The sequence below is a fragment of the Helianthus annuus genome, chromosome 13 (genome assembly GCF_002127325.2).
Source record: "Helianthus annuus cultivar XRQ/B chromosome 13, HanXRQr2.0-SUNRISE, whole genome shotgun sequence".
Taxonomy (NCBI): domain Eukaryota; kingdom Viridiplantae; phylum Streptophyta; class Magnoliopsida; order Asterales; family Asteraceae; genus Helianthus; species Helianthus annuus.
In genome coordinates this window covers 71,661,420-71,803,174 of record NC_035445.2, presented here as the reverse complement: position 1 = coordinate 71,803,174, position 141,755 = coordinate 71,661,420, and the positions used below count along the sequence as shown (strand labels likewise).

Below are 141,755 nucleotides of genomic sequence, written 5' to 3'. Positions count from 1 at the left end.
GCCAACTTGACGCATGGCGCATGGCGTGTTGGTAACTTTTGAAAGCTGAGCCAACTGGACGCATGGCGCATGGCATGTTGGTAACTTTTGAAAGCTGAGCCAACTGGACACATGGCGCATGGTATGTTGGTAACTTTTCAAAGTTGAGCCAAATGGACGCATGGCGTATGGCGTGTTGGTAACTTTTGAGAAAAGGTTTCCTTTCTCTGAAAGAGGACAACTGATGTGACTGTCTGGTGTCCCTGTCTTGTCGGAGGTGAACAGTTCGTCTTTTGAGTGGTGTCAGTTACTTTTCTTCCACGTTGTCAGGTGTGTGCCGCCTACTTTCCCGAAAAAAGAGGTGACGGTTTCTCTTCCTTGTGACGTGTCACTTCCCCGTTCGATGTCTTTCTGTCTCTCTGATGGCCCACTACTCATCGCATTAAATGCGATGGGTATAAATATATGGCGGTTCTCTTCACCTCCTTCACTTTTCAAAATTTGAACTCCGATTTTCTCTCATATTTCTTCATCTTTCTCCTTCTTTAAAGTTTGTTCAAATTATCTTTTTTCATCTTTTTTCAATATGTCTGGAGCCAATCCTACATCGAAGAAGAGGAGGAACAAGGGTAAGAATCCTCCAGGTCCTGATCAGGCGATTATAGGATGGAAAGAGGAAGAGTTTCAAAATTTGGTGAGAAAGATGGGTTTCATTCCTGAGTGGGGTGCCCAGTTTCCAACCCCCAACTCAACTGCTTTGGATGCACCTCCGGGTTATATCACGTTATATGCAGCTTTCTTTCGGGAGGGTAATTTTAGGCTCCCTATGACGAAGTTCACCGCCGCGGTCTTGAAGAACTATGGTCTTCATATTTCTCAAGTCAATGCTTTGGGGCTTCCTCAAATTACCCATTTTGAGTTTATTTGTAGGGCCAGTCGTATTGAACCGACGTTTGAGATGTTCAATGTATTTTATACGGTGACCTATACCGGTGGTTTTTACTCTTTCAATTCTCGGACCGGTAGTGTTGTCCCTTGCAGCTCCAATCCTCCGAAGAGCCTACATGATTGGAAACAAAAAAATTTTTATATCCGTCGAGGTGTTATCCCTGTGGACATGCATTATAGGGCAGTAAGTGAGGGGATCCCCAAGGTGAACGTGGTAGTAGGTTTTGCTCAGCAAGCATGGTACAAGAAGTTGACAGAGAAAGCTACTTCTATTTCTCAACTTGAGGAGATGGCTCTGGTGGGTGCTGGTATGAGCCTGATGTGGGTCCCTAAGAACCCTTTTGGTGTCCCCGTGTATGGTTATCAGGGTAAACGTAAGTATTGTTGATTGTTTGTTTGTCTTTTCTTCTTGTTTTGTATTGTTCTTACTCAAGTTTTTGCGTCTCACAGTTGGGTATAGCTTGTTGAATGCCCTTGACCCGAAGGCCGGTGGTGCCATGGTTGAAGCAATCCAGAAAGATGGGAAGTCTACATGGTTGGATCAGATCCGTAACCATTTCTTGCATCCAACCAGTGAGAGTTTCGCCGCCTATGGCAATACTGTTTTAGGTGAAGACGATGAAGATGATGTTGATGGTACCTCTGACCCCACTCGAGAGGAAGTTATCGTCCTTTCGAGTGAGGGTTCTGATAGATCTTTTGAAGGCCTAACCCTTCCTTCCGCGCGTACAGGTCCGGCGCGAGGGGCTGTTAATGAGCCGGTTAATGGGCCTGCTGATGTTGAGGCTGAAGTGCCGGTTGAGACTGCTGAACAACTGGAGACTCGGAGAAAGAAAAAGTCGGACAAGTTAGAGGGGAAAGAGAAAAGGGCTAAGGAAAAAGCCACTGAAACTCCTCGTAAGCATCCCGCTACTCTTCGTTTCCTAGATTATGTTGTCGTTTCTGATACATTGTCCGGTTTAGGAGCAGAAGAGAAACGTGGTGGGTCTGATCCTGATGACAGCGCCACCTTGACATAGATGATGAGGAAGAAATCTTTGGAAGATAAGAAACGGAAACTTGACGAGCAGGGCGCTGTGATTCTTGCGTCGAAAAAAGCTAGACTCCAGAGGAAACTCCTCCTGCCCCTGAGTCTGAGATTGACCTTGGTGTTTTTACTGCCACTCATGGGAATTTATTGGAAAAAAATTATGAGGCTTCTGGTTCTGGAGGTACAATTTTTTTCGTTTGTTTGCTTGGGTTATCTTTTCTTTGCCTTCTCTCGGATTGTTTTGTCTGTATTGCAGCAGGTGTGAAGCCGGTTAAGGCTGCTCGTAGGTTTGATATTTCTCAGATTACTCCTCCCTCTTCTCCTCCTTCGAGGACTTTTGGTTTGTCCACTCCTCCTGAAGTTCCGGTTGAGAAGGAGAAACAAATTCCTGTTGAAGTGGAACAGGTAGGAGAAGATGGTGGCGCTGGTGATGCTGGTGATGGTGGTGATGGTGGTGTCGTTGGCGGTGATGGTTGAGGTAAGGATGTTGAAACGGAAGCGGAGTCTAGTGAGCCTACGCATCGTCAGACCATTTATACCAGACGTCATCTGGCCCCTGGTGGTGGTGGCACCTCTGGGGTTCCTCATGAGTTTGAACACGTTCAAGCTGGGTCCTGGGATACTCATAACCAAGCATGTGATGATTTGCCGCATGCCCCTCGATGGCATTTAACTCAGGGTTCCCGGATGAATGATCATGCCAACTGTCAGGAATTTTTCAACTTGTCTCTTCCCCCTGCTGAGAGGTTGTTCCAGAAACGGCGTAACCGATTTAATCTCTTAGATGATCACGTTCATGCTAGGGTTAACTTCTTTGCCACCTCCCAGAAGATTGTTCGCGAATGGAAGCTAATGGGGGAGGAGACTCTTGAGTTTGAGAATTAGAAGAGGGCGTTTGCTGAGGAGAGGGAGAAATTTAATGCTGAGAAGAAGGGTTTATTGTGGAGAGTTTCGGATGCTGAGCAAAAACTTGCGCAGGAAAAGCAGGTCAATGTTCAAAAGCAAAAGGATTGGGAGACTGCTTGCGAACGTACTATGCAGAAATGCAATCTCAACGCGATGCTACTGTCAGGTTATCCGGTGAAAAGAAGAAGCTTAGTGAGGAAGCTGAGCAAGCGTGTGTTGCGACGGAGAAAAGAGAAGAAGAGTATGTTCAACGTATAGCTATGTTGGAAGAATTTGGTGAGAAGAAAGTTGCGGAGTGCAAAGCTTCTGAGCTTCTTACTGAAGAGATTTCTGCTGATTGTAAATGGCTTCTCTCGCGCGCAGTGCCCTTGGTACTTTTCTTTATACATTTTTATTCTTGATTTGTGTTTATTGCTCCTCTTATGTTTTTGTATGCTTATTGTAGATTTCTGAGCGTATTGTGAAATCTCATGAGCTTGCCAATTACATGTTTGAGTTGGGTCAAGCTGCCTATAATAGCGGTCGGAAGGAAGGTTATAGCGAGGGCAGAGCTGCTGTGGCGAACAAAGAAAAAGATTACCATTTTGAATTGTTTAAGGAAGATTGTTCCGGTAAGTATGCCGCCAAACGCCGTGAGTATGAGTTTGTTGAATTCGGCATTGTAAAAGCTGTTGAAAAGTTATCCCGGAAGGCGGACGCTGTTGCTTTTCTGAAAAAGGCACTTGGTGAAGAAGGACAAGAGACTGGAGGTGCTGGCCCTAGCCATCAAGAATGAAGAATCCCGGCCTGCGTGCCGTGTATGGCCTTGGATGGCCTTGGATGGCCTTGTAACCGACCGACAATCTCATGAACAATTTCAACTTTATTTTTGTGAACAAGTTACCTGTGTTTGCCTGTGAACATTTAGCTATATATGGCAGCTTTTATGTTAATATTCATCCTTGCTATTTTGTTTGTATGTGAATTTTGCTATCGTTACTGTAAGTCCCGATTAACCGGATCTTTCAATGATATCAAACAACACCAAGTTTGTGCGGAATCCAAACTTAATGTGATTCAAGAATAAATACGAAAAACTGAAAATATGGAAACGAAGAACAATACCGAATCACTTTCAAACTTGCACACGATTCTATTACTATCAACTAGCAAAACCGTCTGGTACAAGTTCCTACACCACTACCAATCGCCTCCCACTCTCTGTTTCTCTGGAAATTCTGTAACTAGGAGGTTCACAAAGGTTCAAACCCTAAAACAAGTTGTAAACTTGTTTATATACTAACTTAAGCCCAAGTCCCTACATGGGCTCCCCTTGGGCCTGCTTGGCCCACATGGCCTAAAGCTTGGCCCAAGTGACCTATAAAGGTCCAAAACCTAATATAAACTAACCCGGTAAAGCCCAGTTTGTAACCATAGCCCGTTGTATTAATTTGATGCGTCAGTCTCACACTTTAGGGCCTAACAATCTCCCCCTAGACTGATGCCATCAAATTGTCTTCATAACTTGAATTCAGCAACATCTTCAACGAGATTTATGGTTGTCGCTATGCTACAGATGTTGTGGAAGTTCTTGACTTCTGAACCCTCAGCACTGGGTCTCTTTCTTCAGCTTTTGTGGTTAGCTTCATATCAGGATCACGATCAGCATTTGCTTGAAAATCTTTGTCAAAAAGAATGTGAGAGGAGGATTCTCAACAACACTTTTCTTCTTCAGTCTTTTTCTTTCAAGCAGGTTCATGGTACTTCTTCAAATGTACTTTCATTGTCAGACGGCTTTTCGTATCCAGTTCTTCTGACTCAGGTACGTCTTGTTGTTTTTCTGCATCAGGCTTCTTCCGCAACTAACAACATCTCTGTCTTCACCAACCCCTGTTCTTGATTGAAATCAAGTTCTGCACATGCTCACAAACTCATAAGCAAACATTTCTTATGCAACAGGGAGAGTACCGCATGAACACTAGGTACATAAAATTTCACGATTTAAATTCTTTTAACGTTTGATGATCAGTCAAATCTTCAAGAACGGTTATAACTTTTAATTTTAGGAAAATCAAATAAGCACTCTATTTTTGGATTTTTTTTGATTTTATAGAAAAACAAGACACTATTTTTGTATTTTGAATTTTCCATTTTTTTTAATTTTTTTTAAATAAGAACTAAAAACAAATAAAAATTCAAAATATAAACAACTACCATAATATACAATTACAATTGCAATGGGATCAAAACTCGTTCTCAGGCAGACTAAGGAACACTTTTCAGTACGAGCCTAATCAGACTGGTCTATGCGATTGCCAATATGTTTATCCACTTAAACTTTAATGCTCAACTTTCAATTTTTCAACTTCGTGATATGTTTAAGGTAATATTATACTATTATACCCGTGTGTCCCATTCCAAGGCATACCCCCGCGATCAAGGTAAGCACAACGATGCATCGTAGCAGGTGAGTATACTGATGTCATCCTTTAAGATATCCTGACTGTGTCTAGGTCTGCATATAATATGTTTTATCATGTTTTGATTTCTTAACAATGAACACCCAAAGAAATACTAATCAAATCCCGGAAATATAAACAGCACACTCTATCATGCAAGTATCTTCCCTACCACATATTTCACAAGTCCAATCCAGATTTCTGAAATCTTAACTGGGAATAGGTTGAGAAGAGAACAGAATAGATCTTTTGCAGAGATGGTATAATATACAGATCAAATGAGTTTTTCTCAATTTGATATAGGTTTCTTGGGGTTTCTTTTGGGCACTAGAGGGCCTCTTTCGGGTGTATTAGATCTATAGCGCGACAACGTACAGCTAGGTCAGCATGTATCTGGATGCAGCAGAAGCTGTCGTTGCCTAGCACCTCCAGGTCAGCATATATCTGGATGCAGCAGAGGAGGTACACGACTTTTTTCAGAGAAGATTTCAGAATCAGATCAAAATTGTGTGTATCGGGATAACATACAGACATTCAAATAGAAATGAGCTAATTCCAAGTGACTTTCTTTCCTGGGGTCATGTACTAATTTAGTTCTGAACAGAAGGACAACCAAGATATCCCCGGATGATTCAACAATATAAAGACCCGAAACCTCAGATGTTGGCTATCTATCAACGCAAGATTTAAGACCATAAAATCATACGCCGTTGGTATGTTACCCACATGGTACATAGTTCGTTATGTTTATATCACTTAGTATCTTTTATCATTTTGAGCGTCAAGCCTATCGACATATCGCAGTAGATCTTAGTCTTTTCAGCTATGGCACCTTACATGTGTTAGTCAAACCCTTTACCACGAACATTTATTTCACTTCCCATATCATGCAATTTTTCTTTTTGGCTTTTTCATTTTTCTAATGTTTTTGTATTTTTCTCATTTTCTCCCCCTAAACTCTATATATGTCTCCCTCTCCCCCTAAATTTGTGCATAAATCTTGTATTTTTGCGCAAATTTACCATTTACAAGAGAAAGGACACTTTCTATACAAGGTTATAAACTAAGAAAAGAGGAAAATATTTTTGTTTAACCGTTCTATCATCAGATTAAAGACTAATCAATATTCAAATCAAAGTACTGAATTTAAACGGTACCTTTTGCTGATCTTTTCTTACTTCTCTCATCTCCTCCAAAGGAAACATATCATCTGTAAAAAAAAATTTGAACTTTTTGCAACAGTGAAATGTTACCCGTTTTTATCTCTGGAACAACCGCTATCAACATTCCAGAGATTGTCAACAGCTCCTCCTTGGTTGTTCCTGAAAATTAAGGAGATTAGTAAGACATGGGTACCCAGGCCATTGTGGTCCTGGGTTTTCCTGAAGCATCAAAGTAAGACACTTCTTTCAAACACAAGTGCCCTTTTGTTTCAAGGATTGGAGACGTTGCTGCCTTGGATTTGGGTTTCCAAATCTGTTTCGGTTTAACAAACGTGTTTGTTGCCTTCGGTTGAGCAACTTTAGCTGATTCAGGTTTGTTAGTTTTAGAAACACATTTTTGTTCCTGAAAAGCTTTGCGTTTGTTTTTGGCAGCGTTCCAATCCCCATCAGAAGGTTTAACCTTGGGATTCACATTCTTCATTGCCTTAGGTGACGATACCTTCATCGGCTTGGAATGGTATTTATCCTTTGGTGTAACCCTCTGATTTTGCACATGATAGGGTATATAGGGACGATGTGTGCAGTTTCTTGCAATATGACCCGCAATGCCACAATTGTAGCAAGTTTGTCTTTTCATCGGAAAGACATTTTGAGCAGCTTGATTTGCTCTAGCAGGTCCTGAAGGACAAACCGGTCCTTTTTGCGTTGGATGCGCCTGCACATTTCTCTTAAACGAAGACGAATTGGGGTGCTTGTATTTGTTGTTTGCAGAAGTCTTGTTGCTCTGAGCACTATTTTTCGTCTTTTCTGCCTTATTGGAGCTTTCAATCACCTTGTCACGAGCCTTATGAGATCGTGATTGTCCTTGATAAGCAGACTTCGTATACCTCCGACTTTGATCTGTTCGTTTTGGCTCATTTTGCTTTTTGTGAACCGGCTCACAAACATCAGCACAAGAGCGTGTATTGGCATTTTGTTGCACATTTGGACGATGAACACAATTTCTAGCAATGTGTCCAGGAATTCCACAGTTGAAACAAGTTTGTCGCTTCAATGTATGGAGATTCGGAGTGCTAGCAACAGTTGCTGATCTGATGGGTCTAGATAACTGAGCTTGCTTAGGTTGCTTTGCTTGTGTTCCATGTGCCTTTTCTGATTCTTTCTGTACCTGTTGATCAGAACTAGCAGAGGCATGAGATTCAGACAGATGATGTTTTTCGTCTTTTATAATTTTATCAGGATCATTTTGAAAAGACGATTCAGTTTCTGTTTTAATTCCCTTATCAGAAACATTTTCTTGTGACCTTTCATTCAATGTGACAACCTCTTCTGTTTCAAAATCTGGTTCAGTTTTAATTTCAAAAGATGTAGAAGTTTCATCAACACGTGTTTCATCAACGCACGTATCATGTGAATCTACTTGTGGTTTACTTTCAGCTACGGTTTCCAATGGGGTCCCACTAGATTCAACATTAGGGACACCCACTGAGACAGATTCAGAAGAGGAATCAGGATACTCTTGAGAAGGAGTTTCAGTGGTTTCACTGAATGTGTCCTGAGGGACCTCACCTGCAACACTGTCATCAACTGAAACATTAGAAACATTAGGATCACACACATTAGCTGAAAAACAATCATCACCACACTTATTGTTCAAATTATCAACACAAACATCATCAGTTTTGCCCAAAACAACAGGCTCACAAGACGAAACATAAGCAGAAAACGACGCAAATAAAGAACGACTAAAAGCAATGTCAGATTCAGTTGGTTCAGAATAAGGTTCAAAATAAGGTTCAGAAATATTTGAAATAATGACTGGTTCACTCCCATGAACATCTCCACACTTTACTTCAGAAATATCATCTGCACATGAAGACGAAACGTTAGTATCAATTGAGCCTTTGGAAACAAAATTTAATGGAGTAGACTTCTGTTTCTCAACTTGTCTGTCACGAGAAGACGACTTGTTGTTTTTGGAACCATAAGTCATTTTACTCTCATTCATCATCTCCTCCTCAGTCATTGGCAGATAAGTATAATTATCATTATATGGAGGAGGAGTCTGATTGTAACCCAAACCACGCCCTTTCTTTTCCTTGTACGCAAGCTGTTGATCGCACAGGTTTTTAACTAGTTTGCTGGAAGAATCAAATTTCTTAATATTAAGTTCATTAATTTGATATCTGTCTCTGATATCTTCCAGTTCCTTAGTTAAAATACATACTTTCTCCTGAGCTTCTAAGAAATGGGCTGTTTTTACACTCACATCATCCTTAAGTTTGATGATGTCCTTTCGCTGAGCTTCAATCTTTTCTTTATAAAGTTTTTCGTTTTTCGATAATGTGAAATTTTTATTTTTTATATCTTGATAATCTTGAATTAGCTCAGCATTGTGTATTCTATAAGCTTCAACCCTTTCCCTACATTCAGGAGTACAGAAAACAGAAAGTGTATCTTCAACAGTCATTTCTTGAACCACAGGTTTGTGAAATATGAACGCCATGATTTCAGCGGATGGTTGATACTTTTGTTCTTCTCCTCAAAACAGAAACCAAACAAGAACCCGTACTCGCTAACTCAAACCCTATCACGCGAATGGACCTGCTTACCGAAACGCACCTCAAAAGCCCGACAAAACAGTTATCACAAACGATTTTTTTTTTAATTTAAAGTAGTAGTATTTATTATTATAATTATTAATAATTAATAATATTATAAAGACTAATGATAAGGTAATGATTATACTAATGATTGAATATTATTATAATGAAATCTAAACAAAACCCTAAACAACTTTGAACGTCTTTTTTTCAAAAATTGTCGCTGTTTTCTTTTCCCGACATCAAAGTGTCACAAAAGCTGATTTTTCTTTTTCTGTAAAACGTAAACAAAACTGAAAACGAAACAATTTACAGTATATGGTAACAGGCGAGATGAGGTTTGAGGTCGAACAAGGTGTGGGTGTGAACGGTGGTCCTGTAAATGCAAGATGATGACGGTTGAGCAGCGTTGAAAATCCGAACTCAATATCGTGATCCGATGATACACGGTGAAGACGAAGGTGGTGGTTTGAAGATGAACGGAGAAGGAACCACGACGATGATGATCGGAAAGATGAGTGGCGTCGACGATGAGGCTAGCAAGATATAACGACAAAGAAGCGGTGATGATGGTGTACGGTGACGGAGGTGATAACCGGAGAGAAAAACCGAGACTGAGTGATAACTCGAAACGGTGGTTGCGACTCGGAATGCTGCGACTCGAGACCTTGTGAGTCGAGACCTCAAAAATTGAAGACTCGAGATCTTAGTCGAAACAGTGGTGTCTACTCGAAAACGCGGACTCGGAACCGTGGTTGCGACTGTGGAGGTTGCGACTGGATGATGATTGCGAGTCAGCCAAGATATATGCTGTCGAGACCGTGATTGCGACTTCGGAACAATGGACTCGGAACCGTGGTTGCGACAGTGGAGGTTGCGACTCAAGACGTGATGACTCGAAACCTTTTGTTGCGACTCGGAATCGGAAACGTGTGTATGAGTTTGCTACTCGTGACCAGTGAAACTAGATGATGAGTCGAGAGCTTTAAATTGATAAGTTGTTAAGTTTGGAATGAGATGGACTCGAGACCAGGAAAACTCGATGATTAAAGAACGGTGATGATACTCCGGTGGTTGCGACTCAAGATGGGATAACTCGAAACCGTAAACAGAATCCCGAAAAAAAAAATTGTAAACAATTGTCAACTCTAATTGATAATTTCAGATGATATTTCGAATGTTTGTTATAGAATGATTTTGGAAACAATTGTCAACTTTCCGAAAAACTTGAGATTTTTTCAAAAATAAAATCTTTTTAATTTTTTTTTTAATTAGAAAAAGTAAATCCCATGAACAGAATTTCGAATAGATCAAATACCAAAATATGATGAGTTTTCCATAAAAACCGATGAATACTTCGAAGAACACGAAGAACGCGAAGAACACCAAATCAAAAACAACGAATATCTTGAATATTTGATATCAAACCGAGCCTAGAAATAGGTTCTAAAGGCTCTGATACCACTTGTAAGTCCCGATTAACCGGATCTTTCAATGATATCAAACAACACCAAGTTTGTGCGGAATCCAAACTTAATGTGATTCAAGAATAAATACGAAAAACTGAAAATATGGAAACGAAGAACAATACCGAATCACTTTCAAACTTGCACACGATTCTATTACTATCAACTAGCAAAACCGTCTGCTACAAGTTCCTACACCACTACCAATCGCCTCCCACTCTCTGTTTCTCTGGAAATTCTGTAACTAGGAGGTTCACAAAGGTTCAAACCCTAAAACAAGTTGTAAACTTGTTTATATACTAACTTAAGCCCAAGTCCCTACATGGGCTCCCCTTGGGCCTGCTTGGCCCACATGGCCTAAAGCTTGGCCCAAGTGACCTATAAAGGTCCAAAACCTAATATAAACTAACCCGGTAAAGCCCAGTTTGTAACCATAGCCCGTTGTATTAATTTGATGCGTCAGTCTCACACTTTAGGGCCTAACAGTTACAATATGTCCATGTGCGATTACTTTGATTTAGGTATCACGAATGAATGATGGCGCTGACAGGTTCTGTTATGTTAGTTACAACGTTTGTTCTGTCGTTTGCGGGGATGGTTCAATTCATGTGTACGAAGTGATCGAGTTACAGGTTATTGTTTTGACCCAGCTATGTTCAGCTTTGAGGGTCCTACAATGTTTATTTACTATGTTGTCGATGCTTTCATGTTTATGTGGGCACGAAGTTTTTATTTGGCGTTTTGTAGGCTTTGGTTGTGTTTTTGACCCAGCTGTGCACTTGGTTGTGACGAGCCTTGGAGGTCTACAACGTTTCCTATGGTCGATCCATTGATGTTTTCGTGTATGCCCAAAGTAATATATGCAGTTGTGACAAAAATTCACATGAGATAGAATAGCCAAACACTTCTTGTATTACTGTTAAATGTGTTGGCAAACGGTCGTTACAGGTACATAAAGAACTTCGACCTTTTACATATAGCACTTCCTTAATTGCTGGGCGTTCCAGGTTCGTGGAACCTCCTTGTTTTCCAATGTTCGTAGCTTATATGCTCCTTTTTCCCAAAACTTCGTCTACAACATAAGGTCCCTCCCACTTGGGGCTAATTTGCCCGGTTTTTCGGCATTAGACGCTTCGTTGTCCCTTAGGACGTAATCGCCGGGGTTAAACGTGCAGATGCAGACCTTTCTGTTGTAATATTTTTCCAACTTTGTCTTGTACTTCGCTTCGTTGATTGCTGCCATCTCCCTTCTCTCTTCTAGAAGGTCTAGGTCTAGCCTTCTTTCTTCTTCATTGTTAATCATATTCATGGAAAGCATTTTTGGGGATGGGAGGCCAATCTCTGCTGGAATCACGGCTTCGGACCCATAGACAAGGCTGAACGGTGTTTCTCCGTTGCTTGTCTTTGGCATTGTTCTATGTGCCCACAGTATGCTTGGCAGTTCGTCAACCCAACCTCTTCATTGTGTTCCTAGCCGTGCTTTGATGTCATCCACTATGCTCTTGTTGACGGCTTCTACTTGACCATTTCCCTGTGGGTGCGCAACCGAGGAAAAGGCGTGCTCGATGTGTAGCTCTTTGAACCAGCGTTGGAGATCGTCGGTAGCAAAATTTGTCCCATTATCGGTGATGATTCTTAGTGGCAACCCAAAACGGCATATGATCTGCTCCCAGATGAACCTTCTAACCACGATAGATGTGGTTGACGCGAGCGCCTTTGCTTCCACCCATTTTGTGAAATAATCAACTGCGACTATTATGAATTTCACTACGCCCGGGGCTTCTGGAAAAGGGCCTACCATATCTATCCCCCACTGTTGAAACGGCCACGCCGTTGTTACTGGGACCAGTTCATTTTTTGGGCGTATTGTTTTTGGGGCGTGCCTCTGGCAGCCGTTGCATTTTCTCAAGATTTTCACTGCGTCTAGATGCATTCCCGGCCAGTAGTATCCGACGTTTATGACTTTGGCTACTACCATCCTCGGGCCAGCATGGATGCCACAGATGCCCTCGTGTACTTCCCGGATCAGGTAATTTGCATCTTCTGGGTCGACGCATCTTAACAGCGGTCCTAAGTAAGATTTTCGATACAATATTCCGTCGGGCATTTGGTAATGTTCGGATTTGTATTGCACTTTTCTTGCTTCGGCTTTGTTCTCCGGTAATATTCCAGATTGAAGATACATGATTATCGGAGTCATCCACGACGTTGTTCCCAATTGAATAACGCTTACTCCTCTTAGTGGTACCGATGGGTTGCTCAAAACTTCAATGCGCACATCCTTGGCCAGGTGCTGGAAACTTGTGGATGCGAGTTTACTTAATGCGTCTGCCGGTTTATTTTCGCTTCGATTGATGTGGTGCACCTTGTAGGAATAGAAGTTTTGTAACAATATTTTTGCTTGATTCAAGTAGAGCGCCATCACATCTCCTTTGGCGTCGTACTGGCCATTGATTTGCCCGGCCACTAACATGGATTCCACATGCGCTTCAATGTGTTTGACTCCCATCTTGATTGCCAATCTCAAACCGGCGAGAAAAGCTTCGTATTCGGGTTCATTATTCGTGCTTTTGAAGTCTAACCTGATGACGTACGTGAATTCGTGTTTGTCTGGACTTACCAGCCTAAGTCCCGCGCATGCGCCATCTTCATTAGACGCGGCGTCTGTGTACAGTAGCCATGGCTCTTCTGTATATTGCCTTTCAGCTTTCTCCATTGCCTTGCACTCTCTATCTTTGTCGTCGGGTACTTTTGTCATGAAATCGGCCAACACCTGGCCTTTGATTGTCGGTCTTGGTCTGAAAACCACATTGTGACCTCCCAGCTCTATGGCCCATTTTGCTAATCTTCCGGATATCTCAGGCCTTGCGAGGATGTTGCCGATGTTGTAATTTGTTAGTACATGAATGACGTGGTTGGCAAAATACCTGCGCAACCGCCTTGATGCATGGATAAGTGCCAGGACTAGTTTTTCCATTATGGCGTACCGTGTTTCTGGGTCGTTTAGAGTGCGAGACACATAGTAAACTGGTGTTTGAATGCCTTGGTGGTCCACGAGCAGAACTGCTCTGACTGCTTTATCAGATGCTGACAGATATAACACTAAAGGTTCTCCTTTTACTGGTGCCGTTAATGTTGGCAGTCTTATGAGACAATCTTTCATCTCTCGGAATGCGCTCTCGGCTTCCGGAGTCCACTGAAATTGGCTTTTCTTCATGCAATTGTGGAGTGTTTTGATAAACGAGAATGACTTTGCTGCGTGATTGGCTAGGAAACGGTTTAGTGCTGCTAGCCGTCCAGCCAATTTTTGCATTTCCTTGATTGTTGACGGTGAAGGCATTCGTTCAATCGCTTGTACCTTATCAGGATTGACTTTAAACCCGTCTTTTGTTACGATGAATCCCAGGAATTTTCCCTCTTCCATGCCGAAAGAGCATTTTGTTGGGTTTAATTTGATACTTACTCCGCGCAGCGTGTCGAATGTCTTTTAAATGTTGACTAACATCATGCTTTCTTCCTTGCTCATGATGACCAAGTCATCCATGTATACTTCGATGTATTTGCCAATAGCATCGCTGAATGTTTCATTCATCAATCTTTGATACGTTGCGCCTGCATTTTTTAAGCCAAACGACATTTTTGTATAGGAATATAGCCCTGTTGGTGTACGAAACGCAGTCTTATCCTCGTCTTGGATGGCCATCTGTACCTGATGATATCCCTTATAACAGTCAAGGAAACATTTCCACCTGAACGTTGCTAGCGAATCAATTTTTTCATCGATATCTGGCAAGGCGTAGCAGTCGCGCGGGCATGCCTTGTTTAGATCCTTGTAATCTACACACATTCTCCAGCTGCCATTTGGTTTTTGTACCATTACAGGGCTCGCCAACCAAGTTTGGTATCGGACTTCTCTGATGATACCAGCATTCAACAGTTCCATGACTTGCTCTTGCATAGCATCGTGCTTTATGTCTCCCAAGTGGCGTTTGGCATGTACCACAGGTTTTGCATTTTCTGAGACGTTTAATCTGTGTTCTGCTATGTGCCGTGGAACACCCGTCATGTCAGCTGGTGTCCAGGCGAACACGTCCATGTTTTCGAATAACAACTTTTTTAGTGCCGCGCGCGTGAGATCAGACATTGCAGGGCCCAAGGTGACTGTTTGTTCTGGGTACGCGCTGTTTAACACCCATTTTTCAGCTTCTGTGCGCGGTGCTTGTTTGCTTGCTTTTGCTGGTCGGACTTCCTCTGTTGCTAGGACTTCTTTGCTTGCATAGATTATTGCTACCCCTATTTCTGTTGGGAATCCAACAGCTAAATGTGGTCCAGAGCAAATCATGCTAAAATCTCCTTGGGATTCTCTTCCCAGAAGGATATCGTGTCTTGAATGTGCAGGCAGCACCATGAACGTGACTTCTTCTGTTCTTGAATTTCTTCCGTCTGAGAGCAGCACCGGGAATGATATTTGGCCAAGCGGAAAGATGGCTTCGTTGCAGAAACCAGTTAATGGGTAGTCAACTGGTTCCAAGCGCGCCTTGTCTTCTTGGTCGAATTGGTTGAAACATTGCTCGTATATGATGTCCGCGGTGCTCCCTGGGTCAATGAAAATGTAATCGGCTTGATAATGACCGATTACCCCTGATATGACTATGGGTCTTCTCTCTCTTGGGCCTCCTCTTACTATGGGGAAGACAACTTGTCTTTCGCGCCATGAGTCTTCTTGTGTGCGCTTGTTGTAGTTTTTCCTTGACCTCCGCGGTCCCCCTTGAACCATGTGAGTTTCCAACTTTCGAAGCTTTTTGTTATCCGGCCCTTCCTCTCTTCTGTGGATTTGACGGTTATCGCGCTTCCCACCTTTTACCAAGGTGACAGTCGTCAGTCAGGTGACGGGTGTCTTTGTGGAATTCACAGAAGAGATTTGGATCTTGGCCTCTTTTGTTGCGCATTTGTAGAGGTGGTTTAAACTGGTGGTTCTCAATTGACAAGACCTTAGAAGGTGTCTTTGTTAGGGGCGTCCATTGTTTTTCTCTATTTTCCCTTTTTACTTCTTTGTGATGAACGATCTGGTTGATCGTGTTGCGCGCGTCTTCCCTTGTTGGGCTTCTTTCTCTGTAACTTGATGTTTTCCATGATTGGCCTTTGCCTTTCTTGTTGCGCCGATCATTGTGGTTATGATTATATTGACGGTTGTCATCACCGGTCAACTGCTTATCAGTGCGCGCAATCGTTTTTGCTGCTTCAATGAAGGTTTCCCAATCTTTGGGTCCTCCGTCTCTGCCTTTCAATCGTTTGATCAGGTCGTCGCACTTCACTGCCCTCATGAAGTGTGCACGCATCATCTTTTCGCCCACGTCTCCAATTTCCAGACATTCTTTGTTGTATCTGGTTATGAAGTCTTCTACGCTTTCGTGATCTTTCCTCCATATGTTCAAACAATCAGCTGGATCTCTGGTGTGCCTGCGTTGTTGGGAGAAGTGCGTGAGGAATTTATCTCGAAAATCGATCCATGATTTGATTCTTCCTGCTGGTAGGCTGTCAAACCAGACGCGCGCTGCGCCGACGAAGGTTTGAGCGAAGAGATGACACCAGGTTGGTAAATTCCATCCTCCTGTAACTCCTGCGCCATTGAAGACTTGGAGGTGGTCATCAGGATCTATCAAGCCGTTGTATTTGCCCACGTTGTGTGGCAGTTTTGTCTTGTCAATGTCGGCTGTTGCAATCTCTTTGATGAACTTGGAGTTTTCAGCCATGCCGTCTGGGCGATAGCTTAGAGAATAGTCATATTCTGCCTTTGGGTTGTACCCCGCGCGCTTGTGGGGTTTGTACGACTCATGTTCTTTTGGCAATCTGCTGAATACTGTGCTTTCTCCTTTGTATGTCGGATCGTCCTCATCATCGTCCCATTCAGTGTTCATGTTGCGCGCGCCTAAACGACTTTGTATCGGCTTTCTCTGTGGATGGGAGTGCTGTACATGGTTGCTTTCTGTTTCGCCATAAGTGTCGTGCGTGTCATGCGCGCTTGGCATTCTGATGTTTGGCATAGGTCCTTTTTCTGGGCGCAAGTTCCATGCGTTAGCCTGCTGAGTCGTGTGAGTGCTCAGAGACATTTGCTGTGGAGTAGTAAAGATAGATTGGTTGGCTTGTGCTTGGAGCAAAGCTTGTTGCGCGCTTAGCTGTGTGTAAACGAGATTCAGGGACGCCATTTGTTCAGCATACCAGGAGGCCAGAGTTTTTCCTTCAGGTAGCCCTAAAAGTGCGGAAAAGTTCAGTTGTGTTTGGACCGGTGAGGTCGATGGACCAGCCCCACGGTCTTGTGTGGGTATTTCCGGAGGTGTTTGATTGACTACACCTGGGGGTTGAAAAACGGCCCCATTTGTTGTTTGGTTAATGACTCTGGTTACGGGTTGGAAAGTAGCTCCGTTTGTGGTTTGGCTAACCACTCTGGACGCGCTTCCGAAGATGTCTGGGAACTCGTTTGTTCGCCCTTCTTGGATGGTCTCATTCCTTTGGACCCTTTGGACGTGCCCTGTATGTGTCCAAACGAAGAGACTTCTCCGTCCATTTGAGGAGAAGGGTTTTGTTCAGCCATTTCGAAGAGTTTTTTAGAGAAAAAAAGGAGATGAGAGTGGTTTGCAAAAGTGCGGATGGCGCCAATGATGAAACACTGGTTAACACTAACGTTAATCAGCGGGGTGGTCTCTTCAGTGGGTTCAATCTCCTCTTCTACTCGTCGAGCGGCTACAGTCCTGCAAAACAGCAACATCGTTAGCTCGTTAAGAGGGGAATATGGGGGTTTCCCTCTTAACCAGGCTCCGACGTGAGAATAATTACTGTTCTGAGGAATAAAACAGTGTGTGTTGAGTGTGAGAGTATGGAGTAGAGAATAGAATCAACCTGAATGATGAAGGGTCCTATTTATAGCCGGATGGTGAAAGAGGGAGGAGCAGCCTTGCCAGCTGTTATAGGGCGCCAGCTGTCCGACCAAAGGGAATATCCTTTTGGTCTCCTCTGCTGTGGTCAGGGTAGTGGTATACGTGGCGCCCCTATATTTGTTCATGCTGGAAACGTCGTACCGCTGATGTCGGTCTGCTCCTTGATTTGTTACAGGCCTACATGGCGCTTGATGAATGGTGACACCTGTTGTCCTTTTTGTCGGAGGGAGCATCTTGGGTGCCACCTTGCCATATTCCAGAAGCTTCTAGAAGCTTCTGGATTCGCTTGCTTATGTATACGCCATGTAGGATGGAAAAGTGGTGTGGTTCTTGCCATGTAGGCAAGGAATTGGGACCATACCTCTTCATGTGAGGTTGTCAGTTCAACTCTCAAGCCCAACCAGTTTTTTATCTCACCGTGTGTTACGCCAGAGAGTTCTGTTCTTGTGGTGGCACAACGACTGTCAAGTGGCAGCTGGCGATATGGTTTCCCGGGGAACGCCCAAAAAAGCCAAACTTTGAAGCCAGCGTGGGCCCCGGTTAAGACAACATAGCCTGGCTAAAGTGAGACAATATAAGACTCTCTGATTTACAAAGTATGGTAACCTTATACATGAATTCCAAAAAAATCTAGATGAACCATTAAAAATAGCAATCCCTATCAAACCCACCCTATGACAAACCATACTATTTAATGCTAACGACGGCTCTTCATCTAATTTATGTCATAAAAAGATGTTTATATTATTACTATATATAGAATCAACTTATGATGTGCATTCCATCAAACAACAATAGTTAAAAATGCATGTAACTTTATCGGAAGAGCTAGAACTAAAGGTACCAACAAGCAAAGCTTGGGCGCTCTTTAGCACCAAGAAGTACAAAAATGCGTTGATCGAAGAAAAATTCTTTGAGGCGTCTGAGTTTGTTGAAGGTGATGGTGGAACCGGTACGCTTGAAAAGGTCACAGTAAAGGGTATGTTCCATCGCTTAGAAACTCATTCACATTTCACATGACAATAAAAACTCCTACTTCGGATGATTCAAATTGCTTATACGTGTTTAATAATCACATAGATAAGTTGTTGCCAAGCTAAATACCCCAAATTATATCACAATCAAGTATTTATCATAAGTAAACGAGTTTGTTGGTCTTTGACGTCACATGCACAGGGTCAGAGTTCGCATATTACAAGTATACGCTTGTTGATAACATGAACAAGGTTAAGGAAGTTAAACTAGTGGAAGGAGGATTGCTTGATCACGGATTTAATTATTATAAATCAAAGGAGGAGATCAAAGAGAACCCAAATGATGAAACGGGATCATCGTGTATTTTTAAATTAACGCGTGATTATGAAGTTAAGGACGAGTTTGCTACTAATACTTCTATAGTCACCAATGTTTCTCTCGCGGTGATTGGGAATGTCATGAACAAGCATCTCTTTAAATCTAATTAAAGCAAGAAACATATATATGTTCTCATGTGTTTTATGAATAATGCAACTGATAAAAATAAAAGATTTATTTTAAATTCGTGAATTCTATCAGTTATCCAGAAAACGGAATATTACAATTATAATATTTGATTTTAGTCTAAATTTGTTTTTTTTTTCTCAAATAATTTGTGCAGTAATAAAAAAAGAGAAAAACTAAAACCTAGTCTTATTATATTTTTTTGGCCATTCCTATATAAATTTTAACAAAAACTGAGTTGTTTTTTAAAGTATTTTTTGTCTTGTAAGCACGATCAGTTATTCACAAAACGGAATATTACAATTATAATATTTGATTTTAGTCTAAATTTGTTTTTTTTTCTCAAATAATTTGTGCAGTAATAAAAAAAGAGAAAAACTAAAACCTAGTCTTATTATATTTTTTTGGCCATTCCTATATAAATTTTAACAAAAACTGAGTTGTTTTTTAAAGTATTTTTTGTCTTGTAAGCAGTTCTAACACGTGTTTGGAACTTTGGATTAACATTTTAGATAATAAGTAAATGTTTCAATATTATTAATATCAACCGTTTAAAATCAATACAAACTAAATAATTATCATCATCTCATGTCCTCTCTAATTTTGATTCCACAAGCTTTCTATCGATATGCATTTTCATAAAGTCATATACTTTTAAATCACGTCGAGTCCTTTTTCTTCGAAGAAGATGAAACAGATCGTAATATGCATTCAAGAATTATCAAAAAAAAAAAAAAAAAATCAAAAACATTCACTAGCCCTAACCATAACAAATGTTTAGTGAAGGTGATAGTAAATTTATAGATGCATGTGTGTGTGAAAAAGCTGAAATTTTAAACATTATTATAAATTTATACATCTTATTATTTGATTATATTAAAAGTATGTTTCTTGTTGCTTACATTTTGTTTTGTTGGAAAAATATCAGTGACAATGATTTTTCATTAATTTTGAATAATAGATAATTGTATTTATATATGAGTTATATAGATATTTATTATTGATTTTGTGTTCTATGATGTGAGAGTTTCATAAACGGATGAAACTACGTTCATGTCAAAGCTAAGATAAATGAGATATCGATGTTCAAAATTGAGTGGTTAAATTGAATATTTCTAAACTTTGTGAGTTTTATAGAAATTGTTGTCTTTTATCATAAAAAGGTTGTTTTGTTTTGTCTCTTTTAAGAATGATTAAGAAAAATTTGATTATAGCTCATAGTTTTATTAAATTTGGCACTAAAAATGAACGTTTTAGTTAACTCATAACATTCATACAATAGTCTTTAAATAGTAAAAATTAAATATGCAGTTTAGATTTGGCTTAAATTACATCAAATTAAGGAGATGTTTGGGATTGCTTATTTTAGTGACTTATTAGCTTATTCACTCTTTGAAAAGTTAAAAAGTGTTTGGGTGAAACTATTTTGTGAGTGGAAAAGTCAATAACTCACTCCATTGTGACTTATTAACTTTTTCAAAAAGTTATAATTTGTTTTGAAATGCTAAGTCAAATATGGCCTAAGACAGGGCTTAAAGGGGAGCAACATCTTAACTCCAATGATTTTGTCCTAATTAGACCCAACCCTCACCCTCATAAAAAGAACCTTATGATTCATAGTGAGTGGAGAAATTATTTTGTCCAAAAAAATCATAGAATTTAAAGTTGAGTACTCTCTAATTTTTCCGTAATCACCAACTTCATCTTTTTATGTTTTCACATAAACTAAAAACAATTTAACCTGGTGTAACCTCGTGCACGTGAGCCATCTCCGGCAGTCCACACTGCTTCAGTTGTTGTACTCTAAAAGACACGAAATTTGTTTTAAGAGACACGTGTCTAACTCGATCCTCAACCAAAAATCATCAACCTTTTAGTTTGTTGATTGTCACATTAGAGGAGCACGGTTGAACACTCAACATGGTGAAGACTCGAGCCCTGAAGGTGGGCAAGGAGGACCACCGGCTAAGGCCCGATATTTCGAAGGGCACACTATTTTTTAAAAATCCGATATGTATATGTAAAAATAAATAAATTAATAGGGTATATGGATACCCATACAAACACCAACATAGTTCCACTTACAAAACTATTTTTATGGTTTAGATTAGTTACTAGCCCATTGACATTAGGTTTAGACCTTTAGTGAGCCCAATACCCAATTTCGTTAAAGTCTAAAGACACATTTTTTCGAGCTCGAACATGGTACATGAATTCTCAAGACCAGCCATGACAAGAATACCTGTTGAAGTACTCACTTTTGCCTCGACTCGAATCAAATTTGGTATATAACATTGCATTTTATATTATATTGAGTTAATTACATAAATGGGTCCTGTGGTTTATACATAATTTCGCCTTTGGGTACTAACTTCTTTTTTTAACAGGTTTAGGTTCTATGGTTTCAATTTTGTAACACCTTTGGGTACTAACACCAAAATTAGTTAATTAATGACTTAAATACCCTTACATTTTTTTAAGTTTATCAATGTAACACATTTGGGTACTAACACCTAATTTTATTTAAGTTTAAATCAATTTTACAAAATCTATTTATTTTTTTTATTTTTATTATTTTATTATATCTCTTAATTAACATAAACTCTATTTATTTTTTTTATTTTCATATTTTTATTAAATTTCTTATTTAACATAAAATCTACTTGTTACACCAATATTTTCTAAATAGATTTTTTAAATAAAATCTACTAGCTATATAGTTTTATGTAAATTAAATTTTCGTTTTCAATTTTGGATTGAAATGATTGATAATATATCTTTCATGTAAAAAAATTTAAGCCTTTTTTAACTCGTTTTTTTGTTCATTTACATTTTACTATTTTAGAAAGATATTTAATTTACATAAAACTATATAGCTAGGTATTTTAGATAAAACTAAAAAATTTAAGCTTTTTTTTAACTCGTTTTTTTTTGTAAAATAGATATTTAATTTACATAAAACTATATAGCTAGTAGATTTTACTGGTGCAACTAGTAGATTTTATGTAAATTAAATATCTTTCTAAAATAGTAAAATGTAAATGAACTAAAAAAAGGAGTTAAAAATGGCTTAATTTTTTTACATGAAAGATATTTATTATTATTATTATTATTATTATTATTATTATTATTATTATTATTATTATTATTATCAATCATATATATCTATAATTTAAAACGAGTAAGGTTTACATTATTTAAAACTAGTAAGAAATTTAATTTATATAAAACTATATAGCTAGTAGATTTTATTTAAAAAATATATTTAAAAAAAATACTGGTGTAACAAGTAGATTTTATGTTAAATAAGAAATTTAATAAAATATGAAAAAATAGACTTAATGTTAATTAAGAGATATAATAAAAAGATGAAAATAAAAAAAATAAATAGATTTTGTGAAATTGATTTAAACTTAAATAAAATTAGGTGTTAGTACCCAAATGTGTTACATTGATAAACTTAAAAAAATGCAAGGGTATTTTAGTCATTAATTAACTAATTTTGGTGTTAGTACCCAAAGGAGTTACAAAATTGAAACCATAGAACCTAAATCTGTTAAAATAAAAAGTTAGTACCCAAAGGCGAAATTAGGTATAAATCACAGGACCCATTTGTGTAATTAACTCTATTATATTCATTTAGTTTGTAAGTTGTAACAGATATTGTATTATTCATTATTCATTTAGTTTGTAACAGATATTGTATCATTTAGTTTGTAAGTTGTAACAGTCTAACAGATATTCAATATCTACAAAAACAATAAGCGGCAATAGTGCTCGCCTTCAATTGGGTTAAATGGGCGGCAAGGGGAAATAGTGCCAGGCAGCTGCCTGGTACTCCTCTATTGGCTCAACAAATTTACGATTTTATCCTGCTTTAAATTTACGATTTTGCCATCAGTTCAAAATTATGTTTTTGTCTCCACTTAAAAATAAATTTACGCTTTTACTCCCAATTAAAAATTTCAATTTTGCCGCCGGTTAAAAATTACGACTTGGCCCCATTTCAATTTACAGTTTTGCCATTAGTTTTTTCCCTTATAATTACGATTTTGCCATCAGTTCAAGGTTATGTTTTTATCCCCACTTAAAAATAAATTAACGCTTTTGCTCCCAGCTAAAAATTCCAATTTTGCTCTCGGTTCAAATTTACGATTTTGCCCCGTATAAATTTATAGTTTTGCATTAGTTTTTTTTTCTCACAGCCAAGGTACGATTTTGCCCTCAACTTATATTTACATTTTCTCCATCGTTTTTGTTTGTTTTCCTGGTGAAAGTACAATTTTGCCCACAATGTAAAATTACAGTCATGCCGACAGATTCCTGGCACTCCTCCATTGGTCCATTTAATTTACGATTTTATCCCGGAATTAAAATTATGATTTCGCCTCAGTTAAAAATTACATTTTCCCAATCGTTTTAGTTTTTTTTAGCAAAAGTAGAAAACATTTTTTTTAATTGGTTGACTCGATTTAATTTTTTTTCCGTGTCAAGGAGCCGCCTAACGCTCGCTTATTAGTCCTGAAAAATTACAGTATTGCCCTGATCCGAAAAATATCGTTTTATTTTTTTCCTAGCAAAATTATAGTAGTGTTTTTTTTTATTGATTAAGAATTATTCGACCATCACCCCGCAACACGGGCGAGGTATCAACTAGTTCTATATAATGTTAAAAGAGAAAGTCGGTGCAAATGCACCGACGTAATTACAAAAATGCCCTGCGTCTCACGCACAACAGTTTTCTTTCTCTGGCGAGGTAGCAAGTTCGGCGACGGAAACAGATCTCAGTTTTTCTTCTGCACCGCTAAAACTTTTGGCTTGACGACAAGCACGTCTTGTCCGGGAAGGTCCTTATTGGGTTTTTTCGTTCATTGAATTTAACAGCAGAGGATAGTAAGTAAATTTACGAACCATGTATATTTTTGTAGTAACTAACATAGCATATTGAATACTTTTGAAATGTGTTGGGAGATAACTTATTATAATTGTTTATTTGACTAGCTGTAATAATACATGTTCTATTAACTTATTAGAATTGTTGGCAAATAACTTATTAAACCTTTTTATGGCACATGCTGCTGAATTGTGTTGGCAACTTGCTAATTACCAGGCTGTGAATGTAGACTAAAACAATTTTCCTTATTTTCTAAGGTTTCGATGGTCATTCCGGTGATGACAGAAGGGACCTTCGATGATGCATGATTAGTGAATCAGCAATTATGAGTCCGTTCTATGGCGAGGAGGTGATAGCAAACCGTTTCAGTATCATATTTTGGTCATATGTTCCTTAATTGAATTTCGTTTTCTTTCAGTGATTCGTTGATTCGCCCCTTGATTTCAAGTTATGATTAGGTGTTTTTTTTTTTTTGTACAACTCGACATCTTTGGTTCATATGTGACTACAAAAAGAAACTGACAATACGAAGGCAACTACTGATATTTCTGACTTTAATTGTTTTATTGCCATATGGACTTCTATTAGGTAGCACTTTGAACATATTAATGTTACAGTGGTGGTGATGTAAATTATTTTCAGGAGTTTATCGTGAATTTGAAAGGATTCGAGTTGCCTGTTGATTCCGAACCGAGAGCGTTGATCTTTCTAAACCATGGGTATGGCATGGAATGTCGTGTCTCCTTGAAAGTCAGCTGGTTTCTTTCACACCGGTCTACAAAGCCGATTCTAAGGTAACGGTCCTTTTTTTATTAAGAAAGACGACACACATTTTTTTTACTATTTGTAAAAGATACAAAATCACATAATTCCAGCAAAAAATCCAAGAGACTGAAAGTTGAGGTTTTGCAATAATGCTTTAGAAGTATGTTTACTATTTTGGGCGGTCTTAGGCAGTTTAAAGAAATGATTTACATTTAGACTTTACAGAGAGACATAGCTGGTCATTGTTGCCGCCCATTTCAAGTCGCCTTTGGCAGTGACGACTATACAGACACTTTATTTGCTGGTTTACTATTATAAACGCTAACTTGGTTGTGTTATTTTTGCTGATTAAGGTTGAAGAATGCAAAAATGGCAGATGATGTAGTTTACTAAGGATTTGGAACTTCAAAGGATGATGTTGTTAATGGAGTCGCACTTATAGCCGGAGAAATTGAAGCGTTCAAAGACCAATTCATGAGCAATAAATTAGTTCATCATTATGATGACATTTCATGAGCAATAAATTCAAATTGAAGACCATTTGTTTGTTTATGCCTTCTGTGTGTGGAAGCCTTCAATTTCATTATTTATTGGTTTCTAATCCTGATCCTGTTTGTTAAAGTTCATGGTACGAAAACTAACTCGGTGTTTTGGCTTTTATGAATCTGTTAGGAGTAGGGGTGTTCATCGGGTTATTTCTTCGGGTTTCGGGTTTTTTGGGTCGGGTTGTTCGGGTTTTTCTCTGGGAAAAATTGACCCGATAACCAACCCATTTAAAGTTCGGGTTAGTCGGGTTTGGGTTATTCGGGTTCGGGTTATTTCGGGTCGGGTTATTCGGTTTTCGGGTTTAGATGTAAAATGAAAATAAATGTTTTTTTTTACAAAATATCATCAAAATTCATATTGTTACTTTATAAATATTATCAAAGTTCAAAGATTAATTGACAATATGCTATTATAATATTTAAAAAACCCAAAACATAGTGTTCCATCTATTAAAGACTCAAAATCTAAACACTTTTATAAGAAAAAACAATAAATGTTCGGGTTTTTTTTCGGGTTTTCGTGTTTCGGGTTTTTCGGGTCGGGTTGTTCGGGTTTTTGGCCTGGAAAAAGTGACCCGATAACCAAACCATTTAAAGTTCGGGTTGGTCGGGTTCGGGTTTCTCGGGTTCGGGTTTTTCGGGTATTCGCTAATTCGGGTTCGGGTGGCTTTGAATTCGGGTCGGGTTTCGGGTTTTGGATAAAAATGAACAGCCCTAGTTAGGAGATAGGCGATGATCTGTGAGTGGAGATACACTTTCAGGAGAGGCAATGTTTCCAAAAGAAAAAAACGACCTGGTGGTGGGTTCTCGCTGGAAAAAATGTCGAGGTTCGTGGTGATGGAACAAGAAAAGCAATGTATATTATTATAGCATTGTGTTTTAGCATTGAACTTTCTAATGTGTTTGCTAGGTTATTTTTGGTGTGTTTTACACATTTACTTAAAATCATTGTGTTTTACCCATTGTGTTTTATAGCGTCTTACGCATTGTGTTTTACAATTCGTGATCGTCGTGTGCCGCCGCAACATGCGGCGCGTTTTACACTTCGTGTGTTACTGCATGATTCGACCTGTCATGCGCCAACGCAACGCGCGACGGGTAGGATACTAGCTATAACTTAAAAGACAAAACGTACGTTTTCATATGGTTAACACATCACATAATGTTTGGACTAATCCATTCGATATTTGCGAAGTACCCGCGCCGCAACACGTGCGGGTCTTATTACTAGTTGTATGTATTATTCATTCATTTAGTTTGTAACAGATATTGTATTAGAGCACCCGGGGTGGTAACGTGATGGCCTTCATCACGCGTTGAACTTGAAACGGTACACCGCCGCCACTAGTCCCACCACGCGTTGATCTTTTAACGCGTTAACCTGACCACGCGTTGAACTTTTTAATTTTTTGACCGTTGTTATTTTTTAAACGTTGCTTTTTTGACCGTTTGGATCCATTTTACCGTTGTATATTGTTTTTTTTTTATATAAAATCCCACATATTTCAATACACTCAATACAAAAAACCTCTCAACAATTCTCACACTCAATACAAAAAATTCAAAAAACTCTCAACTATTTTCACACTCATTTTTACAAGAAATATGGAAGGTTCAAGCAAGAGAGGTGGTGGATCGAAAAAAAGAGGTGGCGGTTCGGGTACGAAGAAAATAAGGCCCAAGGTTCGAGCGAATCTTGGTGAGCCCGCTCGATTTAGGTTGCAAGACGAACCCGACCAAGTCCCACCCTTTCAAACCCAACAATATCCACCCTTTCAAACCCAACAATATCCACCCTTTCAATCGCAAACGTACCATAACAAACCGTTCGTTCCACCGTTTCAACCTCACCAATTTCAATCGCAAACGTATCAAACCCAACCCCACACACTCGACCCTCTACTAGAAGACAACACCCTCATTCATCATTTTGCAAAAGCGTGGAATGGACCACGTGAACCACAACAAAGTCTTGACGAGGACGAGGAAGAGGAAGAGGAAGAAGAAGCGGAGGAAGAGGAAGAGGAAGAAGAACAACATGTTGAGGTTCAAGAAATCGCTCCAATCGGCCGACAACCTTGGACGAATTAGGAGGAGGTCTCGTTGACGAAGGCGTATTTGCACATCTCGGAGAGTAAGAAACACGGGAACGAGCAACGAAAGGATGCGTTTTGGAGACGGGTTATTAATCATTTTATGAAACTTCCCGGTGCAAGAATACGAAACATGGACCAAATGACGTCGAAGTGGACGGATTTGAACGAGAAAATTAGCAAGTTCAACGCTTGTTTCATTCAAAAGGCATGTTTTTTATTAAAAAAAACAGTTTTAAAAATAAAACAGTTTATAAAAAAAATTGTTTATATAAAAAAAACTGTTTAAAAAAAACAGTTTTAAAAAAAAAACAGTTTAAAAATAAAACAGTTTATAAAAAAAACTGTTTATTAAAAAAACAGTTTATAAAAAATAGAATTCCATCACTAGTGATTCCACCCCTCCTACATTTCTATCACTAGTGATAGAAATTTGGTTGATGACATGTCATGATTTGATTGGAGAGTGAGAGTGATAGAATCCATCACTAGTGAACCACCCCTAATGGCCTTATTATATTTGTTATAAATAACGAGAATGCTGTTATTATAATTTTTCATTATATATTTTAATAAAAAGTGATTCTTTCTACTTTCCTTGTTATAACCAATTTCTAGAATATGTCACTCTCACCTTATATGTCAAACGTGTATTTAATGTTAAGAACTTTAACTCCTTTATTTAAAGGGATTGGGTTCTAATAATCCATGTAATTTACTATTGACAGACCCATCTTTTTTATTCCCTCTAATAGTCCTACCTTTCAACTATTTTTCCTTCACCAGTTAAGTTTTTTTTTTCGAATTACAAACTAACGTTTTAGGGTTTTTGATCAGAAAGAGAATACAAGTCTGAAGTCTATTGATGTAAAACTTACCTTGAAAGGGTGCTCCAAACGACTTGATTTTTGTTAATTGGAAGTTTAAACACCCGAATTGAAGCACCGTTTTCGTTATTTGTAGCAAATTTTCAAGGTAAATTTTACTTCATTCGGCTCGTATCCTCATTCTGATCAAAAGCCCTAAAACGTCAGTTTGTAATTCGGAAAAAGCCTTAACTCCGTTAAGTTTTTTTAACTGAGGACCGGTGGAGGAAAAATAGTTGAAAGGTGAGACTGTCAGGGGGAATAAAAAAAGTTGGACTGTCAATGGTCAATGACGTCTAGTAGGGATTATTAGAGGCTAATATCCATTTTTTAAAAAAGTTATTATAGAAGTTTTTTTTAAAATCGTATTAAATGTTAAATTATTTTTTTAAAGAAAAATAATGACAAAACAAGCTAACAGCCTAACTGGGCTAGTTTTATTAAACTCTGTCGCATCCATTTCCTAGCTCAAATCACCTCTAAAAACAAACAAGAAAAGGCTGGCCGGCAAGTGATACTTGATGAATAAACAATTAGAGAAAAAAAGACAAATAAAACAATTAGGAATCTATCAATACATAAAAAAGTTTATTCCATTTCGGCATTTTTCATATATAAAATCCTTAACATCGGATGTACATTCACAAAGAAAAATGTTCGGAACATTATCGGAAGAGGCAGAAGTGAAGGTGCCCGCAAGCAAAGCTTGGGCTCTCTACGGCACTCTTGAGATAGGAAAGCTCGTCGTCGGGAAAGTCCTTGAAGCGGTCGATTTGATTGAAGGCGATGGTGGGCCCGGTACCATTCTCAAGCTCACCTTAAAGCCCGGTACGTATATTCGATAAATCTTAACAAAAACTAACAGAAAATTTGGGTTATTTATTATTCACATAGCCTATGTCTAGGTTGTTAAGCCTAGCTGGATTAAAAACATATATATATATTCACCAAACTTGTGGTGTAAAAAACTACACCCCACGGAGCGCCGTTCGCCATGATTTTTTACGGCTGTGTTTATAATACACACATCTACTTGTAAAAAAAATCATGGCGAACGGCGCTCCGTGGGGTGTAGTTCTCGCGGTTCTTACAACTCGGGGTGGTTCTTATTCTAGCGGCCCCCTATATATATATATATATATATATATATATAGGGTAAGGTTCATGCGAGAACCACCCTTATTGCGAGAACCGCGAGAACCAATGTGAACACAAAATAAAATCTAAAAAAAATCAAAAAAGCACTCAAAATTTTTTTTTTATTTTTTTTAATATTTTTTAACAAAAAATCGCTATATTTCGTTCCATAAAAAAAAAAAAAAAAAAAAAAAAAAAAAAAAAAAAACTTTTTTTTTTTCGAGTAACAGTTATCCATGCACATGTGCATATGTATCATTACTTCAACAAATTCGGTAATACATTATCAGGAATAGACAATTGCACTTTAATTTACAATACCATTAGTAATACACTACTTTTTACATTCCCAATATTCAAAATGCACATGTGCATAATTAGGTATAACCATCATATAACGTGTTTTGGTACAAAAAGTTTGTGATTTTGAATGGAGAAGTAGACCCATATACATGTTTTTTGGTTAGTTATATCTAGTGGTTGATGGTTTGGTTATAGTTGTCAATTTTTTATGTAATATGTTGATTGGATGGTATAAATGGTGTTTACATACATGTAATAAAGTGAAAATATTGTTAATGGTATTGTAGTATGGATGGTAGGAGGTAATGGTATTGTATTATGGATGGTAGGAGGTAATGGTAGTGTATTATGGATGGTATGATAGATGAAAGGGAAAGTGTATTCAAAGTGGTGTACCAAAACACCTTATTTCATGTTGATACATATAATGCACATGTGCATTTCTAATATTGGTAATGTAAAAAGTAGTGTATTACATATGGTAGTGTAAATGAAAGTGCAATTGTCTAATATATGTAATGAATTACGGAACTTGTCAGAGAAATGACAGAAATGCACATGTGCATGCTTGTGTATTATGGATGGAATGATAGATGAAAGAGAAAGTAGTGTACCAAAACACCTTATTTCCTGTTGATACATATAGATGCACATGTGCATTTCTAACATTGGTAATGTAAAAGATAGTGTATTACACGTAGTAGTGTAAATGAAAGTACAATTGACTATTATTTGTAATGAATTACGGAATTTGACAAAGAAACGACACATATGCACATGTGCATGGATAACTGTTACTCGAAATTTTTTTTTTTTTTTGAATTTTTTTTTATTTTTTTTATTAACAAAATATAGCGATTTTTTCAAAAAAAATAGTAAAAAAATAAAAAAAAAAATTTTTGGGTGTTTTTTAGATTTTTTTAGGAATTACTGTTTGTGTTCACACTGGTTCTCGCGGTTCTCGCAATAAGGGGTGGTTCCTAACGGATCTTTGTTCTATATATATATATATATATATATATATATATATATATGAACGGCAAATTTCTTTTATTCTTGTTGTATGTGGGACTTGAACCCAAGACCTCTCTCTCCCATGGTGTTTAAAGGCTTTGCCTTTGTCAATGGACCACAACCCCAATGGTATTAAAAACATATTGTTAGCGATTAAATGATGGTACGATGGCATATGTGCAGGGTTAGGTTTCCCATATTACAAAGAGAAGTTTACAAAGGTTGATAATGAGAACATGATCAAAGAAACTGAAGTAGTGGAAGGGGGGTTTCTTGATGTTGGATTTACCTTATATAGGATAAGGTTCGAGATCAAAGAGAATCCAAATGATGATACGGGCTCATCTTGTCTTCAGAAACTAACAATCGAGTACGATGTTAAGGAAGAGTTTGCGGCTAATGCTTCTTTTGTCACCAATGAGCCTCTACTTGGGCTTTTAAAAGTTGCAAACGAGTATCTTTTGAAATCTAATTAACACATGAAACGGTTATCATTAATCATGTTTATGAGTAATGTAACTGTTACGAATAGATACGGATTATGTTAATGTTTTCAATGGTATGAGTGAACCGTTTGTATGGGCTTTTGATTTAGAGAAGGATGACATGTTACAAAATTATTAATTTACTAATGTTTTTGTTGTACAACAAAAGACATGTGTGTATACAACCTCTAGTTTGATGGGTACTATACGAGGTTAACCGTTGACAAAATAAACAAAGTGAGAAATAAAAAAAAAATACAGTTTGGACATTTTTCATCACCATTAAAAACAAACAATAAAAAGTCAGCCGGCCGATGGCACGTGATGGAATACAAGTATAAAGTGTCTTATCATACAAAACGTACGAAATGAATGAAAAAACCAAAAAAAACGTGGTGACATTTTTGTAATTATTTGTTCGTAGGGTAATTATCAAAATTACTCTACAATAATCTTGTAGAGTAATTTTAATCTTGCAGGGTAATTATCAAAATTACTCTACAAGTGTAACTTGTAGGGTAATTATCAAAATTACTCTAGAAGTGTATCAAAATTACTTTACATCAAAATTACTCTACAAGTGTATCAAAATTACTCTGCAAGTTTATCAAACAACATACAATTCAAAATTACCCTACAAAATCATTTCTAGAGTAATTATGATACCCTACAAAATTACCTTACAATATCAAAATTACCTTACAAAAACATTTTACAAAATTACTCTACAAGATCAAAATTACCATACAAGAATATTTTACAAGATTACTCTACGAGATCAAAATTACCCTACATGATCATTTGTAGAGTAATTTTGATAATTACTCTACGAGTAAATAATTACGAAAATGTCATCGCTTTTTTTAGCAAAACTTTCAGTTCGTACGTTTTGTACGTTAAAATTATTTGTATTTGATCTTTTGTCTACAAGAAAAAGATACAATAAATGCAACTTATTTCATTTTACCATCTATTTATGTATAAAATCAACCTTCGATGTACATTCCATCAACCAAAAATAAATATGTTGGGAACCTTATCGGAAGAGGCAGAAGTGAAGGTGTCGGCAAGCAAAGCTTAGGCGCTCTACGGCACTCTTGAGCTAGGGAAGCTTGCCGTCGGAAAAGTTCTTGAAACGGTCGACGTGGTTGAAGGCGATGGTGGGCCCGGTATCATTCTCAAGCTCACAACTAGTATCATTCCATGTTAAAAGATTCATATTAGTGTTTTATTTGTTTGAAGTCTTAATGGTATATCTTAAATGTTAGAAGTAAGAATTGTGCTTTAAATATGGCTATCAATTTTAGACAGAAACCTGTTAACATGACATGAAACGACATGTTCTTAAAAGGTTTCGTGTTTTAACTTAACAGGTTTCGTATCTTAAACAAGTTGACACGTTTATGACACAATTAAATTTGAGCCTAAACAGGTTAAAGACCTGTTAACATGTAGTGGCCTGTTAGTAACTTTTTCTTATATATGTAATGGATGTTATGATTTGACTTTTAGACTTCGTTTCTCATCGCTTCGTTTGCTATCCTACCCTACTTCGCTAGCTAGACTATCGCAAATCATTTATACCAAAAGACCTTGCCATCGGCAACCAAGAGGGGGTGGATTTTTGTTTTAAATTTGCTAAGGATTATTATGTTAAGGATTATGTATTAGTTAAGACTTTTATGAACTTTTGACAATTTTTGTTTTGCTAAACTGGTTTCTAAAAATGTGACAATTTTTGTGTAACATTTAAAAACTGAGTTACGATATTTAGTGTATTTCAACTTTAGTTAAGCTTTATGACGTGCATTTGAATGCTTAGAACTTTTTGATTGGTTTATATTAAAGTTGAAATACACTAAATATCGTAACCAAGTTTTTAAATGTTACACAATAGTCATCCAAATATTTTATGAATGAAAAAAAAAAAAACCCACTCAAACTTCCAATAAGTGACCCAACGTTATGAATTTGTTTCACACATTTTCATTTTTTAAAAAAGTAAATGGCATAAATGAACATGTATCACCTTTTAGCTACTAGTTAGTGATTTATATTAAACTTAACATGGTTGTTTTTTAAAAGAAAACTAGACAAGAAAAACAACCACAAAACATGTTAATGTTTTTAAGAAACCAGTTTTGTAAGCACAACTAGCTTCATATGGTATGATTGCATTGGCGAAAAGTGTGGGGTCTACACACACACCCTTCCAAACTCACACCCATTACCCCCACGCGTCTTCCCCTCTAACGCCCTTATGACGCCCCTTGGGATGGATTTTAGGCCCCTACATGGTGATGTGGAGTGATAGAAGGGTAAATAACCGTTTTTTAACATGTGTAAATATAAGGTTTTAAGTGTGTATCATCATAAAACATGGTTACTTTGAGTGTGTTTCTATTTGTAGGTACCCAAAGCTTAACGGATGGATATTGAAGCTAAGCGGGAGGTTTTCGGGAAGATTTATGAAGGTTAGAAGCTTACACACAAGTTGGGAGTTGAAAAATGCGAAAAATGGTGAGAAACCAGTACTTGGCGCAAGAAGAAACCAGTTTGGCGCAACCTGGTGTCAGTTTGGGCGCAATACAGATGCTAGTCAGTCAGGGGCGCAACCTTGTGCCAGGGGGGGCGCAACCTTGCGCTGACAGCAGATAGTCACGCGAAAATTAAGGATTTCACTTTATTTTAAGATATCTTCAACCCCAAAACGAGATATACACTAACCCTAGCCGTTTTCCACTTCCCAAGGACGAATTTTGGAGTTCCCAACCTCAATTTTCATCAATCTTTCATGCAATCAAACATCCAAGACAACCAAGAAGATCAACTCATGACTATGAGTGGCTAGATTCTTTTGTGACCACCTCCGAGTGGATGGTTCATGTATGTGAAACTCAAACCTTGTTTATTTAGTTCTTTGGATTGTTTTTCATAACTTGAAGAATACTTGTGGTTTAGTTTTGTTTAAAAGAATTGTAAGTGTTGCAATTATTCATCTTTTACCATTCGCATTCGGTTTTCTTGCATCGTGAGTAGTTTGGTTATTGGGTGGGTTCTTGGCACTTATGATTTGGTAATTAAATTGCATAGGTTATTATTAAAAACTTGTCTTTGATTATCAATCAAACTAAACCGTTAACAAGACCTTTTGGTATCTATCTAATTAAACAGGTTTGGGTGAATCATTGAACCGGAAATCCGGAGGGGGTTGCTTTTCTTTAAAATTGATAACTTTCTTAATTATTCTCGATCCAAAATCTCAAAACGCAATCAAAGCAATAGTTTTTCTTAGTTTTAGTTAATCTAGGTTTCTACAATCAACACTAACCACATATTCCCTATGGAGACGACCCTACTTACCCTTGCTAGTAAAGGTACTTAGGACCAAATTTTAAACTTGTTTTTGACCGACCTTTCGACATCGATCAAAATGGCGCCGTTGCCGGGGAATTAGTGCGCTTAGTGTTAGTTAGTTAGTTGTTCTTGTTTTTTTTAAATAAAAAAAACCAAAAATATTTCTTTTTGTGTGTCTTTTATTTGTTTGTTCTGTATTACGCTTGGTTTCTTGTTTGTCTGTGTGCAGGTGATTCTCGTGTTGCATGCATACCAGGTTTTCAAAGAAATCCTCACCGCTCTTATTTGATCCAGAAATTGAGAAGACTGCTCGACAAAATCTTGTTCTTCTCCGTTCAGCAGTGAAAACTAAAGCTCAGTCATCAACAGTTGCTCAAGATCTTGAACAAGCAGCTCACGAAATGGCTGATCAAGAGCCACAAAACCAAGCCCAAAACGATCCAATCCCTCCCATTCCAGATCCACCAATCCCTCAAAACCAAAACCAAAACCAGCCTAATAACCAAAACCAGAATCAACCACCACCACAACCATTTCCACAATTCAACCCAGGCCCACAAAACCAACCTGGAAATCTAGATCTCCGACATAGGGAAATTATTCGTCTTAACCAACCACAACATCAACACGGGTATGATGAGGATCCCAACCACATAAAAGGCAGTGTTCACACGTGGGAATCCGGTTGGGAAGATGATGATTATCAAAACCAGTATGATGGGAGATATGCTGATTACAGATACGACGAAGGGTATAATGTTAATCAAGGGCACCCGGTACAACAACAAGTCAACCAAAGAAATCACATCCAGCGCCCGATTCCACAAAATCAAGTTCATAATGGAGTCCCGCAGTTTAATACGGGAAGAGCTAATAATCGGTTTAGGGGTGAGCAGATACAGTTTATGGACGGTGTCCCACAAGTCGTTCAAGGGGCACCAATTCAAGGCGTTGAAGGTCACTGTCGACCCGTTATAGTACCCAACTCATCAGCTATAGTTACACCGGTGGGGATTAATAATCGACCCTTCGAGGTGAGGCCTCAATACTTAGGCCATTTGCCTGAATTCTATGGAAAAAGAACCGAAGAACCATACTTGCACATTGCAAGTTTTGATTCAATTTGCCAGACTATTGGAGGGTCAGGGTTCACAAAGGATGAGGTGAAGCTAATGTTGTTTCAATTTACCCTGAAAGACAAGGCACGCCAATGGTTCGCAACATTACCTCCGGGGAGTATCTACACTTGGCAAGAGATGCAACAGGTATTTTTGGAGGAGTATTACACAATGAACAGAACCAGTGAAGCTCGGGACGCAATCAGAGCTTTCCAACAGCATTCAGGGGAACCGTTCCATGAGGCGTTCACAAGGTTTAAGGAGTTGCTGAGGAAATGCCCGCATCATGAAATTCAGACATGGGAATTGATCAAGGCATTCTATGATGGGCTACTTCCTGATGATGTAAGAGATCTTATCGCCATCAGTAATGGTACGTTTCTCACAAACATCGAGGCTGCAGATTGGGCATACTTGGAGAGACAAAGTGCCACTTCGAAAAGACAGGCACAATCTAGCAGGAGGGCGAGATCGAGTTCAGCGAAGTCAGTTGATTATGAAGCTGAGGAACGAGTTGAGAAGTTGAGGCATCAAAACTTATTGCTTGAGCGTCAGTTAGCTCAAATGAACCTTGGAAAAGGGGGTGAAGTTAAAACCACCAATACGTTTTCAGTGTGCACTGAATGTGGAGAGTTAGGACATCAAGTCGGAGAATGTGTTGTGTTGGGTGGTCAGACCGATGAAGTGAATCAAATCTATGGTGAACGAAAGCAATATGATATGAAATCGAATACATATCATCCAGGTTTGCGAAACCACCCCAATTTTAGTTATGGTAATTCTGTTAATCAGTTGAACCCCAATTTTCAGGTACCTAACCAAGGAGGTCAGCAGTATCAGAATCAGCAAGGAAATTACCAACAAGGAGGTTACCAGAATCGAGGCCAATACAGTCAAGGGCCTCAAGCCAACAACCAACAACAAAATCAAAGCAATTATCAAGGGAGTTGGAGGAATCAAGGCAACCTGCAAGGTAATTCTTCAGGTGGTGGAGGCGACTCGAGTAATTCGAAGCTAGATGCAATCATGTCATTTATGAAGGATATTCAGAAGGATAATGAGGTTAGAGACAAAACTTCGAAAGCAATGCAGAAACAGTTGGGGCAGCTAGCAGAAGATCTAGCTCAGCTGAGAAGAGATCCAGGTAAGTTGCCAAGCACTACCACAGTTAATCCAGCACATCAGTCATCTAGCTTAAAGAATGGAAGAAATGTGCACATCAATGCGGTAAGTGTTCGTCCAATTTTTGACACTGGTAGCGTTGAGGTAGCTCCACCATCACAAGTAGTTGAGGAGGTGGTGGAGTATGTTAATACTGAATCGGGTTCTCAACATGATCGGGACCCACCAAGGGATGAAAGGTGGGAAAGCTTTAAACAAGCTAAAATTAATCTACCCTTACTTGATGCGATTAAAGAGAGTCCCGATCATGTGGAGTGTTTGAAAGAGTTAAGTACCCAAAAACGACTTCACAAGTTTCCTAAAAAACTTGATTTGACTACAAACGTGAATGCCGTTTTAGTGGGTACCCTTCCCCCCCAAACTCCAAGATCCAGGAGAACCCATTATTTCCATACAAGTGGGTGAATTTAAAATAAAAAGGGCACTGTTGGATCTTGGAGCGTGTGTTAGTATTTTACCAGGGAGTCTGTATGACCAATATGATTTTGGTCCGCTACAAAAAGTTAACACCACCGTGATGTTGGCTGATCAGACTCCTATGTGCCCGAGGGGGATTGTAAGGGACGTAATTGTGAAAATAGAAGAGTGTTACTACCCAGTTGACTTCTTAGTTCTTGATTGTGCCACAAGTTCAAAGAACACGCACCCTCCAGTCATTCTGGGTAGACCGTTCTTAGCGACTGCTCATGCAATTATAAACTGCGTTGATGGAACGGTAAGTATGAGGTTTGGTGACCGCGAATTGCGGTTAAATATGTTTTCGGATGCGACTAATCCTCCTATTTCAGGTGAACGCTCAAAAGCTGAAAATGGTGATGAAAATGTCTCTCCTGCAAAGGAGAGTCAAACCAAACAGGAGTGTTTGTTGGTTGACAGGTTTGAAGGGGCAGGATGCGAAGCGGTAAGGAAAAAGGAAAGTGTGGTGCATGAGGAGTTTAAAACGGACAAGGGGAAGTGACGAGGGAAGAAGAAGAAAAAGAAACCGCCTGAAGTTGATAATGCAAAAAGGAGGTTAAAGTTATCCGGTCCAATGTGGAAGACAGTGGACGACTTACTAGAGCATTGGCGGGGTACCTACGTAGAGGCCATGGGACGCAAGCATCCCACTCAACCACCATGAGGGTATATCAGGTACGGTCTGGCTGAAGACCTATAAACTTAGCGCTCTCGGGAGGCAGCCCGAGGTTGTAGAGTAGTGTATATTTGTTTTGTTTTTGCATGAGTACTGTTGCAGGTTATCAGGTTACTAATCTCTACGGATGCAATGGTCCAAGTGTGGGGATGTTTGGGGAAGTCCTAATACGTTCTAGTTGCAGTGGTGGACAATGCATGGATTAGAGTTTAGTCAGAACCGTCCATACTCAATCTCCATTAGGACGGGGATGATCTGCACACTAATTGTAGAGATTGACCCGAGGACTTGTGGACACGGCCGCGAATGAAACGCTATACGGTCGTGGTGGAACATGACGCATGAGGATTCTACGCTTTAAACCAGGGGAGTCTGTTCCACTTTTATTATTGCATTTTTATTCGTGTTTTTGGTGGTGTTAAACTTTATGTGTTAGGGAATGTGTTAATTTATTTGTGTTAGGCACGGTCGCTCATGAGGTTTGTTAGTTGGTATTCCCGGGTTCTGTTTTTAAAACACTATACATTGGGGACAATGTCGCCCAAGTGTGGGGATATGGCAACCCGGGAAGGCAAAGGCTTGGGACATAGTTTAAAAGAGGTTGAAAGTGATTGAAAACGATGAAAACTGAAAAAATTGAAAATTTTGAAAATTTTAAAGAATTTCATCGCCTTAGGTAAACTAAATGGATATGAAAACCGAATGTTTCAATCACTAATGGGTTCCTTGCCGGTAGTAAACTAACATAGTCGCTTGTCATGGTCGTTCCTTTAAGTTTCATGAGAGTAGGTCCGACAAGTGTTTTTAGGATAAAAGAATTGAGAAGAGATGTCTATTTAGGGGTAACATGCTTTAGATTGCATATGCTTCATGTCGGCAACCCTTTTACCCTTTCTTGGTGAGATTTTGAGCCTGTAGAATGATAGAATGATTTACTTTATGACTTCATTTGTTGAGAGCAGGCCGCATGTTATTCTGTGTTAGAACTTGTATGATTTGATGCATGCTGAGACTGTGGTTTGACATGTGCACGTGAATGATAAAGGCATTAGGATATCCCGTACACCCGTTGTGTTTGTTTTATGTTTACCGAACCATCACCCTTAGTAGCCCTGTTGAGCCTATTTACCCTTTCGTTTGTCCACCTAACATGAATTGTTTGATAGCGACCGTGGATGACAGCTTTGAATAATTGAGAAAACAAAAAAAAAAGAAAAAAAGAAGAAAAAAGAAAAAGACAAAAAGAAAGTGTTGTGAATATTGTCTATGTTCTTGGGTAGAAACCAACCCAAAAGTATGTTATGTTTTGCAAATAAGTTGTCACGGTTTGGTCGTTTGTTTGCCACATAAAAATCTATAAATATAAGCCAAAAATTTCCTACCTTTAGCCTAAGCCCAAAACCGAAAGTCCTTTTGATGCGTGTCGTGTTATATGATACAGTGGAGGTATGATTGTTATACAAGCCTATGATTACAGGATTTCATGTTTGGTTTTGAGTGATATAAATGCTAGCACATTACACGCTAGTTCAGATATTAAACCGAGAGGAGAGTTTATTGTGAGAGGCGTGTAGCATGTGTTGTAATCCTAAGCATGTTAGTTTTGAATAGACAAGTCTTAAAGTTTATAAATTGCATCACTTGCTTGTCGGACTGTCAATCTCGATTGTGTTAGTCTATGGGACGGGTATGATTTGGGACTTAAACGGTTGCATCGGTATAGGGGTTTAGAGGTATTGTTACGATGGTGAGTAATTCCGTAACGGTTTGCTTGAGGGCAAGCAAAGGTGAAGTGTGGGGATGTGATAGAAGGGTAAATAACCGTTTTTTAACATGTGTAAATATAAGGTTTTAAGTGTGTATCATCATAAAACATGGTTACTTTGAGTGTGTTTCTATTTGTAGGTACCCAAAGCTTAACGGATGGATATTGAAGCTAAGCAGGAGGTTTTCGGGAAGATTTATGAAGGTTAGAAGCTTACACACAAGTTGGGAGTTGAAAAATGCGAAAAATGGTGAGAAACCAGTACTTGGCGCAAGAAGAAACCAGTTTGGCGCAACCTGGTGTCAGTTTGGGCGCAATACAGATGCTAGTCAGTCAGGGGCGCAACCTTGTGCCAGGGGGGGCGCAACCTTGCGCTGACAGCAGATAGTCACGCGAAAATTAAGGATTTCACTTTATTTTAAGATATCTTCAACCCCAAAACGAGATATACACTAACCCTAGCCGTTTTCCACTTCCCAAGGACGAATTTTGGAGTTCCCAACCTCAATTTTCATCAATCTTTCATGCAATCAAACATCCAAGACAACCAAGAAGATCAACTCATGACTATGAGTGGCTAGATTCTTTTGTGACCACCTCCGAGTGGATGGTTCATGTATGTGAAACTCAAACCTTGTTTATTTAGTTCTTTGGATTGTTTTTCATAACTTGAAGAATACTTGTGGTTTAGTTTTGTTTAAAAGAATTGTAAGTGTTGCAATTATTCATCTTTTACCATTCGCATTCGGTTTTCTTGCATCGTGAGTAGTTTGGTTATTGGGTGGGTTCTTGGCACTTATGATTTGGTAATTAAATTGCATAGGTTATTATTAAAAACTTGTCTTTGATTATCAATCAAACTAAACCGTTAACAAGACCTTTTGGTATCTATCTAATTAAACAGGTTTGGGTGAATCATTGAACCGGAAATCCGGAGGGGGTTGCTTTTCTTTAAAATTGATAACTTTCTTAATTATTCTCGATCCAAAATCTCAAAACGCAATCAAAGCAATAGTTTTTCTTAGTTTTAGTTAATCTAGGTTTCTACAATCAACACTAACCACATATTCCCTGTGGAGACGACCCTACTTACCCTTGCTAGTAAAGGTACTTAGGACCAAATTTTAAACTTGTTTTTGACCGACCTTTCGACATCGATCATGGAGCCGGACGTCAGCCCACTACATTTGGTCTCAACTAATCATTATCGCCTTTTAACATAAACTCATTAAGCTATGTCACATCCATTCTATCTGACCAATTTGACATTTTTCATCACCATTAAAAACAAACAAGAAAACCCCTATTGGCCGATGACACGTGATCAAATACAAGAAAACTACAATAAATGCAACTTATTTCATTTTACCATTTATTTATGTATAAAATCAACCTTCGATGTACATTCCATCAATCACAAGTAAAAATGTTTGGAACCTTATCGGAAGAGGAAGAAGTGAAGGTACCGGCATGCAAGGTTTGGGCACTCTACGACACTCTTTAGTTAGGAATGCTCATCGTCGGAGAAGTCCTTAAAGCGGTCGACGTGGTTGAAGGCGATAGTGGGCCTGGTACCATTCTCAAGCTAGCCTTTAAGCCTGGTAGGCGTGCCTTGTCATATAAAAATATCGATAGATATTAATTAAAACTAATGGAAAAGAAAATCTGATGGAAAATTTGGATTCTTTAATATCCTAAACTAATGGAAAAGAAAATCTAATAGAAAATTTGGATTCTTTAATATTCTAATTGAAAAATTGTTATGAGATGTTAGATTTACAATAATGTAGACATTTTGTCAACAAATTAATGATGTTACGTGGCATATGTGCATGGTTAGGTTTCCTGTATTAGAACATGTAGTGGAAGAGGAAGATAATGCCTCCACTTTTAGGCGTTTTAGGCCATGTGATGGTCCAGTCAGCATGTGGGTATTATGTGCCATTATCTTAAAATGGGTGTAGTGGTATAACCCCCCTATAACTCTCATTCAATCATTACCCATATTTATACATCCAACCGTGAAAGGGTCTAATTGGCTTAAGATTTCTCCACCCGGCGTTTAATTTGGAACGCCCCAACCCAAATTCGCAACAAAAACACCCCTGGGGTTGGTGGAAGGGCATGATTGGGCTTTTTTTTGTTGTGTGTGTGTGGGGGGGAGGGTTGCAAAAAACACCCCGCTATGGGTGGTCTTACAAGAAAAAGTTTACAAAGGTTGATAATGAGAATAAAGGTAAGGGTAAAAAAGTTTTTTCACATTAAGGATAAGGACAAAATGGTCTTGTTAATCAATTTAACTAACAGAGTTAGCAACAAAGGTTGATAATAAGAATAAAGGTAAGGGTAAAAAAGTTTTTCACATTAAAGATAACGGCAAAATGGTATTTTCGGTCAATTTAACTAACAGAGTTAGCATTATGACTCAAATCGTAATGAATTTCAAACATCAGGGACTCAAGCAGGGAAAAAATCATTTTGGGGACTCATCTTGACACCGCCCCTAAAGCACAGGGGCGCAAATTACATTTTACTCTATATTTTTTTAGCTACAGTTTTTGAAATCTTATCGTCGACGAGTTTGCGAAGATACGGAAAAACGATTGAGGGAGGGTGGGGATTTATTTTTTTGTTTTTTTGTATTTATTCTAGTCTTTTTACACCTACTTAACACCTATCCACACTTAGGAGAATCCCCGTAATATATTTCTAAACTATAGGAAACAAACATGTAATTTTATAAACGTAGGGACTAAAAATGCAATTTTGGTAACGCACAGGAAGCATCCGAGCATTTTCGTATATTATTTACAAACTTTTTTTTCTTAAAAATACACAAAAATACACACGAAGCATCCGAGCATTTTCATATATTATTTACAAACATTTTTTCTTAAAAAACACACAAAGATACATACATACACACATAAAATATATAAAGTTTAATTGCAATATTTACATAACTGAGATGGCAAATTGGTCTAGATACTTTCATAGTGTCCACCATACGTGATTTGAGCCTTGACCAAAGGAACTCCTCTCACTGCTGACATTGCTTCATTTGCTTTTTGCACCACTTGCTTTATCCTCTGACCATACATCCATATTAAAGTTCAAACTCTATATAAATTGCACATGGAAAATACTTATCGTGTATAATTTATGGGGTTTTTTCTTTAAACTAGTGGGTTACACCCGCGCTCTGCGGCGGGGTGACCCAATTTTTGATGGAAACGTAGACGCAATAGTAAAAATAACGTCAATAGTAGGAACTCGTTTGATATGGGTTCGGTTCATTAAGATACCGACACTTACCGAAAGAGAAACAAAAAAAAGTCATGATACGACCAGAAAAATACCGAGATGTGTTTACATCGATCGGAACAATAAAAACGAATATCAATTCCGAACTGACGTTGTTCAGTCAGTACTAGACCGTTCATTTTGTTACATGTACAACATCATGTTTGATTTAAACTTAAAAAGGAAAAGCAAAAACCAAAAAAAAAAAAAAAAAAAAAAGAAGGAAAAATGAAAAAAATCACAAAAGGACAAAAATCACTATAGCTAAGAAGTTCATAAATTATATATATCTAATCTAATGTAATAATTTAATAAACAAAGTGATTAAGGATGTGATTAGTAATTATTCAATGAGCTTAGGGTTGTTCAAAGATTGAACAAACCGAACCAATTTCGGCTCGAGCCTAAAATGATACAAGGAAAGCTGGCTTGGCTCGTAATCTTCTATCTAAGCTTGAAGCTGAGCTCATATTTAGCTCGAGTCATAGGTGAGTTGGTTCGTTTATCTTGAATTTTGATGATTTTATATATTACTTTTTATACACATGTCTCACATACAACAACAACCATACCCAGTAAGTAAATCCCATAGATAGCAAAGATACTTATAGGGTCTGAGAACGGTGGGATGTCGGCAAACCTTACCTCCATCCTTATAGATAAAGAGACTGCTTCTAGAGAGACCATCAGATCACAACAAAGAATTGACAAACATATAGAACTAAATATATAGAAATAGGAAGCTACCTCTATAAAAGACAACACATGAAGATGGGGGAGTAACACAATAAAAAAGCAACATAGATACTATCATACAACAACATAGGCATAGATACATAAACACAATCACATGCAAAGTCCCCTCAAGTGTAGGAAAAACTATGCCCCTAAGACTAGTCTCATATAATAAATTTTAAAAAGTATAGCATCAATGATCAAACTACTAATATGCAAAAAAAATAAGGATGATAATTTATTAGTGCGTGAACGAGCGACTCAAATATTTATAGGAGCTAGATCATCTTGAGTTGAGTTAAATATTTATAGGAGCTAGATCATCTTGAGTTGAGTTACGACTGCAGAGACGGAGCTTAGTGGAAACTCGGGGGTGCACTCGCCCCTCGAATGTTTCGGTTAGAAGTGTAAAATTTCCGATTTTTCGTCCGAAAATTTTAAATTATAAAGGATCGCAGGGGCGGAACTATAGAGTTAGTAGCCATAGCACGGGCTACGGCTCAACCCCGTATTCGTAGTGTAATTTTTTATTTTATTTTTTGTTTTTATACAAAAGATACCCCTAAAAAAATATGAGGATACCCCTAACCAAAAAATATGATACTTGATTTTAGTAAAATCCAATTTTTTATAAGACCAAATATTTTACAACCCAAAAGCTTGTAGAATAATTAAGTCCGAATGATAAAAAAAAAAGCCCAAATTAACAATAATAAAATTGAAAGGAAGCTCAAAATATAATTGTTAAAGTTAGCCCAAAACCCAAAACAATAAAAAAAATCATGATACCCCTAAATTAATGGGCTAGTTCCGCCACTACACCCCCCCCCCCCCGAACTTTTAGTCAAGCTCCGCCGAGCGAGCCTTTTTCAAGATAGTCACAAACGAGTTATAAACCACGAGTTTAATTATACAACGTAGTTGAGAAGACAGTGACTGCAACAGGCTTAAGGCTCAATATTGACAAGGATATATTATCATGTATAAATGTCTTTTTCTTAAAATAATAAATTTAAGGCATGTAAGTAATTTAATTAAGTGTGAAAATGTAAAGAAAATAAAAAGTGTCCAAACCTTGTTTTCTGGGTAGATCTGAATCCTAAGCTTTTGGTTTTGTTGTTTGTGCCTTCTACCATTTCCACATATGATGATACAAATGGTGGCAGCAGTCATGCCAACACAACAAAAAACACCAATCCCACTTAAACCCCACTTCCAAAAATTCACTCTTTGGTTACTTTCTTTCCAAGCAACCACTTCTTTCTTGATCATCTTTGATGGTGATGAACAATTCACCTCATGATCATCATGTTTATCATCGTGTTGAAATGGAGCCATTTCAACACGTGACATATCAGACTCTTGAGAACTCAATCTCGGAGAACCCATTTTCATTTCGACAAATTGGTTTTCTTTTTTTAAGAAAACATGAAAGATCGGATCTTGATTTGAGCCTGGCCCACGCTCAAACTCATGTGAAGTTTCCTTATCCTCGATCAAAATTGGGAGTTTGATGATTTCTTTGACTTCTTCTTCATGATCCAATTGCTTTTCATATATTCGTTCATCTTCGACGTAATCTTGATACGTCTTTGGAGTATAGAAGTAATTCGGTTTGTAATATCTTGTGGGACTTTTGACATATTTTCTTGAGAATATTTTCTCATCCCCATCTTCATGGACTTCAAGTAGTCCATCATAAGGAACATTCACCCACTCTTCATCTTCAAAATCCATCTTTTTTCATCAAAGGTGAAGTTTTCTTGGATTCAAGGGGAATCTATATAAAAAAGATGTAAATTTGATGAATTCTTTGAATTATTGAAGTTGGTTTAGTATAGTCACCTCAAAGGATGTCTTATTGTTTCACATATATGATGAATTGATGATGGATGGTGTAGATGATATATTACATTTCAAAACCTGGTGAATTTGGGGTGGTCCATGGGCCTACATGATGTGAACCTAATTCATTTCAAAATAGTTTTAGATGCCCCTTAGATATTTTATTGACAATTTTCTAGAAGAGTGACTTTAAAACTCTTAGTCACCTTCAATATACTTTATGGGTATTAAATGTCACTTTAGATACCTAAACTACAACTTTGGGTGAATAGAAATCTACCCTCTATAGTCTATATTAAGTTATGAATGCCAATAGGAGCATTGGTAAATTAGGTGTTAGAAAAATATAAAAGTCTAAAGTTAGTGAAATTAGTTACACATTGTTATGATAAGATTAGATTACGACTCCGTCCCAAGTTCTCATATATTACACTTTTAATACAATTGTTTACGCATGCGTAACACAAATGATTCCTATAAACAATTGTTTACTCATGTGTAACACGGATGGTTTTTATAATTAAATTTTAAAATTCACGGAAACATACATTAAACATTAAATTCAATATATGGATGAACATGTAATGAGACTTAAAATGTCATCTCCACATTTGAAGTAAATATCATTGTTAGCCATGTTTGAAATGTGTAGCCGTTTTGTTCTAATTACCCCTAATTATTAGACGACGACTCAACACATCCTTCCTATATCCTAATCTAGGGTCATAAATATATGGTTATGAATGTAATGTAATATTGTATAAATGGGTAAGTTTATGTATCTTTGTTTGAACTCGTAAAACATTATTTTTTAATAAGATGAGTTTTCAATTCATAATGCATAATAGTTTAAAGAGTTATTAGATTTTATCACCCTCAATTATTGGCTATTGGCTGTTGTCACCCCTAACTATCACTTTGACGCCCGTCATCCCCAACTTAACACTTAGTGTGTTCTGTCACCGCGTCGTTAACTGATCACTAACTTTTGATCATGTTACTACACTTTTTGAGGTGTCATGGGGATCTTGGGAAGGTTTTAGGGATCTTAGGACACCCCCAAAAGTATAGTAACATGATCAAAAGTTAGTGATCTGGTGACAGAACACACTAAGTGTTAAGTTGAGGGTGGCGGACGTCAAAGCAATAGTTGGGGGTGGCAGCAACCAATGACCAATAGTTAAGGGTGATAAAATCCAATAACACTAGTTTAAAAACATGATTGCACACAAGTTTTTCAATTTCAACTTGTGAGCACTCCAAGTCACATCTCAATAGGTGTAATATCTTATCCATGTTTTGTTGTTTAATATTGCAACTTAACTACCATGAATATAAAAGAGGGACGTTGCGTAGGCTACAAGGATCACACATATGCACATTACAACCGTTAGCTTTAAATATTTATGTTCTGATTTGGTGAGATCAAATTAAATTATAAAAGCACTTAAATTGAACTTGTTAAGATTCAATATTCAAAACAAAAAATCCTTTCAAATATATTAAAGAAAATGAGGTGAGTGAAAAAAATAATTCTTTAAAAAAATATATGTGATTTGAGGTTGAGATTGAAATTGTTATTTGTAAAGTGTTTTGAAATAAGAAAAACAAGAGACAGGAAAAGAGTGTGCGCGAGAGTTAGGGTGGTATCGATTTTCAACTATTCGCGATAATTACATTGTTTTTTCGATTTGAGATGTTAAAGCTGGCTTTGAACTTGAACCAAATTAGACTTAGTAAACTGATACAGATTTGGTTTTAAATGGGATGATTCAAACAAACCAAATTATGAGGAAGAACAAATATCATAGATCAAATTGAAATAAAGAGTTGAGCAGATATATGCTACTAGAAAACATCATGATCCAATTTAAGCTAAAAACTTGTGATGTTACTTTAAATTGTGTTTGGTTGTTAAAGAAATAAAGACTGATCAAGTATGATATGGATCAGAGCTCTAAAGAGGTTTTGATCTGAGTACTACTGATTGCTTCAAGGAATGAATCTACAAAACCGAAAACACTGTTAGCCTCGCTATTGGTAGGGGTTTTTCCTAGTAACCACATCTTCGTATGAGAACTAGTACGTATTCACCAATGAAATATAATTGGCTAGTTTTGGGGTGAGACTATTGAATATCAGTTAACCTTCCAAGTGTGATCTCACTCGGATTTATACTATGATTGATAGCTTGTCACTTTCGTTATGGTATGGTCCCCTCTAAGGTATAAGCGTTTGATGACGACATCTCGCTTTCTATTGATTGACATTCTATTGTTCCACTTGTGGTGCCTTCTATTGGTGGACACACTATCGTGACAGTCATACCTAGGGACCAGGGTTTGTAGCTGTTTTGGTGACGTGTGCATTGTAGCCCTTTTAGTGGCATGGGCATTGTAGCCCTTATGTGTGACATATGCTCGACCTTGTGGGTCCTGTCTCATATCTTATCAGTTGTTAGCAGCCACAGATGTAATATTAGTCGCTCATTACGTTCCAAATTGACCACATTTCACATGGAACTATCAACTTTTTAGAGTCATGTAGATTTCAAGATTATTGGAATTGAAGAATAAATGGATGCATATGAAACTTGAATAGTGTAATTCGAAAGAGAAAGCCTATAAACAATTACTCAAATTAAATATGCACCTTTTTTTTAACGACAAAATTACACACCCATAATCTACTCCCAATTTTTACACCAATGTTCACCACGATATTAGAACCCGCACCTCTTGGAGTGACAACACATTACTACACTCAAATATACACATAGTTGCTATTTGCTATCATAATGGTGTTAGAATATATATGAAAACGTCAATAACATTTCATGCACGTTGGCTAGTTATGGGTGTTGCTCGCTTTTGGATGATGTGCTTCTACCTATGCTCACGTTTGGAACAACTTGGTTTGGAGTGGTGTGCTTCGACAATGTTTGTGTCTGGAGTGGTGTGCTTCGACAATATTCGTGCCCATAGCAGCTTGGCTTGACCTGTTGGATGGACTTTATGCCTAGGAACTGCGATGATCTCTACCCTCAAAATGAAATTCCATCCCAATGCATAACACATGGAGCTCAAACCTTGTTATGCATCAATAGTCATGAGAGGTTTCATTTTCTTTTACAAAACAAAAATTACATGAGGTCCTTGTTTGCTAGTTTGTAAATTTAAAAGGACCAATTATAAAAAGTAGAGTTAAGTTTTTGTAAAAACTAGGATTGAGACCCGCCGCAATGCGGCGGGGATTCTTTAGTTATAACTAAGTCGATCTAGGACCTATACGTTATGTTAAACCTGTCAAGCGGAGAAAAAAATACACGATGTAAAAACGTTCACCCACACAGGCACGTTGCGTCGTGTTAACTCGCAAAATTAAGAACGAAACGTAAAAACGTTAAACCAAAGATGCACGTTGCGATGTGTTAAGTCACAGAATTTAGAACCAAGCATAAAGCGAAAAATTTGCGGAAAATGAAAACTATAAAGGACCAAAGTTGAAAGTAAAAAAAGTTATGAGGATAGATTGCAAAAGATAAAAAGTTTTGGGTTAAAAGTAAAAAAACAAATAGTTTTGGGTTAAAAGTAATTTATGAACTACCTTTGGGTGGAATGTAAAAAAATCATTTTTTTTTGGAAAACCCCCAAGGCCAAGGTTACAACAACCATATACATAACCATTTTTTCTTTGAAAACCCCCCAAAATCTCATAATTGACTACTTGAATGTTTAAAAGTCTTAAATAAAATTTGTTAAGTTGTAATAAACAAGGAAGCTCACAAAATTAGTAACATGTACTATAAAGTTAACTTGATTAATCTTAGGGGGCTGAATGTGTAAAATGCCAAATAAATGAGAAAATAAAAGAATGATTAAGGGTGAGTGTGGGTGTGCGACGCAGAAGGAACGACCAGGAGGGATAAAACCCTTTCTAACCCTAGTTCATCAAATCACCAAGATTGGATGTGTAAATTTCACCTAATTTGAATGCATGTGATCCAATTCTCGACCATCTAAGAGTCTCATACATTGGGTAAGTCAGATTTTGTGATTTGATGCTAGTTAGTGATAGTGAGTTTTGATCAATCTGTGAATTAGTATGAAATTGAGCTTAAATATGCTTTAGAATCATCATTTAGAGGAAGTACCATGTTTGAATTTAGTAGAGTAGAAGGTTTGAAGTAAAACCCATTTAACCTAGTGTTATAGTGGTCTTGTAATTCAATAAATTGAGTAGATGTGATAGATAAAAGTATGTGTATAAAGAAGATTTATGAACTACCATGTTGTAGGATGATTTTGTTATGTAATTTTTGAATGATAAAGAGTTGGGAAATTATTAGGGAAATTATACATAAAACACTTGAATTTAGTGCTAAGATTCTTATATGCACGCCAAGTGTTTGATTAAATGCTTGAATAGTGATTCATGCAATATTGAAAGAATTAGGATGTTTTGCCTTGTGTGTAAAATATGGAAATAATAATTGTGAAAGTGTGTGTTTGGAATGCGAATTGATACTTGAAAGTATGGTTATGAATGTAAGGATTATGAACTAAATAAGAATGATTACGTGTAGGATTGAAAGAAGAAGGAGCTAGTTCCGGTTCACAAACAAAGGCTCAAGATCGAGGTAAGTTCGTTACTTACATGTTTAGTTGTGAGTTTATTGATATTGTTTCCTTGATAATTGATATTCAATTAAGGTAAATGTTTCAAATGAGAACGTGAAAGTAGGAATCCGTATCGGTCCATAGTGGTTGGGTCGGTTCGGGTTCGGATGAGAAGGAATTTAATGGAAGTTTTCTCCTTGACCCGTACTAAACGGGTTATTGGAAGTGAATGAGAAATAGTTGTGTTTATTTGACTAGGATGAATTGGAATGTAATAAGGACGATTGGTAAGATATCTTGTAAATCCGAGAATATGTATTGTGATAGGATGAAAACGTTATATGTACTACACTAATATATTTTGTTGAATGATTGTAGGTAAAGCACCCGTATGATTGTCATTGCGTCGCTCGGATACGAACACACCTTGATCACCCGTGATGCGCTTCCGCAACTTTTGTAGTAACCTTATTAGTTAAAGGTTTTTGTTAAAGTTAGTAGTGTTGAAGTTTTACGTTTTAACTAGATGTTTGTGAATATTTAAGTAACTTAAACTTGATGTTTTGAAACGGTAGTTTAAATGTTAAGATCTTTCTTATGTTTTTCTGAAGGTGACGTTATTTGAGTATTTTGATATATTATAAACAGGGAGATTGTTCAAAATGCGAACGGGTCATGCCCAAATTTTAAATTTTGGTGATTAAATTATGTATCGTTTTTGTAACTTTCAAGCATGAAATTAGAGGGTGTTTCAAGTTGGTATCAGAGCCTAGGTTTGAGGGATTCGAACACAATGTAGTGCCCGAACTCAAACCGAAAGCTCGCAAGAATGGGTGTGTTCGCTCCGAGACGCAAATAGAGGTAAAACTTTTAAGAAAGCTTTATAGTAATTAATGTTACAAGTTATAAAGTGTTGGAAAGAGTTTTGAATATAGTAATAGTAATAAATGGTGCATTGGAATACCTAGGGGTTAGTAGAATTGAAACCGTGCACGAAAACGGTTCGGAATGGTCGAAAATATGAAGTTTGGGGTGAATTTCGCTGGGCTCTACCGTAGCTTACGGTGGCCACCGTAAGCTACGGTAGGTACTGGGCAAAAATAAGGCTGCCGTAAGACAGGAGCGAAGGACCGTAAAGAATTAAGCAGCACCGTAAGCTATGGTGGTCACCGTAGCTTACGGTGACTATCAGCTGCCAAATTTTTTTATGTTGTTGGTTTGAGTACGGGGTTTGTTTTAATTAGTTCCTAAGGCCCCGTAATCCTTTGTTAAGGTCATTATGCATCAAGAAGGTTGAAAGAAAATGTTTAATAAGAAAGGAGGTATGATTTGATATGAAATGGTCTAACAATCCGACATTATCATCAAGGATGATAACGTGTAAAGTATGAATTATAAACAGAATGAAATATGTGATAGAATGAGTATGTATGAGTCAAGAGGGATGTATAAAAAGAGAATTTTAATATATAGAATGAATGTTTTATGTAGATGACGGACACAAGTAATGTAGATGATGCTGAAATAGCCCGTCAAGAGGCATTCAATAATAAGATGATAGAGGCGGCAGAAAAAGTGATGAATGCCAACCTTCCCAAGTTAACTCAAGAAGTCGAGAGCCGAGTCTTGGGGGTTGTTGATGAGATGATGACTAGCAAGATTGAGGAGCTAAAAGAAATGATTGAAGGGTCCAGGACTAAAAGTAAGGAACGAAGGTGTACATATAAGGATTTTATGGCATGTAATCCCTTCTCATATAATGGGGAGGTGGATCCGGTAAAGTGTCAAAGATGGATAGCAAACATTGAAGCCGTATTTGTACGTAGTCGATGTGAGAAAGAAGATCAAGTAATGTTTGCTACGGGTCAGCTTCAGCAACAAGCCAAAGATTGGTGGGATACCCAAAGTAAAGAGATAGGGGAAGTGAGACTCCAAACCTTAACATGGCAAGAATTCAAAGAGTTGTTCCTAAAATATCATTGCCCGCAATCGGCAATTGATAGAATACAAGATGAGTTCTTGCATCTTCGCCAACAGAATGAGTCCATTGATGAAATTACCAACATATTCTCCGATAAGTTAAAGTTCTGTGATGATTTCGTCAAGTCAGAAAGGATGAAGATAAACCGGTATTATGGAATGTTGAAGGCCGAGTATAGGGAGTTCATTACCCCTTCGAAGTGTGAAACTTTAAATGAACTTATCAATTTAGCCCGGGATAGGGAGATAGAACTGAAGCGACAAGTGGAAAGAGGAGAGAAAAGAGTTGCTGAAAAGCCATCAACTACGAATCCATCCAAGAAGCCTAAGCAGCACGACACTAGAACTAAAGGAGGATCTAAAGGTAGTATTCCCCCATGCAAAACTTGTGGAAAGCTTCACACTGGAGAATGTTTAATGGGAAAGAAGGGGTGTTACAACTGTGGTCAGGAGGGACATCCTTATTTTAAGTGCCCTAGTCCTGTGAGGACGTGTTTCAATTGCTTCACTCCTGGTCATGTAAAAGCTGAGTGTCCAAAGCTTAAACAACAAGGGCAGAAAGATGAAAAGAAGAATGAAAATCAGAAGGCTCGGGGAAGAATGTTTCAGATTACTACCGAGGAAGCCAAGGTTTCACCGAATGTCGTGTCAGGTATTTTCTTAATCAACCAAATACCCGTGAATGTGTTATTCGATTCTGGTGCTAGCAAGTCTTTTGTGTCAGACGAACTTATGTGTTATCCTTCCTTTAGAAAGGAACGAATGCCTGTACCCTTAGAAGTAGAAGTAGCGGATAGTAAAAGTTATTTGTTATGTGAAGTTTGTAAGAATTGTAAGATAACCATAGAAAACGAAGAATTTGAAATAGATCTCATTCCTATGACTTTGGGGGAATTTAAAGTAGTTGTAGGGATGGATTGGTTATCCCGTTATCACGCGGAAATTCGATGCGAGGCGAAAGTCATTCATGTATTCTCACCTAGTGGGGCTCGAATAAGTATTCGTGGGGAAAGAAAGCTAGAGACAAAACTATGCACAATTGTCGAAATGGTTAAGCACGCAAGAAATGAGAGTAAGGCCTACTTGGCTTATGTGGTGGATATAAGACAGAAGGTACCCGAAATTGGAGAAGTAGAAGTAGTGAACGAGTATGCGGATGTGTTTCCGGACGAATTACTGGGGTTACCACCTGAACGAGAGGTGGAATTCCGAATCGAATTAAACCCGGGCGCCAAGCCAGTGGCTAAAGCTCCCTATAGGTTAGCTCCCGCTGAGATGCGAGAGCTAATGACACAGATACAGGAATTACTCGATAAGGGTTTCGTACGCCCGAGTGTGTCGCCTTGGGGAGCCCCGGTACTCTTTGTGAAAAAGAAAGACGGCACGATGCGCATGTGTATAGATTATCGAGATTTGAACAAGTTGACCGTGAAGAATAAATACCCTTTACCTCGAATAGATGATCTTTTTGACCAACTGCAAGGAGCAAGTTGGTTTTCAAAAATCGATTTGCGTTCGGGGTATCATCAACTTCGGGTACGAGAAGAAGATGTTGCGAAAACTGCGTTCAGGACCCGATATGGGCATTACGAGTTTTTAGTAATGCCATTCGGGCTGACTAACGCCCCGACCGCTTTCATGGATCTGATGAATAGAGTATGTCGGCCCATGTTAGATAAGTCTGTTATAGTGTTTATAGATGATATCCTTGTGTACTCTCGTAGTAGAGCCGAACATGCAAATCATTTGCGTGAAGTGTTAGAGATTCTTCGGAAAGAGAAGTTATATGCCAAGTTTTCTAAATGTGCCTTCTGGCTTAGAGAGGTGCAATTTCTTGGCCACGTCATTAATAAAGATGGTGTCTTGGTAGACCCAACTAAAGTAGAGGCTGTTGTGAACTGGGTTCCTCCTAAGAACCCGAGTGAAGTGAGAAGTTTTCTGGGTTTGGCTGGGTATTACCGAAGGTTTATACAGGATTTTTCCAAAATATCGTTACCTTTAACCAGACTAACCAAGAAGAATGAGAAATTTGTGTGGGGAGTTGAGCAAGAAAAGGCATTCCAAACTTTGAAGAGTAAGCTGTCTGACGCCCCAATTCTAACCTTACCCGAGGGTTCAGAAGACTTGGTAGTATACACTGATGCTTCACATCAGGGCTTGGGGGCTGTTTTAATGCAACGGGGTAAAGTGATAGCATATGCTTCAAGGCAGCTTAAACCACATGAAAGTAACTACCCAACACACGATTTAGAGTTGGCTGCAGTAGTATTCGCGTTGAAACTGTGGCGACATTATTTGTACGGAACTAAATGTACCATATATTCGGATCACAAAAGTCTCAAGTATTTCTTCAAACAAAAAGACTTGAATATGAGACAACGAAGGTGGTTAGAATTAATTAAGGATTATGATTGTGAAATCCTTTATCATCCGGGGAAGGCCAATGTTGTAGCAGATGCGTTAAGCCGGAAGGAATACCCATCACCCATACAAGTTAAGTCAATGAAATTGACTGTCACCCCCAAACTTTTGGAGTTGATCAAAGAGGCCCAAATAAAATCCTTAAATAGTGATCCGAAGAAGGAAAGAATGAAAGGCCTAATTGGGGAATTAAAAATGAATGACGATGGCATCATGACCAGGTATGACCGAATCTGGGTACCTTGGTTATCCGAGGTGAAATCATTATTGTTAGAAGAGGCTCACAAATCTCGTTATACGGTACACCCTGGAGCTACAAAAATGTATCAAGATTTAAAGAAAGGGTATTGGTGGCCTGGAATGAAACGCGACATTGTTAAGTACGTGGCTAAGTGCTTGACATGTTCCCAAGTGAAGGCGGAGCACCAAAAACCATATGGTAAATTGCAATCTTTAGAGATACCAGTTTGGAAGTGGGAAGACATAACCATGGATCTTGTTACAAAGCTTCCCAGAACGAAACGAGGTCACGACACTATTTGGGTTATAGTCGATCGACTTACAAAGAGTGCTCACTTTTTACCCATACGAGAATCTATTTCATCCGAAAAATTGGCAGGAATTTATATGAATGAAATAATTGCTCGTCACGGAGTACCCGTGTCTATTGTGTCGGATCGTGACACAAGATTCACGTCTCGTTTTTGGCGAAAATTTCACGAAGATATAGGCACAAACTTGCGACTAAGTACTGCATACCATCCGCAGATGGATGGACAGTCGGAAAGAACTATACAAACGTTACTAGATATGTTGAGGGCTTGTGTCATAGACCTTGGGGGTAATTGGGACAACCATTTACCGTTGGTAGAGTTCGCGTACAACAACAGTTATCAAAGTAGTATCAAAATGGCGCCATATGAAATGTTGTACGGTAGAAAGTGTAGAACTCCTGTATGTTGGGGAGAAATCGGGCAACGGGAACTTGCGCCTAAAGATGTTGTGGCAATAACGAATGAAAAGATTGATCAAGTCCGGGCTCGTTTGAAGGCAGCGCAAGACAGGCAAAAATCCTATGCAGATAAAAGAAGGCGCCCTATCGAATTTCAAGTAGGGGATCGAGTGTTTTTAAAAGTCTCGCCGTGGAAGGGTATAATACGGTTCCGCAAGCGGGGAAAATTGGGTCCTCGGTACATCGGACCGTTCAAAATAGTGGCCCGTATTGGTAAAGTGGCATACCGGCTAGAATGACCTCCGGCTCTAAATGGAATCCATAACACGTTTCATGTGTCTCAACTGAGAAGATGCCTCGCGGACGATACAGCGCATGTGTCACTTGATGACATTGAATTGGATGATAAAATGAATTATGTTGAAAAGCCGGTGGCTATCAAAGATTCCAAAATGACGTACCTACGAAACAAGGCCATACGGCAAGTTTTAGTGCAATGGCAGCATCGGAAAGGATCGGATCTAACCTGGGAATCCGAAGATGAAATGCGAAAGCACTACCCGTCTCTTTTTGGTACGTATTAAGGTTTCGGGGACGAAACCTCTTTTAAGGGGGGTAGACTTGTAACACCCCAAAATCTCATAATTGACTACTTGAATGTTTAAAAGTCTTAAATAAAATTTGTTAAGTTGTAATAAACAAGGAAGCTCACAAAATTAGTAAAATGTACTATAAAGGTAACTTGATTAATCTTAGGGGGCTGAATGTGTAAAATGCCAAATAAATGAGAAAATAAAAGAATGATTAAGGGTGAGTGTGGGTGTGCGACGCAGAAGGAACGACCAGGAGGGATAAAACCCTTTCTAACCCTAGTTCATCAAATCACCAAGATTGGATGTGTAAATTTCACCTAATTTGAATGCATGTGATCCAATTCTCGACCATCTAAGAGTCTCATACATTGGGTAAGTCAAATTTTGTGATTTGATGCTAGTTAGTGATAGTGAGTTTTGATCAATCTGTGAATTAGTATGAAATTGAGCTTAAATATGCTTTAGAATCATCATTTAGAGGAAGTACCATGTTTGAATTTAGTAGAGTAGAAGGTTTGAAGTAAAACCCATTTAACCTAGTGTTATAGTGGTCTTGTAATTCAATAAATTGAGTAGATGTGATAGATAAAAGTATGTGTATAAAGAAGATTTATGAACTACCATGTTGTAGGATGATTTTGTTATGTAATTTTTGAATGATAAAGAGTTGGGAAGTTATTAGGGAAATTATACATAAAACACTTGAATTTAGTGCTAAGATTCTTATATGCACGCCAAGTGTTTGATTAAATGCTTGAATAGTAATTCATGCAATATTGAAAGAATTAGGATGTTTTGCCTTGTGTGTAAAATATGGAAATAATAATTGTGAAAGTGTGTGTTTGGAATGCGAATTGATACTTGAAAGTATGGTTATGAATGTAAGGATTATGAACTAAATAAGAATGATTACGTGTAGGATTGAAAGAAGAAGGAGCTAGTTCCGGTTCACAAACAAAGGCTCAAGATCGAGGTAAGTTCGTTACTTACATGTTTAGTTGTGAGTTTATTGATATTGTTTCCTTGATAATTGATATTCAATTAAGGTAAATGTTTCAAATGAGAACGTGAAAGTAGGAATCCGTATCGGTCCATAGTGGTTGGGTCGGTTCGGGTTTGGATGAGAAGGAATTTAATGAAAGTTTTCTCCTTGACCCGTACTAAACGGGTTATTGGAAGTGAATGAGAAATAGTTGTGTTTATTTGACTAGGATGAATTGGAATGTAATAAGGACGATTGGTAAGATATCTTGTAAATCTGAGAATATGTATTGTGATAGGATGAAAACGTTATATGTACTACACTAATATATTTTGTTGAATGATTGTAGGTAAAGCACCCGTATGATTGTCATTGCGTCGCTCGGATACGAACACACCTTGATCACCCGTGATGCGCTTCCGCAACTTTTGTAGTAACCTTATTAGTTAAAGGTTTTTGTTAAAGTTAGTAGTGTTGAAGTTTTACGTTTTAACTAGATGTTTGTGAATATTTAAGTAACTTAAACTTGATGTTTTGAAACGGTAGTTTAAATGTTAAGATCTTTCTTATGTTTTTCTGAAGGTGACGTTATTTGAGTATTTTGATATATTATAAACAGGGAGATTGTTCAAAATGCGAACGGGTCATGCCCAAATTTTAAATTTTGGTGATTAAATTATGTGTCGTTTTTGTAACTTTCAAGCATGAAATTAGAGGGTGTTTCAGAAAATGAAAGAAAAAAAATTATAGTTGTGTACTCGATTGGTTTTGGCGCTAGTTGTAGCAAAGTAAAGAGAAAACAAAAATATTACAATCGTGTACTCGGTCGATTTCAACGAATTCATTATAACAAAAAGAAAAGGGGAGTTTGAAAAATTAACAAAATTTGTTTTCTTAAATTTGAGTTGCAGAAAAATAATAAAAGGATTAAATAAAGTAAATTTGATATTTAAAAAGACAATATAAAACATAAACAGGAAAACAGAAAAAAAAAATCAATAAAATAATTAAAAGCAATTAGTTAGAAAAACAGAAAAGGTTAGGGAGAAAAAGAAAAAGGAAAAATCAGTAAAAGAATTTAAAACAATTAGTTAGGAGAAAAAAATTGCAGTTAGAGAGAAAAAGAAAATGAAGTGGTGAGAAAAATTTCTCTAAGAAGCCATAGTGGGATTCGAACTCTACGCCTTTGTATCATCCATGCAACTAACAACAAATCAGCTGGACAACTACTTAATTTGAAAGAATATTTCGAATTCAAAATACATGAAGAAGACAAAAGAGGTGAAAGAGAGGTCAGTGGCATCACCGACCTTTCTTTTTAATATATATAAATTACCACAATATAAATAAGCAACATGTTCTTGCTTTATATGCTTGTAACTTATGCCTAAGGTGTTTCTCAAAAAAAAACTTAATTTTTCATTTTCAACCTATAAATTTTTTATCTTTTACATTTTAAGCTTTTTGAATTTTTTTAGTACTTTTAACCTTAAAACTATCCATTTTTTACAATTTAACACAAACACTTTTTCCTGTTCAACTTTAGTCCCTCATACTTTTATCTTTCACGAGTTTTTCGTTTTATTGCGAGTCAACACGCCGCAACGTGCATGGGGGTTCAATGTTTTTTCGTTTATTTTTTTTTAGTTTGACAGGCCCCGTCGCAACGCGTCTATTTTTCTCCGTTTGACAAGTTTATCGCAACGCGGAGGTCCCAGATGGACTTAGTTATTCTTTTCTACGTTTTACATTACGTCTAACTTTTGCATTAACATGACGCAATGGGTGTGCGTGGTTCAACAATTTTACGTCTGTTTTTCGTTCGATGTTATTTATTCCTTTTTTATTTATTTTATTTTTACGAGCTTTTCTGATGTTAATGGTTGCTGGCAATGGTGTGGCATTAGTGCTACTTGGCATGATTTTACGAACGTATTTAACCTATTAAGCTTTCTACTAATAATTTGTTTCGAGTTTACCCCTATACCTCCTTTACTTAAAAAAAATATTTTTTACGTGCATATTTTTTATGTATGTGTTGGTATGAATTCAATTTGCTATACATTTCGACGTAAACTTTTTCTGAAAACGAGCTAGGTCAAATATAATACGTTTTCCTATAAGAAAACCATTTTTAGGTACATATTTTTATGTGCGTTTCGGTATAAATTCAAGTTGGTGTATCCTTTGACGTAAACTATTTTGGGAAACGAGTCAGGTCAAATATAATATGTTTCCGTGCTTATTTTATGAATGTTTTGTAAAATTTGTTTCGAATCGAGTAGAGTCAGATCAGAGTTTCTTTTTTTCCGTTTTTTTTCAAAAGCTCTAATTAATCTCTTTTAATTATACGTGTCAACTTTTCCGTTACATGTGTTACGTTTTCTATGTATGAGTCGGGTCACATATAATATGTTATGATTGTACGGTATAAATTTGATTTACTTTATGTTTTGATCCAATCAATGCTTATATAGGTTACAATGAGTTCAATCGGAAATGTCGAAACACGCGTTTTCATATGATTGACGCATCACATAACGTTTGGACTAATCCATCGATGTTTGCAACGTATCCGCGCGGCAACGCGTGCGGGTGTTATTCCTAGTTTACCATAAAAAGTAAGCATAAGTACAAGTTACAACAAATCAATTTGACCCGGACCCGGACCCGAACCCGCATTCAAGATCCGTACAAAAACAGGAGGTTTCCATTTTATCCCCAAAACAGACGAGAGCTAGGGTTTTGAGTTTTGACCGGAAAAGTTATCGGAGATGGATGCATCAACGGAGAAGAATACTCCTCAATCAGAGTACGATTCATCTGAAGACCGTGAGCGACAATCGCGCGAGCTTAAAGCTGGTTTGCATCCACTCAAGGTACTTCTGGACATGATGGAGCAATAGTGTTATAATTTTGATATCATATAGGTTATTTGCAACCGGATTTTGTTCTTTGTTTCAATGATTTTTATTATTAATTAGTTTCATGACAAATTGATTAAACATGAAGAAAAAAAATGCTAGTGAAGTTAAAGCATGCTTTGGAAATGAACTGCTATTTCAGTTTAATTGGATTCGGATATGTCAGTAATCTGTCAGGCAGTGCTTCCATTTGAGAAGCCAAAAAATTAGCTCCCTAAGTACTTAGATTAGGTTATACTGTTTAAATATGAACTTATCTGTTGAACTCTATTAGTGAAGTGTATAAAACTAGCTTTATTCTGTTGTCAATTGAGCCTGGCGTTTGACGACGCCTTACTGCCTTCTGAATGGTTAAGTGTTGAACTAGTAAGAGGTCTGAACCATTAAGAGCCAGTTTAATGCTTAACCATTCAGAGGCATATGTCTGACCAATTCAAATTATAGGTCTTAACCATTCAGACTCAGTATCATGGTTTTAAAAAACGTTTGAGGCGTGTGCCTCAAGGCGCGCCTCGAGGCGAAACGGCCAAAAAACGAGTCTGAGGCGCGCCTCATGGTGTTTTTAATGTATATGCGCCTCAGAGGGGCTGAGGCGCTAAGAAAGCTGCGCCTCAGGGGATTTTGTTAGTTGTTTTTGATGTTTTTGACTTTTTGTGTCAGCTTCAAGCATTTCATGTCTTTTTTAAGTGTGTTTTTGATGAATCTGATGGTGAAATTAGTTAGTGCTATTATTTTTATAATATATATAATTTTTATATTTATTTATTAATACCGCCTCGGCCTTACGCCTCGAGGCTTACGCCTCGTGAGGCGAAGGGAAAAGCCTTGAAACTCGTTTCCGTTCTTTTAAACCTTGCTCAGTATAATGCTTGACCATTCAGAGGCAAATGTCTGAACCATTCAGACATCTGCTCGCGAAACAAACAATCTGAACCATTAAATGATGAACCAATAAGAGGTCTGAACCATTAAGAGCTAAACAAACAGCCCCTTAGTATTGTTATCGGATGGAGTAACTCAGCCGTCATTTCTGTTTATATTGTTTGATGACAAATGACAGACATCCTCACTCATTAGCTATCTCATTATAATGCTTTTATATGTTGAGAAAAGGTAAACCTTGCTTGAGACGTTTACTTCACAAGTTATCTTAGATCTCAGATTATCAGGTTTGCAGCTGGAGTTTAGATCTTCAGTTGTTGGATCGAATGTGCTAAGTGCTATTGATTTATATCTTCTTGCATGATTTTTTTACTGCTTATTTCCATCTTTTAGAGTTTGCACCACACTATTGTTGATTGTGCCTGTTTATATGTACCCAACAGAACAAGTTTGTATTTTGGTACACCCGCCGCACACCTGGAGTTCGTACTCAGACATCATATGAGGACAATATAAAGCAGATAATGGACTTTAGCACGGTAAGATATCATCAATATATATTCTTTAGACGCACGATTGGTGGATATCTTTGTTAACTAATAGGTCTTGCATGAACAACAGGTCGAAGGTTTTTGGGTGTGTTATTGTCATTTGGCTCGCCCGTCATCCTTGCCAAGCCCAACTGATTTGCATCTTTTCAAACAGGGGATTCGTCCGTTATGGGAGGTACAAAGGATATTTGAACTTGTATCGTTGTTCAGTTAATTGTTGCTGTCAGTTCTTCCCCTCTTGAAAATAACCATTGATGAATAACTATTTGGTTTTGTCTGATTGCTGGTATTGTAGGATGCTGCTAACTGCAATGGCGGTAAGTGGATCATACGATTTAAAAAGGCTGTCTCAGGACGTTTCTGGGAGGATTTGGTAAGGAACAAAAGCTATATGTATATATATATATATTTGTGTACGTGTGTGACGCCTGTGTTTTGATACTTGCTTCCATTTTCAGTTGTAATTTACAATATATGAATATTCCAAGTTAAGCAACTCTTACTGTATTCTTGTCGGTGCGGGTCCCAGGTTTTAGCATTGGTAGGTGATCAACTTGATTACAGTGATAACATATGTGGGATTGTGTTGAGCATCCGTTTCAACGAGGATATACTGAGCGTATGGAACCGCAATGCATCTGATAATCAGGTAAAACTTACCCAACACTTCATATTATCTTCGTATGTATCCAAACAAGTTTGACATGTTTTGTGGTTTAAGTTTTATTGATTTTTTGAACTTGTAACAAGGTGGTGATGGCTCTAAGAGATAATATAAAACGACACTTGAAGCTTCCACACGGGTACGTTATGGAATATAAGCCACATGATGCTTCGTTGCGCGACAATTCATCGTATCGGAACACTTGGTTGAGAGGATAGACAATAAGACCAGCCTTGCTGCTCTTGAAATGCTTATGATGGCGAACATTTGTGTAATTGGTACAAGACTACAAGTTAAACTTGTTACGCTGTTGGTTGTATCTTTTTAAATGATATTTCTTTAATCTAAGCATCTCGTGATCTATATGTAGACCATTTGAATTATGTTAAACATTTGGTTAACATATGACTAATCCTGATTAGTAGGAATGTGATGTGATGATTAACAAGATTTTTAATTGAAAAATACAGGATAACAGGTTGATGATTTGGATTATTAATAAGACTAGATTTCTGGTTTGTTGCTTGTAATCACTGTGGGTGTTATAAACATGTTGGAACCGACTGAACCATTTAAACATAAGCAAGTCGACTGGTTTGAATGGTTTTAGATCTAAATAGTTTAACAAATGATACTAGTTTAACAAACAAAATTATAACTTTAGTGTTTCTTTTAATATCTTTTTAATAAAATAGTTATATTATAGAGTTAACTGCCATTTTCGTACCTGTGGTTTGGTGACTTTGGCCATTTCAGTCCATTTTTCAAAAATGCGTCATTTTCCTCCCCGACGTTCTGGAAAGGCGCCATTTCAGTCCAAAAATCATAACCCAGCTAAGTCGGTTAGTAAATAAGGACTGATTGTGTAAATTTGTAACATAAAGGACTGATTGTGTAAATTTGTAACACCACCACCACTAGCCCTGCCACCACCACCACTCCGCTGCCACCGGAACAAGTATAAAAGAATGAACCGGAACAAGAAAAACGAACCGTTAACGGCTGGAACGACGTGTTGACTGATTCCGGCCACTGTGAAGATTCCGACGAAGTTGCAGGTTCGGTTCCGGCTAAAATCGATGTGTTTAAGCATTGTGAGGGGTGTAAAATGTTTGTGGGGATCTAAGGAACTTCAGATGTCCGTTCAATTCGACCCAGATCGACAGAAACAGAAGATTAACACGTGGGGGTGTGGGGTGTCGGAAAGATGGTCGGATTTACTCCGGTCACCGAAGTAGAGAGGTAAAGGTGATGGTGGTGGTGATTGCAGAGCATAGAGAGAGAGAGTAGAGAGAGAGTGTGTGGTGGTGGTGATGGCAGTGGTGGTGGTGGCAGCGGAGTGGTGGTGGTGGCAGGGCTGTGGTTGCGGTGGCGGTGGCGGTGGTGGTGGTGGCAGCGGAGTGGTGGTGGTGGCAGGGCTGTGGTGGCGGTGGTGGTGGTGGTGGCAGCGGAGTGGTGGTGGTGGCAGGGCTAGTGGTGGTGGTGTTTAATATTTACTTAAATGGTCCTTTATGTTACAAATTTACACAATCAGTCCTTATTTACAAACCGACTTAACTGGGTTATGATTTTTGGACTGAAATGACACCTTTCCAGAACGTCGGGGAGGAAAATGGCGTATTTTTGAAAAATGGACTGAAATGGCCAAAGTGACCAAACCACAGGGACAAAAATGGCAGTTAACTCTATATTATAAGATAGGGGAAGGTTCATTTGAGAAGAAATTTAATTTGAGAAGAAAAAGAAGAAAGGGCATAATGGTAAAACACTAAATAGTTTATAACCCCTCATTAATTATGTTATCTCTCATTTATAAAACAAAAAACATTTTATTTCTACATATTTCAAAATTTATCCTACATATATCTTACACTTACCGAAATTTACCCTACGCATATCTAAATTTATCATGCACATTTAAGAATTTATCATACACATACTAAAATTTATCCTACACATGTCGAAAATTGTCCTTCATCCTAAATTATTTTATTTTCAAAAAAGTATATTTAAAAGTGAGTTACAATATTAATTTGTTAGCTAATTAATTACAATTAGAAATTTACCTATATGCCCTTATTAATAACATTAAATACACATATTAAATGAAGTAAAATGGAGCATTTCTATTGGCTTAAAGGTTATTCTTTTTATTCTTACAAAATTTTTCTTCTCATTTGAACCCTCCACTTATAAGATAAAAGGTTAAAGTGAGCCGATGGGTTATAGACACGATTGTTAAATGTAAAGTTATGTGATATTTAGGTGTAAAAGAATATTATTAAAAAAACAGCTTCGACCCACAAGTTTTTGTTAGGGAAAATCAAGATTATGAACATTGACTAAAAAGAAAAATACAAAATAAGCATAGAAAGCGGCTAGGTCATATGGGTTAAAAAAACAAGAGGATGTAGAAGGTGATACTTGGCTGAAATGACTAGGGTCAGCGAAAACGGATGAGCCCTAGCTATTATCCCTGGCCTTTTCTTTAAAAAATTGTTGTAATCTTCACACCTCTAATACCACTAAAGCATTTTTTGGTGTATTGACTGTGGACAAAATGAGTATTGACTATGGATGAGATAAGTTTAACGTGTTTGAGTGAAAATAACTCAATGATAAGTTTTCACTCAAGCAACAAAAGCAAAACATTCCTCGGCCTTTTCTTTAAAGAAATGTTGTAATATTTAAAAAAAATGAAGAAAACGTTTGAAAAATAGACGGAATGAAACACTAAAGAAACGTCTACAAGTGTATAGAAACATCTATTTCCTCTACAAAAGGCCACGTGTCAGCATATCATTGGTCGTTTGTGAGTCCCCTTATCCGATGAAACCCTTGCAACCTCGTTTCAACCAAGTGTCACCTTCTACGTCCTCTTGTTTTTCATAAAACCCTCAGAGTGTAACCGTTTTCTATATATATTTTGATGTTTTGTCTTCTATAAAGGTCTATTTTCGTGATTTTCCCATTTAATTAAATGTTTTAAAATCCGGATTTTATGTCATACCGGATTTGGCTCGAAAACGATTTAAACGGGTGTATCAGACGATTCAAGCGGGAGTGCCGGACGGTTTAACTGGTTCTACCGGACGGTTCAACCGGTACAACCGACCGGTTTGAACCGGTTTTTTAAAAACATTACTTACTAAATCTTGATCAGCGAACAAGTTTTACTTCTCGATCATCACATGTTGCTCCAAGTAAAACCCACAAAAATCCGATCTTTATCAACGATGATCAGTATCCCCATAACTTCCAATCATCCCATACAACAAATCGAAACAATTTATCAACCCCAACTGGATATTTCTCATTCTCTAGACGATGCTACATACACCAAACTCGTTCAATCATCCACACATTCAGGGTCTTCAACCCATGGCAAACTCGTACAATCACACATAATTAAAACCGGTTACACCCCACGTTTGTTCTTACACAACACCCTTATGAACATGTACTTAAAATGTAATGAACCAGACTTAGCCCTCCAACTGTTCGACGAAATGCCTGAACGAAATATTGTTTCTTGGAATTCATTGATTTCTGGGTATACTCAATTGGGTCAGTATGTTAATGCAAAAGAAGTGTTTCGTGAAGCTCGGATTGAAAATGTTAATGTTAGTAAGTATACGTATGCGAGCATGCTTAGTGTATGTGCACGAACCGGTGATTTGGAGCTAGGGAAGGTTATACATGGGTTGATTGTTGTAAGTGGTGTTGGTGTAGATGCGTTTTTGAGTAATCCACTTGTGGGTATGTATTCTAACTGTGGGAGGGTGGATCAAGCGCGAACAGTGTTTGATAAATGCGATGGGTTAGATGACGTTTCGTGGAACTCGATGATTGCTGGTTATGGTAAAGCTTGTTTATACAATAAAATGTTACAAATTTTGGTTAAAATGCATCAAAGCGGAGTGAAATTCAGTAGCTATGTGTTGGGGAGTGTTCTTAACGCGTGTTGTGCAAGTTTCGATTTTTCTTTAACATGGGGAAAGTTACTACACTCGTGCTCAGTGAAGCTAGGTTGGGATCTTGATGTTATTGTCGGGACTGCATTACTTGACATGTATGCGAAAACCGGGGATTTAAACGATGCGGTTTCGGTTTTTAATCTTCTTCGTGACAAAAACGTGGTGATGTATAACGCGATGATTGCCGGGCTGCTTCGTGGGGAGGATATTAACGATGAATTAGTGAAGAAGTCGTTAAAACTTTTTATTAATATGCAAAGGCATGGGTTAAAGCCTTCAGAGTTTACATTTTCGACAATCGTTAAAGCTTGTATCGCGTTTCGAGATTTGGAGTTTGGGAAACAAATTCACGCACATGTTATCAAGAACAATCTTCAGTCTGATGAGTACATTGGAAGTGTTCTTGTGGAGTTATACTCTTCGTGGAGCTTAACGAATGATGCGTTGAGTTGTTTTGATTCGACTTATAAACGAGACATCGTGATATGGACATCGATGATCGTGGGCCACGCCCAAAACGGTGAATATGAACGGGCGTTAGGCGTTTTCGGTGAACTTCTTACTTTCGGGTTAAAACCAGATGAATTCACGGTTTCAACCGTGCTGAGTGCTTGTGCTAATTTGGGTGGTGTGAGATATGGTGAGCAGATTCAAAGTTATTCGGTTAAAACCGGGATTACAAAGTCGAGTGTGGTTGTAAATTCTTTGATATACATGTACGCAAAGTCGGGTGACATAGATTCTGCAAATCGGATGTTTGAGGTGGCTGATAAATTCGATGTGGTTTCATGGAGTGTGATGATATGCGGTGCTGCATATCATGGTTGTGCAAAGGAAGCTTTGACCATCTTTGACTTGATGATAAGTAACGGGATTGCACCGAATGACGTGGCATTTCTCGGAGTTCTTACTGCGTGTAGTCACGGAGGGCTTGTTGACGAAGGATTCAGGTAACCATTTTACGCTGACTTTGTTATAGAGGTCAAACGGGTTGGGTAACTGGTCAAAACAAGTCGGTAGTTGGGTTTACCCACTAATACTTTTTTATTACTTTTTCAATTATTCGTAATTAATTAACGCATTAATAATGTTACAAAAACAATATTCTTACAACAAATGCAGGTTCCGATTTAGGGTTAAACTTCTAAGTTAACTGTTTCGAAGCGTCACATAAAAAAGTCAACCTGGTCAAAGTTAGTGGCACGTCAGATAAACCGAGTAGAGATTAGGAAAAATGCCATTTTCGTCTCTGAGGTTTGCCAGTTCCAAAGGTTTGTTTTTTCCGCATCTGGATTCATAAGTTTTGAACTCTTGCCATTTTCATCCGGCTCGTTAACTCCATCCGTTTTTCTCCGTTAAGTCAGGGGTAATTCGGTCTTTTTTTCTAACTAAAAGGGCAATTTGGTCTTTTTACATAAAGTGAAAAAGACCGAATTGCCCTTTAAGTTAGCAAAAAAGACGGAAATACCCCTGACTTAACTGAGAAAAATTGATGGAGTTAACGAGCCGGATGAAAATAGCAAGATTTGAAACCTTTTGTATCCAGATGCGGAAAAACAAACCTTTGGACGAAAGTCGCAAAACTGGCCAAACCTGAGGGACGAAAATGGCATTTTGCTCTAATATAAAATCTTTTTTAACTTTAATATTTCCCCTTTAATAAAATAGAACCAAGTTAATAATTTTTTAATAAACTTATTCTGGAGGTATGATGCATATTATAGGTGACCTTCGACCCGTTTGACTTGTTTCCCTTACAGTTTATTTGTTTTGGTTTGACCATTTGACTTGTTTGAGATAAAACCCAACCCAGATTGACTCTCATAAGTAAACGGGCCAAAATTGTGACCATTCCTTCATTTAATGTTTTATCATGATGTAAATCGCTAACTATATTTTTCAACGGGCCAGATGTTATGAAACAATGAAGAGAGACTATGGTATTACACCAACCGAAAAGCACTGCGCATGCATCGTAGATCTATTCGGGCGAGCTGGAAGACTATCTGATGCTGAATCGTTTATCATCGAGTCAGGTTTTAGCCACGCGCCTGTAATGTGGCGGTCGTTACTAAGTTCTTGTAGGATTCATAAGAACACGGAGATCGGGAAGCGTGTAGCCGAGAGGTTAATCAAACTCGAGCCACACGCATCTTCATCTTACGTGCTCCTTTACAACATCTACAACGATGCCGGAATGGAAACACACGCTACAAAAGTACGAGACTTGATGACTGACCGTCGGATCAAGAAAGAACCCGGTTTAAGTTGGATCGAGGTGGGAAACCGGGTTCATTCGTTTCTGGTCGGTGATAAATCTCACCCTCAAAGTGAAAAAATATATGAAAAGTTAGACGACGTGCTCGAGAAAATAAAGAAAATTGGTTACGTTGACGGGAAGAAGAACAACGGTTTATCGGTAAATCACCATAGTGAAAAGTTAGCAGTTGTTCTAGGCTTGATAAGTTTGCCTTTATCGGCTCCTGTAAGAGTGATGAAGAACTTAAGAGTATGCCAAGATTGTCATACTGTAATGAAACTGATCTCGAAGGTCGAAAGCCGGGAAATAATTCTACGAGACCCGATTCGGTTTCATCGGTTTAGAGATGGAACTTGTTCTTGCGGGGATTATTGGTAACGATCAAAGGGATAAAATGGTAATTTTCAATCTTTCATATCGTATACTTTGTTCTAGGGGTATGGGTTGGGTTGGGTTGGTTTGGTTATGGGTTGGGTTGGTTTGGTCAGTTTTCTGGTCAGCCCTGTTTCATTCAAAATCAAAGGATGTTTGATATTTTAAGACATGTTTTGTGGAATAACAAACGTACGGTTAGTATAATTGTAGCTATATCTATATATAGCTAGAGGTAGTCCATAACAATTGCTTTTCCAATCAAATTTTCGAATTGAACCTATATAATAACCAACAATCTTTGTTGTTAATTCATCGGTACAAACGGTTTAAATAAACGTTTTCCTCTTTTTCTTTTCCGTCTCCCTCGCGAAACGATATCGTAGCATATCGTTTCACAGAGAGATCAAGAAAGAGAAAGAGGAAAAAGATATCGTAGCATATCGTTTCACCGAGAGATCAAGAAAGAAAAAGAGGAAAAAGATATCGTAGCATATCGTTTCACCGAGAGATCAAGAAAGAAAAAAGAGGAAAAATGAGAGAAATCGTAAGCATACATCTCGGACAAGCCGGAATTCAAGTTGGAAATTCCTGTTGGGAACTCTATTGCCTTGAACATGGCATTCAACCTGATGGACTTATGCCTAAGTATGTATACTTTCACTCTTTTATATTTATTATTATTATTATTATCATTATTATATACTATTTAATAAGGTTGTAAACGAATCGAACATGTAGCGAACAGTTTGTGAACCGTTTGGCGGGAAGTTCGTTTATGTTTGTTTGTTTAATAAATGAACAAACATGAATAAGAAATTTTGTCCGATAAGTTAAACAAATGAACATGAACACGGGTTGCATTCGTTCGTTTACGTTCGATAATGTGTTCATTTTTGTTCGTTCATTCAAAGGGTTTTTTATGTTATTGGTTTTAGTTTTTAAAATTCGAAACCATAGTTACACTATACGCCTCCGCCAACATCCATCATTTGATTATTTCAATTTCAGTTTGTGTTAAACTTGACAAACTTCCTAGTTTTTGTGTTAGTTATGTTAATTATATTTGGTGGATTTTCCGTAATCTAATCTTTCTGATGAAAAATGCAAATTGTATTTTTAAATAAATATATAACATTCATTTGAGTTCATTTATGTTCATGAACATTTGTTTGTGTTCGTTTGTGTTTGTCTACGTTCGGCAAGTGTTCATGAACAGTTCACGGACATGTTCATTTCCTTAATGAACAAACACGAACAAGAAATCTCCTTTGGTAAGCGTTCACGAACATGTTCAATCCTTAATGTTGTTCGTGTTCATTCGGTTCGTTTACAGCCCTACTATCTAATGTTGTTAAAGTTTAAAGTAGACTAGACTCGTCAAAACAATCTAATAATTTTCTACCGGTGGAATGTAGCAATACGTCAAACGATTCCTTCGGGACCTTCTTCAGCGAAGGCAGACGAGGAAAGTACGTCCCAAGGGCTGTATATCTTGATCTTGAACCCATGGTGATCGACGAAGTTAGAACCGGGAGTTACAGGAAACTCTTCAATCCGAACCAACTCATTTCCGGTAAGGAGGATGCAGCCAATAACTTCGCCAGAGGACATTACACTGTGGGAAGAGAATTCATCGATCAATGTGTTGATCGTGTGAGAAAACTAGCCGACAATTGCAGTAATCTGCAAGGGTTTATGGTTTTCAACGCCGTCGGTGGTGGCACCGGTTCTGGTTTAGGATCCCTGCTCCTAGAACGCTTGTCCGGCGAGTATGGGAAGACGTTGAAACTTGGGTTCACCATATTCCCATCTCCAAAGGTACTCGTGAGATACTTGAAATCGGCTCGCTAAAAAGCTTGAATCTAGCTAAGCATAAACGGGCCTGAACCCGAGCCTAAAAACAAGTTTTTTAGAGCGCGGGTTCAATTATAGAGCTAGAGCCGGCTCACAAGGATTTATTAAACATATATTTATTTAATAGTTATTATGATATATAAAATTATGATAAAAGTAACTAAATTATATATATTATTTTATATATGAAAGTTATAATTATAATTATAAATATATACAAATAAGAGTGAATTGCAAGTTTTGTCCTTTATCTTTAGGCCATTTTGCAAGTTTTGTCCTTTATGTTTAAATTTGACGAGTTTTGTCCTTTATGTTTAAAAATCAAGCACGTTTTACCCTTTGGGCCTTAAAATCAAACACGTTTTGTCCTTTATGTTTAAAAATCAAGCACGTTTTGTCCTTAAAAATCAAGCACGTTTTGCCCCCAAAGGGTAAAACGTGCTTGATTTTCAAACATAAAGGACAAAACTCGTCAAATTTAAACATAAAGGACAAAACTTGCAAAATGGCCTAAAGATAAAGGACAAAACTTGCAATTCACTCATACAAATAATAATTGTAAATGTGTACAAATTACTTAATAACTAATAACTGAGCCAAGAGCTTGGCTCGGCTTGTTTACACCCTAAAGTTTGCAATAATTTTTGTTGTAACATCTCATTTTATGCATCTTGTTGTGGAATTCTAGGTTTCGACCGCAGTCGTGGAACCTTATAATGCTGTGTTAGCGACCCATTCGATGATCGAGCACACAGACATCGTGGTGCAACTAGACAACGAAGCCATATATGATATATGCAGGAAAGGTTTACGCCTCGAAAAGCCATCTTACCGGAACCTGAATCGCTTAATATCTCAAACGATCTCATCGTTAACGACTTCCTTGAGGTTTAATGGATCCATGAACGTTGACATTTCAGAATTCCAAACGAATCTCGTCCCGTTCCCACGGATCCACTTCATGCTTTCATCATACGCACCGGTGATCTCATCTTCGCGAGCCTACCACGAGCTCAACTCAGTTCCTGAAATCACAAACGCCGTATTTGATCCGTCTAACATGATGGCTAAGTGCGACCCGAGGAAAGGGAAATACATGGCGTGTTGCCTAATGTACCGTGGAGACATTGCTCCGAAGGACGTTAACACGTCCGTTGGATCGATCAAAACGAAAAAGACGGTTCAATTCGTCGACTGGTGAGTTTAATTAAGTTGTGAAATCGGGTTGTAAACGAGCCAATCCACTCGAGATCGACTCACTAGAAGCTTGAATCGAGCCGAGCTTAAACGAGCTCGAGCTCCAGCTTGAAAATAAGTTTGTTTTAAGTGAGCCCGAGCCAAAGTTTCACTTATCGAGCTTGAGCTGGTTAGCAAGCCCAAACGCGTTTGTTATTATATAATATTTAATTAATATAAAATATATATTTTTGTAATAATCATTCATAAGACTATGATAAAACTAACTAAATAACATACTATTTTATGTATAAAAGAGTTGTAATTAAAATGTACATGAAATATAAATATAAATATAAATAGTAAATCTAAAACGAGCCTAGTCTGAGCCTAGCTCAAGCTTGATAAATAACTCTATGAGCCGTGCTCGGGTTCAGCTTGGCTCGTTTGCACCCCTATTGTAAAATTAGATCAGAAGAACAACAGATTGTTAATTGAGGTCTAACTTTCAGGTGTCCGACGGGATTCAAGTGCGGGATCAACTACCAGGCTCCTACGTTTGTACCTGGCGGAGATCTGGCGAAGGTGAAACGAGCAGTTTGTATGATCAGCAACAACACTGCCGTTTCAGAGGTTTTCAGTCGGATAGATCACAAGTTCGATACGATGTTTGCAAAACGGGCGTTTGTGCATTGGTATTTGGGTGAAGGGATGGAAGAAGGCGAGTTTACGGAAGCGCGTGAAGATCTTGCAGCTCTGGAGAAAGATTATGAAGAAGTGGTTCAAGATGGTCAGCAGGAAGAGGAGTACTAATTTAAAATTTAAATGGCGCCAATCTTATGTAAATGTAAATGACTCATTTGTCCTTGAATATGAAAGGTTTAACCGTTTAACTGTGTGCACTTGAGGGGCATAGATGACAATTTGACGTCTGATAATCTCATTATACTAATTACGATCTCTAATTTTTTTTTTTTTTTTAATCTTGAGAAAGTGGAACTTGAACTAAGTTTGCTAATGATTCCAAGTAGTTTTAAGATTATTATTACGGTTAATAAATCTTGTTTTATTTCAAGTCAAACGAAAAACAATCAAGTTCATTTAAAAAGCCGTAACAGCATTCACATTGGAGCCTTCATCTCTATCTGTATAAAAACACATATTTCTCTAAATTTTGTTAATTTTTTAAAAACATCTCACATCCAACTCTCTATCTCTATTTATTTCTTACTTACAAACAATTATTTTATTATTTTTTCTCTTTTCTACACACTCACAATAAAAATATAAATATAAATATAGAGGGTTGAATATAAACCTCTAAATATAGAGGTGCACTTTACTTTCTATATACTTTTCTCTATTATTGAGTTTTCAATGTAGTGGTGTTTTTGTTGTTTCCTCTGTTATTTTCTCTATATTATATTCTAGTAATAGAGTTTGATTTAGCTGTTTATGCTTGTATAAACCTAACCAAACAATGTTTATATATTGTTATACATATCAATTTACATTTTACATGTATATGCTGCATTAGACTTTTGTTATTTTATAATTTTGCCAAACTTTCCTTTTCTTTTAAGTGTTTCCTCAATTTTCTTATTTTTTAGTGCAAGTTTTCTTCCTTCTTCTCAAGTTTTAAATTTGTCATTTTTGTACCCGACTTTTTGAAAACTTTATACAATATAACTTTGACTCCTTCGACTTTCTAACAGGTGTCGATATACATTTGATTTCTTATATGTTTTACGTTACGTGAGTCACTTTATATTATAAATTCATCTTTTTGTTTTACGCTTTTGGTCGTCGTTGGTTTGTTACCTAACATGGTTTTACACCTCTCACAATTTTGAGTAAATTACAAAAATCGTCCTTTATGTTAACAGTAGTTAGGGCCAAAGAAAATAATTTGCAAATGTTTGCAAACATCGAGTACGTTTTTTGTGGTAAGAACATGCAGTGGTAATTAGAGAGAGAGGTGTTTATGTGTGTATCTATAGAATAATAAATACATATAATAATTTAAAACAATTTTTCATTTATTATGTTAATGATGATTATTTATTTCTGTATTTAAAAGAAAATGACCAAAATACTCTCATATGGGGTCCACTTGGTCAAATTTAACCACAAAAAATAAGTTAGAATTAAAGATTGCAAACATCGAGTACGTTTTTTGTACTTTTTGAAGACAAACGACACACTTTGTAGGACAATTTTCGTAGTTTACTTTACAATTTTTTGTATCATGCCTGAATAGTTAACTTATTATAGGAATTGGAATGTTAAAAGTTCAAATGGCATACAGCCAACAAATTTCAAATGAAGTTTTTTGATAAACCTCTCACAGATAATTACAAGCTGTGAGATTAGAAACTGTTTTTAATTCTAATTCCTATAAATCTTGATTATGGATAAAATTATTTCACATTCTAAATTTTAGAAATTTTGTGAACCAAACAAGGTTTAGCTTCAGTGATCATCAGCATAAAGCTAACATATGAGCACAAAAACAAAGATATGCAAAAATCACTTAACAACCATATGATTAACAAGAAGAAAAAAACAGGTACAAAAAATCCATAACAAAAACTGCCAACAGTTTTAATAATTAAATCTCTTTCACAGAACACAAAAACATAGCAACCAAAATCGAGTGCCCTAACATTAATTTTTTTTCTTCAACGATTGGCCTTGGCAACCCTCTCGATCTCATCCTTCTTCTTAATCGCATAGCTGCCAAAATGACAAACAGACGATCATCAAAACATATCTACGCAATCGCATCCACAGCCATAAACCTAAACTAAAAATACAACAAATTTCTGCATATCCTGTACCTGTTTGAAGAACCCTTGGCGGCATTGATAAGCTCATCAGCAAGGCACTCAGCAATAGTCTTAACGTTCCTGAACGCACTCTCACGTGCACCAGTGGTAAGAAGATAGATAGCCTGGTTAACACGCCTTAATGGAGAAATATCAACGGCCTGACGCCTGACAACACCAGCTGAACCAATTCTGGTAGCATCTTCTCTTGGTCCACTGTAATTAATAACAAACAATATGTTATTATTCCTTAAACAAATATAAACTTGATTTGGGCAGAGGAGCGATAACAAGTATGTCAAAGAGTGTAAATCTCTGACACGCCCTGAAACCACATTACAAACCTAACACGAAATTCACAAATCTGTTTCAGGTTGAATCCGCAAACCCATTTCGCTAAATGGGTCAGGCTCGAGTCGAGCCCGCCGGGTTGGCAGGTTGACCCGGTTAAACCAATTTATATTATATTTCATTTTTTTTTCAAAACGTATTTTTATGTTATAAGTTAAATTGGTTGGGTATTTTATGCAATAACTATAACTTGCAAGAAAACTTGACATAAGATTTTATAAGTAACATGTAATTATTTTATATATATTTGTAATATTTGTTGTAAAAGTTAATTTTTAAAGTATTTAATATGTGAAATAAAAAAAATAAAATAAATTGTCAACCGAATTGTTTTCAGGTTCAAGTGTTTTGACACAATTTTCGAGTTTGAGTCATATCCGGGCTAGTGTGAGAATTTAAGGGTTCAAGTCCGGTTGGACCCGACCACTAACACGGCCCGTTTAGCACCCCCAAGTATGTGTAAGCATACCTGTTAATGACAGCATCAACAATGATTTGGATGGGGTTAGAATCAGTCAAAAGGTGGATGATCTCCATAGCATGCTTGACAATGCGAACAGCCATCAATTTTTTACCGTTGTTTCTCCCGTGCATCATAAGAGAGTTGGTCAAACGTTCAACGATTGGGCATTGGGCCTTCCTGAATCGCTTAGCTTGGTACCTACCAGCTGTGTGGGGCATGTAAATTGGATGCTTGGAAGCAGTGGCGGTGATGTAATCCTCCACCGAAAGATCAGAAACCTGCACATTAAAACAATATATATAAGTCCCACTCTTTATTATATCCTTTAAATTTTTCAACAGATATTTCATTAAAGTTTAAATAAAAATTCCATACTCTTTCTTTCTCATACAAGCATTTAAAACAAGCCACCATGTCCGATAACTCAAACCGACAAGTTCTTTTCATTTCACTGGCATACAGCTCTTCAAAACTTTCAAATAATAATTTGAGCCTATAAAAATAAAAACCTAAAAAAAATAGTAAAACATAATGTATCCTGGCAAATAAAATTAAAACCTTTTGTCATACTATTTGGCTACAATTTCACATGTTAGAATGCTGTTAACAAACAAACAGCAGATTTATTTATTGCATGTTTATCAGCTTATTATCAAGTCATGTAAGCAGTAATTTCTTGCAAATAACAAGGAACATGTGTACATTACAAAACATTACATAAATCCAATGGTTTTAAATAAATGACCTAAATATGCAAAAGCAAGTTTGTAGGCTAGTTTTAAAAGCTTAAAAAACCTATATTCTCTAGCAAGTAACAGTAATATAATTACTAAAGCAAATCCTTTTAATAATAATAATAATAATAATTCATAATGCTATTTAATATAACTCTTTTTATACAATTAACTTAAAGCACATAAGAAATACAAATTTCAAACAAAATTAACTTCATAAAATCAAAAAAATCTACTCACAAACAAGTTCTAAACCAATACTTCAACCTAACTCAACCAAAAAGTTATATCAAAACACAAATCATACACAAACAAAAGCAAAAACAAGAACAAATGTAACATAGATCTGATAAATAATTAACCTGAACGTCATCGTATGTCCACCGATTGAAGAGCAAGACATCGCTGTGGGACTTTCCGTCTTCAGCAGCTAGTGGTGCCAAAACCTCCATTCTAACACAAAAATGAATTCGAATTTGATGAAATGAACAAACAGAGTTTAACAATAATAAGCAGAATTAGTGTTTTGTTGTTATGATAGAAGAAGTGATTTGCTAACCTCGAGCTAGGGTTTGCAGAGATAACGGCTGCTGGTTGTTAAGTTCTTTCTACCGCGATGGTGATGCAAACCCTAGTTTATGTAAATGTTTATAGCGGTTAAATGGGCTTTGTTGTTGGGCTTTTGTGGACTTTGTAATTGTACGCACCGTATTCTAAAGTGGGCTGGTTTTTATTTCACCACGTCAATTTCTTTGATCCAACAGAGGTGCATAAATTGGGTTTTTTTTTTTTTTTTCTAAAACCAGGGTTCAGGTATGACCGGGTTTTAAATTTTCGGGTATTGCCAATACCCGGATCATGTTTGGGTCATTTGACTGTTAAAAATGTTCAAAAAAGTTATTGTACACAACGGGTTCGGGTATTTTTTAAATCTGGTGCAGGTATTTTTTAAACCCGGTTACGGGTATTACGAGTACCCAGGTACGGGTTTTATAGAAACCCGGGTACGAAAACCTCAGGTTCGGGTTCGGATATTGAACAGAATATGCATACCCGATCGGGTTCGGGTTCGGGTTCAGGTATTGAACATAATATGCATACCTAGTCGGGTCGGTTCGGGTTCGGGTCTAAAAACCCCGATTTTTCTAATACCCGAGTTAGGTTTTTTCTGGGTTCGGGCCTTTTGTGCACCTCTGATGCAACTAGTGATAGTGTACCAATATTTCCAAAAAAAATTAACTTGATGGTAGGGTCGGGTATGAAAGAAACCAGTATGTCATATCTGACTTCGGGTTTGTTGTAAAGTCAGGTTCAGTTCCAATGTTTTTATCTTTATGTAATTTAATCAAATCATGAGTTTAAAGGCCATTTAAAAAAAATATAGTTATTAATTTTGGTTAATCTAGGTCATTAGAGTTAATCAGACTAACGATTAATGGTTCCATGATGAATCTAGTGATGTTAACGTAAATCATGTTCATCAATTGACGAGTTAAACCCGACATAAACTAAACATAGTATGAACTCATAAACTATTTAAAACTTAATTTTATTGTGGGTGATAGAGACACAAGTCAATGTCGGTTTAACCAATAATGTTTTGAGAAATACAAAAATCATTATACGTTAATTAGGGTGGAGGGGGCACCTTGCCCTAATACTCAAACTATTTAATTTAACTAACCAATAGATACATGCCACCTCAAAATTACTCAAACACTCTAATCACTACCCCAGTACCCAAATTACTCAACCAAACTTTAAAACATCAACCATTCAGTAATATTGTGCCTAAGGCTACAAACGAACCAAATGGTCGGCGAACTGTTCGTGAACCGTTCTGCGGGAAGTTTGTTTGTTTTCGTTCATTTAGTAAATGAACGAACACAGGTAAGAAATTCCGTTCGTTTAGTTTAACATACAAACATGAACAGAGGTCGCGCTCGTTTATTTATGCTCGTGAACGTTCGCTAATGTGCTCGTTTATGTTCGCTAGTTCATTAAGATTTTTAACTTTTATTAATTTAAGTACTTTAAAACTCCCAGTAATAATTCGAATTTAATATATGTCCGTTTGTGTGATCAAGATTATATCAAGTATGTTTGGATTAATGGAGGATAATTGTGTTGGTATATTTTAGGCGTATCTCCATTATGCTTGTGTCGAAAGATGTTGATTTTATTCGAAAATTAACATATGTCTGTTTATGTTTGTTTCTGTTCATGAACATTGGTTTGTGTTCATTTGTGTTCATGAACGTTCGTTTTTGTTTGTATGAGTTGATGAATTTTATTTTTGTTTGTTTGCTTTCGCTTTTGTCCAGTACCTAAAATTAACAAACAAACACGAACACTTTCATTTCCCTAATGAATGAACACGAACAAAATATCTCGTTCAGTAAGCGTTTGTGAACCGTTCATCAACACATTATTTCCTTAACAAACGAACACATACTAGACCTTGTTGTGTGTCGGTTCGTTTGCAGCCCTAATTGTGCCACCTAGCTAAATTCATTACCCACTACATATTCTCTTTTTACCCCCCCCCCCACCGCACACCCATCCAAGTATAGAAACTGACCACCTAGCTTGATCCCCTTACTCGGAGGGGAGGAGCACCTTACCCCTCCTACTTAATCCTATGTGGACTCTCATGGGGTGGTCGAGCATGGCGCCGCCTCCACCCTTATGTTTAAGCTAAAAATCATGAACTCATTTTTTTTTTAAACTTTTAAGATAAGCTACCAATAAAAAAAAGTTCAAAGTCATAAGGAACCTATTAATGAAATCAACCTACTAAAAACCTACTTTTTAATAGAGTAAACTGTAAGTGTGGTGTTAGTCAAGAATCATCTGGAGTCTTTACTTTCACATCCTCAAAATACACTTGTAGGGTTTTACCGCAAGGCGCGTGACAAACCAGGATCTAAGACACCAGTTATATTGAATGACTTCTATGTGAGAAAATGTTTTAAACCAAACAACCAACGAAATAAAAGTAATGCGGAAGCGTAATAAACGTAACGTAAAAGCATGCGTCAAAACAAACGCCCAAACTGTTACAACCCCCGATCCCACCCTGGACGTTAGCCGTGAACAGTCAGTTGGTACCGGTGTTTATTAAATTTGCAGCGGAAAAATTTTCATCAGGACCGTAGTTAGGAAAATTTCAGAGTTTGTAAAACACCACATTTTTAATGTTAAATAATTGGGATAAAACCCATATTACAAACAAAGGTTTTTATAGGGATAAACCCTATTTTGACAAAACATAATTTCCTTTCTTTAATCTGGTAACATAGCCACTTTATTTAAGCGTTCAGTGCATCATACCATGTTCATATACTTTCACAGTAAGTTACCTAAAACGCGTTTAAAAACATTTGATATTTCCTGGTGAGTTCATTCATTGGTATAAAACAAATTGTTATATTTTACAGTACAAAGGATGATTACATTGTTTATATCTATCAAATGCTCAAATCGGTATTTATCACTCGACAAGAACTGTGACTATGGTCATATCACACATTGACTAACTCGTTGTCCAATGGTGAAGATTATCAAGTAATATATACAAAACCCCACATACCAGCATGAATTTCCAGAATACAAAAACTTAATCACTGTAAGTATAACTGAAAAACATTTAGGGTTTTGAAATGCATTTGGTAAAAAGAAAGAATGGCTCACTTTGTAGACTTAGGGTTTTAACTTAAAGCTTCCTGGTATAATTCTTGAGTTTATAATAAAATAGAATGCAATATATGTTAGTGTAACAACCCAACTCAAACTTTAACGATACATCACGAGATCAAAACCTCAACGTAGTTAACAAAGTATAGCCTTATTCAGGCAGCACTTTGGCATCCGTTGTTGGGTTTCGGATCGATCGGACATGGTACCGAATTAGTGATCAGGGTTAAAACACTTACAACGGGGCAGAGTTTCGCAATTTGTTGGTGCAGTCATCTGTCGTCTTCGTCTTATGTCGAGTCTCGGGTTCGTTGCAGATCAGATCAAGCAAGAAATCAAGAGTTTTGAAGGCTAACCGTTTGAAGGAGAGCTGGTCGTTTGAAGAGGCTTCCGCTTGAAGCCTTACTGTTTGAGAGGGTTCCGTTTGAAGAATCATCGTTTGAAGGCTGGTCGTTTGAGCATGTTTCAAACGGTCAGGTCACTAGTATAAATAGTCTTCAAGCGAGTTCATTTGTAACGGTTAGGAAAAGTGATACCGAAGTGCTGCCGGTATTTCCTCTTACTGTAAACACTGTCATTTTAATAGAAAAGAGGTTTAAAGTGTAATTCCAGCTATTTTTCATATTCGTTTCTTAGTTTCCGCCTCTGAAACGAACTAGAGCTCTTCCGAACGACTCATTCAGGTCGAAATCGATCCTACAAGTGGTATCAGAGCTCAGGACGAGGAGTTCTTGCCATATTCAGCTTGGAAATCTGTTTTTCTACACCTTCTATTCAAAGTCGATACTTTTTACGGTCAAAATCAGCTCAAATCTTCACATTATGCTCGGAATTGATAACTGACAAAGCCTTGAAAGTTTTAGACTGAAAATCAAAGTAAATTTGATAGAATATTGTCTGTCCGTTTGAAATTGTTCGAGAAAATGATGACGTCATAGACCTTCCGTTTGAAAATCAGTTCCTGTCGTTTGAAACAAGGTCTATCGTTTGAATTGATCGTTTGAAAACAGTTCCTATCGTTTGAAACTGTTGTCCTATCGTTTGAAACCAGCTTCTTATCGTTTGAAAGTCCACCGTTTGAACCGTTCGTTTGAAAGTGATCCAGTCGTTTGAAAGTGATCCAGTCGTTTGAAAGTTACTTCCGGTCGTTTGAAAGAGAATACTTTCGTTTGAGTTTACACTTCCGTTTGAATCAACTACCGCTTGAACTGTGTTGTCTGTTTGAAAACTGTTTATTGTGAGAAACATGAGTACCGAGTTCTACAACGCATTTGCAACACCATCAAGTCCAGCTGCGATTGCTCAAGCCATGAATCTAGAAAACGAGACGGGAACCACTCAAAAGCCCCCAAAATTGATGAGTATCGAAGAATACTACGGGTGGAAGGATGGATTTGAAAACTGGGTTCAAGCAAATCATCTTAGATCATGGGAATGTATCTTGAAGAAGTATGTGTTACCAAGAACGGAGGTGAATGTTATCAAACAGATATCCGAATTCACAGATCAAGAACGGGCAATGTACAGAGCAGAGAAAATGATGATCAGTTTATTGCAACAAGCGATTAAGGAAGATATATTCATTCTGTTAGAGCACGACAAAACTGCTAAGTCGATATGGGATGCTCTTAAAGTCAAATTCGAGGGAAGTGAGAGTATGATTAAAATCAAAAAGGCATTGCTTAAGAAAGAGTTTGATCTTTTTAGCAGCTTACCAGGAGAGGATACTAAGAAGCTGATTGAGAGATACTGTCACTTAGTGCGATCATTGACAATGATTGGTGTTGATAAAAGTCGTGAAGAGTATGTGGATAAGTTGGCTGATGTGTTACCTCAGAAGGAGTGGGGGACGTATTTGATGATATTGAAAAACACGGGTGTTTATGACGGACTGACAATTGGATAGTTTATCGAAAAATTAGAGGCTCAGAATCTGGAACAGCAAAAGATCATCAGGATGAATAGTCCGAGTGGTCAAAAGATGTGAAGATGTACTAAAAAGGTAGCACTCCAGTTTCAGAATCTGAAAGAAGTCCAAAAATTCAGACAGCATTCAGTGCTGGTGATTCATCTGACAAAGCTGATCAGGGTTCAAACATTAGTAGCAGCGGGTTTTCATCATTTCCGAGTGTAAATCCTAAAGAGACAAACACAAGTTTTCAGTCTCAGAGTACAAAAACAGGAAATGGATATGTGATTCAATGCAATATAGCCCTCAACCTTCCAGAAGGTCAAAGCTTCTCTGAAGACACTGCAAAAGACCATATGGCACTTCTGGGTTCTGTTCTGTTATCCTATGAAGGTCTGGTTGTTGGTCGGATCGGAAATCCTATGCTCACCAAAGAGGATTACGATCAAATAGACGCCGAAGAGATGGAACTCATGGATATCAAATGGTGTCTTGCAAGTGTTCTTCGACGTGCTGAGAAGTTCAAAACCATCACCGGGAGAAATGACTTTCTTGATGCTCATGTATCTACTTTAGGTTTTGATAAATCTAAAGTTACTTGTTTTCGGTGCAGGGAGAAAGGCCATTTCAAACGGGAATGCAAAGGAAGAGAAGCTAGTGGTGCACAGAATCCATTCGGGAAAGATGATTACTACCGCAAAGCTATCTATCAACAAGTTGGTCAATCTCAAGAACCACAGACGGCTCATGGAAGAAAGATTGAAGATCCCAAGAGAGCATGTTTGGTAGATTTCAGCTGGAGTGATTACATATCATCTGAAGGCAAAGCAGCACGCATAATCGATCAAGATGATGAGAAACTACCAGAAGGTTTTAGTTGGGATATGTTCGTTGATGAAAAAGGAGAATTCAAAGCATTCATTGCCAAGATTGTCAAAGAGACAGATTTGTTTGCTACCTGGATGAAATCTATTGGGGTGAATGTGTCTAGTGAGGATGAAAAGTCTATTGCGTCTGATGGGAATTCAGAAAGTACCGATGAATTTTCAGAAAGATCTGGAGAAATTTCAGAGGGTTCAGATGAAAGTTTACAGAGTTCAGATGACAGTGTAGTAAATGAAGTTACTTCAGAAAAAGCAGTTGTTTTTTATCAAACACCGTCTGATTCTGGTATATCGGATGCTGATTCTGAAAAATCTGTAGAGTTTGATCAATCACTGGTTGACAAAAACAGTGATGATGAAGAAGAAAAATATGTAAATGTTGCTGAATCTCATCTTTCTCCTAAAAGTTTTCATGTTTATTTTGCAGATCGCATGAATACACTGAGGGCTGTAGAACAACAAGAGAAGTCTGAAGGTGATATTCAAAATGTTGAAAATGTTGCTGAGAAGGTTACTGAAGTGGAGAAAGAAGAAAAAAGGGTGACTGTAGCTGAAAAAGTGATAGAAGTTATGAAAACAATCGAGGTTGAGAAGATTGTTGAAGTCGTCAAGCCTTGTAAGAAGTGTTTGGAAGCCTGCAAGGAATGTGCAACAAAAGACGACATTATAGCTAAGTACGAGAAGAAGAAGGAGCAGTTACTGTTCAACCTCAATTATGTGAAAGAATCATACGATGTCTTGAACAAAACAGTAACTGGTCTCCAAACGACAAATTCAGAAAGAGAACAAGCACTGACAATGATGAATGCAACTTTGATGTCAAAACAAAAAGCAATCAATTTCTACATTGAAGACAGTGCCAAATGGAAGCAAGAGTTGGAAACTGAAAAGATAGAAAATGAGAGAATTAGGCGGTTATTGTTAAGCTATTCTACTTCTGATTATCTCATTGATCGTGTTTACCCAACTGTTGCAGGATTGGAAGCTTTTCAAGACGAGAAGCCAAGGAAGAAGAAAGACTGTGGTAAGAAACCGACTCTTAGCTATAACAAGTGTCCACCTCCGATTTGGGATGGGTATTATCCTAGGAAACCAAACGAGGAGCAACTTGAGAAAGCAGTCAATATAAAGCTTAAAACTGACACAACTGACGTTTTACCAGATAACATTGATGTCACGTTTACCTCGTCTGATACCGATCATGAGTCTGAGTTAATTAAAAAGGTGGTCGATCAGGTGTTGGATACTGATGAGGAGTCTGAGTCAAAATCTGAGTCAGGAGGGTCAAATTCGTCAGTCAACAGTCAAAATTCGTCGATTAAACGGTCTTACAGTATAGAATTTTTGTTATCGAAAGCAAATTTGGATGATGAAACATTTGAAGTTGCATACACTTTAAATGATTCGGACAAATTATACTATGACAAAGAATTTCCAATAAGAAGTGTTCGTTTTGACATGATCAAAAAGGTTTTCAAAATGACAGAAATCAATATTTCTGAAATAAAAGATTTTAATCTTACTGAAAAACCTAAAAAGTACACTTCAAGAGTTCAACAACGTCTAAACAAGAAAAAGGGTTATAATTCTGGTTCTGGTTTTCAAAAGAAACTTAACCAAAATCGTAGCTACAAAAAGAAAGGTTTAGGTTTTGTTCCATCAGAAAATTATAAAAATGATAAAAATTCTAAAACAAAAACAGAATTTGTGTCAGGTGGAAGCTCAGATGAAGAACAGAAGAAACCATTCTGGAGACAGTCAAACCAAGAGTTTCTTGCTGAGCAAAAGAAGAATGGAACTGAAGTGTTTTATCAAAGAGAAACTCGTACCTGTTACAGATGCAATGAAACTGGTCACATTGCAAGGAACTGTTCTGCAAATGCAAAAACAAAACAGGGAGTTTCTCAGAAACTAAAAGAAAAAGTTATTGATGTTGAACCACCAACCGATAGACTTAAATGTTTTGAAAATTCTAAATATGAGATTGGTGAGTGTTCGGAAAAGAATTTTTACAAAAAGAAAGAAAAAGACAACCAGGTGTGGGTTGTTAAAAAGGTTGATGTGAATGTCGGCGATGAATCTGGTTCCACAAAGCTAGAAGAGCCACAGGTTGAGGAGAAAATTTCAGTGAATGATGATGAATTTCCATCACTGAAATTTGAAGAAGTTAAAAAGAAAATTGGAAAAGTTGATATTTCAAAACAGTTTTACACTGAGAAAAAAGAATTTGATGTCGAGAAATCATTTAATGGAAGTGTAAAGAAAATTTTTGGAAAAATGTTGAATGGAAAAGCGAAGGGGGTTAAAGACTTTTACGCAACTAAAAAGGCAACATACAACCCCACTGCGCAAGAGTTGAAATCCATCAAGTCTGAAAAGACTTAGATGGAAGTCTGCTTTCCATGATAGTCTTAGGACTACGCCGGAAATCCCAAGTTTATATCGTGGATCAGGAATCGGCATCATTCTAGTGTTTGAAAAGCTTGTTTGAAAGATGTTGAATAGTGTTTGAATTTTACAGGTTGAAGGACTACGCCGGAGCTTCCAGGTTGGTAATTGAGAAGCAGGAATCGGCATCTGTCTGACTAATCTTACAAGTGGTAAAGAGGTTTCTGTGGATGTTTCATTCCTACAGTAAAACCTACAAGTGATATTCTTTGGTTTTACTTACAAGTGGTAGTTGTTGGTTATACTTTGAAGATTTTATGTTTACAAGTGATGCAGAGGTTTCTGAACTGCAATTGGTAAATCGGGGACATTAAGTTGTACTTGATTTACTATTCATATGAAATCCATAAACAAGATGATGAACCATATCCCCATGTTTTACAAATGGTAAACTTAAAAGTGTTAAAAACAAACTCATTTTCCGGAAAAATCATTTTGATTAAAACAAACTTAAGTGTTTTGAAATCTAAATGAGAAAATGGTTTGTTGAAAGGGAGAGTTTAGATTGTTTATGCCTAGTGAATGGAGATTTGATGTGATTCGATGTCAGTTGTCAAGTTTCTGTACAGTTTGTGTTGTTTTCTATGTTTTCAAGTAGGTCAAGAGTCTAGAAGTTTTCAAATTTTCTTTGAAATGTGTTTGCATTTTAGGGGGAGTAGGGAAATTTTAGAAAATCCAAAAACATTAGAAAATTTGAAAAATCCAAAAACATGATAAAATTCAAAAATGAGTTTCGTTGTGAAAAGAGGAAATGATAGTACGTCAGTAGGCTGTCACAACATGCTAAAGAATTGGAAAGATAATATGTGATAAACAGTCTTACTGTGGATATGTCAGTAGGTTTTTACACATTTAGTAAACTGTGACGAGATATAAATCTAAAATTTCAAACTTGCTTATTCTGTGGGTTAACACAAACTTGAATATATAGGTAACCCCTGAAATCTTGTTTGAAAGGTCCCTTATTCTGAGATACTAGGTCTTTATGCTCAGTGATATATGGGGTATTATCCCGGGACTTCTGCTGTATGGAAGTACTGACCTAGTCCCCGGATAATGCTTTCTGTAAAAAGCTTGAAATATAGCTTCACCCTCAGCAAGCTGATGAAACAATAAAATTGATAGTCGCTGTTGTTGAAATTAAAAGATCCTTTAAAGGGGACACACCAAAAGTCGAGCCGTCATCTCTCTACTGAACGGAAGTTCTGACCTGAGCTCTCACGGTTTCGCATCTAACCCCTATACAGATATCAGTCGTGGTATACTCACCTGTAAGACGGAATATTGGGATCTGGATACGGGAGTATATTCAAGTAGTGGGACACACGGATAAGTTTAAGTTCTTAAAACATTAATATCGTATCTCGGATCAGTTGAACTTTGTGTGAAAATTTCAGTGGACCGATATACTGACAATCTAGGTAAATTGTTTAGAACTTAAAATGAAATCAGCTTAACGGTGTTAGTGACATGTCTCATAAACTGATATGATCCTCTTACACGAACTCACAAAAATATTGTTTGTAAATATTTCTTTACTGCATTTCATATTTTTTTTTCAGAAAATTCAAAAAGATTTTCAGTGTGTTTTAGCATAAAATTTTGAAAATTCAAAAAGATTTTCGACAAACTGATGTTGGAAAGCTGATTATCAAAATTCCGAGTGCTAAACATGATGACATTGTTGTGAGGGGAAGTGCTTCTGATTGTCAAGATATAGTTTTAAATCAACAAATGGTTCATCATATGTGAATGATATGAGAGAGGGTCTAAGTTGGTGCAGAGGTATATGTTTGAAATATGTATGTGAAAGAAATTTATTTTGAGGTAGAGTGTTTGCAGGAATAGATGAAAAGTTGTGACATGTGAAGGCCAGACAACGATCCTGAAGATGTTGCTGAAGAATAAAGGAATACCAGCAAATCGAGAGGGAGAGTCTGAAGACAGAGATAGAGAGAAGCTCAGAGGACTGATAAAGACTGAAGTTGTTGAAGACTCGACACTTAAGACTCGTCGACATCTGAGGGGGAGTCTGTTGGTGCAGTCATCTGTCGTCTTCGTCTTATGTCGAGTCTCGGGTTCGTTGCAGATCAGATCAAGCAAGAAATCAAGAGTTTTGAAGGCTGGCTGTTTGAAGGAGAGCTGGTCGTTTGAAGAGGCTTCCGCTTGAAGCCTTACCGTTTGAGAGGGTTCCGTTTGAAGAATCATCGTTTGAAGGCTGCTCGTTTGAGCATGTTTCAAACGGTCAGGTCACTAGTATAAATAGTCTTCAAGCGAGTTCATTTGTAACGGTTAGGAAAAGTGATACCGAAGTGCTGCCGGTATTTCCTCTTACTGTAAACACTGTCATTTTAATAGAAAAGAGGTTTAAAGTGTAATTCCAGCTGTTTTTCATATTCGTTTCTTAGTTTCCGCCTCTGAAACGAACTAGAGCTCTTCCAAACGACTCATTCAGGTCGAAATCGATCCTACACAATTTAGGGGAGGGGTGTTGTGCAAAGAACGAGTAAAACAAGAGCATAATTCGTCAAAATGAAATCAAAATTGTGCAGAAGCTTAAGCCCTAAGCTGCTGCATTTATGGCCCAAATGAGTATCTCCCGCGCGTCGCACCAGGTGACTATGATTCTCCCGTGTGTCGCCAGGAGGGTCGGCCTGGCTTCGACTGCCACGTGTCCAACGTAGGTCTGAGATGTGGCGCAATGTCGTGACACGTGTCCCTGGCTACCTTTTTCCGTCCAATCGCGCGTTTCCTCGATTTCTGTGCTGATACTTATCGCATATGCTCGGGTCTTGATTGTGAATCTAATAAGGGTACTTTTGTGTGGGTTGGTTCATCAACCGTCAAGTTTTCTTAACCGCTAAGTTGGGTATATAAGTTTCGTCGCGTGCACTCCTGGTTTTGATTACATGTTATCATCAGGTATATTTTCGAGTGTTGTTACACAAACCAACGGAATGTAAATCTAAAATGCAACATCAAGTAACAAAATGTTTTTTCATACACATGCAGTGCACCTAACCGTGAGCAAGTACCTTAGCGACCCGGGGAAAACATGTAAAAAACAAGTGTCAATCATTCATGATGAGTGAGTTCACAAATATAGTTTACAGTTAAGCTGGTGGGTGTGGTTAAAAGCACATAGGGGCTTTATTATGCCACGTAAGCGCCACATAGATTTTTGAGATAAAAATGGCGCCCCTTTAACAATGATGGTATGGGATAAAGCCCCATTAGCGCCCCACCTAATTAAATATTAAAAAAAGAAAAAAATAAACAAAATCTGATTGGTTAAGAGGCAATGGGCCCACCAGATGCACCCATTAACGCCTGTTAGTGGGCTGGCGGACATGGGGTAGCGCCCCCTTGATAGCGTGCAAGGGGTGGGGGAGGGCGTTATTTTCGGTGATGTGGCGGGAGGCCACACCCCTTGGCCTTATAACATGATTCGGTTTCATTTATGTTTCCGCAATCGGTTGGGATGTGACATGGTGAGTGGTGGTGTTGGTTGGTGGCAGTGGAGGTAGCGGTGGAGGTGAAGACGGGTGCGGCGGTGGCAGGTTGCGGGTAGCGGCGGTGGCGATGGTGGTGTGTGGCGCGACGAGTGGCGGTGGTGGCGGCGGCGGCGGTGGCGGTGGTTGGTCGTGGCGAAGGCGGTGGTGGGTGGTTGTGGCGGAGGTGGCGGCGGCGGTAACGGTGGGCATCGGTGGTAGTGGTGTTGTGAATGAAGGGTGCAAGAGGGGATGATTTAAAAGAAAAAAACATGCAAATGTAACGAGTGATTTCATTGCATTAACCAACCAAATACAATTTTTTTCGTTCCCTTATAACAGGGTCCACTCCGTTACGCCTATTGTTCATGCGTACCTAACAGGCTAACACAAGCTAATAACTTAACTTAGGTTGGTTGATTTATGAAACTTGACTATTTTTCATGTTTCGATTTTAGCCACTTAAACGACAAAAGTAACTGTAGTGGGTACCCTTGCAAAAACACCAAACAAAAGGAACCACACCAGGAGTTGATTCTCCCCCTCACAATACAATGGAGTTATCACTCTCATCTTCTTCTCTTCGACTCTATGCCACCTCTTCACGTTACAGAAAACCACCCATTCACCCCAGATGCAACCTCTGCATTTCGCTTTTCAATACTTCTTCTTCGACTCTAAGAACCAACTCCTTCACTACCACAAGAACCTCCACCCTCAAATTCCCCATTACGGTACGTTTCATTTCCCATACATCTGTTCAAATCGTTGCTGATTTGGTCATAGATAATATAAAAGTATAAAACCCTTATTGATTTTGAAGTGAATTGTGTGAAATTAGATAGAAGTTTGATTGGTTGGTTGTATTTTAGTTATTTATTTATTGTTATCTCTTGATAATATTGCTTTTTAATTGGCATTGTTAGTTAGAGGATAGAATGGAATTTTATTTAGAATCTATTGTGTTTTGAGCTTTTGAAGGGTGATTCAGATTTCATAAATTAGGGATTTTAACTGAGAATTGTATCGTGATAAGCACTAGGGGTGTTCAGATTTCGATTCGGATTCGAAAAATTCGAAATTCGACTCCATTTGATTAATAAGGTTCGAATTCGAGTTGATTCGTATTCGAGTCCAGTAATCGAATTCGAATCGAATACGAATTTATGATTTTCAGGTAAAAAGAAATTCGAATAATTTGGAAATTCGTTATTCGATTCTATGAACATCCCTAATAAGCATTGTTGTCTCAATGGTTAAGGTGAGAAAAATGCAACATTTGATGTGTTGTGAAGAAAACATATTAAGGCTGTAAACGAGCCAAGGCGTTTTACGAGTTGAAATGTTGAGCTCGGGCTCGGCTTGTCAAAAGCTCGAGCCAACTCATGGCTTCTGGGTTGTAAACGAAACGAGCTGAAATGTTGAGCTCAGGTTCCGCTTGTCAAATGCTCGAGTTAGCTCGTGGAGTGGGCCTTTTAATTTTTTTCAAATATTGTATTTTTTACATGTATTGATATATATAAAAACTAAAAATAATATTTGTAACATATACAAAATGCAGAATTTATAAACTATTGAAATTTGGATCATAGATATTTATTTTTACCTTTTTCTTAAAAAAATGTCATACGGCTTTACATTTGGGCTTTAATTTAAACAAGCCAATGATAGAGGCACAAGCCAAGCCGATCTTGGCTCGGGCTCGGTTCGTTTACAGATTGAGCCAGCTTGGCTCGTTTTCAAACGAGTCGATTTTGAGGGAGTCTTTTTTTTGAGCTTTTTTACGCAATTCGCATGCTTTTTGCAACAGGCTTGCAGTCAAGCCGGTGCTGCTGAATCAAATCCACCATTGAATAAAGTTGCAGATTTTAAAGACGCATTCTGGCGTTTTCTAAGGCCCCACACAATTCGTGGAACAGCATTAGGATCAGTGTAAGCATTTACCACTATTTGTCCGTCAATAGCAACCTTTACGATACATAAAACCGATAATTATTTTTATTAATTTTGTTGATAGGTCTTTAGTATCTAGAGCGCTGCTTGAAAACCCAAATTTGATTCGGTGGTCACTCTTGTTCAAGGCGTTTTCCGGTCTTATTGCTCTCATATGTGGGAATGGTTATATAGTCGGCATCAATCAGATTTATGACATAGGAATTGATAAGTAAGCGTAACATTGTTTATACTCTTTTCTTTGAACTAGAAGGGTGTTTGAATGTCATTCATGTGACATTGGATAATCAGAGTTACATTATTTGTTGTAAAAAAGGACGGGTGAAAGAATGTTTAAATTTGCTTTTGATGTTTAAAGTTGTAATTAGCGTTTTGAAAACCGGACCGGACCGGCCAGTCGGACCGGTCAGGTTCACCCTACCGGACCGTTTTGAGTCGAACCGGTCGGGTGGACCGGATTTTTTAGGGGTTGAACCAGTTTTTATTAAAAAAAATCAATTTTACTCTATCTATTATTATAATATTTACGGCATCACCTGGTTCTTATATCTGGTTCGACCAGTGGACTGGTAAGGAGACCGGTTTAACGTTCGGTGTGGTTCTGAAAACATTGGTTGTAATATTCAGGTAGTTCTAAAATGCAAATTCAAACACCACCTATGAATATTAACACACTATAAATTAGTCAACTTTTTGTTTTATTTTAATTTGACTTTGATTTAAATTTTCAGGGTGAACAAACCCTATTTACCTATAGCTGCGGGGGATCTTTCTGTCCAGTCAGCATGGATTTTGGTGTTATCATTCGCAATAGTAGGTGTTATTATTGTTGCGCTGAACTTTGGCCAGTTCATCACTTCTCTTTACTGTTTCGGACTTTTTTTGGGCACCATTTATTCCGTTCCACCACTTCGAATGAAGAGATTTCCTGTTGTAGCATTTCTTATAATTGCTACGGTACCTTTTCATTTTCTTTCTATTATAGTTCCTTACTTAAAAAAATTATAAAAAAATTATCAACATTTAAACTTATTGTAGTTTGGCATAGAGTAAAATGTCATTTTCGTCCCTAAGGTTTGGCTAATTTTGCGACTTTCATCCAAAGGTTTGTTTTTTCGCATCTGGATTCAAAAGGTTTGAAATCTTACCATTTTCATCCGGCTGGTTAACTCCATCCATTTTTCTCCATTAAGTCAGGGGTACTTCCGTCTTTTTTGTTAACTTAAATTGCAATTCGGCCTTTTTCAGGGGTATTCGGTCTTTTACATAAAGTGAAAAAGACCGAATTAGTCTTTAAGTTAACAAAAAAGATGGAAAAATACCCCTGACTTAACGGAGAGAACTGGATGGAGTTAACGAGCTAGATGAAAATGGCAAGATATTAAACCTTTTGGATCCAGATGCGGAAAAACAAACCTTTGGACGAAAGTCGCAAAACTCGTCAAACCTGGACGAAAATGGTATTTTACTCTTTGGCATATTTATGACTGATGATTTATTTGTTTAGGTGAGAGGTTTTCTTCTAAATTTCGGTGTGTATTATGCGGTGAGAGCGGCTCTTGGATTAACGTTTCAATGGAGGTTAATTCTCACTATATATTTTACTCATCTGCAAATTGAGTAACGGGTACTCGTTACATTTGAACTTAATATATTAATTTCAATTTTTACAGTTCACCGGTGGCTTTTATCACAACATTTGTTACAATGTTTGCTTTAGTAATTGCTATTACTAAAGATCTTCCTGATGTCGAGGGTGACCGAAAGTAAGTTCCGAAATTTAAAAATTCAGTTTGTTCCATTTTTTTCATTAGTTTGAATATCTTGCGCTAACTATTGTGGATTACTTATTAATATTTTTTTTCTTTCGTTTATTGAAAAAAAAATTAGGTTTCAGATTTCTACTTTTGCAACCAAACTTGGAGTAAGAAACATTGCGTTGCTAGGGTCCGGGCTTCTGCTGATCAATTATATCGGTTCTATCGTTGCAGCAGTATACATGCCTCAGGTAAAAAACCACATGGGTTGGGTTAGTTGGTTGGGTCGTCCAGACCGGCCAAACCGGCCAAAAGCGGTTCGGTTTGGCGGTTTGTGCCTTTCTTGAAAAAATCAAAACTTGATGGTTCCACAACATAAACTGCCTGTTCAGAACATGACGGTTCCACGACACATGAATATATATACACACACACTCAAATGTCACTCTACTTGAATGGTTCCACGACATAACCATGGGTCAAACCGTTAGGCTCGGTTAACCTATATTTCACATGTATCCTGTTTTCTTCTCTAATCACACATCGAGGATAAACTCGTAAAAACAACCTACGACAGTCTTTCTTCTCTAAATCCATTTTACACTAATTGTGGTTAATAAAATGCAGGCTTTCAGGAGCATCTTGATGATACCGTTTCATACAATCTTGGCCTCCTTTTTGATTTTCCAGGTATTTCTACCAACTTCTGTTTAAATTTCTATTTTAACGTTTAAGGAACCAACGTTTTTACTATATAAAGAACAATGTTTTAGTTTTTCTTTTAATTAAAGGATAAAAAAATGTTATTGTTGTTGACCATGTTGACCTTTTCTTTGACTTGGTACAGGCATGGGTACTCGAGCGTGCGAATTATACCCAGGTAATAAATACTTGGCGAATGTCTATAGATTCATCAGCTTATTCATGTTATGTTTGACTTTTATTTTTGACTTTTTGTTAACTTGCAGGAGGCAATTGCAGGATACTACCGTTTTATATGGAATTTATTTTATGCAGAGTACATCATTTTCCCTTTCATCTAATTATTCTTTTTATTCTTATTTTTATTTTTTGAGATTTGGTTATATAATGTAATATTATATTATATTGTGCATTGTAATATGCAGCCATGTAATGGCTTACAATGTATCTTCACTACAAATGTAAGTGTAGACTTATACCAGACTTGACTTTTTATTCCAAAGAAAGATGAAGGTTGACTTCTTGTTTAGTGGCATCAATTTTTGATGGTTTTCACTTTTCAGAGAACTGAAGTTATTGCCATGTGTGGAACATATGTTTAGGTGGCGTCTTGGTTTTAAAAAGGGCCAAACTTCGAGACGTTTAGATCCCGACAGCTGAGTTGTGAGAGCTTCACGTATGCGAGACATTGCTCTATTTACAACCAAAAGGCGTCCGTCTCAATGGCGGACCCAGAAAAATGGACTATATATTAGAAAAATGAACTCAACTAATAAAGTATAAATGTGTTTTTTTAGGTAGAAAGTTTTTATAATTATTTTCCGTTAGTAAAATATATATATATATATATATAGTTTTTCATGTCGACAGGGTCAATTATTTTAACAAAATCAATTGTGTCAGTAGTAAAAGAAACATTGGTGTCGTTCGGAAATTTCATATTACACGTTCTATATAGCACACAAAATAGATCGGTGTCGGGTGACACCGATCCTCGCTACGTGGCTCCGCCACTACTCTTACATATTGGTTTTTTTACCGAGTAATCATTCAAAATCCCTTCATCCCTTTGTATTCTTTACATATCACCCTCTTATAGACACTAATTTTGAAGATGACTTGAAAACTCGAAACGATATGTTTCTCATAGTTCCATATTCGACGAGGTTACATTTTTCATCGACTGAGCTTTCGTCATCCTATCGCTTCTTTCTTGACGCCCACCATTACTATAACTATAAGCTAATCTCCAAGAAGAGTGCTTAGGTTGCAAACTCACTTCTTCCAAAGCCTGAAACTGTAACTCCGACGGGTAGTCTCGTACACAACCAATTCGCGGGCCAGCACCCGTTGACCACCGACAACTAAGATGCTTAGCCAGTTGAAACGACTTCGTTTCCTTATGCGAATTTATCCTTTGCATAATCTTTTCTTTCGGGATCGGGTCAGCGCACGCTTCTTCCCCGAAATCAAACAGATTCCGTTTTGACGCCATGAGTTGAATACTCGACAACAGTTCCTCAGCTGCTTCGTCATCGTTCTCCGAGCAGCTATCAGGTTCGGGCTCAGGCATGGGCTCGGGCTCTTTCGTTTGGAAGGCTAAAACGATGTCTTCCTTTTTCGGGATTTCGAGTGTAGTGACCGTTGGCTTCAAGCTTTTTGACAATCTTGGTGGTCTAGAGTCTTTGCGGTAGTTGCATTTTGGTTCGGTTTCGTCTGTAGTTGAAGAGAAATCAGGCTCGGATACACAGTTTCGCATCTCGTATCCGGATACTTTTTCATTGGTAACTTCATCCTCATCAACCGGGCTTTTCTGCATGATCAACACGTACTTTAGATCAACACGTATTTTGGTACAAGTCACTAGATTGGAATGATCTTACCTTGATAGTTTGGACATTAATTTGATGTTGCTCGAGAAACGACATGAAGGCGTCAAAGTTTTCGTCGGTTGGAAGGTAATGTCCACTGTGAGGCCAGACAGCCTATCAACATGAAATTGATATTAACCTCTTTTTAAGATTGTTAACTTAAAAAAGGCATTTAGCATAATGTGAAAAAGACCGAATTGCTCTTTAAGTTAATAAAAAAGACGAAAATACCCCTGACTTAACGGAGAAATATGGATGGAGTTAACGAGCCGAATGAAAATGGCAAGATTTCAAATCTTTTGGATCCAGATGCGGAAAAACAAACCTTTGGACGAAAGTCGCAAAACTGGCCAAACCTCAGGGACGAAAATGGCATTCTACTCTTTACAAAAGGTTAATAATTTGGATAAAAGTGTTTCAAGTTGACCCGACCGTTACTATCGTTACAAGATAACGACCCGTTTTGATTCATTACCCGACCCGCCCAATCCCACCCACTATATTATGTAAACACACCTTCAAGATCCCATCTGTAACCACCAATTGTCCCGCAGACAATGTAGCTCCACCAGCCAAAAAACTCGAGTGTTGAAATTTGCCTTTGTGTTTCTTCCCGACATACAAAATATTCGACGTGCTAAGCACAAATATCCACTTGGTATTAGCGGGCCCCTTTCGTGTATCGATAAGTTCCCTGCTCAATTTATACATAAACTTCCCGTCTTCCACGGTAACCTCATAAGCCTCCCGCTCTATCTGAATTTTACAAATTTCGGTTTAGTGTATGTTGCTCAAAGAAAGCACACGTGCAAGCGCAAAGTGTATAAAACTTACGGGACTTAAATACTTGATGCATTGTTGTTGAAGCTTTGGACGCGCGCATTTTTCAAGATTCACTTCTTTGCCTTCCCCTATGTCAAGCCTAATATGGTGTCGTAAAATATGCGATTTACTCGACTCAGATATGTTTTTTTTAGAGATGACTAGATAGACAGGTCATGTGAGTTGGGTAACGGGTCAAAATAAACTTCTGTTGAAAAATATATTCTAAGTACGGGTCGAACGAGCTAGGCTGGGTTGACCCACAAACACGTTTTTGTCTAGTTTTACGTTTTCATAAATTGATAATGTGGTATTTTCGGTATGTGTCGGCCCATTGAATTGTTTTTCATTTAGCTAAACTTTTTGAGTTGACCCGTTTGAGATAATACACAACCTATATTGATCCATCTATAAGTATACAGGTCAAAATTGCCACCTCCAGCTAGGCCTGTAAACGAACCGAACGTTCATGAACTGTTCAGCGGGAAGTTCGTTTATTTACATAAAACGAACGAACGAACATGAACAACTTTTTTGTTCATTTGATTAAATGAATGAATATGAACACACGTTTTGTTCGTTCATTTATGTTCACGAACGTTCGTTTATGTAATTATGCTCGTTCATTTATGTTCGCTTATTTACGTTCGTTTAGATCCAATCTTACCAGTAGAAAAAGGGCTGCCTACTTTGGCAATGAAGCCATTTGACGTAATAAAAATGAAGATTATGACCGTAGCGATGTCGGGGATCAATCTGTTTCATAAATAAGCAAATTTATATCACTAAAATCTAATTCCAAAATCGGACTTCAAGTAGTCAAGAATGAAAAGACTTACTGCTTCAAGCCAATGTTGTAAAGCAAGTTTACATGCCTTTGCATGTTGTGACAACCCTTTTCCGACCTGCAAAATTATGAAACATAACTAATAAGGAAACGGGTCAAATGGGTTGACCATGTCACACAAGTCATTTATCATCCAACGTTATCTCAAATGCTTAAACCCTCCAAAATCAATTTATTTTTACAAATTATTTTGACACTATTATCTCTATAATTAGGCCCGTAAATGAACCAAACAAACACGAACAGAGGCACGTTCGTGTGTGTCCATTTAACTTTAACCGAACACAAACACAAACATATAATCGGACACACTTTTTGTTCATGTTCGTTTATTAAGAAAACGAACCAAAAGATTTCCAATATCAATTCGGCACCAACTTTTGGTGTTTTCTGTATTAGTGTCGGTTTTTACCTTCATGTACCGATACCGAACAGGACCGTACCGGTATTTTCGATACCAGTACTGGCTCGATATCGCTTGACACCTAGCTTATCCCAACCCGTGATATTAAAAAAATGATTAAAGTTAAAAAGTAAAGAAAATAACTATTAATATTATATTAAAATAATAAAAGTATTAAAAAACTATATATTATTATAATATTAAAATTACTATTCATTAGCTTCTATTTTTATCCTACACTATAAATGAAATTTTATTTTTATTTTTTGTGAAAAATATATATCTTAAAAATAAGTTACAAATTTAATATATTTAATTATTAAAGATGAAACTACCAATTAATGATGTATGTAAGTTTACTAATATACCCTTATAGTTACATTAAGTACAAATATTAAATGAAATCTAATGAAGCATTTCTATTGGTTGAAATTTCTTCTTTTTTCTTCTTACAAAGAATTTCTTCTCATTTGAACCCTCCACTATATATATATATATATATATATATATATATATATATATATATATATATATATATATAGGGCATGTTCGTGTTCGTTTATGTTCGTTCGTTTAAAACCTAAACAAACTTAACGAACATAAATTAACAAACAATAAACAACACAATTGAACTTAATTGAAAACAAACATAAATAAACACAAATGAGTATAACTGACTAAACATAATCGAACATAAAGTATTTTTTATATAAATTAGTGATTAATTACGATAAATTCCATTGGAAAACCCATTTTTATTACTAGAAAGCCAATTACCCATTAGTTATATTTATATAAGTAGTTAGAAAGTTCATTTTATGTTTAGTAAATATAACTACTTATGAATTTAAATTGAAACGAACATAAACGAACAAACATAAACAAACGAACATAAATGAACAAAAATAAATGGACGTTCACGAACATAAATGAACGAACAATACGTGTCTTCATGTTCGTTCGTTTAATTAAATGAACAAAATATTGTGTTCATGTTCGTTCATTTATTAAATAAACGAACTTCCCACCGAACAAGTTCATGATTAGTTCATGAACGTACAGTTCGTTTACATGCCTATCTATAATCTTATAATAACTCATAAAATATAAAAAGGAAGGCCCGACTCGAATGACCAGTTACCCAACCTTTAGAAAGAAATATGTACCTTTGCGGCTCTAGTTCGTGCTCTTGACCAACGAGAAACAGCGGTTTCTGGTTTTTCAATTTCAAAGAATGATACCGAACTGCACTTAAGCACCGCAAAATCTAACAGTTTCCACCTACATAAAAAAAGTCAAAGTTTCAATACTTCAACAATCCCGCTCTAACAGACTTGTACCCGATGCAAGTGATTCAAGATCACTAAACACTAAGTACTAACCATCTATGCTCCACTAGTATTGCACAATCAGCTAACTGTCTTCTGGTTCTGAAACTTTTATACGTTTTCTGCAGCTTCAATGCTGCAAGATGGCGGTTTGTAAGAGCCTCGGGCAGTGGAGATTCAGGCGCAATAAAACTCGCGTCGGGCAATGTATTTTCGAACGTTTTCGCCGAAGAAGAGGATTTAATGGAAAGAACAGTGTCCATTTTTTTCCCACTAAAGCTTAAAGATCCCCGAAGAACCATCTTTCATCTTGGTGACATTGATATATGTATCGCGATGACTATTTATATTATCGTTCGTATAAACAATTCGTGTTTTAGGTATGTGTGAGATCAGCAACCTTTTGTAAATTAACCTGGTATGTGGAAGAAATCCTCAAATACATATTAAAAAAATTAAGTGTATAAATGTCAACTTTCAAGATGACACAAATTAAACATGTTAGGTAAAACATCCATTTTCTGTTCCCACACTGAATTTAATTTCACATGGGGGCCACCCCACTAAATAACAAATAATGTAATTGAATCCTATCCAGCATATAACAAGAACCCTAATTGAGTGGTACTTGATGTTACAACTAGCTCAATGCATGCAAATTAACAGATAACAAAGCTCAATTAATGGCTTTTTATATATATTATAAATTTATATTTATAATCAATAAAAAAGAGGATATTATATGTAAAACAGAAGATAATTAAGCATGAAATTATCAAACTTATTGCAAGCACAACCCATGAGCCAAAATTCAAGATTTAGATCACCCATTTCATATTTTGATAAAAAAAATCAAGAAAATGGTAACCCACAAATTTATAATCATAAACAAACAAAACCCATATGTCAAAATTCAAACTTTTCAATACCCATTTCAGAATTTCAACAAAAAGATCATCATAACATAAAGAACAATAATAAGTAAATGGTAAATGGCAAATGTGTAAATATATTACCTTATGAAGAAGCTTTGTTTTTTTTTCTGGAAATGTTTCAAATATGGATCAAACAAACACAAGTGGTGTCTTTATGTTGATAATGTTGGGAATGCAATAGCTGTAACCTGCAGGTTTTTATTTATGATCAATATTATTATTAGGGCACCCACAATGGGGACGATGATGAATGATATATGAAGAAATAGAGTGGTTCCAACCACGTGGCAGTGGTCATGGGGACCTGGGCCTGGTTTGGTTGCAGTAAATTAGATGAACAGGGGTGATGAATTCATAATATTATCTCGTGTTACATGTGTTTTGTTTAAACTATTTTGGAATTCAATTTTGTTATGAACAGGGGAAATGGATTGGGTCGTGTTACATGTGTTGTTTTTTTTTAAGTGGTATGATTTGGAAGTTAACTAAAGGTCTAAATCACTTTTCTTTCCAAATAAGTACAAATATAAAGAAACAAAAATAGGAAATAATTGGATATTTTGACTCATACCTTTGTAATCATGGTTGTAAAATAAGGTATCCAAGGCCGAGTACTCCCCGAGTAATCGCTATAAAGTAGGTTGCCGAGCGAGTTTCTTCAACTCTGCCTAATTACTCGAAATCGATCAAACGTGGTCAACCTCGGCCAGAATCGGATCTAGCATGTCAACTCGATCCGAGTTTGACTTAAAGAAAATAATGCATGATTTCTATGCCTATCATATTTTAAAAAAAATAATGAATATCATTTTCACGTGTTTTGTTATAAATATTAGTAAAATTATGTTATTTGACCTAAATTTAATTTCCAAAAACTAATTTCTTTATAATTTAACATGTTCGAGTACTCTCCGCCTAGGCCGACTACTCTCAACTCCCCGATCGACCGACTAGGGAACGCCTAGCGACTTTTGCTTGCAACCATGCTCGTAATAACTTTAAATGATAGAAATTCGTCAAATGATATGGACTCTAGGTGATAAAGTTATAAGATTTGTAATGACTTCATGCCATTGAATACACTGTCATTATAATCTTGTAGGCATTCGGATATGCCACCGCAACACAAAGGCATAATGGGGTTGAGTAATACTTTGTTGTAAGAGGGACATTAACCATGGATTTAATTCTAGTTGAGTTGTAACAACAATATTGCAACAATAAATGGTCCTTAGTGGTACAGTTGTAACAATAATATTTAATGAATTGTTAATGACAAACAGTTGTGATTGTGAGTTTGTAACTTGTGAGGAAGAGAGGACGTGTGTAACTATTCATCTATACATACTTTAATGGAATTTGTAATTTGTAATTGTAATTTGTAATGTAATTGTAATATAGTTATTTAACATCAACTTAACAAACACCTATAATGTCAGTTAGTTTTACAAATCAAACATGTCAACCTCCAGTTGGGTAATACAACAATCATTCACCCTAGCTCCATGTGTTCTCATGACTAATCACAACATGGTCCCATGTCTAAGACCAAGACGATTGTAGACAATGGTCCAATTAGTCCTTGTTGCTGTTGGCTTTGGACAAACCTACCTTGGTTAAACACGGGTGATTAGTCTAAGCATAACTAAGGTTAAGTTACAGAGTGCTTGTCCTAACCATGACCCTAAGGTCCTATTTTGAAAACCATTCCTAATCTAGTGGGCAAAGTAACAGAGTAATAATTTATGACAGTTGATGCAAATTTCCCTTGACCCATGCACCAAAAGTGTCTAGCTCCCAGCACCCCAAAGGGGTTTCGCAAGTCCGGGAGTCTCCCACTAGGGAAGTTTGTAAAACTAAACACATGAAATGAGAGCTTTAAAGGCTTATTTATAGGTTGTCCTAGGCGCAGTGATTGACCGTTAGGGGTTTCGATGGTGGACATCCATCATGCATGGTTAGTTAGATACACGTGTCAACCATGCATTAGCAGACCTCGAGGCTTGGGGTATGGGTCTGTTAAGCCCCATTTTACATCCGCATTTTTTAATAACCCAGGTTTTATATATATTATGGCTACGGTGACTCATCTCCTAACCGATATATGCTGATTTGAAGTTTTGGGCTCTTTCCAGTCACTCTGTCTTTTTGTTTCCCTTCCGGTTAGGTTCTAGCATCAACCAACACTTATCATAACTCATGCTTTGGTCTTTTCTTAAGAAGAAATTTGTGGCTCAATATTCTAGGTGTTACAACTCGAACATTTTGGGAAACTTTGTATACTCTGAAGAAGACATAACACATTTTCCATGGTGAATTTCAGGCTTGATAGTTACTCCGGCAATACTACTGCTTCTATATTGTATAAGATCATGTTGAAGACGCAGATTAGAATATTCTTTAATTGTGGATAATGTATTTCATATATTAATTTATTATGTAAACAATATAGTACTATCAAGTTTCCTACAAATAAAAAAAGTATTTTAATTTATTTTAGCTGAAAAACCCAATGTTTCCCTGCATATAATTCCTCAGATTATGCCATATGATTGGAGATTATATCATTAATAATTAAGAAAATATATTTATACTAATTGACTAGATTTGTAAATCAAACACCAATTATTATAGGATATATGAAATGTTGGAGAATGGCCATTATGTTTGATGATTATTATTGAACCATGCTTGATGATTGTTATGTGAGGATAATAGATTTTGTTTGATATGTTTATAGTAATAACTTATAAGTCCCCGTAATGGGGCGTTTTTTTTTTAAATTTCAAAAAAAACGCCAGAAAACGCCTGCTCCTCCACTACATGCGGCGTTACCGGGCGTTTTTTTTGAAAAAAATTGGCTCCGGCATGTTTATTAAAACGCTGAATTGTTGTTGGGTTGCGAGATTCGACCGTTGGCAAACGGTCAAAAGTTTTTATTTTTATTTTTTTTAATTCAAAATTTTACCCACTATATATATATATATCAACCCTTTTTCTCCATTTTTTTATAAAAATCCTCCTACTTTCTCTCCCACTTTCTTCTATTACTTTATAAAAAACACCTACTTTCTCCTATTTTTTTACAAGCATGCATCCATACCGACCCCCTTTTGGTGGCCCCGCAAGACCCACGAACCCGAACACAACGCAACCGCAAAACCCGTATAACCTTCAAGACATGGACCCAAGCTTTTTACCGTACGCGGCTTACTTGACTGGCGCCACTCTGTTTGTACCTCCCACCTACGGCTATGGTCAAGCCGGCGGGTCGCAACCGTCACAACCCGAACCCGAATCCGAACCCGATGTCGATGTCGTGCCGGAGACGCAACCCGAACCGGTGCAAGACAAATCGAAACGCGGCAGAAGGTCGCATAAGAAGAAGGAAAAGGACGAACCTCGACGTACAAAAAAAAACCATTAAATGGATGAAGGACGAGGAATACACGTTGACTCGGGCGTCGCTCGACATTTCGGAGGACGAAGATACCGGTAACTTATATTTTTATTTTTTATTCTGTTTTTTTATTCTGTTTTTTTTCTATTTTTTTATTTTCTGTTTTTTTATTTTTTTTAATTTCAACTTATATTTTTAATTTTTTTTTTAATTTGTAGCAAACTTTCAAACGGGCCCCGTTTTTTGGGATAGAGTTCGTGCACTCTTTTTTAGCTCGTGGGGTCAAGGCGAACATCGGGACAAAGATTCAATTTCTAGCAAATGGAGACATCAACAACAAGTGTCACGCGTTCCAAGAAGTTTACCAACGTAACTACGATAATCGTCCGAGCGGTGAATGTGACGTCGGGGTTTTAACAAAGACTTTGGAGGAGTTCGATAGGACGAAATGCCCTTTCACGTACTATAAGTGTTGGGAGCTACTACGAAAAAGTCCAAAGTGGGCGCTAGTTAATCCAATGACGTCAAGTAGTAGACGTCGGGCTAAAAGGTCAAAAACATCATCCTCCGCTGACCCGTCAACTCCGACATCGGATGCCCGCAATGTTGATTTAAATGAAGCGGTGGACGTTGACGAGGGAATTCAAGAAGAGTTGGTCCGACCCACCGGTAGAAGAAAGGGAACCGGGAAAAAAACGGTCGAGTCGTCTTCCGATCTCGACTTAAAGGATGATTTCGAGGAGATGAACCGTCGTCTCCAAGACATTCACGACCTCAAATGCGTCGCCAAAAAATACGAGAAAATATGGACTTTAGATCATCTATTTTTTTTTAGATTTTTTTTCTGTTTTTTTTTTCGGTTTTTTTAATTTTCTGTTTTTTTGGTATTTTTTTTTCAAGTATTGTAATTTTTATTTTAAATTAATGAAGACTTTATGTTTTAAATTAAAAAAAAAATAATTGTCAAATGATTGAATGGGCGTTATTGGAATAATGCCCCACTACGCCTCTTTTGCTATAATGCCCCATATGTGACTAGGATACCACATGTCGTATAATGCCCCATGTTAGGGCATTATTCTTGTTTACCACTACGGGTGGTCTAATGCAACTCAAACAAGAACATTGTAATGAATTCACTTTTTAGACTACATACAACAAAAATCTCATAAATTTATATATTAAATAAATTAGGTTAGAACCCCGTGTATTACACGGGTTGAATTTATATAATTTTATATATTAAATAATAAAAAAATTATATCTTTATGAACCCTGTATATTGTACGGGTTAAATAAATGTAATTTTATATATCAAATAATAAAAAAGTTATATCTTTAAAAACCATGTGTATTACACAGATTAAATAAATGCTAAAAACGTCGTATCTTTAAAAAACCCGTGTATAATTGGGTTGAAAAATCTACCAAATAATAAAAAAGTACATCCTTAAAAACCCCGTATATTACACGTGTTGAATAGATTTAAAAAAGAGTTATATCTTTAAAAACCATGTGTATTACACATATTAAATAAATGTAATTTTGTATATTAAATACTAAAAACGTCGTATCTTTAAAAAACAGTGTATAGTCGGGTTGAAAAATCTACCAAATAATAAAAAAAAATTATATCCTTAAAAACCCCGCGTTTTACACGAGTTGAATAAATATAATTTTGTATACCAAATAATAAAAAAAGTTATACTTTTAATAAATTAGAATAACATTTAATATTAATTTATTATTTATATATTTAATATAAGATAAGTAGGAAAGAGAGGTATTTGTTTTAAAAATATATTAACTTAACAATTTAGATTTGAGAAGAATATTTTATTAAAGTATGATAAAATTTAATATTAATTTATATTTATTTAGTTAATATAAGATAAATATAGATTTGACGGTACCTTCAATGAATGACACGTGTCCAAAAGTTGGTTTTTTTTTATTATAGTAGATGGATAATTATAGCCAGTCCAACTTTGGTTGGGCAGTAGAGCTTCTTAGAGAAAAACTACATATTTGGTTGGGCAGTAGAGCTTCTTAGAGAAAAACTACATAGATATTAAATCATAATAATTAGGACATTGAACAAATAAACATAACAACTAAGGGATGAGTACCGAGTTCAAATGCATCAAATGAAAAGTAAATCAAGTCTCGGGCTGTATCATCATTCATTAGTTGTTAACACAATTTCACATACATTCATTTCAACAATAAACTCACGACCTATTATTTTATCGAGTCATACTTTTATTTTTACGCCTTACAACTTATTTACTTTTCACATCATACATCTAAACAATTTATATTCCTTTTCACATCAATCCTTTTCACATCACACATCTAAACAAAAACAAAGATAAAAAAACAAAGATGCTCTATTTGTTTTGAATATGTTCTAGTCAAGTCAAATCTCTTTAATTTTCCACATTCTCGGCTCACACCATCTAACTACCCCTAACTAATTCACTTTCTAAAATACAGGGGGTGCTTTACCAACACTAGATTCTCAGAGGACTTAAAATGACAAAATACTGAAGTTTCAGACTATAACAGCTAAAGTTGGTACCTTAAGGACCGTAAATGAACACTTTAACCGTTTTAGAATATGTAGAAGCTTCTCGATATGTTCTCGAAAATAAAATCCCCAAATTGTATTCCATTTCATAAAATCAATCTATTCACGGCGAATTAGGGCACGGATATTGATCGATCGATCGTCTTCATTCAAGGTACGAACTGTGAATTTTGTTTCAGTGAATTTGAATTTTGTTTCAATTGTACGAACTGTGAAATTTGTTTCAGTGATTTCTGTTACGTAATCGGTTAGATCTCGCTGCATGTTTATTGATTCGGATGACGGATTCTTATCCTGTTTGTTATTTTGATCATATCGATGCAATTCCGATTGAAATAATTTGAATTTTGTTTCAGTTGTACAGATTGTGAGGTTAGATCGGTTAGATCTCGCTGCATGTTTGTTGATTTGAATGCCTGATTCGTTATTTTTTATTGTTATATAAACACATCGATGAAATTTTGTTTGAAAAGTTACGATTTCTACGAAATTATGTAGAATTTTGTTAATTGTTATGGATGATCTTTTGATGTTTATATGAGTGTTGGATTGATTGTTTTTCAGTATTCTTAACAATTGATTTCTTCGATGTTTGTTATTGTTTGATGCATGCTTCAATTCGTGGTTCTTAAAATCATTTTGTATTTACGTCATGTTTGTTAGATCTTTTTTTTTTTTTTTTTTTTACTTTTTATTGTTTTTTTGTTATAGTTAAGACAGTGGACCTGATGCTAGTGCTATTGATTGTGTTATATTTTTCGTTATTTTTAAATTAATTGAATAACGTTATAACGGAAATTTGGTCGGTATTGGTTTGATTTGTCATGCTACTAACATTTTGTTGTAGCAACGGAAAGAGAAAACGTAAAAATAATTCACTCGATTGGTTTTAATATATAGCATAAAATAGTTTAATAATTAGAAAGATAAAAAGTAAACTATAAAATTAGAAAGATAAAAAGTTAACTATAAATTAATCCCAAGTAAAATATTAAAAAGATAACCGTAGAAGGATTGCTTTTTAATAACATATTACAATCTATTTCTTTAGAAAGCACACAAAAGGCTATGGGGTACTATTCACCATAGAAATAAATATATTTTAGATTATAAGGAAATAAATAAAGACATGCTATTTTAGGATATATTGACACGTGTTAGAAATTTAATGGGGTACTATTCACCACGTTGGTTTTTGACATCTGGTATATATAATTTGTAATGCAGCTGGTTATGGTTGTATTTTACTCACATGCGCTTGATTTCATACGCAGGTTGAAAATGAGAGGCAGAAGTTACAGCTACAGCCCTTCACCACCAAGATACCGAAGCAGAAGCCACCGAAGTCCTAGTCCCAGGGGTCGTTATGCTGGTCGTGCTAGAGATCTTCCTACTAGCCTTTTGGTTCGCAACCTTGGCCGTGGTTGTAGGTTTGTTCTGATTTCTGCTTATAACCTTGTTTTTACGACTCACTGAGTCACCGTAATTGTATTGTTGATTTCTTCTAGCTGTGTTTCATCCCACATGGAAATATTTTTATTGTTTTCGATATTTGATATTTAAGAGAAAAACTTTTTGAACTTTGTAACTTAAAGTATTTGATTTTAAGAAATAAATATTGCTGATTGGTAGACATGGTTTTGAAAATATTTCGTCACATCTTTTCATCTATTAATCATTATTTTGGTAGATGTGGAACTCAAATCTGTTCAATATGATGAAAGGATTAATCTTTTGATTTTGGATATTGAATTTATTCTTTCTTCAAATTAATATCTGAGAGATGATTTTAGTTTTTAGTTCCAAAAAGTTTGGCTAATATAACCTTTCTTCTCATTTTTGTTTAGTACAAGTTCAATCAATAATCTGTATTTCAATATTGTATCATGTATCTACTTCAGATACAAATATTGACGCCCTTAAATCAGCACCAAAAAGTTGATGCTGGAAGCTGTACATAAGAACTAATCATTCAGCTTTCCTCTGATAGCTGTTCTACTATCATGGTAAATGATACAAAACATTCTTTTAATCAAAGATTTGTTTATCTGCAGACCAGAAGATCTTCGTGGACCATTTGGAGAGTTTGGACCCCTGAAGGATGTTTACTTACCGCGTGACTATTATACTGGGTTAGTTAATGATCTTTAGCAGTCTAAGAACATTTTACCTGTTATTATTCCTCTTTATAAAACCAACAATTAACCCGATCAAATCAATTAGAACAAATACATTCACTCATTCAACTGTATGGTGGTGGTGGCTTATTACATTATAAATTATAAATTTTTATGGGCATTGGTTTGTTTATTGAAAGTGTTGAAGACATGAAGTAATCAAGACTTCTGTCAAGGTGATTTTATTTAGATGAAGATTGAAGTTGTTTATGTTACATAATGAAGAAGTTCAAGTGTTGAAGAACTTTACATAATAACCTTGACTACACAAGGTTAGCAGCCATATTTTTGTATCATTTATTGGAGACAGCATTTGCTAGGACTTTTCTCTCGCCTTCACTCTTTTCGTTTCTTTTGAATTATATATATATTCATGGTATGTGGTTAATAGTAAACTTAAGAGACATGCTGTTTGTATGTGCAATTTTGCATACATGGCCTTGTATATGCATGTTTCTTAAGTCGTTAGTATATAATGACGTTTGGTAATGTTTTTTTTTTCCGCAGAGAGCCACGTGGTTTTGGTTTTGTTCAGTATGTCGACCCAGATGATGCTGCTGAGGCCAAATATCATATGGATGGTCAAGTTCTTCTTGGTAGAGAGCTGACAGTTGTGTTTGCTGAGGAAAATCGGAAAAAGCCTTCAGAAATGAGGGCAAGAGAACGCTCTAGGTCAGTATTGTGTGTCAAATAATGAAATATTCTCTTTTTTGTGTTGTATTAACACCAATGTACTTGAAACTGGCTAGATTTGGTTCGATGGGTAATCTTATAAATATTAACTATAAAGGAAATGGATTGAAAATTGCTGTTTAAATTGCTCAGAATTTTCTAGATAGTTTTTCATAATTTGTACAATCGTTTTGCTAATAATAAAAATCATGACAGGGGAATTTCATATGACCGTAGAGGATCATCCAGCCGTTATTCTCGTTCACCAGGTCGTGGGAGGTCATACCATCGCAGTCCAAGTTACTATTCTCCTTCCCCTAGGCGGGGCCGTGGAAGGTCATATCATCGCAGTCCAAGTTACTATTCTCCTTCCCCTAGGCGGGGCCATGAAAGGTCGTACCATCGTAGTCCTAGTTACTATTCTCCTTCCCCTAGGCGGGGCCGCTACTCTCGGTATGCACTAATTCCTCATCTGTACTAAAGGGGCAAAATGAGCCGCTACTCTTTAGTTCATCTCTTATTAATAAATAGTTTGTCATTAAAATATTGATTTATCCATTAAAAACAGTTGATAATGAATGTGATTAAATGTGGAACAGTTCCATTTCACCTCGAGACAGAAGGTACAGAGAGAGGTCTTACTCAAGGTCAAGGAGCCCATATGGATCCGTAAGCAGGAGTCCCAGCCCGGTGAGGAGCAGGAGTCCAGAAGGTTATTAGTCATTTGAGGCCAGAAAGAAGGAAAATTGGAAGCTCGTCTTATATATGTAATGTAAATTACTACTACTTGTTAGCCTCGTGTATTAGAAGTCTGAAGTGATGTTTAATTTGGTAACATTGCGACTTGGTTGGTTCTCATGATATGTTAAAACTTTGAAGTTTCTGAACAGAGAAAAATTGGCATCAGTTGTGATTCCTGAGACACAGTATCAGGACCTTTTTTCTGATAAAAGTTGAGGCTCAATAAAATTCTGGTCTTAAAATTCAGGCAAGCGCGACTAGTGCGCTAGGCAAATGCCTTCGTCTAGGCATCAAAACCAGCCTGAACCAGTTGGTACTAGTCAAAAACCAACTTGAACTTAGAAACAAAGATTGCAATCTGATGTATATCTTTCTTATTGTTGTGGAATAAGATAATCTAAATTGTATCCCATCCTCATCGAGTGTGTTAGCTGACATATGTCTCCTGTGTCCCTTGTTGAATGTGTTCACATGCTCGTCACAACATAAGTCATTGAATTGCAAACTCTAGATCGTAATCTTCCACTCCTCACAGATGAATTGTGATTCTCATACTCTTACTGGATGATTCAGATTCAGATCATCTGCTAAAAACCACATATTGCATAGTCAATGATTATACATATTTGATGATACACATGTTGTTGACCCATTCTACTAAAACAATAATAAAATTATAAGACACGCGAGTAAAAAAACTATTTTATGGCTGCAAGTCGGTATTATTATTATTATTATTATTATTATTATTATTATTATTATATATCTTAAAACAAAAGGTCGGTGGCTATCACATCAAAGCCACCGCCTTTGATTATATCTAAGAATGTTTGCGTAAACAAATAATCAAATTGGCATATTGTACTTCAGTGGTTTCTGTGTCACTTGATAAAATAGAGGTCAAGAGTTTGATTCCTGACACCTTTCTTTTTCTCACACATTTTATTTTTATGAGTAGATGTTCACATTTGGTTTTTATGGGTAGCTCACATTTGGTTCTATTCTTTTTCTCAAAGACAGTACTCACATTTGACTCTAGAGTTACTAGACTATACTTATCATTGAAACTAATTATTTACACATAATTTCACATTTATGTATTTAATATATTATAAAAACAAAGGTTGGTTTCTACACTTTCGAACTTGACACCCATACCTCTACTTGACACCTCAACGTGCGACACGTTATTATATTTTTTTTTATCTATGTCTAAATTATTTTTAAGACTTTACATCGCTATCTAAATTACTTTTAAGACTCTACAACGTAGCGAACGAGACATACTCTTTTTTTATCTATGTCTAATGACGTTAATGTCACAAGTGTGTAACGTGTGATGTAATGTCATGTGCAGGCGCCACACATTAATGTCATTGTTGTAGCCGCAATGCTTATATAGGTAATACTGATATAGATCGGATAAGTCATAACATGCGTTTTTATATGGTTAACATATCACATAACGTTTCGCCATCTATAAATAGAACAAATGCGTTTTTATATGGTTAACATATTAATGTCATCGTTGTAGCCGCAATGCTAATGCTAATAGAACAAATGTTTAGCTACAGTGAAACTAAACCAACTTGAAGGTGATTCATAGACAAATCAATGAATCATGTCTTGCCATGTAAGAGTTGACTAAATTGACCCTTGATGAGTTTGAGACTGATTTCTTTTTGTAGAGCACATTTTGTTTTAAAACGAAAGAAAGAGAGACGAGTAAATTATATTATATTATATAAATAAATAACAATATTCTCATTCTCAATTCTCATTCTCATTCTCAACAACTACAATCCTTAAAGTCGGCGGGAATACTGAATAGTGCCGCCTTTTTATTGGGTCACATGGGCGGCCACTTCAATAGTGCCAGACAGCTCGTCTGACACTTCTCTATTGGCCCAATAAATTTACGATTTTATACCGCTTTAAAATTACGATTTTGCTATTAGTTCAAAAATATGTTTTTACCCCCAGTTAAAAATAAATTTGCGCTTTTGCTCCCAGCTAAATATTTCGATTTTGCCCTTGGTTCAAAATTACGATTTTGCCCTGTTTCAATTTACAGTTTTGCCATTAGTTTTTTTCCCTAACAAATACGATTTTGCCATCAACTCAAAATTATGTTTTTACCCTCACTTAAAAATAAATTAGCGTTTTTACTCCCAGCTAAAAATTTCGATTTTGTCCTCGGTTCAAAATTACAAATTTGCCCTGTGTAAATTTATAGTTTTGCCATTAGTTTTTTTTCTCACAGCCAAGTTACGATTTTTCCCTCAACTTAAATTTACATTTTGTCCATCGTTTTTGTTTTTTTCCTGGTGAAATTACAATTTTGCCCCCTGTGTAAAATTACAGTCAAGCCGACAGCTTCCTGACACTCCTCCATAGGTTCATTTAATTTATGATTTTATCCCTGAATTAAAATTATGATTTCGCCCTCAGTTAAAAATTACGTTTTTCCCATCGTTTTAGTTTTTTTAGGAAAACTATAAAGGATTTTTGTTTTAATTGGTTTACTCGATTTATTTTTTTTTTCGTGTCAAGGAGCTGCCTAACACTGACTCATTAGTCCTGAAAAATTACAGTTTTGCCCTGAGCCCAAAATTACGATCTTATCATCTTTTTTTTTTCATAGCAAAATTATAGTAGTCTTTTTTTAATTGATTGAGAATTATTCGGTCATCGCCCTGCAACGCGGGCGGGGCATCTACTAGTTATCTTACATATACAAAGACCGGGAATAGTGTTTCCTTGTCATTGGTCGAAATGGGCGGGCGTCCCTTCTCTATTGGATCAACCATTTTATTATTTTATATCCACTTTAAAATTACAGTTGTGCCCCCCATTTAAAATTACGTTTTACTCTCAACTAAAAAATATAATAACCTTTTTGCCAACAACTCAAAATTACAATTTTGCCATCGGTTAAAAAATTACGATTTTACCCTCAGTTTTTTCTTTTATACCCGCTTTAAAATTACGGTTTCCCCGCCACTTTAAAATTACGTCTTCGCCCACAGTTCAAAATAAAATTATGCTTTTGCCCCCAGCTCAAAATTACGATTTTTCCTTCGGTTCAAAATTACGATTTCACCCTCAGTTTAAAATTACTTTTTTGCCCCCAGCTAAAAATAAAAATATGGTTTTCCCCTACCTCAAAATTACCATTTTACCCTCGGTTCAAAATTATGATTTTCCCCAGTTCAAAACAAAAATATGATTTTACACCCAACTAAGCCGAAAATACGATTTCGCCCTCGGTAAAAAAATTACTTTTTTACCCTCAGCCAAAATTACGTTTTCGCCCCAGTTCAAAATAAAATTTTGTTTTTCCCCCGGCTCAAAATTACGATTTTACACCAGTTTATTATTTTATATCCACTTTAAAATTACGGTTTTTCCCCCAGTTTAAAATTACGTCTTTGCCCCGAGTTCAAAATAAAATTATGCTTTTGCCCACAACTAAAATTTACGATTTTTCCCTTGGTTCAAAATTACGACATCACCCTCAATTCAAAATTACGTTTTTTTGCCCCCAGTACAAATGGTTTTCCCCCTATCTAAAAATTTAGGATTTTACCCTCGGGAAAATTGATTTTTCCCCAAGTAAAAATAAATATATGACTTTACCCCATCTAAAAATCATGTTAAGGAGCTGCCTAACACTCTTTTTACTTTTTCTTTCTGGCAAAAATTATGGTACTGTTTTCTTAATTGGTTAAGAATTATTCGGCCATTGCCCCGCAACGCAGACGGGGCAACACCTAGTTATATAAATAAATAACAAATGGCGTTAATTGTTAAAAAACACTCACTTTTTGTGATTTTTAACTTTGATCACCAAACTTTGTTTGGTAATAAGATTGGCCCCTTGGCCTTTTGTCTTTCTAAATGTAACCTTTTATTTTAAAGTTGTCACTTCTAACCCTACTTTCTAAAAACTTTATACGGTATCAGTTTGACCCCTTGACTTTGAGTCATTTTGTTTTATGAATTCATGTTCTTTTTGGCTGTTTTGGTCGTTGTACCGTGTACGCCCCTCCCGCATGTATAAATTCGTGTTCATATCCTTTTACGCCATGTGAGTCATTTGGTGTTACAAATTTTTGATTTTTGTATTACGTTTTTTTTTTTCGAATTCAGTTATTCTTGGGTTGCTACTTAGCATGTTTTACGCCCCCACAACAAGGGGGCCTCAGTTCTGGTTAATATAAATTAGAAATGATTGTTCAAACCTTAAATCAAATCAAACAAAATGTTACCGTTACTTTCCAGACGTTTAGCACAACGGTTTTTCCCGCACAGCAACCGACTTTTAACCACCTATTTCTTCTCAACCACCAGTGACCACCGTGGCTCGAACCCAAGTCGACCATCACCGCCACCTATCCAGGTCCTGCTCACCGAGTCAGCGGGTCGTGGTGTGTTCGCAACTCGGAGTATAGAACCGGGCGAGCTCATCCATACTGCCAAACCCTTTGTTTCTCACCCGTCTATCTCATCAATTGATAAAGTATGTTACTTCTGTCTCAAGAATAGTGTTAGACGTCTGGGGTTTCAGGCACCGGAAGTGTTGTTTTGCAGCGAAGAATGTCGGGAGCAAGCGAAGGTATGGATGTATTACATGCCCACCACCTGTTTGATGTTATGTCTCTGAGAGTAGGGGTGTTAAAGACAGTTGAACTGGGTTAGGAGTGAGCTGGTTCAGTTTATGGTTTGGAAAACTGGTTGTCACGGTTTGGTTTATGGTTTGGAACGGGCTGCAAAAACCGAACCGGCTGAAAAATATTAAAAAATAAAAATAAAAAATGGTTTTATTTAATCTATATAATATTTATAAAAATCTAGGTAACTTAAGAAATGGTACATGATCTTGAACTATAAAACCTTAATTTATCATAAGATCATTGTTGTCAAAGGAGTGACAAGTTCCAAAACTTAATGACAAATAATTGTTGACTACATTCGGTTTGTCTGTAAAAAAATAAGCTGAAGCTTCGGCAGATATTTAAGGGGCCCTACTTTTTCGGGTTTAACTTCGTTTGATTTTTCGACGTTTTGACAAGTAAGCAAAGAACCAGTGTACTTGGAAGAGTTTTCTTTACACTAAAACACACTCAACTCTAATATGTGTGACTATGTTCATGTACACAGAAAATGTGTGTCGTCATAGTCCCCATGTATTAGGATACTAAGCAACACTTACACACACACACACACACACACACACACTTGGTTTTAATAAGCGTGCCTAGGTGCGAAGCTGTGCCTTGTGTGACATAAGGCGAGCTCTGTACAAGAAATGCACAAAAAGCGAGCTTTTTTGGAAAAAATCCCATTGAGGCGCACGCTTCTTGTACAGAGGGTGTTTTTGTGCTTTAAAGTGTTATACATGTAGCTAAAATGGTTGTACTTAAGTGATTTATACATTAAATCATATATATAAACCTTATTTATAACTATATTTTGGGTAAGGGATGCTAAAAACCTATAGGATCTATAAAAAGAATTATATAAGCACCTTGCGCCTCGTGTACGAAAAGCCCCCCTCTTTTGTGATTTGCGCTTTGATTTTAGACCTTGTTGCTTTTGTACGGTTCCCGCTTTTTAAAACCAAGTATGTGTGTGTATATATATAATGTTGGTAGAGATTACAATTTACTATCTTTTTCTAACCATCTATTACTAACGCATTTGAAAATTTATGCGAATTGCGATTGTGACCTGAAATTTTGTACTCGTATGCTAATTTTATTAGGGCTTTTATGAAGTTGAAAAGGAAGCTGACTGGTCAGCATTTGTTGCTCACTGCAGGTAAGCATTTTCCTAATATATACTTTCTCTTTTAGTTTTTCATAGCTTTAGCCAGTTACATACGAAACAAAGCTCAGAAAGCTTGTTATTAGCACGAAATATAAGAGGCAGATATAGTTATTTGTTTCATGAGTTGAAAAAATATATAAAATTATAAATTGTTAATTCACTCGGTCTTCGTTAGTAGAAGCAAACGCTTTTATACATCAAATTAGTTGAACTCGTCTTTATTTGTGGCGATCACTTTATATCCGTATTTGTCACATTCTGATTTCTGTTTAATACGTTTCGTTTACAGAAACCGGGGTTTAAAATATCCGTTTCTTGCCAAACGATTGGCCTGCATGGTAATATCAGGAGTGACTTCTGAAGACAGTTTGGATATACTTCAGCCTGCACGCTTGTCTGCTGAAATGATATCACAGGTAAAGAGTATTGTTGTCTCAAGAACATTCTAGAACAGATAATGCAAGTAAGAACATTTAGGTGTCATTTGATTCCCAGTCTGGAATCAGTACGGGTATGGGTTTGAGAATGGGAATCGGTTTCTAAACCGCACCTCCTATTGCAGGTATGAAAGTACCTAATCTTAAGGATGTGATTCCTGATTCTAGAACCCATATGCTTAAACCAAACACCATCTATCATTTTCATTCCCATTTTTTCATTCTCAAACTCTCGATCCAATGCCTAATATAGTTCCGATGTTGCTACATTGACTTGTCATTTGGCTGCAAACGAACTGAACGAACACGAACAAGGCCTTGTTCGTGTTCGTTTGTTAAGGAAATACTTGTGTTCACGAACAATTCATGAACACTTACTGAACAAGATTTTTTGTTCGTGTTCGTTCATTAAGGAAATGAACGTGTTCGTGTTCGTTTGTTAATTTTAGGTACCGAACACAAACGTTCATGAACAAAAATGAGCGTTCATGAATGGAAACGAACACAAACAAGCGTTCATGAACAGAAACGAACACAAAAAGCGTTCATGAACAGAAACGAACACAAATGAACATATGTTAAATCTCGAATAAAATAGGCATATTTCATCATAAACATTAAGAAGATCCTCCCAAAATATACTAATGAACTTGCGAATACTGGAACAGGGTTTATTTGTCACAGTTACCACAAATAAAAAATAAATATAAACGGACACAATCAAACATAAACGGACGAACATAAACGAACACGTTACCGAACTTTCACAAACATAAACGAACGAACAGGGTCTCTGTTCATGCGTTCATTTAGCTAAAGAAACGAAATTTTTTGTTAGTGTTCGTTCATTTATTAAATGTACGAACACAAACGAACTTCTTGCCGAGCGGTTCATGAACTGTTCGCCGAAAGTTCAGTTCGTTTGCAGCCCTACTTGTCATTTTAGCTAGTTTAAATGAGCATATATTCCTACACGTATTTTGCCAGATGGAAGAGGAGCTTTGTTTGCTGAGAGGCGCCTTAGAAGATTCAGGCGTGAAAGATGAACAGCTGACATGTAATTTCATGATAATACTGACTTTTGTGAAGTTATTCTCTGTTTGAATTTAGACCAAAATAATATAAAAAAAAAAAAACAATTTTTGCTTCTTCTTATAAGCTGTGACAACCATCACTTTTCAGAAACTGACTTTTAAATATAGTGTGTTTAAATTATTATTTTGTGTTTTTTTATACTTAGAATAATTGATATACAGTTCTAAATATCGAATGGTATGCTGGGGTCCTGGCACGTATACGTATCAATGCATTCCGTATTGAATTGGCTGGAACTAGTTATGACGATTTACTTGCATTAGCTGCTGCATCAGTGGAATCCGAAGCTGCTGTTGGCAATGCTGTCTATCTGCTTCCATCTTTCTATAATCATGACTGTGGTAAGAACCTAATATTCTTCCGCGTGAGAATGCAAAAAAAAAAAAAAAAAAAAAAAAAAAAAAAACCAATTTTAGACGATTCTTGTTTGTCAAAATCTGAGATGAGAATGCAAATAAGACTTTGTTACGTATTTAACGTACATGCTTAATTTTCTCTACTATAGATCCCAATACACACATAGTTTGGGTGGAAAATGTGGAGGCAAGATTGAAAGCTCTGAGAGAAATTGAAGCAGGTTAGATAATATTCAAACCTAAAGATTATTTCTGGAAAGTTGCTCGGTTTAAACTCAACATAAGGCGTTAAAAAATGTTGGTATGCGGCGAGAGCCTTGAAAGAAAGTTGTTTTGTGTTGTTTTGGCAGGTGAAGAACTGAGGATATGTTACATCGATGCAAGCATGGATCGTGACGCTAGACAAAATCTCTTGTCTAATGGGTTTGGTTTTGAGTGTAACTGCCCTCGTTGTATGTCGAATGATTGATCTCTTCTTGCACTCATTTCTTGAGTACACTTCTTGCTCATTTGTGCACTTGGACCACATTTGTAATTGGCTCTTAAGAGATTTTGAATAAGATGACTGTTTTTTTTTTTTGTTTCTTTGTGGTGTAAACGAGTTGAGTTTAGTTTGCGCTTAACTAAGCTCGTTTAGTTTTAAATAACTTGAGCTCAAGCGTTGCTTGTTTCGACGCTCTGTCTAAAGTCCGAGCTCAACGCAGACTAGGCTTCAAGATTTTTAACAAAAAGAAGCGTTAACCGTAATTTTATGACAAACAAATCACTATGATGTGATTGTTAAAATTCACCAATGATTTAGCATATAGTTAGTTTTATGTTAAAAATCAAACCAAGGACTAACATTTTAAATGCTATTTTCTTTTACCATCGAAAAAAACTAACATTTCGCTATCCATCCCAAATCTTCACGTTTTGTTTTTGGCCTTTGAAGAGAAACGGGGTGTAATTATCACCTCATATTCACTTTGTTCATGAGGTTCTAAAATATTTATTTTTGGTTTATAAGTGGTAACTTTTCGCAAGGTATGAAAGTTAGAGAGATATATAGTTATCTTTCATTTCTTAAGGGTATAAAATATATGATTCAAAAATATGTGGGCACCTCAATAAAATTTAAACATTTTTTATATAACATGTGGGCTAAATATGAGTGGGGATGTTAGTGGGGTCTTCTTTTCACAAAACACAACATAGATACGTCTCTGAATTTATCTGTCATTATTGTTGTTTTCAAATAATTGGTGGGCTCTTTAACCAACCCACGTTGACCAAAACATATCTACATGCTAATTAAAATATGTCTAGATTATTTCATAATCCAAATATGTGTTTTGGAGGATTTTATATTTTGTTGATCTTTTAGCTTCAAAAGAGGATTATAAATCTAACTAAAATATCCACGAAACAGTCTCAATTAACCAATTTAACTATTGGATCTAAATTTGATTTTGTTTTTGTTTTGCAATATGATGATAAATTAATAAAACATTTCGGTTAACACCAACATTCAGCTTTACGACAAACGATCATCACCTGACAGTTAAAAAGTGCCAACAGTCTTACATGTAGTTAGATTTATCTTTAAAAATCTAACTAATAACTAACATTTTATCTTTAAAAATCTAACTAACAACTAACATTTTAAATGTCATTTTCAGAAGCAACTAATATTTTTCACTTTGATGTTGACTTTTAGAATAAAAAGGATGCAACTCTGATGGTCAATTTAGTGCTTGAAAGTTGCTGAATGATAAGCAAATCTTGGCCCAAATAGTTCGTGGGCTCTAAAATCCAACCCACGTTCACCAAAACATTATACACTATAATTAATATATATCTACGTTTTTCTTCTTAATAAATTAAATATATGTTTTGGACGATGTTATATTAATCTTTTGGCTCCAAAATTGCGTTGTAGATCAAACTAATATATCCATGAAACTGTTTCGGTCACACATATTTAACTATTTGATCTAGTTTTTCCTTTTTGCAATATGATAATCTCTTTAGGTTAACAAATCACTAAACGTAATACTTGAACCGTAATTTTATGATAAACAAACAACTATTATCTTACTGTTAAAAATCACCAATGATTTAGCATATAGTTAGTTTTATGTTTAAAATAAAATTTAGAACTAATTTATTTTTGCTTTCAAGCGATAACTTTTCACAAGGTAAGAAAAATTATGAAAATAAATAGTTAACTTTCATTTTTAAAGGTCTTAGATGCATGATTCAAAATATGTAGGGACCTTTATAAAATTTGACCTAAGTTATATAACATGTGGGGCCTAAATATGAGTAAGATATGAGTGGGGCCTTCTTTTTACCAAACACAACATAGATATGCCTCTTAATTTATGTGAGAGTGTATCAGTATCAGTTCAAATCATTTGTGGCTCTTTAACCAACCCACGTTCACCAAAAAATCTGCATACTATTGATATATGTCAAGATTATTTTCAAAATTCAAATGTGTATTTTGGAGGATTTTTAATATATTTAATTTTTTTGCTCCAAAAGAGGATTATATAGATCTAACCAAAATAAATGGTTTCCGTTAACTAAATTTAACTATTTGATCTAAACTTAATTTACTTATTTTTGTAATATGATGATGTTTTAATTAAACTGTAACATTTAGCTTATGACAAACAACCATCACATGACGGTTAAAAGTGCCAACGATTTAACAAGTAGTTAGTTTTATATAGTCAGTCTTATGTTTAAAATCAAATCAAGGACTAACATTTTAAATGTTATTTTCTTTTACCATCGGAAAAAACTAACATCTCACTCTCAATCCCAAATTGTCACGCTTTGTTTTTGGCCTTTGAAGAGAAACGGGGTGTAATTATCACCTCTCATATTCACTTTGTTCACGAGGTCCTCAAATATTTATTTTTGGTTTATAAGTGGTAATTTTTCGCAAGGTATGAAAAGTTACGGAGATATATAGTTAACTTTCATTTGGGTCTAAGATATATGCTTAAAAAATATATGGACACCTCAATAAAATTTGACCATTTTTTATATGTCATGTGGGCTAAATATGAGTGGGGATGTTAGTGGAGTCTTATTTTCACCAAACACAACATAGATACGTCTCTAAATTTATGTATTAGTTTTACTGTTGTTTTCAAATAATTGGTGGGCTCTTCAACCAACCCACGTTCACCGAAGCATATCTACATGCTAATTAATATATGTCTAGATTATTTTATAATTCAAATATTTGTTTTGGAGGATTTTATATATTGTTAATGTTAATCTTTTAGCTCTAAAAGAGGTTTATAAATCTAACTAAAAATCTAAAATATCCACGGTCAATTACCCAATTAAACTATTGGATCTAAATTTAATTTAATTTTGTTTTGTAATATGATGATAAATTAATTAACATTTTGGTTAACAGTAACATTTTCTTTCTTAATAAATTAAATATGTGTTGGACGCTGTTATATTAATCATTTGGCTCCAAAATTGCGTTGAGGATCAAACTAAATATCCATGAAACTGTTTGGTCACACATATTTAACTATTTGATCTAGTTTTTCCTTTTTGCAATATGATAATACGAATCATTAAATGTAATGCTTTAACCGTATTTTTATGACAAACAAACAACTATTATCCGACTGTTAAAAACCACCAATGATTTAGCATATAGTTAGTTTTAAGTTTAAAATAAAATTTAGAACTAACATCTTGAATGTTATTTTCTTTTATCATTGGAAATATTGACATTTCTTTCTCGATCTTATAAATCTCACGCTTTGTCATTGAATTTAAAAGAGAAACACGGTGCTATTTTCACCTCTCATTTTGTTCATGAGGAGTTCTCAAATTTATTTTTTGCTTTGAAGCGATAACTTTTCACAAGATATGAAAAGTTATGAAAATATATAGTTAACTTTAATTTTTAAGGGTCTAAGAAGCATGATTCAAAATATGTAGGGACCTTTATATAATTTGACCTAATTTATATAACATGTGGGCCTAAATATGAGTAAGACATGAGTGGGATCTGTTTTTCACCAAACACAACATAGATACGTCTCTTAATTTCTGAATATATGTGTCAGTGGTAGTTTTCAATAATTTGTGGGGTCTTTAACCAACCCACGGTCACCAAAAAAATCTATTAATATATATCTCAAGATTATTTTCATAACTCAAATATGTATTTTGGAGAATTTTTAATATATTTATTTTTTGTCTCCAAAAGAGGATTATATATCTAACTAAAATATCCATTAAATGGTTTCGGTTACCCAAATTTAACTATTTGATCTAAACTTAATTTAATTTTTGTTACTGTAATATGATGATGTTTTTTTAATATTTTAATTAACCGTAACATTTAGCTTTATGACATTGACAAACAACATCACCTTACGGCTTACGGTTAAAAAGCACCAATGATTTAACATATAACTAGTTAATTTAAAATATAACTAATAGGTAACATTTTAAATGTCGTTTTCAGAAAAAAAAAAAAAAAAACTAATATTTCCCTCTTCATTTTATATTTTCACCTTTTTTATGGTCAATTTGGACTTTTTTTTGGTCAATTTGGGTGCTTGAAAGTTGCCGAATGATTAGCAAATCTTGGGCCAACGCTTAGGTGCACGGCTTAAAGTTGGTGGGCTCTAAAATCCAACCCAAGCTCACCAAAACTACACAATGATTAATAATTTAATTAATCTTTCGGCTCCAAAATTGCGTTGTAGATATAACTAAAACTAGATTAGAACCCCGTGTATTACACGGGCTGAATAAATGTAAATTTATATATTAAATAATAAAATAATATATCTTTAAAAACTTTGTTTATTACACGGATTGAATACATAGAATTTTATATACTAAAAAAATAAAAAAATTATATCTTTAAAAACCCCATGTATTGTTGTACAGGTTGAACAAATGTAATTTTATATACATCAAATAATGAAAAAAAATACTAAATAATAAATTATTTATATATTTAAAAGCCCCGTGTATTGTATTGGTTGAATAAATCTAATTTTATATATCAAATAATAAAAAAGTTATATTTTTTAAAACATCATGTATTACACGGGTTGGATAAATATGTATTACATAGGTTAAATTTATATATCAAATAATAAAAAAAGTTATATTTTTAAATACCTCATGTATTACACATGTTGGATAAATGTAATTTTGTATAGTGAATAATAAAAAGGTTATCTCTTTAAAAACCTCCGAGTATTACACATGTTAAATAAATGTAATTTTATATAGTAAATAATAAAAAGTTATATCTTTAAAAAACCTCATGTAATACACGAGTTGAGTTCTGATTAATTTTAGATTTTGATTTCCTGCATTTTCTCTCCTATTAAATAACAATAATTTTTTCGCTTCTTAAAATTACATCTTAAGTCATATATTTTTTTTTATAAAACATATTAATGATTATAAAGAGTTAAATATATTTAAAACATATTGCTGATTATAAAGAATCATAGACAATTTGAATATGTTGCCTAAATTTGGATGATGAAAGTATAAACGTAAATATATCTTGCAACCTATTCCTATATCTAAGGAAATATATTATAAAAATAATAAATTATTATTAATAGTATATTTTTTAGGTTATTAATAGTGTGTATATATATATATATATATCTTAAATAATAATATAATATTAAATTGATATCTATTCGGATATCTCATAATATAACTTTTTCATAAACAATATATATCTTAAATAATAATATAATATTAAATTGATATCTATTCGGATATCTCATAATATAACTTTTTCATAAACAATTTTTAAATTTTAATAGGCTAAAAAATAGATGGCTTCAATGAGGGGTTGAATAAATATAATTTTATATATTAAATACTAAAAAGTTATATCTATAAGAACCATACGGGTTGAATAAATACAATTTTATATACCAAATAAAAAGAGTTATATCTTTAAAACCGCAAGGGTTAGAAAAAAGACGTTGGGGTCCAAAAGGGTTAGAAAAAAAGGCGTTCAGGGCTCAGATATTAAAAAATTATTTTTGGGCTAAAAGGGTAAAAGTGATATAACCACAGGGGCCAAAATCGCAATTTACTCTAATATCAAATTAGATAGAAAAAAAGATGTTGGGGTCCAAAAGGGTTAGAAAAAAAGACGTTGAGTGCTCAGATGTTAAAAAAATCATTTTTGGGCTAAAAGGATAAAAGTGATATAACCACGGGGGCCAAAATCGTAATTTACTCTAATATCAAATTAGAAAACTAAGTTTGAATTTGAAGTAAATAGATAAATATAAAAGTAATAATTAAACTAAATAAATATTTAGTAGGAGGATTATCTATAATTAATTAGAAAAGATTTAACTAAAATTATAATTATCCATAAGACATGACCTAATATGATGACAAGTGTCCTCAAATTGGTTTCTTTTATTATATGTATAGATATCGACAAAACTGTTTCGGTCACACATATTTAACTATTTGATCTAGTTTTTCTTTTTTGTAACATGATCTCTTTATGTTAATGAATCGTTTAACATTTAGCTTTATGGTTAACAACTAACTCTCACCCTCTTTAGATTACTGGATCGTTTAACATTTAGCTCTATGGTTAACAACTAATTATCGTCGACGATTAAAAATCACCAATGGTTTAGCATATAGTTAATATTATGTTCAAAGTCAAACTAAGAACTAACGATTTTAACGTTATTTTCTCTTGCCATCCGAAGAAAAAGAACAATATTTCCGTCTCAATTTCAGAATTATCGCACTTTGTCGTTGACTTTTGTAGAGAAACATAACATATCACCTCTCATATCCAGTTTGTCCACGAGCAACTCACAATTAATTTTTGATTTTTCAATTGGTAACTTACCGGGAGGTACGAAAAAGTTAAAGAGGTATATAGTTAACTTTTATTCACTAAAGGTATAAGAGGCATGATCTAAAATGTGTAAGGATCTATGATAAAATGAACTTTTTGTATTTAACACATGGGCTATACAAGTAAAGATGTGAGTGGGGTCTTTTCTTCACAAAACACAATATAGATACGCCTCTGAACATGTCAGATATATAATTATTTTCAAATAATTTCGTGGTCTCTTAAACCAACCCACGTTCACAAAAACATCCACCTAATAATTATCTAGATTATTTTATAATAAATCAAGAATAATTTTGGATGATTATATATTATATGAATATTTTGGTTACTAAAGAGCTTTGTGGATCCAACTAAATTATCCATGATTTTTTTTCGGTTTTTTTTTTTTCTTTTTGATCTAAAACATTTCCAATTTTTTTTTAGTAATCGCGATTTTATAACAAACAAATAACTATCACCTAACACTATAAAACCATCAATGATTTAGCATATAATTAGTGTTGCGTCTATAATTAAACTGAGAATTAATGTTTTAAATGCTATTTTTATCATCGAAAAAATGTTAAAATTTCCCACTCCATCTTTAATTTTGACACTTTTGCCGTTTGCTTTTAAAGAGAAACGAGATGCAATTCTCATATATCATATTCTCTTTATGTTCGAGAAGCTTACAATTTTATTTTTGGTTGTGCCACAAGGTATGAAAAATTATGAAGATATATAATTATTTTCATTTCTTAAGGATCTAAGATGCATGATTAAAAATATGTAGGGACCTACAATAATATTGGATCTTTTTTATATAACATGTGAGCTAAATATTAGGAAGAATGTGAGTGGGGACTTCTTTTCACGAAACACAACATAGATACGTCTCTGAATTAGCGTCAGTTTTATTATTGTTTTCAAGTAATTCGTGATCTCTTTAACCAACCCACGTTCCACGTTCACCAAAATGTCTATATTAATTTTATAATTTCAATATTTTGTTTTGGAGGAATTTATGTTGTATGTCTTTTGGCTCCAAAATAGGATTGCAGGCTAACTAAAATATCCATTAAATTGTAAATCACTATTTCATCAAATTAAGGAGCACGGCTTAAATAGTTCATGGGCTCTAAAATCCGACACAAGTTCACCAAAACATCTACACAAATTAAGGAGCACGTTAAATTTTTCCAAAATTTACACTACCATCTGAACTTGAAGGGGCAACGGAGGTTACCTCTTCTATCACTCTAGGTCCGCCCCTACATGCGATATAAGATTTGTCCAACACGTCGTATGAAAAAAGGTAACGAGTTGAAGTGGTTTTTCTTTTAAAAATTCTCTTTAACGTTCGTTGACAGTTGGTTCTTAAACTTACATTTATACAATAGAGTTAAAAATAAACATATTTTTCTTTAAATATGTTACCTAGAACAAGTAAATTTTGAACAAATTTTAAAACGTTATTGAAGCAGGTATATTAATAGGTGGTGATGAGTTTGAGGCAGTCGATGTATTCCAAGTTCTGCTCAATTGCTGATACTGCTATTCATGTCACACACATGTATTTTCTTACATTGGTATAGAAGATGCTTTTAATAATGTGACTTTATATTTTTGTCTCTTCAAACGTTAAATTAGTTTGAATATTTTCTTAAATATGATTTTTTCTTTGTATTTTCATGTATATATTATATACTTTTATCCATCATGATGTATCTTTGATTGTATGTTTATATTATATTTTCATCTATCTCTCTTTCTAAAGTTTACTTTCTCTCTCTAAAATCTAGTTCTTGTATGTTTGTTTTTTTTTTTGTGTAATTTGAACATTGTAGTGTAGTGTTAGTTAAAGACAAATACAAAGCCATTATGAGTTTAATTTTACTTTTTTGTTGCCCGTTAGGATATGAACCAATACAAGAATTTAAATATTTAATCCAAATTTGCCGTTCAAAAAAAAAAAAAAAAAGGAAAACATATGTAGGGAAAAATTTTGTTAGAAATTATTTTGATATTCTCAACGTATACATTTACAAGTTCATATGATGTTATTGGAGAATAGTTTTGTGAAATGGTTGGCCACTTTTGACGGCCAGTTTGACTTTTTTTTTCTTTCTAAAAATAATAGTTATTTATAGCTGATGCCAAATTACAATTTTATCCCAGGTGTAAAATTACGATTTCGCCCCTCGATTCAAAATAAAATTTTTCTTTTGTCCCTTGCTTAAATTTACGATTTTGCCCTCAGTTAAAAAATACACTTTTGCCCTCAGTTGAAAATAAAAATATGGTTTTGCCCTCAGCTAGAGTCCTGCCAAATTACGATTTGGTTCCCAGTTTAAAATTACGATTTTGCCCCCAGCTAAAAATTACGATTTCGCCCGCAGCTAAAATATTACGATTTTGCTCCCATTTCAAAATAAAAAAAATGGTTTTGCCCTCAGTTCAAAATATTATTTTACCTCCATTTTAAAATTACGATTTTACCTCCGCTAAAAATTGTAATCTTGCCATCGCTTTTTTTTTCTTTGGCAAAACCATGGTAGTGTTTTATTTTACTTTGTTGACTTAATTTTGTTTTTATTCATGCCAAACAGCTGCCTAGCACTCGCTAATTGGTCCTGACAAATTATTGTTTTGCCCTCAACTCTAAATTACACGCTTGTCATCGTTTTAGTTAATTTTTTTTATCATAACTATGGTACTGTTTTTCTTTAATTGGTTAACTTGATGTATCTTTTTTGATATCGTGTTATAGGTAGCATGTATAACTAAGCAACATAAAGGCGTACATGTTATTAACCTAAGAAATACTCGGTTTAGTCCTGAAAAATTACAGTTTTGCCCTGAGCCCAAAATTACGGTCTTATCATCAATTTTTTTTCATAGCAAAATTATAGTAGTCTTTTTTTAATTGATTGAGAATTATTCGGCCATTGCCCCGCAACACGAACGATGCATCTACTACTTATCTATACATGCAGCTTGTTAAACTTATGACACCATACTTTCGTAATTGGATGAGCATATTTAAAATATTCGGTCCTCTATATATACAACACATATTATCAAGTTATCTGATAATTAAAAAAAAATCATATTTGAAAGGATAAAAGTCTATTGATCGTGTCCTTAGTACACATTTTATCATTTATTAGATAATTTATTTTTAAAGTTTGAATTAAAAACCATTGAATTGTATATCTTTCTAATTTTTTTATCCGGTTACATAAATAACATTTCTGTAAAGGCTTTTCACTCTAGCCAATTTTGTTATCCAGTTATATAAATAATATTTCTGTAAAGGCTTTTCACTCTAGCCTTCGTAATTACTTTTATGTATCTTTTAACTTCGTTTACGTTTTGTCATATATAATATGTTTTCAGTAGACGGTATAAATTCTAGTTACATTATGTATCAACACCGCCAAGCGTGATACCATTTGTTAACATCAAAAACACTATTTGTTTGCGTGCTTTTTTAAAATATGTTTCGGTATAGATTCAAGTTGGTTTACATTTTGACGTAAATAATCTGCGTTTTGTTATAAATTTTGTTCAAGAACAAGTCGTGTCAAATATAATATGTTTTTACTAGGCAGTATATAAGTTCGAGTTACATTACGTTTCGACGCCGCCTCAACGAGTGGTATCATTCTTTAACTTAAAAAAAATACCATTTTTTACGTCCTTTTTTCAAGTATGTTTTGGTATAAATCTAATTTGGTTTACGTTTTAACATATTTATTCCTCTGCAAAATGAGTTAGGTCAAATATAAAATGTTTTCGTGCTTAGTTTATGTATGTTTTTAGTTGGTTTACGTCTTTACATAAATTTTGTTCGGAAACAAGTCGGGTCAGATATTTAACGGTATAAATTCAAGTTACTTTAAGTTTCGACGCCGCCACAACACGCGACATGTCAAAATACTAGTTATAAATAAAAAGAGAAAAAAAATTAAACAGAAAGACGAGTTACGTATATATAACTAAAAGAAAATATTTCTATCATAAAATTCAACCTTAATTAGTTTAGATTTTTTTTAACTACCAACGAAATAAAAGTCCGGCTACCCAGGGTAACTCAATGGCAAAAGGCGACCCCATGCGTCCGCGATCGCAGACAGTGCTGGTCACTACTGGGCGGCAAAGACCGCCATCTCTAGATCCGAGAAACTCACAGCCCAAATGCCCGTTACGGTAAAACCTGATTGGGATGAGGTTCGAACTTGAGACCTATGACATCGAACCTAAATCTTCATTTCTTCTCGAATGCTAAATGAGCTATAGCTTATTAACACTAATTAGTCTAGATTGTAAGGTTACAATATGATTAATATAGTTTGTTACCCAATAAAGTTTTGTGTTTTGGTTAATAAAAGTCTGTTAAAAAATTAAAAAAAACCTCACACGCATTACTAGTAGTCACGGAGGTGGCGAAACAGAGACAGAAATTGGTAAAAACAAGGCAAGTAAAAGTGAGTATAGGATTCCAAACAACAAATTCTTAAAATCTTTTTTTTGCTGATTGTCGTACCAGAACATCACCTTTTTTACTATGTTATGTTTCTATAAAAAAAAGTGTACATATCAGCACATCAAACTCCCTATTTGGATATAAACTCTACGTTTATATATGCGGCGTATAGGTTTATACGCGACGTATATCCGCCTTTTTCAATTTTCAAGGGAAACATCTGATTCACATCATGTAGTCACTTTACATACGTCGCGTATAGGCCTATACGCGTCGTATATAAATGGTGGGGTTTCTTTTTACAAACATTTTTATTCAATATTTATTGTTTTAGCAAACTTTTATAATAAGTAATTTTTTAAAAAAAAATAAATAAAAAACATTGTTAAGTATTCTATCGTATAGTATAATATAGGTCTCGTATAGGCCTATGGATGTAATATCGTATCATATAATTTAGTATAAGTCTCGTATAGACCTATACATGTAGTATAATATCATAACCTATCGTATCGTATCGTATAGTGTAGTTGCCCTATATAGCCCTATAGGTGTAGTTTAGGTCTCGTATAAGCCTATAGATTTCCTATAAGTCTTGTATATGCCTATAGGCCTACACGGGACTTAAACCACACCTATAATCTTATACGAGATCTATACTATACATATAGATCTATACAAATGTTATATCGCATCGTAATGTGCGACACCAAACTTTTGTAATGCTCACTACAAGAAAGGGGCATCTTTAGCGGTGACAGGTGTCGCCGGTATTGGTCCAATTTGTCGCCGCTATTGACCTTTACCGGCGACATGTCGTCGCTAAAGGGTCGCTGGTATTGATAGGCCGCTATTGGCCACCCGTCGTCGCTAAAGGTTGGCGTCGCCGGTATTGCTGTTAAACCTTTAGCGACGACAGTTGTCGTCGCTAAAAGGTCGCCGATATTGCTCTTGTTCGCTAAAGAGTGTATATCAATAGCGGCGACACATGTCGCCGCTAAAAGTCTTTTTTTTTTTTTTTAATATAGCTGCTGTATTTACAGCACTCAGCCATTTTTTCGGCCGAAAAAACAGAACCTGCCTATTTCAAACAACGCAAACATACGCCACGAACATATACTAAAGGTAATATAATTAAAACAACGCAAACATACGCAAACTACGTTTAAGTCGTACATTATAATCCTACAACGTTTAATTAAATCAAAATCATACATTAAAAACAAGTCAATCTTCCTCGGATTCTCTATCGTATAAGTCGTCAGAATCGTAGTCTTTTGACTTTCCTTTTCCTTTCCCTTGTGAGCAAGATAGTTGTTAAATTGGCTCAAAAATGACAGACTTTGGAACAATCTGTTAACAAAATCCTACAATAATAGATATCAAAACGTATATTAGCGTATCAATTAATGCTACCAAAAACTGTTAATTACCAAATGGTATTTCATTTCTGCCATAGTTTTTAAGCCGGAATTTTTACATTTGGTACACGGACATCTAACTTCATCATGGTTTTTTATCACTTTTTCACACATCTCGATAAATGACTTGAGTCCTTGCTTGTAGTGAGGTGAATGATGTGACAACCTGTAATTAACGGCCTTCTAATTACGTGATTAACATATGTTTAGATGATAACAAATAGTGTTTAAGACACGAATTAACTTAATTAGGCTCTTGGTATGCCTAGGATCGCCTATTCGACCTTCGAAGAACGCGAATGCTGATTTGCGGAAAAACTGCAGAACGATAAGCGATGACGAACTGACACTGTACAAAATACCGACAACGACTACCATTATTATTTTTCGTATTTTTAAATCAAAAATTTTAGTTACGACATTACAGAGTGATCGGGTTTAGATAACGGGTCTCGTAGGAAATTCGGGCCACTTAAACACGGGGATTGGGCTTGTGGGCCTCGGGCCCAAGCCCAAAGCCCACTTAAAACACAACTTAACCTAAGTATTTAAACTAGTAAACCCAAGCACACAACTTACCTGCCATCTCTTTCTCTCTTGTCTATTATATGCATATACACACAAACAAATGAAGCTGAAACTTCATTAATTCATCATCGTTCCTCAAACACTTGCACCCCTGCTCTCTCTCACAACCAGTCTGGTCACCGGATTTCATCACCGACGACACCTGCGGAGCTCCGATCGGAGCACGGCGGACCGGCGGTGGTTTCTCTCGGAGATCCGACGTCACGCAAGACCCCCCCCATCCGATGAGCTCACGACGACACGTATCAGCAAGAGAGCAGGGAGAAAGAGAGTGAGAGAGATGAGGAGGAGCGGCGCCGCCGCTGATGGCGGCGACAGGGGAGGAGAACGGCGGTTCGGTGGTGGCTTCGGGTGGTTGGAGACGGCGACACCTCAGCTCCGACAGCCGTCACTCCGGGGTAAGAACATCTGTTTTTTTTCTCTTTGGTTTCTGAACAGTAAACTAGTTCCGCTCCTAATTCTCTTTATTTTCCGATGAATAACGATGATTATGGTGGCTGATGGTGGCCGCGAGCAGCGCGGGTGACACCGGCGGCGGTAGAAGGGGTGGTTATGTGCTATCAGTTTTAAGTTTGGTAGTTTGGTGTGAGTTTTAGTTCATATTGACTCTCAGTTCGAGCTTCGGGTCGGTGTGTGCGAGATCTGGTTCAACCCGGTTCAGATCCGGGTCAACAGTGGACAAGAATGGTCAACGGCAGTGCGGTTTTGGGTCTCGGTTCAGAATGGGTGTTAGAAGCAACTGGCCAGTCACAGGTTCGAGTTTGGGTTCGGGTCAAACGTGGTCAACTACGGTCAAAGTCAGTCAACGTTGGTCAACAGGTCAACAGACGGTCAACGCAGTCAACAACGGTCAATGAAGATCCGGTAAAGTTTTAATGACGCGAGATTTAGTTTAGATCGATATAGTTTCAGATCTTTAAACTACGCGAATCGAGCTCGACCGACTAAAACGCTTATGATTTAGTTTACATTTTGAAATACTTGACGAAAATTATATATTTAGTGTTATATTGTTGAAAATTGATTGAATTTTGAAAAAAAAATATATCGACACATTGGATGTCGAGGTTATCCTAAAAACAGAGGAAACTCTGTCCATTTTTCGTCAAAAATCCGAAGTTTCAAACATAATTATGTTGTATAAGCGACGTCTAACGAGATTGAGGTATTTTTATAAAATAAATATAAGAATATATTTATTTTGGCGACATTTACTAGTTAACGAAAACCATATGAAATAAATGTTACCTGCGTTTATTATAAATCACTAACACTCGAACCTTATCTTATTTAGTTCAAATGCCCAAAATTCGGAAATATTTTATAAAATAAATATAATGTTTTATATTTATTCCTAATGTCAAATATTAGGAAATCGTATTTCAAAGTCTATTGTTCGGAAAATATATAACATAATAAATATAATTATCTATATTTATTTATAGAGTCGAGACTTCGAATATTTTTATAAAAAATTATTCGTTACAAACGTCTAAACCGAACACGACGCGTACCGCTACCCCTCTACGTATTTTTAGTCGCGACAACTAACACTACGCCCTAAGTATATTTATATTTAAACATATATATTATAAACCATTCGAAAACTAAGTCGTTTTCGAGACTTAGTTTCATCCCGGTCATAATCAGGATCAACTAACAATAGTTTGGTTATTTCAAACCAAAATATTAACACCTTCCTTAATAGAATCGTTTAGTTAGCGATTCGATAGAGCTCGGACATGTAGTTTAACTACGTTGTCTTATTAGAAACTCATAAGTGATTCCTTGTTAGGAATGCTATAGTTGCACGCTAGCGATTCACGTTTTTGGAACGGCACTACGGAAACACGCTAGGCTAGCTTTGTACAGGAATGTCAAGGTGAGTTCATAACCCCCACTTTTTACTGTTTTACATTTTTTATAAATGTTTTCGGGGGTGGAAAGACATGCAAGTTTTGCAAAATCACACAAGGTTTCGATAAATGAATATTGCATATTTATAAACCATTTTGCGACATGATTTTAACAAACTCAAATGGTTTATGAAAAGATTATGCTAAACATACCGGTTTTATAAAAGCATTAGTGTTTTTCGAAACATGCATGAGTTTTAATAACACGAATGACGTGGGCAAAGGCCCAAGGACATGGGCAGAGGCCCAAGGACATGAATAACTCTCACATTATACGTTAACTAGGGTATGGTTAAGCTAGGGAATGAACTGTTAGATCAGGTGAGCGAATAGTAATCTCTCTTAAGTGCCATTAATCTTGTATAAGACCGAGGGCAAAAGTGGTAGATCTATCGGGTGTAGCGAGCCCCACTCTTGGGTCCTTGTGTGGCCCATGTAGTGCTTTTGTTGTTCTAACCGGGTGGACCGGGGGAAATCCGCTAGGGTTGAGTACTTCCTATGTCGCCACACATATTAATGTCCTTGCAAAACATTAATGATCTGTTCATAGACGCTTACATACCAGTTTTAATACTCAGATTTTCAAATGTTTTTAAGATTCATTTGAAGTAAACTCACAAATACATGGATTTACAAACTTTGGTAACGTTTTTCAAACTATACCTAAGTAAGAGGACACGCTGATCCTGCTTACAAAGGTTCGTTTGGGCTCGGCACATTCTCTCTCGTGCAATGCACAAAGACTCTCGTGGGCTAGACTCACAGTTTTCATATATCATGCCAAGAAAATGATTTTACTATATTTTCTCAACAACTTTGAAACCGGTTATCAAAAAGATTTCTTTTAAATCTTTTTAAAACAAACTATGAACTCGCTCAACTTTATGTTGACTTTTTCGCATGTTCTTTCTCAGGTTGCATTTTCAAAACTATGGAACGGTTGGAATAGGAGAACCCATGGGAATTCGAGTACTTAGCGGCGTTCAAATTCTAGAAGTCTCAGCTTAATTGCTTCTGCTGTGCAATGAAGATACCAGTCCAGTCACGCCAACTCTGATATTTCGGGGTGTGACAAATGACGTGGGGAATCAATCCAACTTTTATCGATACGCATTATGCAACTGAAAGAAAATCTAATTTAGGATTAACAAGACAAGGTAGGCTGCTAAACCCACTTTTTGAACACTTTATCTCATATGTGAATGTGTATTACATGATTGTTTGTTTAAGAAAAATTCGGTAGCATTTCCTCTTAGCTCCCAAGTATATATGTAATGATATATATACCCGAGGAGCAAAGAGAAAATGATAACCGAATCCTTCTTAAACAAACAATCATGTAATACACATTCACATCCTAAATGAGATAAAGTATTCAAAAAGCAGTCCCAAGATAAACGGGGACAACCCGAAATTAATTTCTAAATCAATTTCGGGCGGGTATTTCTAAGCTCGTTATGTTTAAATGATTAATTCAAACACGGGCACAGTTTTTTAAGCTTGTTATGTTCTTAATGATTGTTTTAAATTTTGGGCGGAACGTTATGTTTTAAATGATGAATTCAATATCAGGCACAATTTTTAAGCTCGTAATGTTCTTCATAATGGTTTATATTTCGGGCGGGTATTTTCTTAGCTCCTTTTGTTTTAAATGATGATTTCAATATAAAGAGGGTATTTCCTAACTAATATATATTTGTCAAATTTAAATATAAATGTTTTAAAACCTAAACACAAATTATCAAAGTTTAACATTTTTTTCAAACCTACACATAAACAAACACACATTTTGATCAAAACCATAAAATTTATACACTTACACCTACATACATACATTCATTCATACACTTACATACCCACATACATGCTTACATACACCTACATACATAAATACATAGACTTTCATATACTCATTTTTTTCAAATGCACCTACATTATACATTTGACATACAAACATTCATTCTTACATACACATTTGCATACTTTATACAAACATACATACTAACATACACATTTTTCACCAACATACTAACATACACCTACATACATACATTCATTCATACACTTACATACCCACATACATGCTTACATACACCTACATACATAAATACATAGACTTTCAATACTCATTTTCTCCAAATACACCTACATTATACATTTAACATACAAACATTCATCCTTACATACACATATTTACATACCTAAACTAAAAATTATATAATTTCTAAACTTTAAAAAAATACATATAAAACTAACCGTTTTTTCAGGTTTCAAGTAGACTAAGACCGCTGAGACGAGGTGGTGCCGGAGAAGTGAAGGTGGTGACCGGAGAAGAGATGGTGGTGATCCAAATTTTCTTCCATAAACACAAATATACACAAAAATGAGCAAAAATTAAAGCCTATAACATGTAAATAACAAAATAGAGAAGAGATTTAACAAACACAAAGTAAAACTAACCGATTTGGGCAAAAAAGCCGGTTCTACGGCAGTGGTTCGCAGAGAAAAGGGGGGAAAATGAAGGAGGAGGGAAGAAAATGGCGATGTGAAGTCTTTTACGGAAAGATCAATACTGGCGACGACCTGTCGCCGCTATTAGGTCCACTGTCGCCGCTACTACGCTAACTAGGGTTAACCAGGATAAGATTTGTGTGGCTGGGGATTAAAGTGGGTCACCAATCGTTAGCGGAGACATCTTGTCGCCGCTATTGCTTATAAATCATCGCCGGTATTGCTTCCTTAATCCCCAACCATTAGATCAGATTAATGATCAACGGCTGGGGTTTGGGTTGACGCGGATCGACCAATAGTTGCGACACTTGGCCTGTCGCCGCTAAAGGTGTCGCCGCTAAAAGCGTCCGATTCTTGTAGTGGCTTGATATCTTTTTTATTATGAAGTTTTATCAAATAACAACCGGTTTCTCAAGGTTTTTGTTTAAGTTATTCATTTCTTTCTTCTCAAAATCACTACACTTTCATTAGGTGTTCTGGTCTTGTAATTTTTTTAATATAGGTTAGATTTTTTTTAATTATAGTGATCTAAATGGAACACGTATATGAATCTATTATTCCACTGTCGTACCTTTGGGCGAGTGAATGTTGGGTTTCCGCGTATTTGGGAGAGCCAAGGGGCTGGCGGCGGTCGAGTAGTCGACCTTGACCACAACGGCCGGTGTCACGATGATTGGCACGTCGTTCCTTGCCGTTCAAAAAAAAATTAATTACTTTTTTTAATTGATTTTTGAGCTATTATGAAACTTTGTTTTTATTAATATTACTATATGGGGAAAGTGAATACGGTGCTGTTAGACACCTAAGCTTGTACGTAAAACCTATCAAAACTACGTAGTTTTGATTAAAAACTCACATTTTGGTTAAAATGCCCTCCTTGTTCACAAAACAGGTCCCCCGCTGTCCCTCGTTCATACGCTTTTCGAACTTTTCCGGCGAATCTCGCATCTTCAACATTCATTCAAACATGGAAGAGAAAGATATTGTTTTTGTTATATCTTTGTGCTCTTTCGAATATGAGCTTTTGAGTTTCTTGATGGAACCCTAATTTTGTTAAATTCAGTATTCGTCTGTCTCAATGTAAATATTTAGGCATTTTGTTCTTTGTAATTAGAACACTCGATGGCAATAAAATACCCCAAAATTACAACAGATGAGAGAATAAAGATGTGAAGAATACATTGATATACAGACCAATAGTTGAAGGGTGAAATCAATCAACAAAAAACATGTAAAACTTATAACATACATGAAATCGTAATCAATCAATGTAATTGATTATTCTCAAATTTGGGATTTGGGCTTGGATTCCATCAGAGGCAGTTATGTTTAGGTGGTTAGAACATATGCATAATGATTAGCAAGCATGCAAAATTAAGGTTCCACGAATGATACATGACTTGTCATTACACCTTTGAAATACAACCATGAACAAACGAAGAAATTCGAAAGCACGGAACAGTGACGTGATTTATGAACTGGGTATAACATATATGTTTTCTAATTGAGAACTTATAAAAAGGATATTTTTAATCAAAACTACCTAGTTTTGATGGGTTTTGCGTACAAACTTAGGTGTCTAACAGCACCGTATTCACTTCCCCCTTACTATATTTCACTATCATGATTAAATTGAAAAGAAAGATAAACTACATAGATGATCCTTGTGGTTTGGAGTAAAGATGATCCTTGTGGTTTGGAGTAAATTACAAATTTGGCTCATAAACTTCAAAGTTTACCGGCTAATTTGGTTCATGTGGACATTATTTGCTTTAAAAATAGCCCCTTAGGTGACTATTTTACGTTTTATTATTTGGTTACACAGAATACCTTTATTGTAAATACATTTGTTTTTTTTTTTATAATTTGGTAATGTACATTAGGGGCGGAGGTACGTAGTGTATAAGCAGGGTAGTTCATGATACCTCTCAATTCCGTCTCCGTAGTGTAAAAATACCCCTCAATTTCGTCTCCGTGATGTAATTTTTTTCTGTTTATACAAAAAATATCCCTAATCCAAAAAAAAAAATTGGAATGCCTCTGAATTTGTAGGCTAAATCCGCCACTGATGTACATGATTCTCTGCGCATCATGTGAGCAGAAAATAACTAGCGTCATAAACATTCAATAAGCTGTTGTAATGAAAAGAAATAAATGAATCGAAGTCATCAAACATAAAACATCATAACAGTCTGTTGAAACAATGGTTAACACAAAGGATAACCAAGGGGGTCGTTTCACTTATGGGGTTCAACCTCTTCTCTTGCTCGTATCAAAGGCCTGAGATCTGCAAAACAGTAAACACCATTAGTCTCGTTAAGAGGGGAAAAGGGGGTTTTCCCTCTTAACCAGGCTCCGGCGTGAGAATAAGTACTGCTCTGAGATGAATAAAACAGTGTGTGTATAGAGTGAGTAAAGAGAGCCCAGATCCTTAACCTGAATGATGAAGGGTCCTATTTATAGCCGGATGGTGAAGAAGGAGGAAGCAGCTGTGCCAGCTGTGGGTGTGCGCCAGCTGTCCGACCAAGGGGAATATCCTCTTGGTCTGCTCTCTCGCGAAGGGTGTAGTGGTACACGTGGCGTCCTTCTATTTGCTTACGCTGGATACCTCGTACTGGTTGCGTCAGACTTGCTCCCTGGATCGTCGCAGGCCTATGTGGCCTTCTCTCAATGGTGACACGTGTTGTCCTTTATGTTGGGCAAAGCATCTTTGATGCCAGCTATGAACCGCCTAGATGTCTTCTGGAAGCTTCTAGAAGGTCCTGGTGACATGGGTGCCTTGTGTGCACAAAAAGTGGTGTGGTCCCTGCCATGTAGGCAGGGAATTGGGACCATACCTCTTCAAGTCCCCCCAGTCCAGTGTGCCTTCTAGTTGAGTTGATCGTCTAGGAGGGATTCTGGACTTATGAGAGTTGTGGTTTCTATGCATCGCGTTGAAGTTGGTGAATATAAAGTGAGCCAAGTGGACGCGTGCCGTCTGGTTATTGGTTTTCTGCAAAAGTGAGCCACATGGACGCATGCCGCATGGGAGATGGCCCTTTGAAAAAAGTGAGCCAAATGGACGCATGCCGCATGGTTTTTGGCCCTTTGAAAAAAGTGAGCCAAATGGACGCATGCCGCATGGGTTTTGGCCCTTTGAAAAAAGTGAGCCAAATGGACGCATGCCGCATGGGTTTTGGCCCTTTGAAAAAAGTGAGCCAAATGGACGCATGCCGCATGGTTTTTGGCCCTTTGAAAAAAGTGAGCCAAATGGACGCATGCCGCATGGGTTTTGGCCCTTTGAAAAAAGTGAGCCAAATGGACGCATGCCGCATGGGTTTTGGCCCTTTGAAAGAAGTGAGCCAGATGGACGCATGCCGCATGGGTTTTGGCCCTTTTGTGCTTTCTTCTGTTGGAAGTTTGGTGGTTATGGGGAAGCGTTTGGTGTGACCGTCTGACGTCCCTGTCTTTTCGGAGGCGAACAGTTGCTTTTGCAGTGACTTTCTGTCACATCAGCAGACCCTGTCACCCATGCTTCCCGAAAAATGAGCCGACGTCTTCTCTCTCCTGTGACGTGTCAGTCATCTATTGGGCGCTTTTTCTGTTCTCTGACGGTCCACTACCCATCGCATTAAATGCGATGGGTATAAATATGGGGCGGTTATCTCTTTCTTCCTTCACTTTCGAATTCTAAGTGCAATTTCTCTCTACTTTCTTCCCCTTTGTTCTATCTTTCACCTTTTTTCAAGTCGTCTTCTTCTTGATTTTTATCATGGCTGATAAGAATCCTACTCAAAAGAAGAGGCAACATAAGAGTAGAGCGCCTCCTGGTCCTGACCAGGCCCTGATTAACTGGAAAGAGGATGAATTCCAGAACCTCGTTAGAGGACATAACTTTCGACCTGAGTGGGGGGCTCGATATCCTCCGTCTGGATCTACTGCACTGGATGCCCCCCCCGGTTTTATCACTTTATACGCTGCTTTTTTCCGGGAAGGCAATTTTAGGTTGCCCATTACTAAGTTTGTTGCCGACGTTCTGAGAGGTTATGGTCTTCATATTTCTCAAATAAATGCTATTGGGCTCCCTCGGATTACTCACTTCGAGTTTGTTTGCCGGTCTTATCGAGTTGAACCGACGTTTCCAATGTTCAACACTTTTTATAGCGTGACATATTCTAGTGGTTTTTATTCCTTTCAAGCTAGGACGGGGGTTGTCCCGGTGTGTTCTGCTCCAATAAAGGGTATTCATGACTGGAAGCAGAAGTTTTTCTACATTCGTCGCGGCGTGATTCCGTCGGAGATGACGTACAGGCAGGTGGCTCAAGGGATCCCGAGGGTGGATCCATTGGAGGATTTTGCGGCCCAAGAATGGTACGGGAGGATAACCGCCAAGGCAACTGCCATTTCTCAGCTGGATGAAATGGCCTTGGTTGGTGCTGGGATGAGCATGCTATGGGTGCCTAAGCATCCTTTGGGTCAGCCTGTGTACAGTCATCGGGGCAAATGTATGATTCCTTCTTATGTTGTTGGTTGTTTATTTCCTTTTAGGCTTTGTCATGTATCTTTAGTTTTGTTGTCTTTCTGCAGTTGGTTACAGCTTGTTGAATGCTTTGGATCCCAAGGCAGCGGGTGCTATGGTTGAAGCCATCCAGGCTGATGGTAACCCAACATGGCTAGATCAAATACGAGATCGCTTCTTACACCCTACCGAGCAAAGTTTGAGCCGATATGCTGCTGAAGTTCTTGGTGAGGATGTTTGGGATGACTTTGTTAACTCTGATCAAGAGGATGTCATCGTTGTTTCCAGTGGGAGTTCTGGTCGGGGTGGCGAAGATCTAACGTCTCGTTCCGCGCGTGCAGGTACCGTGCCTCGTGGCGATGCTGAACCGGTACATGAGGTTGTTGGAGACGATGATGATGCGGAAGCGTCTATTGATCCGTCTGCTCAGTTGGAGACGAGGAAGAAAGCTCGGACTGATAGGCCTGGAAGGAGAGGAGAGGGAGTTGAGGGTGGAGCTGCCGGATCTTCTCGTAAGCGACCCTCCATTCTTTCTTATCTAGATTATGTAGTAGTGTCTGATACGTTGTCTGGCTTAGGCCCTGGGGAGGTGCGTCAAGAGTCGGATCCTGATGATAGGGCTACTTTAACCGAGCATATGAAGAAGAAATCTTTGGATGATCATAAACGTCATCTTGATGAGCAAGCTGCTGCCCTTCTCGCAGCCAAGAGGGCTAAGCTTCAGAAAGAGGCCCCTCCGGCACCTTCAGAGTCTGAGGTTGACTTGGGTGTATTCAGTGGTGGTCGAGGAAACTTGTTGGAGGAGATATATGCTGCTTCTGCTCCTCGCCCTGGTGAGTTATTATTGACAGTATTTTTGTCTTGTTTCTTCTTTTGCGTTTGTTGATTGTTGCTTTGTTGCAGTGCTTAAAACGAGTAAGAAACTTCGACCAGTGGATATCTCTCAAATTACTCCACCTACTTCTCCTCCGTCGGGGACTGTTGGTTTGACTCCTCCACGAGACGATGTTGAGGTGAATGTGGAGGGTGGTGAAACTGGAGGTGGAGGTGGTGCTGAAGGTGGTGGTGATGTTGGGGGTAATGAGACTGCGGGTAATGTTGCGGCGGGTGACAAGGGTAAGGGAATTGATCTTGATGTGGAGTCTAGTGAGACTACTCCGCCGCAGACCATTTATACCAAGCGTCCACCTGGTGATGGAGCCGCGTCTGGCACTGTGCGATCTTCGCACTTTGAACGTGTGCCTGAGGATTCGTGGGATAACCCGGCATGTGATGATATGCCTCATGCTCCCCGTTGGAATCTTGTGCAAGGTTCTCGCATGGATGATTTGGACAACTGTCATCAGTTTTTCTCTTTGTCTCTACCGCCCGCTGAGAGGATGTTTCAGAAAACCCGTAACCGCTTTGCTCTTATGGATGATCATGTTAGGGCTGGGGTCAACTTTTTTGCCACTTCTCAAGAAATCCTCCGTGAATGGCGGTTTATGGGGGAAGAGACTCTTGAGTTTGAAGAGTCTAAGAAGGCTTTCTCTGAGGAAAGAGAAAAGTTTAACGCGGAGAAGAAAGGGCTGCAATGGAGGGTTGCGGAAGCTGAGCGAAAGCTCGAAGAACAGAAAAAGTTGAATGAGCAGAAACAAAAAGATTGGGAATCTGCCTGCGCGCGCACGAACTCAGAGATGCAATCTCAGCGCGATGCTATTGTTCGTTTATCCGGTGAGAAGACGGCCTTGGCTGATGAGGCTAATCAGGTGCGGCTTGCTGCAGAGAAAAAGGAGAAAGAGTATATTGCTCGGATTGACAAGCTAGAACTTCTTGCGCAAGAAAAAGCGTCTGAATGTGAGACTGCTCAGCGTCTTCTTGATGAGAAGACGGCGGAGTGTCGTGCCTCTGAACTCCTTGCTGAGGAAACCGCAGCTGATACTAGGTGGTTGTTATCTCGTGGTGTTCCCCTGGTAACTTTTCTTCTCTTTTGTTTTTCCTTTTTGTTTTTTGCGTGTTCTTCCTTGTCATTTTATTTACTCCCTGTGTTTCGTGTAGCTTGCTGATCGTATCGTACATTCGTCGGAACTTGCCAACTATATGTTTGAGTTGGGCGTGGCAGGTTATAACAGCGGACGCAAGTTTGGGTATGCTGAGGGTAGATTAGCTGCTGCCAATAACGATAAGGATTACAAGTTTGAGTTGTATAAGGCTGATTGTGATGGTGCGTATGCTGAGAAGCGTCGAGCATTTGCGATGCTTGACTTTGCTGTTGTGAAGGCTGCTGGCAAATTGGCCCTCAAAGCTGATGGAGTTGCTTTGTTGAAGAAAGCATTGGGAGATGACGGCGCTGGTGGTGCAGGTGGTGCTGCTCCCAGCCGTCCTTAAGTGGAAGTGTCCGGCCTGTGTGCCGCGTATAGCCTTGTATGGGCTTGTAATGGTGTTTTAAGACAATTTCATATTTCGTACCTGCGGTGCTATGTATTTTGACAAATGTTGCTACTTTGATTATGTTTATGCAAATTTTGAAATCGTCATAATATGTGCATGTTTTAATTACTTTGATTAGGTGTCACGAATGAATGATGGCGCTGACAGGTGATGTTGTGTTACTACAACGTTTTTATTCTGTCGTTTAAGTATGCGCGCTTGCATGTGACATACGAAGTGATCGAGTTGCAGGTTATTGTGTGAGCTCAGCTGGGATTCCAGCCTTGGGAGCGTTACAATGTTTAGTTGCCTTGCTATCGATATTTTCGTGTTTATGTGGGCACGAAGTTATGTTTTTTGGCGTTTTTGTAGGCTTTGGTTGTGTTTTCGACCCGGCTGTGCACTTGGCTGTGACGAGCCTTGGAGGTCTACAACGTTTCCTATGGTCGAGCCATTGATGTTTTCGTGTACGCCCGAAGTGATAAATGCAGTTGTGACAAAAAATTTGCATGAAGTAAATAAAGCCAAACACTTCTTGTATTAGGTAAATGTGTCGGCGATTCGCCCTATACGATTACATGTTTATATGTAGCATTTTCGTAACTGTTGGGCATTCCAG

At 36.6% G+C, this 141,755-nt stretch overlaps 15 protein-coding genes and 1 long non-coding RNA gene across 18 annotated transcripts; 10 read left to right on the top strand and 6 right to left on the bottom strand.

Moving 5' to 3' along the window:
- Positions 1-6,405: 6,405 nt before the first annotated feature.
- On the bottom strand, positions 6,406-8,970 carry LOC118485776. The gene is made up of 4 exons (XM_035982224.1): positions 8,292-8,970; positions 8,034-8,087; positions 6,964-7,805; positions 6,406-6,417 (listed from the first exon to the last, which is right to left on the bottom strand). The coding sequence occupies exons 1-4, from the start codon at positions 8,968-8,970 to the stop codon at positions 6,406-6,408; spliced, it is 1,587 nt and encodes a 528-aa protein (XP_035838117.1).
- Positions 8,971-11,605: 2,635 nt separating this feature from the next.
- LOC110901041 lies at positions 11,606-11,944 on the bottom strand. Its single transcript, XM_022147897.1, has one exon. It carries the CDS (start codon positions 11,942-11,944, stop codon positions 11,606-11,608), a length of 339 nt encoding a protein of 112 aa, XP_022003589.1.
- A 48-nt stretch (positions 11,945-11,992) lies between these two features.
- On the bottom strand, positions 11,993-13,957 carry LOC110901040. The gene has a single exon (XM_022147896.1). The coding sequence runs from the start codon at positions 13,955-13,957 to the stop codon at positions 11,993-11,995; it is 1,965 nt and encodes a 654-aa protein (XP_022003588.1).
- Positions 13,958-18,271: 4,314 nt separating this feature from the next.
- LOC110902810 (S-norcoclaurine synthase) lies at positions 18,272-19,005 on the top strand. Its single transcript, XM_022149197.2, has 2 exons — positions 18,272-18,447; positions 18,645-19,005. Exons 1-2 carry the CDS (start codon positions 18,273-18,275, stop codon positions 18,929-18,931), a joined length of 462 nt encoding a protein of 153 aa, XP_022004889.1. The 5' UTR covers position 18,272; the 3' UTR covers positions 18,932-19,005.
- A 9,739-nt stretch (positions 19,006-28,744) lies between these two features.
- LOC110898153 (S-norcoclaurine synthase 2) lies at positions 28,745-31,215 on the top strand. The gene is made up of 2 exons (XM_022144907.2): positions 28,745-28,938; positions 30,748-31,215. Exons 1-2 carry the CDS (start codon positions 28,764-28,766, stop codon positions 31,038-31,040), a joined length of 468 nt encoding a protein of 155 aa, XP_022000599.1. The 5' UTR covers positions 28,745-28,763; the 3' UTR covers positions 31,041-31,215.
- Positions 31,216-42,385: 11,170 nt separating this feature from the next.
- Positions 42,386-45,524, bottom strand: LOC110898152. The gene is made up of 2 exons (XM_022144906.2): positions 44,716-45,524; positions 42,386-42,692 (listed from the first exon to the last, which is right to left on the bottom strand). Exons 1-2 carry the CDS (start codon positions 45,376-45,378, stop codon positions 42,585-42,587), a joined length of 771 nt encoding a protein of 256 aa, XP_022000598.1. The 5' UTR covers positions 45,379-45,524; the 3' UTR covers positions 42,386-42,584.
- Positions 45,525-49,391: 3,867 nt separating this feature from the next.
- On the top strand, positions 49,392-50,679 carry LOC110898151. The gene is made up of 3 exons (XR_002569239.2): positions 49,392-49,524; positions 50,072-50,125; positions 50,484-50,679. It is a non-coding gene; the product is annotated as an uncharacterized LOC110898151 (long non-coding RNA).
- Positions 50,680-51,596: 917 nt separating this feature from the next.
- LOC110901039 lies at positions 51,597-57,578 on the top strand. Its single transcript, XM_022147895.2, has 3 exons — positions 51,597-52,737; positions 56,971-57,024; positions 57,383-57,578. The coding sequence occupies exons 1-3, from the start codon at positions 51,597-51,599 to the stop codon at positions 57,397-57,399; spliced, it is 1,212 nt and encodes a 403-aa protein (XP_022003587.1). The 3' UTR covers positions 57,400-57,578.
- A 2,142-nt stretch (positions 57,579-59,720) lies between these two features.
- Positions 59,721-62,540, top strand: LOC110898150 (eukaryotic translation initiation factor NCBP). The gene is made up of 6 exons (XM_022144905.2): positions 59,721-59,912; positions 61,283-61,378; positions 61,461-61,565; positions 61,686-61,763; positions 61,920-62,039; positions 62,141-62,540. Exons 1-6 carry the CDS (start codon positions 59,808-59,810, stop codon positions 62,270-62,272), a joined length of 636 nt encoding a protein of 211 aa, XP_022000597.1. The 5' UTR covers positions 59,721-59,807; the 3' UTR covers positions 62,273-62,540.
- Positions 62,541-65,161: 2,621 nt separating this feature from the next.
- Positions 65,162-69,189, top strand: LOC110898148 (pentatricopeptide repeat-containing protein At3g13880). The gene is made up of 3 exons (XM_035981972.1): positions 65,162-66,981; positions 67,943-68,688; positions 69,050-69,189. The coding sequence occupies exons 1-2, from the start codon at positions 65,246-65,248 to the stop codon at positions 68,667-68,669; spliced, it is 2,463 nt and encodes an 820-aa protein (XP_035837865.1). The 5' UTR covers positions 65,162-65,245; the 3' UTR covers positions 68,670-68,688; positions 69,050-69,189.
- On the top strand, positions 68,741-72,664 carry LOC110898149 (tubulin alpha-5 chain). 2 transcript variants are annotated; one of them, XM_035981973.1, is made up of 5 exons: positions 68,741-69,311; positions 70,082-70,484; positions 71,209-71,717; positions 72,209-72,329; positions 72,415-72,664. In XM_035981973.1, the coding sequence occupies exons 1-5, from the start codon at positions 69,199-69,201 to the stop codon at positions 72,601-72,603; spliced, it is 1,335 nt and encodes a 444-aa protein (XP_035837866.1). In that variant the 5' UTR covers positions 68,741-69,198; the 3' UTR covers positions 72,604-72,664. The 2 variants fall into 2 exon arrangements, with proteins under 2 accessions (XP_035837866.1, XP_022000596.1); XM_022144904.2 differs by having other exon boundaries at positions 68,759-69,311; positions 72,209-72,598.
- A 1,553-nt stretch (positions 72,665-74,217) lies between these two features.
- LOC110898147 (40S ribosomal protein S5) lies at positions 74,218-76,773 on the bottom strand. Its single transcript, XM_022144902.2, has 5 exons — positions 76,632-76,773; positions 76,435-76,525; positions 75,345-75,616; positions 74,537-74,740; positions 74,218-74,432 (listed from the first exon to the last, which is right to left on the bottom strand). Exons 2-5 carry the CDS (start codon positions 76,522-76,524, stop codon positions 74,378-74,380), a joined length of 621 nt encoding a protein of 206 aa, XP_022000594.1. The 5' UTR covers position 76,525; positions 76,632-76,773; the 3' UTR covers positions 74,218-74,377.
- Positions 76,774-88,942: 12,169 nt separating this feature from the next.
- On the top strand, positions 88,943-93,447 carry LOC110898146 (homogentisate solanesyltransferase, chloroplastic). Its single transcript, XM_022144901.2, has 10 exons — positions 88,943-89,234; positions 90,311-90,432; positions 90,518-90,664; positions 91,185-91,410; positions 91,961-92,034; positions 92,127-92,219; positions 92,344-92,461; positions 92,838-92,900; positions 93,058-93,090; positions 93,179-93,447. The coding sequence occupies exons 1-10, from the start codon at positions 89,055-89,057 to the stop codon at positions 93,251-93,253; spliced, it is 1,131 nt and encodes a 376-aa protein (XP_022000593.1). The 5' UTR covers positions 88,943-89,054; the 3' UTR covers positions 93,254-93,447.
- A 386-nt stretch (positions 93,448-93,833) lies between these two features.
- Positions 93,834-99,430, bottom strand: LOC110898145 (IQ domain-containing protein IQM2). Its single transcript, XM_022144900.2, has 9 exons — positions 99,200-99,430; positions 98,238-98,598; positions 98,022-98,136; positions 96,445-96,510; positions 96,273-96,361; positions 95,618-95,705; positions 95,300-95,539; positions 94,796-94,897; positions 93,834-94,725 (listed from the first exon to the last, which is right to left on the bottom strand). The coding sequence occupies exons 2-9, from the start codon at positions 98,483-98,485 to the stop codon at positions 94,057-94,059; spliced, it is 1,617 nt and encodes a 538-aa protein (XP_022000592.1). The 5' UTR covers positions 98,486-98,598; positions 99,200-99,430; the 3' UTR covers positions 93,834-94,056.
- Positions 99,431-105,108: 5,678 nt separating this feature from the next.
- LOC110898144 (serine/arginine-rich SC35-like splicing factor SCL33) lies at positions 105,109-108,863 on the top strand. The gene is made up of 6 exons (XM_022144899.2): positions 105,109-105,262; positions 106,383-106,538; positions 107,163-107,240; positions 107,793-107,957; positions 108,174-108,410; positions 108,557-108,863. The coding sequence occupies exons 2-6, from the start codon at positions 106,390-106,392 to the stop codon at positions 108,675-108,677; spliced, it is 750 nt and encodes a 249-aa protein (XP_022000591.1). The 5' UTR covers positions 105,109-105,262; positions 106,383-106,389; the 3' UTR covers positions 108,678-108,863.
- Positions 108,864-112,847: 3,984 nt separating this feature from the next.
- LOC110898143 (histone-lysine N-methyltransferase ATXR4) lies at positions 112,848-117,001 on the top strand. 2 transcript variants are annotated; one of them, XM_022144898.2, is made up of 8 exons: positions 112,848-113,316; positions 114,466-114,521; positions 114,820-114,937; positions 114,985-114,993; positions 115,955-116,024; positions 116,224-116,403; positions 116,568-116,639; positions 116,769-117,001. In XM_022144898.2, exons 1-8 carry the CDS (start codon positions 112,963-112,965, stop codon positions 116,885-116,887), a joined length of 978 nt encoding a protein of 325 aa, XP_022000590.1. In that variant the 5' UTR covers positions 112,848-112,962; the 3' UTR covers positions 116,888-117,001. The 2 variants fall into 2 exon arrangements, with proteins under 2 accessions (XP_022000590.1, XP_022000589.1); XM_022144897.2 differs by lacking the exon at positions 114,985-114,993 and having other exon boundaries at positions 112,862-113,316; positions 114,820-114,946.
- Positions 117,002-141,755: the final 24,754 nt, after the last annotated feature.

Excerpts from the sequence above, each read along its gene's own strand:
- LOC118485776 (XM_035982224.1), bottom strand. The coding sequence starts at position 8,970 with ATGGCGTTCATATTTCACAAACCTGTGGTTCAAGAAATGACTGTTGAA. Across the intron at positions 8,088-8,291 it reads GTGTGGAGATGTTCATGGGA|CTAATGTGTGTGATCCTAAT; the intron begins GTGAACCAGTCA and ends ATTGTTTTTCAG. Across the intron at positions 7,806-8,033 it reads AGTTGATGACAGTGTTGCAG|ATTTTGAAACAGAAGAGGTT; the intron begins GTGAGGTCCCTC and ends AAACTGAACCAG.
- LOC110901041 (XM_022147897.1), bottom strand. The coding sequence starts at position 11,944 with ATGCCAAAGACAAGCAACGGAGAAACACCGTTCAGCCTTGTCTATGGG.
- LOC110901040 (XM_022147896.1), bottom strand. The coding sequence starts at position 13,957 with ATGGAAGAGGGAAAATTCCTGGGATTCATCGTAACAAAAGACGGGTTT.
- LOC110902810 (XM_022149197.2), top strand. The coding sequence starts at position 18,273 with ATGCATGTAACTTTATCGGAAGAGCTAGAACTAAAGGTACCAACAAGC. Across the intron at positions 18,448-18,644 it reads TGAAAAGGTCACAGTAAAGG|GGTCAGAGTTCGCATATTAC; the intron begins GTATGTTCCATC and ends TCACATGCACAG.
- LOC110898153 (XM_022144907.2), top strand. The coding sequence starts at position 28,764 with ATGTTCGGAACATTATCGGAAGAGGCAGAAGTGAAGGTGCCCGCAAGC. Across the intron at positions 28,939-30,747 it reads CAAGCTCACCTTAAAGCCCG|GGTTAGGTTTCCCATATTAC; the intron begins GTACGTATATTC and ends GCATATGTGCAG.
- LOC110898152 (XM_022144906.2), bottom strand. The coding sequence starts at position 45,378 with ATGGATTTTGAAGATGAAGAGTGGGTGAATGTTCCTTATGATGGACTA. Across the intron at positions 42,693-44,715 it reads AGATCTACCCAGAAAACAAG|AGGATAAAGCAAGTGGTGCA; the intron begins GTTTGGACACTT and ends ATGTATGGTCAG.
- LOC110901039 (XM_022147895.2), top strand. The coding sequence starts at position 51,597 with ATGACGGACACAAGTAATGTAGATGATGCTGAAATAGCCCGTCAAGAG. Across the intron at positions 52,738-56,970 it reads TTCACCGAATGTCGTGTCAG|GATTGAAAGAAGAAGGAGCT; the intron begins GTATTTTCTTAA and ends GATTACGTGTAG.
- LOC110898150 (XM_022144905.2), top strand. The coding sequence starts at position 59,808 with ATGGATGCATCAACGGAGAAGAATACTCCTCAATCAGAGTACGATTCA. Across the intron at positions 59,913-61,282 it reads CTGGTTTGCATCCACTCAAG|AACAAGTTTGTATTTTGGTA; the intron begins GTACTTCTGGAC and ends TGTACCCAACAG. Across the intron at positions 62,040-62,140 it reads GCAATGCATCTGATAATCAG|GTGGTGATGGCTCTAAGAGA; the intron begins GTAAAACTTACC and ends ACTTGTAACAAG.
- LOC110898148 (XM_035981972.1), top strand. The coding sequence starts at position 65,246 with ATGTTGCTCCAAGTAAAACCCACAAAAATCCGATCTTTATCAACGATG. Across the intron at positions 66,982-67,942 it reads CTTGTTGACGAAGGATTCAG|ATGTTATGAAACAATGAAGA; the intron begins GTAACCATTTTA and ends TCAACGGGCCAG.
- LOC110898149 (XM_035981973.1), top strand. The coding sequence starts at position 69,199 with ATGAGAGAAATCGTAAGCATACATCTCGGACAAGCCGGAATTCAAGTT. Across the intron at positions 69,312-70,081 it reads CCTGATGGACTTATGCCTAA|CAATACGTCAAACGATTCCT; the intron begins GTATGTATACTT and ends GGTGGAATGTAG. Across the intron at positions 71,718-72,208 it reads ACGGTTCAATTCGTCGACTG|GTGTCCGACGGGATTCAAGT; the intron begins GTGAGTTTAATT and ends TCTAACTTTCAG.
- LOC110898147 (XM_022144902.2), bottom strand. The coding sequence starts at position 76,524 with ATGGAGGTTTTGGCACCACTAGCTGCTGAAGACGGAAAGTCCCACAGC. Across the intron at positions 75,617-76,434 it reads GGACATACGATGACGTTCAG|GTTTCTGATCTTTCGGTGGA; the intron begins GTTAATTATTTA and ends TTTAATGTGCAG. Across the intron at positions 74,433-74,536 it reads GCCAAGGGTTCTTCAAACAG|CTATGCGATTAAGAAGAAGG; the intron begins GTACAGGATATG and ends TCATTTTGGCAG.
- LOC110898146 (XM_022144901.2), top strand. The coding sequence starts at position 89,055 with ATGGAGTTATCACTCTCATCTTCTTCTCTTCGACTCTATGCCACCTCT. Across the intron at positions 89,235-90,310 it reads CCCTCAAATTCCCCATTACG|GCTTGCAGTCAAGCCGGTGC; the intron begins GTACGTTTCATT and ends TTTTTGCAACAG. Across the intron at positions 92,462-92,837 it reads CAGCAGTATACATGCCTCAG|GCTTTCAGGAGCATCTTGAT; the intron begins GTAAAAAACCAC and ends AATAAAATGCAG.
- LOC110898145 (XM_022144900.2), bottom strand. The coding sequence starts at position 98,485 with ATGGTTCTTCGGGGATCTTTAAGCTTTAGTGGGAAAAAAATGGACACT. Across the intron at positions 95,706-96,272 it reads AGGCAGCCCTTTTTCTACTG|GCTTGACATAGGGGAAGGCA; the intron begins GTAAGATTGGAT and ends ACACCATATTAG. Across the intron at positions 94,898-95,299 it reads TTACAGATGGGATCTTGAAG|GCTGTCTGGCCTCACAGTGG; the intron begins GTGTGTTTACAT and ends TCATGTTGATAG.
- LOC110898144 (XM_022144899.2), top strand. The coding sequence starts at position 106,390 with ATGAGAGGCAGAAGTTACAGCTACAGCCCTTCACCACCAAGATACCGA. Across the intron at positions 106,539-107,162 it reads AACCTTGGCCGTGGTTGTAG|ACCAGAAGATCTTCGTGGAC; the intron begins GTTTGTTCTGAT and ends GTTTATCTGCAG. Across the intron at positions 108,411-108,556 it reads AGGCGGGGCCGCTACTCTCG|TTCCATTTCACCTCGAGACA; the intron begins GTATGCACTAAT and ends AATGTGGAACAG.
- LOC110898143 (XM_022144898.2), top strand. The coding sequence starts at position 112,963 with ATGTTACCGTTACTTTCCAGACGTTTAGCACAACGGTTTTTCCCGCAC. Across the intron at positions 116,404-116,567 it reads TTTCTATAATCATGACTGTG|ATCCCAATACACACATAGTT; the intron begins GTAAGAACCTAA and ends TCTCTACTATAG. Across the intron at positions 116,640-116,768 it reads TCTGAGAGAAATTGAAGCAG|GTGAAGAACTGAGGATATGT; the intron begins GTTAGATAATAT and ends TTGTTTTGGCAG.